This window comes from Mercenaria mercenaria, chromosome 6 (genome assembly GCF_021730395.1).
Source record: "Mercenaria mercenaria strain notata chromosome 6, MADL_Memer_1, whole genome shotgun sequence".
Lineage (NCBI taxonomy): Eukaryota > Metazoa > Mollusca > Bivalvia > Venerida > Veneridae > Mercenaria > Mercenaria mercenaria.
Window position 1 is genome coordinate 83,751,971 of NC_069366.1, and position 144,179 is coordinate 83,896,149.

The 144,179-nt window shown below is 35.2% G+C and overlaps 4 protein-coding genes and 2 long non-coding RNA genes across 6 annotated transcripts; 2 read left to right on the forward strand and 4 right to left on the reverse strand.

The window, feature by feature from the left end:
* Window positions 1-361: 361 nt before the first annotated feature.
* Window positions 362-6,791, forward strand: LOC123548366 (putative tyrosinase-like protein tyr-3). The gene is made up of 5 exons (XM_053546504.1): window positions 362-2,148; window positions 2,666-2,905; window positions 3,227-3,382; window positions 3,671-3,774; window positions 4,776-6,791. Exons 1-5 carry the CDS (start codon window positions 2,137-2,139, stop codon window positions 5,770-5,772), a joined length of 1,509 nt encoding a protein of 502 aa, XP_053402479.1. The 5' UTR covers window positions 362-2,136; the 3' UTR covers window positions 5,773-6,791.
* Window positions 6,792-9,820: 3,029 nt separating this feature from the next.
* LOC123548364 (zinc metalloproteinase nas-15-like) lies at window positions 9,821-25,474 on the reverse strand. The gene is made up of 8 exons (XM_045335561.1): window positions 25,337-25,474; window positions 18,687-18,802; window positions 17,464-17,532; window positions 16,815-16,938; window positions 13,053-13,166; window positions 11,831-12,019; window positions 10,772-10,950; window positions 9,821-9,911 (listed from the first exon to the last, which is right to left on the reverse strand). Exons 1-7 carry the CDS (start codon window positions 25,380-25,382, stop codon window positions 10,778-10,780), a joined length of 831 nt encoding a protein of 276 aa, XP_045191496.1. The 5' UTR covers window positions 25,383-25,474; the 3' UTR covers window positions 9,821-9,911; window positions 10,772-10,777.
* Window positions 25,475-26,118: 644 nt separating this feature from the next.
* LOC128546027 (uncharacterized) lies at window positions 26,119-31,662 on the reverse strand. Its single transcript, XR_006686138.2, has 3 exons — window positions 31,481-31,662; window positions 26,933-27,212; window positions 26,119-26,442 (listed from the first exon to the last, which is right to left on the reverse strand). It is a non-coding gene; the product is annotated as an uncharacterized LOC128546027 (long non-coding RNA).
* Window positions 31,663-31,933: 271 nt separating this feature from the next.
* On the reverse strand, window positions 31,934-34,196 carry LOC123549974 (uncharacterized). Its single transcript, XM_053546941.1, has 5 exons — window positions 34,158-34,196; window positions 33,775-33,871; window positions 33,469-33,564; window positions 33,146-33,169; window positions 31,934-32,748 (listed from the first exon to the last, which is right to left on the reverse strand). The coding sequence occupies exons 1-5, from the start codon at window positions 34,194-34,196 to the stop codon at window positions 32,354-32,356; spliced, it is 651 nt and encodes a 216-aa protein (XP_053402916.1). The 3' UTR covers window positions 31,934-32,353.
* A 16,532-nt stretch (window positions 34,197-50,728) lies between these two features.
* LOC123548363 (ER membrane protein complex subunit 4-like) lies at window positions 50,729-82,404 on the reverse strand. The gene is made up of 5 exons (XM_045335560.2): window positions 82,268-82,404; window positions 68,763-68,889; window positions 65,381-65,534; window positions 61,265-61,425; window positions 50,729-52,550 (listed from the first exon to the last, which is right to left on the reverse strand). Exons 1-5 carry the CDS (start codon window positions 82,324-82,326, stop codon window positions 52,515-52,517), a joined length of 537 nt encoding a protein of 178 aa, XP_045191495.1. The 5' UTR covers window positions 82,327-82,404; the 3' UTR covers window positions 50,729-52,514.
* A 7,075-nt stretch (window positions 82,405-89,479) lies between these two features.
* On the forward strand, window positions 89,480-114,380 carry LOC123548356 (uncharacterized). The gene is made up of 3 exons (XR_008371468.1): window positions 89,480-89,747; window positions 104,709-107,948; window positions 108,967-114,380. It is a non-coding gene; the product is annotated as an uncharacterized LOC123548356 (long non-coding RNA).
* Window positions 114,381-144,179: the final 29,799 nt, after the last annotated feature.

Sequence of the window (144,179 nt, forward strand, 5' to 3'; positions counted from 1 at the left end):
CATTCAACATTGTGTAATATCATGCAGATTTTGTTTTGTGTAAACTTTTTCCTGTCATTCTTGAAAGTCATATAACCAAACGTAAGTATGGAAGGAAAAAATGTATGTGAGGTTGGTACTGCTATGTTTATTTTATGGTAAAGGATAAACGCATTTATAAAACAAAATAGAGCAGAAGTCCAACGGGGTAATTCTAGAATGAGGGGGTGGGGAGGGGGGCGGAGGCGGGGTTATGTTTTATCACGTCAGGTGTCAGTCAGATGGGGGTTGGTATTAAGAAATAATACGGAGAAACACAAGTAATAGAAAGAGTCATAATAATGTAAATATATTTTTACTTTCAGGTTGGGAGTATAAACGGATGTGGTTGGGGTACAAATAGAAAAGATGTGTATGAGTGATAAGTTGAAAATAGGGGAGGAGATGAATGTTGTTTGTGTTGGAAATACTAAGAACCAATGTTGTATAACGTAAGAAAAGTGAGAGGAGAAAAAAATGACACAACAGTTTAGGGATAGGGCAGAAGTTAATTCCAGTTAGATTTGATATGTGGTGTCCCTAATACAAAATGTGTCTTACCTATCACTAACGCCAGTCCATATGAAGTTTCAAACTGTAAAGGGCAATAATTTGAATTCACAGGCAAATACACAAAATTGCAATAAGTTTACAATATCAAGCCAAAGCGACCTGGACTTTAAATGTAACTTACCTTTAACTAAAAGGCGTCTGCCCTTTACCAAGGCTAATCCCCATGTGGTATTTCAAATGATATGCTCAGTAGTTGAGAAGATATAGTGAAACTTAGGACTGAGAGATAAAGCCTTAATTTGAAAGCCCTGGCAAGTGCAAAGGCCTTCCTTATTCTTCGAAATGACAAACTTAAAAGTAAAAGTAAAAAGGTTATAAAACTACTTTACAGGTTATTGCCTTTAACATATAAACTACAAAATAAACCTCTACAAACTTTTCTAACTTGAACACTTCATAGGCTACAAGTTTTGTTTTTGCAAAGATATCTTGGTGGCTGTTATAAAATGGTGCACATCTAGAATCATATTTCACAATGGCAGAGTGTTCAGTTGATTGTACAACACTGCTTACAATGATGAAGAGGGTGTTTTAACTTATATCCACTACAAGTGCCTTGATATGGAATTGTTTATTTGGATTCTATGCAAACATACTTAGAACATGTAGCAACACTTAAGAAATGAGCAGTGTTCGGATTTAGGTGCAAGAAATTTCACGAAAATTCTCCCAGAGATGTTCATTTAAACTTTTGATAAAAAGTTCCTTCACAGATATAGTTATTTCAACTCTGCCCAATGGTCAGATTTAAGATGTTATTGCCTTTTTCAAATATCAAATATTTGAGCATCTTGTTTTGATTGTTGTTGGGTCTGTCATACCGACACATATTGAATCACATGGTGATTTATAATAGTGAGGGAAGCTGAAGCTGCCCATTTGGACATTTATTCAAGCACAGACGGGCACCTTGACTGAACTAGCGACATTCCAAATCTCATCTGGATGGCTATCTCACGTAACAGAATTCTACTGTCCAATTAGAATTGCTTTTTACTCGAATCTGTGAAGATATCGAGTATTTAAGATATTTTAACCACATCCAATGCCTCAATACCGCCCACAGCTTTTACTTAGGAATCAGATTGGATACAATGTCATCTTGCTAAAGGTAACATATATTTTATATTTTGTCATTCATTGTTTTTTAACCTTGACATTTTGCTCAATACATGTTTTAATCGGTTAAGATAAACAAGCGGACCTTTATGTTTTGCCTATTGTTGTGTATAATCACAATTAAAAGTAAATAAAATGATAAAATACAATGTCAACAAAAAACATACTATGTTAAATGACATGTTCATCTGACAGATAATTGAAAAGTTACATGTGCAGGCTTGTTAAACATGCGAAAAGTTTTGATGACCACCTTCTGTGTATGTTTTACGCTTAGGTGCTTTTTACGGCGTAACCACAACCGGGACTCCTTTTTGTTAACATCTTTCAACAATTTTAAAGACTGCTATTACATTTTTCCGTAACTGCGTATTGTATTTATAACCAGTATTCGCGATGAAATAGCATTTGTGTGAAACTTCATATATGGCGATAAAGGTTTGTCCTTTTTTATTAATAAAATTAATATGATAAATGTTTATCAAATATATCATATTGTACTGTGTATATTGTCAACATAATGATAGTACAGCAGGGCTCTTTTTCATTGAGGTTTGATTGATTAATTGCTGTCAAGTTTAGGCGTGTTTCAACTTTGGTAGTGAAAGAAGACGCATGGTTACTTTTCATAAATCTTTTTTTAGGCAAAGGTGGGCAGCTATATAGACCTAACGACCGAAAGCCAGCTGGTTGTCTTCCCAGCTACAAAACCGTGGACGTTTTCCCAATAAAGACATTACTGGTTATTGTACCAGGACTGCACATACACGCTTTCGTGTGGTTGATTTATTTGAAATAATAAAAGTTTATTGAAATAAGCTGATTATTGATGGAAACCAAAGGCTGAATAAAGATAATTTATCGTCTACAACAATATTATGTTTGCAAACATAATATATAATATATTTTGAGTTTCACTATATTTACTCGTGGTTCATTTAATTTTTTATTACAGACTGTAGGGTTTGCTATATTGTATCACATTTTAGTGATTACACAAGTGCAGACCTTAGAAACTGACTTGTCTAAAGAGATTCCACGGTGCCTACAGACTGTCGGAAACTCGAGCAAAATCACCGACACCGATATTATCCACTGTGTGCAACAGTTCATGTGGCAAACCGGAAATGTAGTGTGGAGTCAATTCAATATTACAAAGAAGGAAGAACAGTTTATAAATTCACTGATTGGAACAGTAATATTATATACTTATATCATTTATGAATATTTTTACTTTTACATATATTATACAATTTAGCTGAATCATTGTCGCAAGTATACAGGATAGTCAATTTCTTGGATACTATATTTATATTACCGACAAATAAGAATGTTAAACTGGTAACCGTTTGTTAGAAAAGATAAAAAGTTTCATGAATTTAGAAGCTTACAGCTGAGTCGTTAAGATATTATTCTGATAATAACTACAAGTAATACCAACGTATTTTATTGAATGGAGTAAGCAATCTTAACATCTTGAATTATATTTTAACAAAAATGTTTTATTCACTGACAGGCGCATGAAAGGAAAAAGCGTCAAGTTGGTGCTACCGAAAACATCAATAGTCAGAATAATTTTCCACGAAATGGTTTCCGAATTAGACGAGAATACAGGACACTGTCTGACCGGGAAAGATCTGATTTTCATTCTGCTGTGAACAAGATGAAAATGGTAATGTTGAATTATTTGAGCAACATTTTTGATATTTTTCAGAAGTGTCCACTGTAGATGGTAATTAAACTAAACTTTACAACCCCTGACCCTGGTCAAACAACGTTTATGAATATCATTTGCATAGCCAGCCTGAGTAATCTTATGTTTGTTATGGTTTTGAATTCCGAAATCATTTAATTTACACATATTGAAGTTCAAAATGGATCATTCATGTTTGAAAAACATGTAATGTCATTATATAACTTAAAACATGGTTTATATTAATACGGTTTTTCTGTCATCTAGTCGGGGCAATACGACATATTTTCCAATCTTCACAGAGGAACAGTTGTGTATTCAGGACATGGTGGACCAAACTTTCTTGGTTGGCACAGAGTATATTTGGTTTTGTAAGTACAATGGTCAACAATTCGTGTTACCGACTTGGCAGAGTCTCCCAACTCAGAAATGACATACTATACAATTCTCCTTAACACTGATTTTAAACACTATTGAAGTTAATTAATAAAATACGAAAATTGTAATATACATGTAGCATTCATTTTAATTGAGTACTTGACATATAATGGGATTATTGAAAATAGATACAATGTGAACCTTTACTATTAATTTAGCTATTCTTTTGCTTGGTTGCATTCTCTGCTTCCGAAGGATCTTCTTATAGATTGTATAATGTATTTTGTTGTTGATTGACCCTTCATAATTAATCTGACTACTCTAGTTTAACTTCAAGATGGTTAACTCATACATCCTATACAGAACGGAAGGATGGGTTTGACTCTTGCTTTATTCTTGCCAGTGCATGTCCTCAAAAATTGTGCTTTTGGTGCTAAGACTTCTTATAAGTTATTGAGTGCATTGGTGTTACACCGTACTGAAAGCCCCGTATCGATCCAGAGATTGTGCTTCTGCCTCTAACCTTAACGGAGGATATTTTTTTAAGTTGGGTCGCTACGTAAACTGGTTTGTGCAAGTGTGAGGTTGCCTGCAAAACGAGTTTAACAGTTTCATTCTTTTTACAGTTAAATACAAACCGTTCAATGGCGATGACCCTGTTTCATCTAGCTTTTAATCTGTACCATTGTGTGTGTTGTGTTTGTCGTTTTCTTTGTTCTAGGTGCTACCTCCTTCCCTCTTAATATTGAGTGTATACTAATAATGCATTTCTTTTAATATGTGTCTCTCTTCGTGTTTATGAAAAACCTGACAATAAGGGCTTTCACGGAACTCACTACTAACACTTTAACTGCGTATGAATCAAAATAATATATCACAGATCATTAAAATTATTCATAGTTTACAATGTTGCCAACTTTTTTTCGGATCCTGAATTTAAATGACTTCATACAATAACAAGTAATTATGGAATATTTTAATTGCTTACTTTTAGGTTTGAAGAAGCACTGCGTCGGATAAATCCAACATTGTCATTACCATACTGGGATTCCACACTTGACTTTGACATGAATAACCCGGTGGACTCTATTATTTGGTCATCGCCGTTCCTTGGTAACGGGGATGGATTTGTTACCTCTGGTCCATTTAGAAATTGGATGACCGCTGTTGGACGACTGACTCGAAATATCGGCACCGCTAGCAGACTCCTATCAAAAGAATCAATACGTCCTATCTTGAGTTCATGTCGGACTAGGGATATCTCGGAACCAACAGCACAGCCAAGGTTCAGCTTAGAGTATTTGCAGGGTGGCCCACATGTCTGGGTAGGTGGTCAAATGTCTGGTTTAAACACAGCAGCTTCTGATCCAGCCTTCTTCCTCCATCACGCTTTCGTAGATCTTATCTGGGAGATGTTTAGAAGTCGACAAGAACGATATTGCGGCACTAATCCGGCCGCAGACTATCCAAGTACTACGGGACTACATGCAGCCGAGAGAACAATAGATGGCATGTCTTCGTACCGGAACATAGACGGCTATAGTAGTTACTGGACACGTTTTGTATACAGGTACGCACCTGTTCCTACTTGTTCCACATTCAGACCCTTTTGCGGAAGTCCATACTTACGCTGTAATGTGGCACGACAACGATGCGTGTCGGTTGCTCGAACAGGACGGGCTGATGGAGCAGGAACAAATCTGGCATCAATTGCACGTGCTCGCGCTGAAGAGTCTACCATCAACATTGGACCTCGTTTCAGAGCACCTCCATCAGAAATAAGAACGCAAGATGCCCAGATTAGATTGTCACGTTTAGGATTTTCAGGCTCTAACATGGCATTTGCTTCAGGTAACCCTAGTTCGTTCGCTTCAGCATTGCGGGCACGTGCACAGGAAGCAACAATTAATGTAGGTCCGCGTTTTGCGGCACCGCCACCAGAACCTCGAACACAGGACGCACAGTTGGGAATGTCCCGAGGAAGGTTTTAAAGGACTTGCATTTAAATCATGACAAGCAATAACTTGAAATGTAGTTATGTGTTTAGTTTCAATGTACATTTCAAGGATGCTAACTTGACAATTTTATACTGATCGAAACTTCTAACGCTCATCGCTACTGTTAGCAATATTTTTCATAATATTCAAAATCCATTATTCCATTATTGCCACTTCTCACACATTTCGAGAAGTATTTTATTGATAATATATACAAAATTTTACAAAATCAAATAATGTTATGATATTATTTTATGTATTTTATGACCTCCGCCTAACCTTTAAACGTCAAAAGACACATAGATCTTAATGTCTAGAATTTACAACCTAGTGAATTTCGTCATCATGACAAAACGAACTAACTTTTTTATTCTGTCGTATCTTTGATACAAATTTTAATGCAGTTTGAAATTTGATCATATGTCATTGAAAAGGCAATTATTAGATCTTTGTGTCCTTGAAAAGACCTTCGCTCATTGAATAATCTGTCTTTTTGCGAATGTTAATGAATTGGTAGAAGTCGTAAATGAATGAAATGATATTCTTGCACAATTCGATTTTGTTGAAATCTTTAAAAAGACATAAATTTGTCTAACTGTCTGAGAATTTTCATAAATGTACTATTAATATTATGAAATTTTTTCCAAAACTATCGAAGGGCGTTAGAAGATAGTATTTCATAATCTGGGGGAAATAGATTTATATGTTTGAACAGGTGGTAAGAACGCTTATTGACAGGACTAGGGGGCGTGGGCAGTGTTGCATTTTCCATTACTGCTCATGAACAGACTCAATCAAACCGAGTCTGCAATTTTCACTGTTTGCTTTGTTTTCGGTGCTTCCGAGGGATCTACTTTTCAGATTTTATTGGTTTAAGATCTTTTAAGTCGTCATTTAAGATACATGCATCACACCTTTAAATGGTAACCACGGCTTTAATTAGTGACGACTATCAGATACGCAGCTGAACAATGAGCTGTGGTAAATTAGACAATAAAGCACAATAAGGCCTTGGTCGTTTTCATTCTTTAATGCTCATTGAAATGTTTTGATTATAAATATGATAAACTTTATTTATCTGAGTAGTACTGAACTCGTCATGCGGCAATTTGACATCATGATTGACGTCATAATGCGCTTATACCGGTTCGCGCGTCAACTGTTGTTTTGGGCAGAAAATACATAACTTGACCTTTTTCTTTGTTAAACTGGCAATCAAATAGAGCCATGTTTGAACTCCATTTCAGACGTACTTTAAATTACGTCCATTTAAGACGGTGTTGCCACCCACGGAAAGCATGCATTGTAATGCAACATTTGAACGTTCCATGTTCTAAGTGCTACCATGGTTTTAAGGAATTTATTATTCGTTTTGAACTTTATTGTTTCATTCATATCATTCCGACGATTGTTTTTACATTTCTGTATGAATTTATAGCTGTAAAAGACCTGTATTTTTGTTCAAAATTACAGTCATGATTATTTCAAATTGACACCTGTAGATTTCATTATCAACATTGATTTTACAGTTGTAGATTTTAATTTACAGCTGTCAAATGACTGTAAAACAGTTCGAATTATGCAAATGAGATACAGCTGTAAAAAATATTCCCGCTGTAAAATGAAAAAGTTACAGCTGTAAAAATGAAAAAGTTACAGCTGTAAAAATGAAATAATTACAGCTGTAAAATTCCTCAAAGTTACAGCTGTAGAAATATTACAGATGCAGAAAAAGAAGACAAAATTCAAGAGTAGGATAGTCAACGTAGATACTGTGCATCAGATCTTGTTTTCTTTCTTTGTCATGAAAACATATGACAATTTTGTAATTATTTCACTTTAACTCATCAGCTTCAAATATAGTGTCAATAGTTAATGCATGTACATACATATGTCCTTTTATAACTATATTAAATAATAATACAGTTGCACTTACTCAGTAATGGTTAAAATTCCAGTATTTTAGAAAATGTGGTTTCTTTGTGAACTTCAGTTATATCCCGCCAAATTTAATTAAAGATGGCTCACAGTACTCATGTTTCCCTCCAAAAAAGTTACAGCTGTAATTTTGAAGCATGAACATTTTACAGCTGTAACTTTCAACTGTATTTTTTACAGCTGTATTTTTTGAGAACTGCATGTTTCAATTGTATTTCTGGTCATTTTCCACTTACAGGTCTTTTACAGCTGTAATTTCAAAATACAGTTCATTAACAGACATTTCACAGCTGTAAAACAGTTCCTTTTTTCGTACAGGTAGTTGGAAAACACAGTTGCCAACAGATTAGGAAAAGCATAACATGTCATAATTATACATTACCCGACTTGACAAAACAAACTTGCGTCCAATGGGGCATGAAAATTGCACTGCGCATGTGCAATATTTTGTTTACATTTGGGGTATCAAGTGGGGTAAAAATAAAACACTTTAAATCCCGGCGAATGCAGACGACATGAAATAATATCGTTTTCATGAATTACTCCAAAAATATTAATTATGAAGTTCAAGAAACTTTATAATTTGCTAGAAACAAAACGATTTTCTTTTACAAATCAAATGTCATGGAGAGCTCTCGCCATTTTTGCTATCCAAGGGAGACAACGAGTACAATTACTACATAACAGTATCTTGCACGGTAGATTCCTTGTGTCTTGAATTTTGAAGCGGTATTTTGTGATGATCTATCTATCTATCTTATTACCTGAGAATACTAATTAATTCACCGTGAAATATTTGTCCGGGAACTGGTTCTCTTAGTATGAAAAAGTAACACCTTTTATGCCCTAATTTAAGCCCTCCAGTAAAGACATATTTTACGCCACTGAGTAATGTTAGCTGTATTTTCGAATGTAGCAAGAGCTGGAGTTTTTGTAAGGTAAGTTTCATCAGTGTAAGATAATATAAAATATATTGACGGATAAAAAACATCTAATTCTGTCCGGAAACTGGTTCCTAGCCAGTATATGTTTTTGTAGACTTTAGTAAACATTTTTTTCAATATTGATGTATCAAATGTGTGTGTGTGTGGGGCGGGGGAGGGGGTGCGTGTGTGCGTGCGTGTGTGTGCGTGCGTGTGTGTGTGTCTTTTTTTTTGTGTGTGATTGTTTATGCGTGCGTGCGTGCGTGTGTGTGTGGGTGTGTGGGTGTGTGTGTGTGTGTGTGTGTTCGGGTTTAACGTCTTTTTCAACAATATTTCAGTCATATAAACGACGGTGTCTACTTGTAGCAGTGAGCACAATGCCCAACTTTATAGTGCTGCCTCACCGGAATATCACACCATAGACACGTGACATATGATATCCCACACAGTCACATTATACTGACACCGGGCTGACCAGTCCTAGCACTATCCTCTTAATGCTGAATCAAATGACTTTGGAGCAAATATACAGGTATATAATTATTGGAAGAATTGCTATTTTTACATAAATCACTAGTGAAAAAGTCTACGAGATGGTCAGTAGCCTGGCAAAACTGAATAACCAACGTTGCTCTTGAAATGAAACTTACGAAGCAATAATGAGCCACGTTTTTTTGTTGTTGTTGTTGTTTTTTTTTGTGTGAAACATACCGAATACTCTTGTGTACTTTTCACTCGCGTTAGATTTCAACAAATTTAATTATGAACCGGTCCGGAGTTACCTGCCCATGATTCAGACATTTTGTAATATTCTAGCACCAATCATAATAACTCCGATAAAACCTTGGTCTGACTGTATTGAGAATCACGTGCTCTTGATTTGATTTTATCGCACATCTACTATACATATCATTGCTTCACCAAAGTTGACTTTTAAGTGCATGTGTATCTGTATATGATTTATGTCAAATTGGACTTTCAGTAGTTAATTTAGCAGTAACTGTTGTGTGCCCTCAGTTATGTTACTCCTCTATACATACTCGGTTTGAGATGTATGACCGTCATGGCCCTCTTGTAACAGGTATAGTCATGTCTTATCGAGAGCATATTACTGGACTTTACAAAATATTGACCGAACATGCCTTTTTTTAGTACATCAGGAGTCAAGAAAACTAAAGTCGTTTACTTCTTGGGAAAGTTTTAATCCAAATACAATAATCACTGAACCAAAAGATCCTTGTACTTGCATATATTTCATATCCAGACCAAGTCCTGAAAAAAAAGAAATAATGATGTTGATGTTGTTGTTTCCATCTGACTTTTTGTAAAAATATTATTCCTGCTCGTGACCGGATATATGACAAACATTTCCTGGAAACCTGTCAAAAATGAATTGAGCTATCCAAGTGCGCTGAGCGCATGATTTTCTGCTTCGCGGTTTCAACCAAAATTGAAACCAGCAACCAATCCCTGAACGCATGGTTTCCTGCTTCGCAGTTTCAACCAAAATAGAAACCAGCAACCAATCCCTGAGCGCATGGTTTCCTGCTTTGCAGTTTCAACCAAAATAGAAACCAGCAACCAATCCCAGAGTACTTGCAATATGGTAATTATAACGGAAATAACATGCTTTAGGAAATTGTAATCGGCTAAAATGGATTTGTAAACTGCCTCGGTAATACTACACAATTGCGACTCACCAACACTGGTAGTAAAGTCGAAAATATCATATCCCGAAAATAAGCCAATAATGTTCATCGTATTATTGAAATATTGTTACATGAAAGTTCCGCGAAAACGAAAGGTCATAAAAGGACCTTTTTTTTATTTGTTTTCGTTCAAAACAGACTTATATCATATTTATTACTTTTTACGATTATGTCATTTTAATGTGTCGGAAATGTTTGATATGGAAGAGGCTGGAAAACTGAGGTGTCGATAATACTATTTCATCTTAACATGTGTGCAAGGAATAGTTTGGATCGTATCATTTCTTTGTCCTGAAAAAGGTTGTGTGTTTCTCCTAGAAGGTTACGAGGTTTTCGACACCGGCCGATGACATGTAAAACCACTATTTAACTGTAAACCATTAAAGCCGACTAAACATTTTATAAAATAAGACATATGAATACCGTGTGCTACTGGCAGAATCCACAAGTTTTCTGGCACCTTTCTTTGGCTATATTATAGCCACTACCGGCAGTATTGGAGCAGAACCCAAAGGACTTCCATTCTGCGCAGTTAAAGTCTTGCACCTCATTGTCGGAACACGGGACTGCGGTTGTCGCAGGCGCCTGAGTGACAACGACCGCTTTTTCAAATTATAAACAAAATATATGTTATTTGTGCCATTGTTCAATAATGATCACCTGAAAAGTTTTTAATCTCAGTTTACATTCCAATTAATATAATCATATTCTGCTCTATTGGGTATTTCCAACAAAATAGTTTTCGTTATTGAAGATAAAATGCATGTATGACACTCTCGCTGTATTCTGAGTACAGATGTGTTTTAAGAAAAAGCAATTTTATCACTTTTTGGAGTTAGAAGTCATTTAGGCGCATTCGAAATTTCAGTTAACAGTGTTTATTTAGCAACATCACTAAGCAAGTATTAATACTTTGAAAGAAAATAAACTTTGGTTTTAACCTCCATCAACCCCGCCCCCCCCCCCCCCCTCCCCACCCTCCCCAACCACACACAGAGTCCTACCCCCGCTTCCATACTTACACAAATTGCACCAATATTATAAAGCTACATTTGAAACTCGGTATCTCGGTCTCGCTTATCTTGAAATTCGAACTATCTCAAAAAACATTCCAAGCCTTAATAGATGTATTTACACTCCGCTTATTTACTCAAATTTGATATGCTGCAGCCTCGGTTGTGTCAAAGTGAATCTGAATTCCCGTCATATTTCGAATTAACAACGTGTTTCAACTATAAAACTATTACAAATACTACTGAAAGTGCGTTTCAAATTGCTTTGTACATACATGTATACTTAAAACGTATATACAATGTATATGTCATATATGTGGCTACAGGTACACATTTAGCCAAAAACACCAGCATTTTCAGTCGAATTTTGGTTGCCTCATGTAAAACGCTTGGCCCCTTGGAATTTGAGATACCGAGTTTCAATTGCACATTAAAGATGTTTAACAAATACAATATGGTAACACAGTACGTTTAGGTGTTGTTGTTGTAGCTGGGGCCGGTGATGTGATTAGTGAATATGGGCTGCAAAATCCGCAGAATTTCGAACATTTCTCGTGCGCGAGAGCGTGCGCCAATGAGGAATTGTCATGGCAGAAATTGAATTTGGAAAGGTCTGCACATTTAAATGTCTCACTTTCGTGGTCGACACAGTCAGGATCTGGAAAAAAATTGTATGTACAAAAATAAGCTCGTTGCATATTAGAGATAATAAAATAGCAATTAAGGATAAATAATAAAGAAAAACAAAAATTGTGCCAGAAAATATAAATTTCACTGTATTTCTTGGCCTACTTTGAGTCATTTCTCTAAAATCATATACATTAGCTCTATATATTTGTAACTGTATAAAAATGGAGTTAGCTTTGTAATTCTCCTGTTAACTGTATATTAAAAGAAACGATTCATACTTGTCCTCAACGTATATATATACGTATCTTCAATCGTATGTACATTTTTATCTTCAGTCCATTACATGGGCGTAGACTATGACTGACTTACTTAATACAAAGTTGAAACATGTACAGACAAAATATAAAATGCCCGCTGTATTGATAAGCATGCTCTTTATACAGTGAGTAAAATAATGATATTAATTATACTATATATGAGTAATTCCTCTTTTATCTCTCGTGTATGGTGTTCCGTTAGGGACAGCGCGTGCTCCCTGTAACACGAAGCGCGAAGGTAAGATGGTGAAGTGCGAAGTACGGAGAGAGGAAGCGCGAAAGTACGAATCTTTGTGCTTTGCATTTATTAAGGGACACGCCAAATGTAAATGTACGGTGGCGAAGCACGAACGCGTGAAGCTTTTACCACTGTAACTTCGCACTGCACCATTGTAAAATCGTCATAGTCCTTTTGCTTTTTTCTCTTTACGTGTAACTTTATACACGCCATTGGATTTTTGAGCTTCACAAGAAGATAGGTTGGCAAAGCGCGAAGATGCGATCGCTTAACGCGAACTTTGCACTTCGCTTTTATAGATAGACGCGCAAAGTGCGAATGTATGACAGCCAGTCGTGAAGCTACGATGGTAAAAACTTCGCGCTTCGCAATCGATCTTCGTACTTCTCGTTGATATAGGGAACACACTCTGGTCCTATCGGAACACCGTACAGCGGTCCTTGGCCGCAAAGGTGTCATTATCGGCACAAATTGTATTTCTAAAATACGCATGCAAGGGACTGTACTTAGAACATTTGGTGCATTAGTAGAAACTTTTGTTGTCGGCATTGGTGTTGTTGTTGTTGTCGTCGTTGTTGTTGTTGTCGTTGTTGATGATGTCGTAGTTTGAAGGTACTGTGCTGAAAGAAGACAAAAATGCCAATTGGACTTATGTTTAGAGCCCCAACCGTTTTTGAAAACTACATTCCAAGTTGGAAAAAACAACATGGTGGTAAAAAAGCAGAATTTTGCTTTTGTATCAATGACAATATTGCTTGACACAAACGAGGAGATTAAATATCAAGACATAAAATTCAACTACTGAAATACAAACCAATCAATGTTTAAAAGGAATATGAAAAGAAACACATTTTAAGCTTTTCGGCACGGTTCTATCTCATATCTTTAAAACCCACGAAAACCATACCCAAATTATTTTAAATACCTATATTACTTATCAAGTGAAAATTACTAAAAACTTAGTAAATTATTTTCAGGTGAAATAATACATATTCGAAAGAAATGCCTAAATAAGTGTTTTCAATTTTCTTAATATCTCGTTCGAAGCATTTTCTTAAATGTTACAGCCCAAAGCCCACTCTCCCATACTTTCATCGCAGATTATTCAAATTTATTGAATGTTGTTCAGTGGTTAATTGAAATTTAACGCTAGCTTAATATTTGAAACTTTCACTTTTTTTGAAACTGTGGTATTATCATTCTAAGATTGAATTACACTTGAACTTTCATCACGGAAACACGTTAGAGAGAGTACACTTCAATTCTGCAAACGATTGCCAGGTGTTAAGAAAACTGCTCAAAATGATTTTGTATATGGTGAATTAGGCAGAATGCCTCTACAAAACTTAAGATATTTTAATATAATTAAATTCTGGATCAAGATATTACATACATCTGATCACAAATATATCAGAAAAGTTTATAACATGTTATATAATGATGCATTGCAAAATCCAAATAGAAAAAAAACTATGTCTACTGGTAAAAAATCTATTATGTGAGCTTGGTTTCATTGATGCATGGTTGTCCAAACTGTGGGAAATGTTGATTTATTTTTATGTAATGTTAAACAAAGAATTAAAGACCAATTTGTCCAAAATTGGCATGGTAGATTGAATGAGTCGTCTAGAGCACTCTTCTATAGACATATTTCAACCATACTTATGTTCAGTTGTCATTAAGAAATTTTGTGTCAGTATGTCACGCTTACGCATGTCATCACATAGATTATCTACTGAAACTGGCAGATGGAATCAGCCAAGTGATCGTAAATGTTCAGAGTGTGATGCTTAGAAGATGACTTCTATTTTGTAATATAACGTCGATTATACAATGATTTAAGGAGACAATTAATATCACCTTATTACTGGAGATCTCCTAATATGAACAAGTTCATAGAACTGATAAATTCAGGAAATGCAAGAACGGTTAAGCGTCTAGCGTGCTACATAGAAAAGGCATTTACAATCAGTTCGAATGCATCATACAGGTTATAACACACTAAATAGTTGTTGTTCTTTATTCTATATAAAACTGACCTATTTCAAACGGCCGCAGCACACATCAGGACCCATTTTAAATGTCTGTAACCTACATTTTCTTGAAGAATAATGTCAGTGCTAAATAAAAATCAAAAGAAAAGTGGGGGTCATGTTTGATGCAAGAAAAATAATTTCAGTCAAACACACAAACTGCAAAATCAGCTAAAAAATGAAACCCCAAATTACACTGGTGGTGTATGATCTAAGTTTCCATGAAAAATTTTGTCATGTTGTTATTTCATTATGAAAATGCTACCTACATGTCAAACATAGATCTGTCATGTGGTTTTAGCAAAAAATTGCAAAGAAAATAAGGAAAATAGCTCTACAGAGCAAAAAACCTGAGAATTATTTGTATCCGCCATTATGCGACTGCCATTTTTTTCGCACCATTTTTCTATTTAGTGTTTGTATGCCTACAATGTCAGACAATAATAATAAAATGTTGACATGTATCATTGATATATAGATTTATATGTCTAGTTTACAATGTGTTGCTGTAATAATGTGTACATTCCAAATATCTTGACAGAGCTTTAAATATAAGTACATCGTATACATTTCTATTACACATTTTGATTTGGTGCGTACCGATTTTATATTACATTAATGTATGTAAATGGAAATTACCCATAGTACCTTACTTATACCAATATATTTTACGTTATAACAAGTTATGCAATATCATAAAATTATATATGCCATACAGCAAACTATGCAACAATATAGTACATGATATTAAAGCTCGATTACATGCTGATCTATTTGTAACTTAGTTTTAAGTATTAATGTCCAATGCAGGTTTCCGTATATTCGTAGGTGAAGTTTTCTATACAACAACCATGTGATCGCAATCCACTTGTCAATCTTCTCTTTTTTTTTCGGACAAGGACACCGACACATTCTTCTTATCAATATCTTAGTATATTAAACTAGCAAATATTCTAAAACATTATGATGAACCATTGGTCAACCTTGAGCTATCCAAGGAAGACAAAAGTGGATGCACAAGTTGTTCGCCATTTATTAATTGAAATAATATTTATAATGCTCTAATCTGCAAAAGTCGCTTTGTTGTTGTATGAAACCATTTCAAAATTAAATTGGTTGTGTAATTAGACAGATGTAAAAAAAAATGCTATAAGATGTACATGTAAATGTATCATACCGGCAATGAAAGTGAATATTATGTAATACAAGGGAACAGAACCTTTATCACGGTAGTTCAAGTCTCGGTCTGCTCATTCCCTCCCTTGGTATATTAATTGTATCACTTTGATTCGCTAGTTATTTGTGATATTTAGTATGTTCATGTTCTATAAAAATGCAAAAAAATAAGTATGCACGTGATATATGTAAATGTATGATTTTAGTAGTAATGGCAAGTGAAACAGAGATGTAATTTATAATACGATCTAAGGGAAACTATTCGTTTTCTGTAAAGCTGATTTATATTAATGACCGTGCTTGCCTTGATATAATCTTTTGCTATCGTCTTCATTAGCCATTTCTATTCCGTATTTGGGAAATATTATTACAACTCTGTAACTATATTGAACACTTCATGTACATGTACCAATTGTACGCCATGTTATCATGTAAATTTTGCCTCATGGGTCTTATTACCTTCTGGTTGATTAAAAAGTAAACTCTTGAAACTCTTGAAATACATTTCAAAACAATGTTTGCCTGTACATAACGAATGAACTATACGCATTCCTTTATTCTTAATATCATATGTGCATATTTTTCAGCAATTTACGGCAAATAGAATTATGATCTGTCCAAACTGTATTTCCAATTTAAGATAACTCAATAATTGTATATAAATAGTACCAGGAAATAAGAGACAAATAAGAAACACATGATTTCACTGCAATATAAAGGCACGGCTTTAAATCATAAAATAAAATTTATAGAAAAATGGCGAATGCAAATCGTCAAAATCTGTAACTAGTATATATATTAAATTAAATATTTCAAATTAAAAAAAAAAACACATGATTGTGTAACGTCCAAATGAATAATCACATAAATTATTATTATAATAATGAGCAACACAAAAGATTAATAGCAAAATTCAATATCTGCTAAAACTGCTTCCTACCGGGCCGATATAACGCAACTTTGCAAAACATAACAAACAGCTATTCATGTGTAAGACCGATGTCGGTCCAATACATAATGCTTGCTGGTATAGGAAGGGATATCGAAAAATATACTAACAACAGGCATGTTTGTCGCAACCCGTGCTGTCACAACATTCACGGCAAACTAGCTGTCCTTCTTCGTGTGGGTGACGATCTCTTTTCCCTACTATACTTTGTACGTGAACTTCGTGTTCGCATTTCTGCAAGACAATCAAAATATCACACAAGTCTTCGACGCATGCGCAATAATACTAAATTTGCTATAGTTGTTCTCAGGTTGTCTTAATACATATTTTATTTATTGATAGATATATGTTCAAGAATCATCATAGAATGTAGTCAGGACAGATAACCAAATAATGTCACTGCTGGAAATATATTCTAAATGAAATCTGCAGGAAATTGAACAGTTTAACGTGTTATTTCTTCGTTCTGTCGCGTAGCATCCTCCGCAACAAAATAAAACAATGAGAAAGAACGATACGACAAAACAGTAAAATAACAGAAAATGTCGTTTTCTACGGAGTTGGGGGAGGCGAGGCTACACAATGAAACAACAAAACATCGACAAAAGATTTCATTGGTGTAGACAACAAAACGACACGACGATACAACAAAATTTGAGAAAAAAATGTCGTTTTGGTGGAAGCGACAGTACAAAAGGACGAAAATTGCAGAAATTGGCCAACAAACAAATGTCCTGTTTAGAAGCATAACTGACTCACTCTATGATCTCCGCATCCAAATGAAAATCTGTAGCTTCCGGATAAATAGTGAACTTCCGTCTTACAAGACTGAAATGAAACAGAATAATAAAATACGTGCAACTGCAATGTACTGAAAATGTAACTGATATGTAACGGATATTGAATAATACTGAAATTTAACAAATACGTAACTTAGATGAAATATATATCTAACTTGGGTGTAACAGAATTGTAACTTAGATATGTAACTTAGATTTAATAGAAATGCAACAGATGTGTAACTTATATGTAACTGAACTTGCTTTACTCCGATTCACTAGGTTCTCGACCTCGGGACAATTGCCGAGTTTTATTTTGGTTGCAGTACCTTTAAAACACTATTGTGTAACACCAAACAGTTCAAGTGTTAAGCTGTGTGAATGTCCCCCGAGAGCAGCTCAGTAAGCGGGGAAATAACCATAGGCAAATTGTCTTCAGTAAGCCATGACTCACAATCATCTGGTTGGGTTCAAAATGAGCCATGAATATAGTTTGATGGTCCAGTCTCCATCTTCTATCGTCAACATTTCCTTAAAACTATTTTTTGCATGAAGCGCTTTGAACAAAGTATGATTAAAGAACATACTCACCTCAAAAAGTGTGATATTTAGTGGTGTAGCAACTGTCTCAAAATTTAACCCCAACCCCCTTCTAACTTTGTAATAAAGACAGTTCTCAGTGACAAAACATGGGGCGGCAATATTGGTCTGTGTAAATATTCGGACATAATAATTGTATTAACGAAATTTCTTCCCTAAAATTGTGTGGCTGTTATATATCAAAATATTCTTTCAAATGGCTTCTTGAGACAATTTTTAAAAAAAATCTATTTTTTTGTTAGTACATGTATAGTAATTTTAGCTAATTCTAATATATTATTTGCGTGTGCTTCTCAGCCAACCTTTTTCAAACCAGTTATATGTTGTCATAGGATGACCGTCTACAAAAGAAACTGAACGGATGAATCTTGACAAAATATACAATGTAATAAAAAATTGATTTCTATTTTTTACAGTTAATATTTGGTTTGATAAAAAAAAGTCTACGCGTAGCCTCTTGTCTAAACTTCTGAGTGTCAGAACTACATGTAGTTAAAATTTTCGTTATTCCTAAACTGGAAAAATGTGCTTGTGTTCATTTGTTTCAAGATCGGCCAAGAAGACCGGGACATGCTCTTTCCAAACTATGATGTGACTGCTTACCTCTGGGCCACAACTTGCGTGTTGATGGCATAATTCAGGATGTGTAGTGTGTTTGCATTGCAGACACATGATCGACATTCCATGGTGAAGTTCGCCCATGGACGTCTCCAACAAAGCTAAGGGTAAAGAGTAATAAATTTTATGGCCCTTCTCTAACAAATACAGTTGAAACTCGATATGTCGTACTCGCTTATCTCAAAAATCCGGCTATCTCGAACATATTTTCAAGTCCCGTCCCGGAAACACGTTCAAAAAATATCATTTGAGCCGTGCCATGAGAAAACCAACATAGTGGTTTTGCGACCAGCATGGATCCAGACCAGCCTGCGCATCCGCGCAGTCTGGTCAGGATCCATGTTGTTTGCTATTAGTTTCTCTAATTCCATTAGGCTTTGAAAGCGAACAGCATGGATCCTGACCAGACTGCGCGGATGCGCAGGCTGGTCTTGATCCATGCTGGTCGCAAACCCACTATGTTGGTTTTCCCATGGCACGGCTCATTTTATGTCAAATTTCGGTTATCTCGAACTAAAACGCTCGATCCCTTGGAGTTTCAACTGTATAGTCATGTAGTATGTTTGAATGGTGTGCGTCCATGGCGGATGTAACGATCCTTTAGAGCTCCGAAAGGTAACATAAACCACATTTATTTTAGATATTACATTCTTTCTTTTTTTTTAATTCAACAAAATATTATTTTGTGATTGTGAAATAACATTTCGTAAAGATGAAAAATTATTCCGAAAATAAGAAATAGTATTTCTTGGATTATTTTTTTTTCGTTTTTATGAAATTTAATTCGTTTTTACGAAACGTGACTTGGTATTTACGAACTAAAAAAGAATGTAATACATTGTATGTAAAATAGATGTATAAATTATTATATCGTTAAAACAAAAAACATTATATATAACAATTTAAAAGAACCAGTAGCACGGGTTTCAATATTGTAAAAGCTTTTATATATGGTGTATCTGTCTGCTTATATCAGTAAAGGCAGGAAAACTTCTGGACTACGGCGTAGCTCCTAAAGTGGCATTCGTTATTTTACTTTTAAATAGTACATTCTTTTCTCATTTCCTAAAAACGTAACTATATTACAAAAATAAGAAAATATTATTTGGTTTCAATCACAGAAAATTATCATATGTAAATCAGATATGAATATAATATCTGAAAATCTGGTCATGAAAAATGTACACGTATATTTATAAAAACAGGAGCAGCCAAAGAGAGAGCCTTATCAACAATCGCATAGTATAGTGGAAGATCGCTGCGTGGATAAAAAAATGGATGCAGGGCAAAAATGGTATTAAGTTAAACAAGACACGAGACTTGACGCATTCGAATTCATATTATTTTCAAGTTTTCAAGCATTTCAAAATGTTTTCCAGTAAAGTTAAATTTACTGTAGACTTAACTCAAACAATGTAATGTCGTTCCTGAAATACAGATTTTTGAAAGGCTAAAGTTAGGCATAGGAAATACAGATCAATATAATTGTACCAATCTTACCTGTCAGACATCACAACAACAAAATGATACAATCTTAGATACTAAGTTATAATTTATTTTATTATTGGCTTGTTAAAAATAAGTTTTTTACCATAAACACAGTGTATAGACTCTCTGTACGCCCAAACGGAAGTCGCCAATAACTAGGCGTTCACTTTCGTTTTTCAAATTGTTGGAAGCTGTCGGTAGTAATTATTTTTATGTTTTTCTGTGTCTATTTGAAATAAATATTCTTCTTGTATATATTTTTCAATGTATGATAAATGTCTCTGCAACAAACTGCCGTTAAATAGACACTAACACATGAAAGTAAAACGTATTTTCACCAAAAACACAACTGGTCATAGCAAAAGACGATGCATTCAGGCTAAAATGTCCGTTATTTAGGAAGTGCGAAGGAAATACGTGTCAGAACCGCTTCTGAATGTTACATTATCAATCCATGCACATGAGTTTATACCTACAAATATGAATTTACAATCCTAAATAGTTGAAATATTGTTTAATTCAACATGCATCTGAATTATGCACTGGCCGCCTAGTCGCAAAACTTTATATAAAAACTGTTCCACTATTCGCCAAAACACTGTACGCCTATTCAATAAAGAAATGACGAAGTGTTTGAACTTGCAGGCTCTATACTCTGAACTCCTTGAATTAAGAAATATAAATTTTGTATTGTATTTCACTTGCGACTGTGAAACAGTATTTATTAGTCTGTTTCACCAACGATGTCCTTGTCTTGGACAAGAAATAAAATCTTTATACGTGTTTCCGCTAACATTCGAGAAAAATATATATTTATTTCGCTCAGTTTGACGGACACTTTGTTTGTATTTCTTTTTTTTCTCTTTTTTTTTTTTTTAGCTCGACTGTTCGGGAATAGGGGTGCTATTCTACTCGCCTCGGCTTCCGCGCTGGCTTTCTTGGTTCAGTTTTTTCGGCAACCTTTTTTGTCACATCTTTTTAGTGTTTGACATTTTTTTTAATTTAAGCTACGCCTACAGACACACGCGCTATGAATGTTTATACGTGTTTCCGCTCACATACGAGAAAAAATATATATTTATTTCGCTCAGTGTGACAGGACAATTTTTTTATCTTTGTATTTTTAGCTCGACTATTCGGGAATAGGGGTGCAATTCTACTCGCCCCGGCTTCGGCCTTGGCTTTCTTGGTTAAAAGTCTTAAGGCAACCTTTTTTTCATCACATCTTTTTAACTTTTGCTTATTCCTTACTGTAACTTCGCATAAACATTGTACAGCATAGAAACAAAGCCTTTTTCTGCAGGGTCCCTGTGTCCATTATACTCAAGGTCAATGTCACTCAATGTATTGTACTTAGTGTTTGAAATTACTTTTTGAATTTAAGCTCCGCCTACAGACACACGCACTGTCTGCCTGGTTGCTTTGTACAGTCAAAGTGTGCAATGAAAATGAGTCCCGCTCATCTATCTTTCAAGACGGTGGTAGCTTTATTCATATTATTTATACATGTAGATCAACTGATGTAATCACTAGGAGCCAGGTCATTTTCAGTTTGTTCTGTAGCGAATACTCAATAATTATGAATGAAAACGAAACGAAAAAGAACCGGGTGTTAGCTTCGATCTGCTTGATTTTGAATGATATCAGCGATGCTTTAGAGCCGGATATTAAAATAAGCAGAAATTACCAGTTACCGCGCCGACGGCAACTGTTTTTTTTTTTCTGTGAGAGATGATAAAGTTCCCGTCGTAAAGTCCGAACAAGTCTCTGAGATGCCGAAAATTGATCAAACACTGAGTTGTGCCACGTAACGATTAAATGAATTATGCGCTAGTGATTTATGTGTAACGAATCTAGTCATTATTGCAAAATCAGTTTCAAACACTATGCAAGTTAGAATTTATTAGTACGCACTTACCAAATTGAGTTAGGCGCACAGCTGCGCCGTGCTAGACCAATTTATTTTGATAAATGCTTACTAATGAACACAAACGAAAAGTGGAATCGAAACTGCAGTAATAGCATTTAAACTGGTCCATGACTGTTACGAAAACGAAAGAAGTTATAACTATTATATTTTAACTTTTGGTTATCATAAAACAAAGTCAAAACATTGAAATATAAGAATGAAAAGAAGTTTTGAATAGGCGTACAGTTTTTCGACTAAGCGTTCAGTCCGGATTTTAAAAATTGCGATTAGTGGGCCAGTAATATATCGAATAGTGGGACAGTGTAATCGGCACATATGTCTCTGAAAAACACATTTTCCTAAAAGCGTATTCGTTACCATAGAGTCATGCTGGCATTTATCGACGCGTAAGATATTTATCTATGAATTAGCAAAGGTTTCAATTCTTTGCAAAAGCTTGAGATACATGTATTTCAAAGAATTGACAGTTTCATTACAAAATCGAACAAATACCCACACGTGATTTGACTTGAAATTAAGTATATTAAGAGTTTAACAGGCGTGTTTGGTATCCACGTAAACAGTAATTCCATACCGATACGTAAAATAAAAAATACACTTACTTCGTGCTATATTAACGAAATAAACAATGAAAATCCAAGCCATCCGCGACAGCAAAAAATTGTGTTTTGATTTCTGAACGCCTAGTTTTTGGCGACTTCCGGTTGGGCGTACAGAGAGTCTATACACTGTGATAAATAAGCTGACGCATTTTTTACAAGGGTATATCATATACAAACGAATATATTCTACTTTTCTTTGTTGTGAAGAAAAAATATGACATTGTCATAATTATGTCTTAAACAGTTTTCATTTTCCACTAAAATGTATAATGCAAGAAAAGGAAACTAAAAGATATCTCTGCTTGTAAGTACTTGCCTCAGGCAAGAGTTGTTATTCTTTTCGAACACAGCTTTTCAATAAATATTAAAACTTCAGTTATTGATATAGAAAAGCTTCCATAAACTTCACATTAAAATTTTTGTAAAATCATTTTTTTGGTTATTTAAAAGACTTAGACTTTATATGATCTATCTCTTTTAAAGTAAAGTGATATGTTAACCAGTTCATGCAGTCAGGTTTTCCAACCGACCATACACGTTAATTTACACGCAAAACTATCGTAGCTCTTATTTGAGAAAGATGACGTTACGACAGTGTTGCGTTCAACTCAGGGCTTCTAGCGCTAAATCCGTAGCTAAAGACCCTAGAGTAGATTACCCTGTATGTCTATTCGTCGGATCGCCAATTTCCGTAATGGTTTATTTTTAGCCAGCTAAACTTACACACATTGTATTATTGCGCTCTTAAATAAATACTATAAATTAATGCCTATCGTATAAACACAATTTATTTGACACTCAATTTGTTAATCTAATGATATCTCTGCTAGGTTAAGTATGACTGTGTGACACTGCAAGAAGGTTTGATGGAGGTGAATCTACTTTTTGGTACTATTTTGTTATGCGTATGACAGGAAGAACTGAGTTTTGAACTTCTTTATAATAGATTATGTTAACTTTGAGGCGGATAACCGTAATATAACAAAAGCTTTATGTCATAGTGAAAATGAACAAGAAACTACATTCGGAAAGCTAAGTACAAGGATAAGATATTCAAGTTTCACGTTTCGTTAGCTGATATTCATCAACCACTTTAGTTCACATTTGACCGATCTAAACCATATAGCTGTTGTCTCCCCTAATATCGATATTCTGCCGTTCAATTCTTCCTCATGATCGCTTTGATATTAAACTACAGAGTTCTTTGGAATATTGGATCAATTTTTTGTTAAAATTTCAGCAGCTGAATAAGGAAGGCTTAGTCCCACATGGGTCACGAGAGAATGTCTACATGTGACATTAGCACTGTTTTGTTGTGTGTTTTTTCGCTCGTTGGGTTCAATTAAGCGTTAAACTTTCTTCACAATTAAGCTTAAATATATCAAAATGAAATTAAACTAAATATGGCTATAAACAAAAACCACATACAATAGTTGATGACAGGCCTTATATAGGTAAGAATGTACAGACATGTGTGGCAGGGTTATGTCAAAGGAAGGGACATTTGTCATTTGGTCACTATAAAATCTGTCAGTTCGTGATATATATTCATCTATTATTATTGACCTTTGAATTAATAAGACCGACATGTTCCTTATCATTAATGCAAATATGTTTGGTGGCGTACAAAGTGTGACAGTTTAATACACAACAATATGGCTTTCTATACATTCGCTGCACTTAAGTCTTGCTTGATGAAAGAATAATGGAACCATAACGATATTTGCTATGTCATGTCCATCATTATGAATTAGGAATACCAATTTTATTTATATTTTAAGGAAGAAACGTTTATTTATATCTGAATGGGAGTCATCACGCCAAAAGGGACCATTTGATTGTTTGTTCCCCAAAAGTGTTGTACTTACACTTCTTTTAAGGATCTTTCTAAAGGTTTTACTTTTTTCTTTCCACAGAAATTCTAAATACGGACGTGTAGTCGGCGTTAAAAGTTACGAGAAACAAAAAAAGTTATGAGAAACAAGTGTAAAGTTTCAACTTTAAAAACGGTCATTTCTAATAACGTCTCACAGGGCCCTTAGATAGTCTCTTATCACAATAATTTCTCTCGATAAATTTAAGGGAGAGGCATTTTGTTGCCATTAGTAACTATTAAATTGTGACATTTGTTTGATAAGTATATGATTACTCTTAAACCTATGTTAAAGACCATCTGTGTAAAGAAAAAAATGGCTCCATAGACATTTAGAACTTAATATGTTCGATTCAAACCTTAACCTGTGAATAAAGACCGCTTTTAAATGAAGACACATCTTGGCTCTATGGCTTGTATTTCTATAAATAGGACTGTATACTAATTAACTTTGATAATGTGGCAGTTGACCTCAATACAATCGACACTGTTTATTTTCCAATACAGGTAAACCCAATATTTGCTTTACAATAGATCTATGACAGATTATCTTTGAACACCCCTGGACTTATTGGACTCAACTGCCACGTTATCAAAGTTTATTAGTACACAATTTAGTGGTACAACGCGGATAAAACAGTTATGACTGGATGAAGATAGATTTATGAAATAAATATTAAGCGTCATTTCGACCAAGATTTATAATATAAAATCAAGGTTAATCAAAAGTTTAAATAATTACCACATATTGGGAGAAAAAGTCCTAAAAACCGCAGCATAGTTTTCATTGTTACAATCACGAGGTCCTTATCAGAAATGTGACAAAAACAGCACTACGTGTTTATCTGCGTAAGTTGTATCTAATCTAAATGGACTTAGGTCTCAAATGCTATTTGTTCTTATCATTTTTGAATTTTCGTTCACGACAGTTATTATGGCAACTTTAGAAAAAACTCAAATTAGAAAAAAAACTCAAATTTGCCAATAATGCCAATGAAATAACGCTGATGGTAGGCCTTGTTGGACGACTCCAAGCCACTTGCCCCCCGACTGTTGTATGTTCGAGTCTCTCAGTTGTTGCCTTTTTATCATGGCGAAAGCTATCCAGCTGGCTTGAGTGAGGCTGGTGATTTTCCACAGGTTCTCGCACGTGTCTATTATAGACCTCATTCGAGATTTCAGTAAAGCTCTGTGTAACTGTTATCAATGTTGGTAATGTAAATATATGGCATATAAAGGGCGTATATAACTTTCCAACTCCGACTAAATACAGTATGTATTACCATAGTGCCGTATCTTATACCGTCACAATTTGTACAAGCCCTCCATAAAAATACGTTTTGTGCGTGGACATACTATTTAAATATTTTTGTAAATTAGTTCTGAAAATGTTATACTAATCTGATTAAACAGGGGATGTTGGGGTGGGTAAGAAGATGTATTTGTGTGAACTAAAATTAGATATTTTTCTGATAGTAATGAGAAAACTAAAATCCAATGAAAATATTTCCGTCATTCCGTTTATACAGTTTTATTAAATATATATGCCATTAAATCAGGAAAGAAGATGTAGTGTAGTGATGTCACGTAACCATGGTAAGCAAAGCTACGATTAAAGTTTAAAATGAAAGCATGGAATTTTCACATTTACAGGAAGAGAAAAAACATGTACACGTGCATATAAAAAAGCAAATTATGCATGACATTATATATAAAGCCATATATGTATGGCATATATTTCTTAAACACGGAAATGTCCGAAACTCATATAACTGTAAGCTCCGCGTTTTGGTCCATTTCCTGATCAGCTCTTTTTTTGCGAAATCCAAGGGTATGGTGTCGAGCTTTCTGAAACAAAAATAAAATTCAACTCGTTTTATGTTATTATTTCATTCAACATACTAATCAAGCTCTCATTTTGTTTATTTGTTGTTGTTGCTGGTGGGTTTAAAGTTATACCTGTACACTCATATGGCAATTTTCCCGCTTTCCAAGACCGTGAAAGAACTTGATATTTTTTCATACATGGTTCGTCCCCTTGGTAGTTTAAAAGAACTTCTGCAAGCCATAGCTGGATGGCTTTCACACATGACGGTAAAAACATGCTCAAACACACTTAAGGGGAGAAGCGAACTTAACCGCTTGTCCATGAAGGTCCCACGGCAACGGAAGACACTCAATTTCAAGCTTGGAACCGCTAGAATAATCAAGTTTTGCTTTCTTTTGCAAACAAAACCAACAAGCTCAACACTGAAAACACTAAGCAGTTCATAAACGGTAAAAGTACAGCTTTGATTATTAACTACTGAAATATAACTAAATACGAATGGCTACTCACAAATACAAATTTGACAGATTTTCATTTTATAAGAATCCATTGTTGTTGTTGTTGTTGTTGTTGTTATTGAATCCATTGTTGTTTCCAAATCCATTGTCAAAGAACCCGTTGTTGTTGTTGTTGCCGAATCCGTTGTTATTGTCAAAGAATCCGTTGTTGTTGCCGAATCCGTTGTTATTGTCAAAGAATCCGTTGTTGTTGCCAAATCCATTGTTGTTGTTGTTGTTGTTGAATCCATTGTTGTTTCCGATATTGCTCATACTCACTACATCAGCGTCAGCTGTAAAGTAATAAAACATAATGTGACTTGTCACGCTAAAAGAGTCATCTGAATTCAAGCCTGAACTCTAGACTGAAATGCGCATGCCTGCAGATAGACATCAAAATGCAGTCGATACTGGATAACATAAATAATAAAAGGAATATTTTTCAAGTAAATCTTTCAATCTGCGTGATATAAAGTTTGCAGCTAAATTCTTTCTATATCATATCAAATTTCAATAGTGTAACTAAAGTTTTGAGTTTTCTACATTTTTTCTTTGACTAAGTGTTTTTATTGATCAAAACTTCCTAAAACTTACAGAATTCTCTCTCTCTCCCCCCCCCCCCCCCCCCCCAGTTTCTTTCTAAATGCGATTACTAATTAAAGATAGCATTTTCGAAATTTCGAAAAATCTGAATAAATCTGGAAACGTGTCGCTTAAAACTTTAAAGTGCTTTCTGTTTTATATACCTTTGTCTATCATTGATAAAGCACCATATATTGTCATGAAACTTTGCATGAACGGGCCTTTCCTTTCCAAGGTAAATTGCGCAAAATTATACTCCAATCAAAGTTAGGCCTATTGATAAATGAATAGGGAATCTTTTGAGTCTTTTGAAGTCTCAATTTCAGACGAATACGGACCCATGTATATGTTTTCGATAATCAAGTTCGTAATATTTCTTATCATATACCAATGAATTTTCTGTCAGAAATAAATCATGTATTTTATAAAAGAATGCAAAGCACGGTATTCAACTTCCATCGGGTATAGAATAATATTCAATGATGCGACTACTGCCTTACCTGTGATGTCAAGTATATAATAAAAGGGTCATTAAAACTGTACCCTGTGTGTAATGAAGCAAAAAGTGTAGTCCATTTAGGTTTATATAACTCTAGAAATAGGTATATGGTCATTAAAACTGTACCCTGTGTGTAATGATGCATTCGACTCTCGTGGATTTTACCAAGCCAGATCATACTCAGCGCCTCGTGGGATCCAGGTCTTGCAAAATCAACTCTAGCCGAATACAACATTGCAGAGCAATGTACTTTATAATAACCCTTTTATATTTACTTTTACAAGTATCACTTGTAGATGTCATTTATTGTGCTATCAATCCCCAAAATTTTTTTTTGAAAAATGGAGTTCGAAAGTTTGAATAAAGGCCGTTTTAACTAAATACATTGACACAATCACATGAAATAATAATGTTCAAAGATTATAATGTGATCTATTAAATCAGATTTTCGTTTAGGCCGCCTTTACGATTGACCATTTAGATTTGGAAAAGAGGTAACATTTATTTTAAGCAATCCTTGAATTGTGAATTGTGCGAAATGGGTAGCTATATTGGATCTGAAACTGTTCATTTTGACTTAACATAATAGAAGTAGAGTGTGTCAATATTTTATCAGACACCATTTCCCCGGCGCGTTTGTAGGTGCATTCACTTATTTCATTTAAAGGCCGATAATTCCGACACTAAACTTCATTGTCGAAATTGGAATTACCGTTAAAGGAAAGTTCCCATTCAAAAACAACAAAAACTATTTCGGCTTTTAGAGGATTTCAATGCCCACAACTCTGGACAACTCAATTTTTGCAAAACAATTAATGCTTGATTAATCGTATAGAGGGAGGTTTGTTTCAAGGGTAATGGCAATTTCATGCTCGGTTTCAGTCGTACACAGTCAAAGCAATGTTTTTAACACTTCTTTGAAGATAAAAATTATATCAATGCAAACATTGTTATAACGTATGAAAGGCAAAATCATGTTGGTTATGCTTGTAAAAGAAGCATTTGTTTCTGGAAGGCTGGGCCAGTATGCTCACTGCCAAGTGCTTTTATTAAATACTAAATGATAAACAACAAATGCATTTCTAAAGGTCCCATTGTTAACGTCAAAAAGGCACTTTTGAAACAATGTACAAAATCTATATTCACGTTGATTTTTTTACGTTGTTGACGTACACGTATTCTGTTGATTTTTCATTACAGACAAAACTCTTTGCAAATGAAGATATTCTCGACTGTCACTCTAGCTTGCTAGCTCTTAAGTTCAACTGTGCTTTTATTTCATGTTCAAATCAGTTCAATCGTTAGAGGCTTGGACCACATTCGTATCAGATCGCATATGTAACAGGTGTTACAGATGAGATCGCATATGTAGCAAAAATCAAGCACACATGTAACAATTTTTGAGACGAATGTGATCGATGCCGATTTTTGATGTGACATCAGATCATATTTGTCACATGCATTTTTACATCTGAAACACATTTGTAACGTGTTTTAGCTCAATTGTACGAAGTGACAAAGTAAGCTATTGTAATCACCCTTTGTACGTCGTCCGTCGTCCGACCGTCCGTTCACATTTTTCTTGTGAATACGATAGAGACAACATTTATTATTTGATTTTGACAAAAATTGCACAGAACGTATATATATCTATGATATATCGGTTCCTTTCGAAAACCAGCCATATCACCTTATTCGTCTTGGAGTTATGGCTCCTGAGATGGCAATAATTACTGATTTTAGCCTTGTGAACGCGATAGAGACCACATTTGTTTGTTTATTTTGACTAAACTTGCACACAACTTATATATCTATAAGATCTCGGTTCCTTTCAAAAAGAACCGTATTGCACCATTTGACTTGGAGTTACGGTCCCTGAATTGGCAAAAAAATGCTGATTTTATCCTTGTCAACACAAAGGAGACTGCAGTTATTATTTGATTTTTATTAAACTTATATAGGATCTCACTTCCTTTTAAAACAGCCATATCGCGCCATTTGGCTGAAATGGCAAAATTTGCTTATTTTAGTCTTGTGGACACAATAGAGACCATATGGTTATTTGTACCAAAGTAATTGGAAATCTGACTAAAGCGAGTTATGATCCGGACACAAACATATATATTACAACAAAATAACAAAACAAATCTAAGTTCAATGGGGAGCTGTGACCTTGATCTTGGATATAGCAACATGGATCCCTTCTATCCATGCTGATCATTTGTACCAAATAATTTGAAAGTCTGACTATGCATGGGCAAGTTATATACTAAGGACAAGAACCTATATAACTGCACGAACGCACAAACTCTGCTATTTCACGACGGGATTATAATAAAAGAAGGCCTATTACCTCACAGGCGGGCTCAGTGGGGTGAGGGTAATAAAAAAATAAGGTGTATTTTCTTAAAATCTCATAGACATTAGTTCGCAGCACAAGGTCGGGCCCTCCTAGACTTAAGGCTAACGACTCCGTCCATGACAAGTTGTATATAATTTGTCCCGTGACATAGCAACTTCCTGTTTGTCACCCAACTTGAAACGGCTCTGGATGACCAAAGATAGCTATAAATGTATGTCGCCACCGGGTTCGAACCAGTGACCTGAGCATGTGGGTCTACATTTCAGCTAGTCGATGTGACAGTAGAAGTAGCTGAAGTTTTAATCATATTATAGTGGTAGTGGCAGTGGATACAGAAATGATAATAAAAATTGAGCCACGTCACGGGAAAATTGGCATTCGGACATTTTCGTGAATTTCCGGAAAGTGTATATTTAGGCTGACCTGTGCATTTAGGCATTTGAATAAGGGTCAGAAAATTTCATATTCAGGTAGAATAAGCCTTCTTTGAAATAACAGCGCAGGCTGATCTGGGCCCACACTGGTCGCAAAGCCCCGAAGATTCCCGAAGGCCCATTTTCTCATGATGCGGCTCAAATAATTTTATGACGTCACGGACGTAGACAACGACGACGCTAACTTATGATGGTGCTTATGGCAGTCATTTAATGATGTTGCGATGACAACCAACTGATTGAACATTTGCAGTATAAAACTCAACATGATACATATGTGCTTCTCATGTCAACCCCCATGTTGGACAAACACATTCGTAACACATTTTACCTGTTACGAATGTGATCGCATACGTACGAAATCTGTTACAAATGCGATCTAATACGAATGTGGTCCTACAGAGGCCATTGAAAGGCATATAAGTAGCCCATCATTCGAAAGGGCGTAATTACAATTTCCGGTAAATGTATAAGTATTCACAAATGCTTATTCGGCATTCTTCGGTCATGAATGTAGCTCTGTAAATCCAGTACGTTTCCATATTAAACGGAGAATACCGAATTAGCACACGGAGAACACGTAACTGAACGGATATTGCCGATTGTCATTGAATCAGTTAATCTGTTCTTGAGAGTATGAGATTCATGAAAGTTAAAGCAGTTACTAAAGCCTCTTTAGCATACCTGAAGTGCGATGCACATATTGAACAAAGGCATTATTGGCCTTTAAAGTTGTCTATCGAATTTCTCTTGCTAATCAGTTTGCTTCAAAAAGTGGAAAACATGTTGTTTCTATATATTTCTGCAAGAACGTAATGAATACATGCACTGAATGTCTTCTTTCCTGGCAACCGAGCAGTAAAAGACCTTTGTGCCAAATGAATAAGAAAGGTTGTGTCAAAAGTAAATCTTATTAAACGAAAATTTAAGAGCGATTTTTCGAGAGAACGAAAATAAATTGAGCAAACTGATTCCAAGAGATACGCGTTAGAACTATCTATATTTCTACAAATTAACTAGTCAGTTGTTAATACCAGTACCAAAACTACTGTATATGATTTGATAAAATTTATTTTCTTGTCAACAAAATAACAAGATGACACATTCATTGGTTCAGTCAAACATGACGCACATGCATACAATTAATATCTTTCGCACGATGATAAATAATGAAATAAATAGAAAAAATGAGTGAGATCAATGAACTTTTGTTAGTTGTTATTTTTAATGGCAACTTTTGTCCACAGTACAGATGTGATTAATTTTTTGTTACTAAAAATTACAATCTAAAATTTAGCCGAATGCACAAACATGCTGTTGATTTTAATATATTTGAAAATATATTATAATGCAGTAATGGTTATAGAGAAATTCTTTATAGATACATCAAAATGTAAGTTAATGTCTCAGGAATTTTGCACATAAGTGACATTAGTTGCCATGACAACGCGCAGCATCTAAATCTAGTGCGTGCATTAGAGAAACAATGTTTTCACATTACATGTTTGATAACACCGAAATAAAACTTTAAATGTCTCAATAGCTTAAACTGGCTGTTTAAAAGTGAACGATATCCTGGGCGTGGGAGATTTCTGGGAAATGTCCTCCGTGACCTCCTTTTTTGCCCTGCTGAGCTGGAAGATGAGCTGGGAGTTGAGCTGGGAGCTGCTGTGCTGGAATCTGGGAACCACCAACAATACCACCCTGTCTACCGGAATCAATGAATCCACCATCGATAAATCCACCATTGTTTTCAAATCCGTTGTTGTCAAATCCATTGTTGTCGAATCCGTTATCAAATCCGTTATCATTGAATCCATTTTCGAAACCGCCAACAGCGCTAGCGCCAGCTGCGGCGCCAGCGACGGCTCCAGCAACAGCACCGGATGCACCGCCTGCGAGACCGCCGGCAAGACCGTTATCGATGTTAACGTGGACAGTATCGGCGTCGCCTGCAAGCAAAGTAGCAAGTTAAAAGCATACGGTTAGTAAAATGTATTAAAAGTCTATTGTTAGTTTAGTTAATATCAACCTTAAAATAAACTGAAAGCCTTTTTTGAATTACTCTCCTGTCCGCTTCCTGGAAAATAACCAGTACTGTGTAGGCAACGTGATCGCTGCAGACGACACCACGTAGCAGACGACAACTCACCATCAAGACAGGGGCTTTCCTATTTTCTAACAGTTAGTATTCTAATTTTAGGATGATATTCTACTGCTACAACTATATGAGAGATGAAGGATGCACAAAATTTTCTAACAACGATGTTTTGGTAAATGAAATATGTTAATGATATCTTTACAGTATAATTCTAACATATTCTGCTACATAATAATAAGTTTACTTACTGATCTGTGTCTGAATGTCCATGCCTGTTAAGAAAATAAAATAAAAAATATTAACTTCAGATCAAACATTTCTATAAAATGTTACATAATTGCTTTTACATAAACTATACGAAAAGTTAAATTTTTATTGAAAGTTTTTATTCCTGCAGTAAGTTAAAACAAGTCGTCTCGTTTCTTCTTACCCATTCTATTCCAGTTTTATCTTTTATATTAGACTGTTTGAATATTAGAATTATTTCTTCCTATATAAATTTAACATTGGCCTTAAGAGAATGGTGTTTTGTTTCATCTATTCTAAGATCGGTATAAAAAGCGCCACCTACCGAGACCACCACCGACTCCGGCTGCGGCTCCAGCTCCAGCAATAGCGCCAGCAACAGCACCGGCTCCAGCAGCAGCACCGCCGACATAGACTGGCACTGGCAAAGATAATAATTTCAATTTTAAAACAATTGACAAAGAATATAGACAGGGTTAAGCATGAATGTCCGACACTTTCAATTTGTTCGGTTATAAAAAATATAAACGTTTCATAAATGTCGAATAGATTAGTACCAAAAAATAAGTAGATGATTCAATGCGAGGACAAATATTGTAACAAAGAAAGAAATACAGCAATAAAAAATTACCTTCTCTCTCAATGTAGACTGGCACCTCTACTTTCCTTTCAATGAAAACTGGGACTGGTAAAGTAAAAAAAGAAGAACATTTTATTAATATCATAAGCTTTAACAATATAAAGATATGTGTATCATAAATTCATAATCATGTTTAATCGATATCATCGGTTGTTTGTACTTATCAAAACACAGTTTTATTATGTAACTCGATAACGGTAAATAACCGTTTTACAAATTGAATTTGAAAAAAAAAGGTTTTATTCAAAAACGCAAACAAAGTGTTAGATTAGGATACTTTTCAACATACAACAAATCATCGTAAACGCATTTCGGAAATGCATAGTTTATGAACACATGATGAAGGCTACAGCATTAAAAACACAAACTAATACCTCTTTTTGGGACAGCAACTTTCTTGATGATGGGAACATATTTCTTTTGGACCATTGGTCTCTTCATTGGAAATTTCTTGCCATGAACTGGAATAATAAAAACCATGCCATGAAATTGTTTTTAAAGAACGGTAACAAAAAGTGTTGGTGCATTTATCAGTGAAAGCATCCGAAAGTTTCAAACTGTATGATGAAGAAAAATATGAATATCGCTTAAATATTGGATATTTGTTTTGAGAAATTACGCATGATAATCAGCGAATGCAATAGAGACAGATATATAAACAAGAAGTATATATTTTTACATATTGTATGATTTGATATTGATACATAATAGATCTTGCGAAGGAGTTCTTTACCACCCTTCTCAGTACCACAGTAAATGACGCGTTTGCATCCTTAGTAGTAAAATAAGTATTGTAATTTAACAAGTTTATAAATATCATTTTCAAGGTATACATCTTATTAAAATAATGAAAATCATAAAATAACTTACATTTTGGTGGATAAGGCATGAACACTGAAAGAAAAAAAATAATACATTATATTTTAAACAAACATAACTCTATTTTAGCTCTCACTTTATGATAAAAATAGCATAGAACCATCAGCAGGAATTTAACAGTCTAATTACAATTAATTAATTCAGTCGCAACCAAATATGATCTGCGGTATTATAACCGTTTCAGAGTATACATACCAGTTTTAAAGATATGTTCAGTGGCAACAAAATGCTATTTAAAATCGTTTCTAAACTATAAACAGTTATTTTATCAGCCAATCTCAAAAGAAAATGGCTAAAACAATATTTTAAAGATATAAATATATAATCCAGTATATGAAGTCGGTTGCAACCAGATGTAATTTACAAAACTGTTAAAAACTAAATATGCTTCATGTTTCTAAAAAACTTTTTTTCAGCAAGATCGGTAAAGTAAGTCGATCGCAACTAAATGTTATATAAAAACCGTTCAAACTCTATATAATCCTTTTTCAGCAAGTGCGGTAAAATAAGTCGATCACAACTAAATGTTATTTAAAAACCGTTCAAACTCTTTTATCAGCAAGTGCGGTAAAATAAATCGATCGCAACTGAATGTTTATAACTCTACATGACCTTTATCAGTAAGTGCGGTAAAATAAATCGATCGCAATTGAATGTTTAAAACTCTAAGACCTTTTATCAGCAGGTGCGGTAAAATAAATTCATCACAACTGAATGTTTAAAACTCTAAATGACATTTTATCAGCACGTGCGGTAAAGTAAGTCGATCTCAACATATTGTTACTAGAAAATCGTTTAAAACTCTAAATTACGCCCCTTCTTCAGTAAGTTCGGTAAGGTTAAGTCGATCGCAAATCAAATTTTTAATAAAATATATATAACACTGCCATTAGTATGTTCAGTAAAATATTTATATTCCAACCGAATGCTATTAAGAAAAAGTTCAAACTGCGAAAGTTGTATCCAGCCTGATAAATATTTCTGTCGTACAATATGAATTGGAAATAAAAAAAGGACATACTATTTTCAAAAGTATCGCAACATCGGTGAATGTATACAAAATATAGATTTCAAAGCAATTGTACTTGTACTGTAAGCGACAAATTTGTGCAACAATCGCAAGAAACACGCAACCTACTAAACGAAATGAGATTTCCATTTTGTTGTGAGCATAAAATTGTATCTGTATTGAAAAAGTGAGATAATTGCTCAATCAATTCTCGACTCATTAATATATTTTCTGCAACATTGCGCCCCTTGTTAAGAAATATTTGAACAGCTATTTTTAATTCCATGAATAATAATGTAAAATAATTTTATTTCATGCTCTCATGTTAGACTTATAGCATTGTACAATATAGTTCACGAAAATTTTTATAAATGTATAACAAGTTAGCATTATTTTGTAGTAAAAGTAAAATATTATATAAACAGGGTACTCACTAGCTTGCGTGATAGCTGAAATAGAAAAAGAAATGAAACAGTTAATATTAGCACGAAAGAACTTCGGGAGAATAATAATAAATTTTCGTGGAAAATTACAATAGTTTTTCTTTTATCAAGAATATATATCATGCCATCAAGAGTAAAATGTAAATGTTTGGAATAGAAAGCATAATAGAATTACATTTTGTACTTTTGCTAGCCTCTAATTTTGACCAAACTTTATATCGCAAACATTCTTGAAACTTTTTTTTTTCTTTTAGAAAAACTACACCAAAATGTGTCCTGTTTTCGATAATAAGTCAGAGAAAAGATATCATTTAATAGTATACTTGTGTAAAAACAACATAATATCATAGACGAATAAATCAATTACATTGCAAACTTGTACTTAGAAATCAAATGTTATTTCGATGTGATAAAAGATATGAAAATATAAATGTACTTACCAATAAAGCAAAGCAATACAACTCCTTTCACAAACATGATTTTTGATTTTGCTGTTATTTCCTTGGCAAAGAACTATCCGAGTCCAATAGCTTGGCAATGAGCGATGTGACAATGAACCTGACCTTTTAAATACAGATCGGGGTCACTGTTCGGTAACACCCTGGACCAATCAGATTCGAGAATAGCTAATTAGTCTGGTACTCGTTTCTCGTTAATTATTCCGTCAACTACCTGTCTCGGATGCCATGTTTGAAAACCATTTTAGGTCATAGGTTAGCCAAACGAGCGCCTGAGGGATTCTGGAAATACAATTGCTTTACTGTGTCCGTTCAGACAATTACCGGACAATACGAGACGAGTAATCGGTCTTGATGACAACCGATGACTTACTTTGACATAATAGACATGCGTTTTGCGCGAAAATTGTCAAAGGACTGCAAATTATGATATATCTTTTTTGTGTATTGCTGACAGATGTATACATGGACGTAGATATTTACGATCAATTAGAATATTCGACTTAAAAAGATACCAAGAAAACAACAGATACTTGGCTATTTCAAAACGAGAAGTATTATTAGGTGTTTTTTTCCCCTAATTTGATATGATTTTACAGACTTAACTTTAACGCTACTGCAACAACTTCATTCATGCAACCGCATCATTTTGTTGAACACAAATATAGTATGTACATAAGCTATGCTCCTGACTTCATTTAAATGGCTGGACGAATAGACATGGTGCAATATCAGGGCATAACACAAAGTCATGGTGATGTTCATTCTTATGAATATTGTTAAAAGTATATAGGATATCATATGCAGACATAACTGGAAAAAGGGCCTGTATCACGCACCCGAGTTTAATTGTTCTAAATTCAAGGTAAACTTCAAAGACCCTACTTACGCAAAACATATTCGCGTATTCATTCACATTCCAAGTTTGGCCATATGTATGTGTAAAAATACAAGAGTTGCACTGCATATAAATGTAACACTAATGGGCAAGTGAGCATAACTCACAATTCAGTAGTCTGACCATACAATTACTTAGACATGTTAAGAATTCGTTGCGAAATAAACGTGTAGAGCTACCAGAGACTAAAATACGGCATTTTTCGATAAATCGGGGGAAATACACCTCAGTCTATCAATCTGATCTGGTTCCTTTGCGAACCTGAACGAGACAACATTGGTATATCTATGTAAGAATGATTTTAGGGCTGGATGCGCAAGCATAAACATTATGACATTTGGCGTGTTGTGCTTTTAGTTGTTGTTCAACGGTACATAACTCTTAACCTACTATTCCGATATTGCTTACAAGATTTTAAAAATATACACATTTTTTAAATGAATAAAATGATATCTGTAAATGTTGGTTTTAAGAATGTAAGAGTAGTGAAATACAACTTTTAAAAGCCGCTCCGCCAAAAATCAGTCAGCCTAAAAATTGTTAAAATAATTATGTGCAGCTGAGCTTGCTACTTATCAATCCAATAAAATCTATCCATGATCAAAGTTATCAGAAATACCTTTATCAACAATTTGAGGGCAATGTTCCTCCGTCGAAAATCATTTAACCAGAGAACACCGCAAATATGCAAAACAAGTATCAGTAGTAAACTTTTCTACAAACTTGGGTTGAAGTCCCAGCAGTGGTTTGAGAGCAGTAGTCGGAACAAACTTGTGTGAGGAACGGATGAATCGGCGGGCGTTCCTACTGCTACTATGGGTATTTATGTGGCTACTCTTTTGTTCTCTCAACTGTTCTTTTAGCCACGTAAAAGAAAATAATAGCCACATAAAAGCTTACGGAATGAATGCCATCAAAGAAAAAGGACAGTTACCTTTTGTTCCTACAGCTACCTAAGTATGCAAATGTAAGCTCGGACGGACAAACAGGCGGATGGACAGTCGGACAGACAGACAACACAAATTCAATATATCTTCCCCACATATGAGGAAATATAATTTCATTAGGAAAAAAATCAATACATAGCAGTAAATTTATGTTTGAAATGAGATACAAAACGAATTCATTTTCTATTTTTTACAAAAATGTGTGTGACTGTAAGAAACTAATTTCTTGTGAGATACAATAGAATACAAAAGGTGCATGTATCAACAACATGACGCACAACTGGACAATGACAGTATAAGGGAGTTTATCTTATTGAAATTGTCAATATTTTATACAAAAAACAACAAATGCACAGTTAGAAAATGAAAGTATTAGAGGCTTAATCTTATTGAAGTATTCAATGATTAATAATTTACAGGCTCCATAAAGAGTTACGGGCGTATTTAATAATTGATAATTTACAGGCTCCATAATGAAAGAATTAAAGTATTAGGGGCGTATCTTATTGAAATATTCAATAATTAATAATTTACAGGCTCCATAAAGAGTTACGGGCATATTCAATAATTGATAATTTACAGGCTCCATAATGAAAGTATTAAAGTATTAGGGGGGTATCTTATTGAAATATTCAATAATTAATAATTTATAGGCTCCATAATGAAAGTGTTAGGGGCGTTTCTTTTTCAAATATTCAGTAATTGATAATTTACAGTTTCCATACTGGAAGTATTAGGGGCGTATCTTACAGGCTCCATAATGAAAGTATTATGGGCGTATCTTTTCCAAATATTCAATAATTGATCATTTACAGGCACCATAATGAAAGTATTAGGGGTGTATCTTATAGGTTCCATAATGAAAGTTTTGGAGAGCGTATCTTATAGAAATCGTCAATAATTCATAGGAAACAAAAGTAGAATTATAGAAATGCGGAAACAGTTTCTTAGCGTTTATAAAGATACTCTTATAAGTGCGATTGCTGTGTAACTATACTGTGCGGGTAGTGTTGCGGGGGTCGGAGAGGGGGTGGGGCGGGGTTGATGCGCAGGGGTATTATTTAGGTTTCGAAAGTTCTGATACATTAGAATTACTTCTTATTCTTTTGAAATGGATAATATGTGGAGACCTCGGCTTCTGCGCCACTTTTATCCTACATTAAATAATAAAGACACAACCACGATCTAACAGGTGTTTGCATTGCGAATACATTAACACCAGTCCATGGACTACATTACTGACAGAGTTTAGGTTGCATATACTTATAAAAGGAAAGTTATCATTTTGGATTTGTATTAATGATTTGCATTTACATAAATGACCGTAAATAGTAGCTGTGCTGAAGGCCTTTTGACACATTTAAGTGTTGATACTGTGTCAAGCGTGGTCTGCATGACATGCAGGTACTAAATCACCACATAAGCTGTACATTGGATGTACTCTATGCCTTATTATGTACATTCATTCTATATCACTAGTGACCTGCTTCATAGAGACCTCAGACATTAAAGGAAACATGTTCTCACGTTATTAAATGCATGTTTATCAGCAATAAATTAAGGCCCGGCATTTTCCCTATATAATCTATGCTATATTTTTGAAAGCCAAACAAATTCAATATGTAGGTATTGAAACAATGATATATTTTTTTCGGCCGTTTCAGTTCTCTCGGACAATATGGCTTCATACAGATGTAGTTTCAAACGTGTTTTTTCTTCTTGTTGTAATGCTTCAAATTGATTGAGTTTGATGAGTAACATCATCGCAATAAATATATACTTTAATGATCATAGAAAAAAATGGCACATATGATACAAATGTACGATATTTTCTATATAAAAAGGACTGTATAGCTTGACACATATACTGTATATGTTTTTCTTTATTTTAGTCCCATTCCGGTATTGCCACCGCAATAAAAATATCATATGTCATTTATTATAGCAGAAATGGTACACATGATAAAAGTGTATAATATTTTCTACATAAAGGGATTGTATAGCTTGACACATATGTCTGTTTTTTCTTGATTTTTAGTCCCATCCCGGTAATGCCGGTTTGCCCAGCGCATATCCGCCAGTCCGTCCGCCAGAAAAGTAAATTCTGCGATAACTACAAACGGACGAAAACAAATTTTTCATGGAATTTAGTGCAAAGATAAACGGCTATATTGAGAAAAATATACATAATCTTTATGAATGTGGTCGCAATGGCGAGTAGCTATAATGTGACAAAAAGTAGGTCCTAATTAGATAATTTAATAAGCACAAGAAATAGTTTCATGAAACCTATAGTTCATAGGGGCAGGGGCGGGCATGTCATTTCACTATACACCTGTATACATGTTTATCAGTGTTTTAAGATACGGATCCTGTGATGGCTTTGAAGGATAACATGGTGTAATAGCCATATTTCATATCTTGTAACTGGATGGTAATATTTAAATGAAATTTGGTCAATTTAAAGACATTCAAAATTAAAAACTTTTCACCGAGAGATTTTTCAAATCTTATCATTTTTTTGGGGAGATAACCGGTAGCTGCATTATATGATTCTGATACAAATATCAAAAAGAAATCTAAAATTCCCCGTAGGGAAAAGGAGAAAGTCATTCTTGTTTTCGTGGGAGATAACTCATGAAAAAAAATTATCAGGGGAGGTAATTTAAAGGAAATTTTTGACTTGTCAATATGCACCTTATTTCTATCGTTTGACATTTTTAAAGCTTAAATTATCAAGTTGTAGGTACGCTTTTGGTGAAAATGAGGCCTATTACACCATGTTATCCTTAAAAGAACAAGAGAGCTGGCCCCATTTTCACGCAAAAACTTAAGTAATTGCTTAGCTAAGTCTGTTATTTCAAATGCTTGTTTTTGCCCTTTATGCATCTTCAATGTTGACTTTTTACAGAAATCGAATTATAGAAATAAGAAATACATTGTATACTTAAGCAAATACTTAAGTTCATTCATTCGTGCTTTAATAGAAATATCATATTTGCGCGACTGAAATAAGTACTGCAGACAAATACAACTAGCCGTAGAAAAAAGCTATAAATATACATTGTTATATAAAAAACAACAACATTGAATAACAATAACTTAGGCAATAGCACGATTCTAAAATAACAGACGTAACTAAGTAATTACTAAAGTTTTTTTTGTGTGAAATTGGGGCCTGGATCTCAGATGTTGGGCTCTCTGGTCGTTTTATATTTATTGCTACATCTAAGGTTGTGGTAGCCAGGTCATCAAAATGTTATACATATTTTGTTATGGTAGAGCACTCTTAATGTGTCAGCCATACTTTCTTGTTTGGAAAATGGTATCATTTATGTTTTTTTCCTTTTTAGAAATCATAAATTCATCAAGAAATGTAATGTACTTCATATGCAGCTTAAGCATTGTAGTAATAAACTGTTCTACATAAAACTTGTGTTTACTTAAATATAAGAAAACAATTTGGAAAATCTAATTTTTGACCAAAACCAAATATTATGCTTAAAATTTTGTCTACTCATTGTTTAAAAAACAACTACATTTTTATCAGGGTAATAAAATGTAGTATAAGAGTCAAGCCCCTAAGAAAACAAGCTATGAACGGACTATGACCGTGGTGTGTATGGGTCATTTTTCTATACTGATTAGTAGTTTAAGTTCTAATTTTCAACGAAAAAAAAAATAATGAAAAAAAATTAACGGATCAGAGTTCACACATATATGTCAGTGATGTCGTTCAGCCGAGATATCATAAGATCTACCTATATGAAAATGTAAAACATTTGTCAAACCGACGTTTTGCGTATCAGAACGGGGGACATTTATCATAATTGCTAGTAATACCCTGAAGTAACAGTGTGGAACAATAAAACAATTAGACCTGTCTGAATGTCGTGTAATCTTATGTCTGTCTCGTCTTCCAAAACGAGTTCAGTTTTCTGTCTAGGTTATTATACACTAAATTGCCAAAATCACAACTAAAATGGTAATTTCGCGTTATTGTGGATTGAAATTTTTTTGATGTACTTCATAGCAGAAACTGTGTTCGCTGAAAAGTCCGTCGGCAGGTGTACAAATGATATTTCAGTGTCTTTTTTGCCATTACGTAATGGTAATTCTAAATTTACAATGGAAACCTAGGTCATACACTACAACTAGGTCAACAGATTACAACTTCAAATATCATTACGTAATAATGTGACTGAGAAATGGTTTCTTATATCAAAAATCACAACCGTTTTTATTTAATATTTAAGAAAAAATGTAGTAGTCTATGTGAGAAAGGCAGTCTTCAGGCTAGCTATTCCGTGTGTTGTATACGTTTTGACGCTCAAATCTTGTCGGCGGCGGAGTTGCGTCATCAAAGTGCCAGTACTGGTAAGAAATCCAAAAGGCTGTCAACGAGAATGACTTTCGTTAGAGAAGAGTACATTATTTTTAATCTAGAATCTAAAATCTTTGAAGCGCATTGTTCCAGAAGTAAATTTAATCTCTTTAAGTTTAAGATCGCCGCTGGCTAACCCCGCATCACTGTGGTTCAAAGAGATTTCTTGTTTTACCCCTAACCACTTTAACATTAAAATTTACTATTGCTAAAAAAATCCAAAAGATAAAACAATGATAAAAGAATGACATTTAAATGTTAAGCTTCTCAATCGGTCATAATGTTATCAAACTCCTACGCAGTGATCTCCCTTGCTGCTACGCTCTCATTAAAGCGTAGAGACAAGGGAGATCACTGCGTAGGAGTTTAATATGTTATAACTAAGTTCATGGAGTTAAGCTGGGGAGAAATAAGGTCAGAGATTTCAGTGAAAGGTCAATTATAGTACTTCAGACAGATATGACAAGAATGAATGACAAATAAAAGTACCGGACAAAAACCGCACGCTCATTTTAGCCCTTTTTTCTATAATGAACTTGTCCATCTTTCAATTTGGACAGTGCCATTAACTGTTAAAAGGAGTGCTTACCTAAAAGACACGGAATGAATAGCGAACAGTGCCGATCATGATCAGACTGCACGGACGTGCAGGCTGATCATGATCTACACTGGTCGCAAAGGCAGAATCGTGTCCAGCATGATAAGAGTTAAAGTTATTTTGTATACTTGAAATTATCAGCAGTCATCAAACAAATTACAAAACAAGTTCATTGAGGTCTGAAACAAAAATATCTGGGTCCAAACTCATCAGCGTTTAAGACAGAAACGTAGACATAAGATCGGTAGAAAATCAATTTACCAACTAAGTAGCCTATCTATACAAAATGATTTCCCCCAAGATGTCTGTAGCTGCCAACGGCATATTCATGTAAAGTTCCTAAAATATATATAGAAATAAAATAATAACAGAAACAGAAAGAAAATTTAGAATTTGAAAGGCTAATTCTAAAGTTGTGACTTTAAATGGTGATGAATAAGGGCCCAGAAAAAAGTATGGGGACTAAAACGAGCCCAGAAAGGTGATGAGAATTAAATTCGTGCGAATTCCTCACATTTGTGAAGAATTCGTGTGAATATTTCACAAAGATCCTATGAATGTGTCACACATTTGTGAAATATACATTTCGCAATTTCGCAGCGTACACCTGTTAAAGCAAAAACGTATATTTCTCCTGCCAAAACAGAACAAAACAATGCCAAACGATTGTTTAGACGAATACGTCACACGAACATGCCATAATATCATCCTCCACACACAACACAATACCACAGAATAAAACAGAAAGAAAAAAAAACAGACCCGAACAGAACACAACACAACACAAAAACTTCTTTCTAAACGTCATTTTCCCTAATATGAAGCATCCAATATGGTCTTATTGTCAATTAGAAATAAGGCAAAGCACGAACTTTGAAAGTTTGAATCGCGTTCTTCACGTGCCACCATTACGCATTCGTGTTCCGTCATCGCGTTTTATGTGCATTGACTAAAGGCCGAAATTCCAAGAGGAAACTGCGATGATGTTTGATCGTGCAATGACGAAGGGCGATATGGCGATGCAGACGATAGTGCTAAGGCGAAAGCGAAGCACGAATGTGCGATGGCGTTGCGCTAATGTGTAGCAGGTGTAGCCATCGTACCTTGAATGATAACGATGACGCGCGCAAAACCAACGCTTTTAGCTGTAAGGTCAAGGTCATAATTGGAATAAATAGGGCTAATGCTGTTTCCAGCGTCCTTTTCAATTAAAAGAAAGTTTAAAATAACTTGGTATAAATGATCATCATGATGAGCGCAAAATCACAAGATTAGCTGAAAGGTCAAGGGCACACTTAGAAGTTAAAGGTAAAACAATGAGGGGGGGGGGGGGGGGGGGGGGGGGGGGGGGGGGGGGGGGAGGGCAATACAGCTTGCTTTTACGGTCTTTAACGTCCTCATCGTCTATTGGTACAAATGATCATCACAGGGATACGAGGATTCACGGGCAAGACTTCGGTCCGTATTTGTCTCACCTAGACTGTTAAATACTTGCATTTTCTGTTGTCTTTGTTGTGTTCTGATAGGTCAACGACACAGACAATACCGGCCAAGTGGAATGAAGTGTTCTGTTGAACCGGAAATTTCACAGAAACGAATTCTTCACAAATGCGAGAAATTCGTGTGTAAAGAATTTCTTGCGAATATTTCACAAAAATCGTACGAATATATTTCACATCTCTACCCCAAATAAAGCAAAAACGTATACGTTACATTTCTGATTTGTGATATTTTCAGTCGTATATACCTGGGATAAAACTACGGAAGTCCATTAGTGACAGAACTTTTTGCAGGACCCTTGTACAAAAGGGTACAAATGTGTTAGGATTTCGCTTCCGTGAAACATACGTAAAGTATTATAGGACTGTCGAAATGTGTACGCTCTAGAAATATCTATATCCGGAAGAAAAAAAACTAAGTCACTAGGTTTAAAGCCAACAACAGAGTAATAAATATATTTTGACAACCATACGTGTGAATATGTCAATTTTATGGTCATAATATGGACATATTTCTCATAACTGTCAATCTACATATTTGGTGGTTATATCTAAATAACATCTGTTGAAAAAAAAAGAACGAAGTATATATCATTTTGCATACTTCCAGCACATGTATGCCACATACTGTTAGATTAGAAAGACAGTATTTATTCCATCTGAGGCCGAAATGACTTTGTGCCAAACTGACTGAGCTGAAACGACAGTCTTGAACTAAAATGGCCAACTGCCAAGGCAAAAGATGTTTTTGTCGTTTTTTTTCTAAATCCCAGTATATATCGGAATTCTTGTTTTATGCATTTTCCTTCCAGTGCACGTTGTACTTGCCCTTATAATATGTGAAAACCATGCGCATAATTGCAAAATATGCCAATCATTTGGTGCTCAACGACAGCAAAAATATTACATGTTTACCATAATATAGCACGTTCCGTATAATTTTGGTAAATATTCAATATAAATTCATACTGTTGGATTTAATGCGCTCATGGTGTACTTGTTTCCGACTATGCTAAAACAGCATATAACAGGGTGTAGGAATTGCTTAGATAAATGTTGGAGGTAAAGGTAAATTCACCGTCGCTTTGTGAAACAATGAACGTAAGCTTTGTAGAGCTTTTGAGCAACCCTATTTTGTCCATTGACATACTGCAATAGGAGTAACCAGGAATTGAACCCGGGGCCTTCGTCTCCGTAGGAAAACGCTTTAACTCTTGCTGCAACTGTGTCCGCCTAGATTGCCTATATTTCAAATTATAAATTGTCTTTTATTCAAGTCTATCTTGGGGATCGGACCTTGTTTCAATTTTTGTAGTTCTTGAACTTTATCAGGAAATACATAGTTTCTTGTTAGCGACATGTTGATTCCTTTGATATGTTTATTTGTATAATAAATAAAAACGCTATCAAGAATGTGGACAAATACGGTCGTTAAGACAAACATTGACCTGGGACGGACAGCTTTATTGATCATAATGGCTTAATTAACAGTATATATTAGACTTTAAGGTAGTTCTGCGTGTTCGTATCAAATTTGTAGTACACAAAGAAGTCATTTGCAGCATTTTATGATTGTTGGACTTGTTCTTAGTGGTTATTTATGGGAAAATGACCATTTACCTTCCATAGTTCCAAGTGGACATATTTTCTAAATACATTGTCAAAATAAAATGCATAGGTTGACTTATATTTTCCATATATTTCCCTAGCTTAACTAGAGCTAGGTCAAAATATAACGTTAACTTCACCCACGGACTAGACTGGACTAGACTAGAATTCCTAAAAATTAAAACCGAATGCACTAATTCAAAATTTAAATGTTTTGACATTATTTAGAAATATTTCGGGTCACAAGTTTATACATGCATAATAATCTTAAAAAGGTAGTAACTATGCTTGTCTTATCACAAGCATACGTACAATGGATGCAATTCATTCAAGAATGATTTTCGTTTCCGCAGGCCGGAGCCAGCTAGGTTCTACCCTAAGCCAAACTCGTTGCGTAATTATCACTTTCACTTCATTTCAGTTTGATATTACGGACCGTCAGGGGAGGTAACTAGAGTCACGGGTCGTACGGACCAGTAGGGGAGGTAACTAGAGGCACATTGGTACTAGGTTATCACAAAAATGACAGAAGGTTAAAGGTCAGTAATTCAAATCCTTCTTTGTTTCATATAAAAAACGACAACTTCAGGTCGTCTTTAAGTATCTTTAGAGAACATCACATTTTCCTACACCTATTTTTCATGAAAGTTCTATCATAAATTAACGAAAAAATGAAAAGAAAATAGGGGGGTCATGTAGTTCCTAGTGAAATGCCAGTCAGTTGTGGTCTGCTACCCTAAAAATGGCGCATATTTGCTCTCGTCCGCGCAATAAGCACCTACTTCCGGTTTCGATCTGCAAAACTTGCCATGTGGGGTGTATGAACATGAAAACCGTCTCATTTCATGCAGAATGTATTTCAGTAGTGAAAAATGGTGATTAAAGCACTCGTTCTACACGAATTTGCTCAAAAAATGGGAAAATTAGGATCTATTTATTATGGACTTCTTTCGATTACACCACAGAAGCACATTTTCGACCGAATTACTGACCTTATTCCAGAACGCTATGACTTCCGGTTTATCATGAAGTATGCAAAAGAACCTTAAGCGACGTCCATAACTATTTTGATACGTATCCATCGTATCCATGGGCTTTATTAATCATATAAATTACCAAGATAATATTGTGATAACCTGATTATAGAGTTAATACTTTTAGACATAGAAATTGTATATCCTAAAATAATTTTCCATAGCGGTCCAACGTGAAATTCCATTGCTTTATTATCAAGAGCTGGTGGACTAAAGTAAAGGAAGTAAAAAAGAAAGGAAACAGTTGATACATTAAAAATATAGACATATAAAAGTAAAAACACAACATCTGTTTATTGCAACCAACTTGTATGCTAAATTTATCATTTTCTAATATGTTGGTTTCTTTTGTGAAACTCGAAGTATATGACCGTTGTCACATGTGCACGTGGAGCTCGTAGTGAAGTGATGCACGTACAGAATCCAGAGCTGATGTATTTTCAAACATCAAATGATGATGCAGCAAACTCGTAAGCAACGATTTTAGTCAAAATTGTCGAACTTTTCGAAAATTTTGCGCATCTATATAAAGATGGTAACGTTATAGAATTTTATTCAGGTCCAAAGTACGCGTTTTTTTTTCAGAAATCTTTTGTTGAAGCATTCTTACGCCATAGACCAACAAACATTCAGTTATAATGGGACGGTTAAATCAGAGAAAGCGCGGTATAGGAAACCTTGTGTAACATCAACTATATTATAGCTGACGCTGATACAGACACCGATGGCATTGCTAGAGCATTCTGAAATCAAAGTGGTGATGGCGATAAACAGTTGGTAGTTTTAATCGATTAACCACATAATATGGAACATGTGCATCCCGTTACCGTATTATTAATGCATGTTTAAAATAAACAAGAGGGCCGTGATGGCCCTAGATCGCTCACTTGAGTTGCACAGCTTGCTTGAACAGTTTTGTTAGATGGTCATGCAAGGAAAATATCGTTGAAATAATTTTGAATAGGCCATTGTTTCCAGACAATTTTTAAAAAAAAATTCTACTACTGTAGCAATAATACGTACAGGAAATGTTGTCTAAACTGTTTGATATATGCCTTTGAACAGTTGCTTACCATTATGGTCACACATTGCCATAGAGTGCAAGACTTATCCACAAATACAGGTACATTGTCTTATATATTTTTCTTCTTTTGTCTGAAAATCTCCGATATTATTTTGACCACATACTTCCATTAAGGACGTATGCTAGAATTTGGTGCGAAAATTTTCCCAATAACAGAATTTTTTCAAACTTTGCATATTGAAGGACAATCATCTAAGAAACAAAAAAATGCAATAAAAATCATAGGTCACCGGTATCGAAAAAGAGTTATCTGCCCTTGAAAACGGCATTTCCCCTAAAAATGACGTTTTCAAGGGCAGATAACTCTTTTTCGAATCCGGTGACCTATGATTTTTATTGCATTTTTTTGTTTCTTAGATGATTGTCCCTCAATATCCAAAGTTTAAAGAAATTCTGTTATTGGGAAAATTTTAGCCCATCTCATATACAGGGAATTCTAGCGTACGCCTTTAATTCTTCAAATAGTCTAGCACGCTGTCAACAGACAGCTCTTGTTTACCTATATTAGAATAAGCAACAGTAATTTCTGTTTTCAACATTTTATTCACTTTATGACATTGCACTTCACATGTTCAAAACATCCATGAAAACATTCTAAAATTGAATGATCAATAATTTTATATATTTGATAATTAACATAAACAGTTCAGAAACTTTAATTTGGGTAACAGTTCCTAAGTTATAAAAAAAAATAAATCTTGAGACCAGTCTCCAAGTGCAATCTTGCCATTGGTCAATTTCAAAACTGTACTAAAAATCAACCAATCAGATGCTAGAGATTTGAGACTGGTTGGTTTTGTCACTAGGCAGTTCATCCGACTTGTTCCATTTCCTTTGCCTTACTAAGCATGCCTTTAAAATGTAATCAGATTACATAGGAATATTTAAATAAAGTGAACTTAAAGATAAGGAAGCGCACTAACTGAAAAACTTAAACCAATCTGCCCAAAGAATCATGACAGATAATTTCTATTTATATATTTTTATTTTTAGAGTTTAACATCACACTGACACAATTATAGGACATTATGGCAACTTCCCAACTTTTCATAGTAGCACCTCCACAAGTCAGCTGGACAACTTGTCCACACAAATATATTGCACACCCCAAGTGAGGTTTCAAATCAACAGCATACAGGTGGAAATGATATGAAGCCAGCCCTTAACCACTCCGCCACTGACTCCAATTTCTAGTGGAATACTTTACTCTATGTCTGTGCATTATATTTTAATGAAAGTTGACAACAGTTCAGATTATAAAGGATAAAATTAAATTGAAGCTTTTACAAGTTCAGTGATATACCATTTGAAAAAAAAATATTTCAAAATGTTGCAAGCAGATGTTTAACCCTTAGCCTGCTGGCAGCAAGCGATTCTGCCTTTGCGACCAGTGCAGACCAAGATCAGCCTGCACATCTGTGCAGGCTGATCATGGTCTGCACTGTTCGCTATTCAGTCAGTAAATTTTCAGTGAACACCCCTTTAAATAATAAGTGATGCTGCCCAAATTGAATGATGGACCAGTCCATTTTAGAATTTTAGCAAGGTAAGGGTTAAGCAACTCTGTCAAGATGGTCCCATTTCATGTAGCAGCTCATAAGCACATTCTGATAAAATTCTTCTTCAGCAGAAAAAAAGATGCAAGTATGGAACACCAAAAATGTCAGTCCTTAGTGAAGCATTTTATTTTTGTATGCTGTTGGGGCCAAAAGGTCAATAGCCCGCCCGCTTAGCTCAGTAGGTAAGAGCGTTGGTCTACGGATCGCGGGGTCGCGAGTTCGATCCTCGGGCAGGGCTGATGTTCTCCGTGGCTATTTGATAGACGACATTGTGTCTGAAATCATTAGTCCTCCACCTCTGATCATTATTGGAAGTGGCAGTTACTTGCGTAGAATATTTGTACTGGTACAGAATCCGGAACATGGTTTAGTTAACTCCCGCCGTTCATGACTGAAATACTGTTGAAAAATGGCGTTAAACCCAAAACAAACAAACAAACAAACAAAAGGTCAATAACTTTAGTTGATGGGACTGTCAGTAAAGGATATTATATGGGTGTCTTTTTTCATACGGAATTTATTAAGAGTTGAATAAAATAATAAAATTTGAGGCTCTCGACAAGTTTATTAAATTCAATGTGGAAAGACACAAAATTTAATGTAATATTCTTTTTATCATAAAAATTATGTTAGCTTTTCTTGCTGAAACATCAAAATTTCATCTTTCTCTACCTATTATAGAGAGAGTCAATTCAACAAATAAAACGACTTCAGCATCAAAGCTTTGTTACACTAGTGTAATACCAAAATTAGGTAAAGGTTTTTTTTCACTTTTCACTTCCACGATGTCAAACATGTGATAAAATCACGTTTGAAACTGTCTTATCTTTCTTAAATTTCTAACTGAACTTTAAATAGTTCAAAACAAAGTCTGGTATTAATAGAAGTTCAAAAGATAAGAATTCACTTAAAGCTATGGTCAACTTTCCATTCCTGTATACTTTAGGTTTGGTGTGAAAGTCACAGAGTTCAAACCACACTTTTGAAAATTTGAGGTGTATATTTCACCCACCAGAAGGTTCATGGTTCCATCAAGGTGCTTGATCACAATGCCCAGTGAGTCAATTGGCAGAAGCGGCGAGAAAGAGGGTCAAATTCTCATTGAAAGCACATGTCATACACTAGCACAAAAGGCAAATATAGTACAGATTTAACAAAGTTGTTCCCCAGAGTTATTCTATTATACACAATAATCAAAAGATATCACACTTCTTGAATTGTTAATGTACAACATGACTAAATGTTTTGTTTATTTGATTGGTTCAATGCTGTTTTTCAACAATATTTAACTTTATGTTAACTGCTGTCATCTAAAGCAAACCGTGTTCCTGCATATCCTGGATTCTGCACCATGTCTGAGGCCTAAAATAAAATATTGTTCTCAACCCCCACCCATCCCCCATACCCCGCTGGCTACCTGACCACAAAAATTGACCATATCAAAACTTTTTTATCACAAAGATGGACGCAATACTATTTTAAAATGCATGGTTTTAATTCTAAAAGAATATTATTTACTTCATAATTGTTACTGACATTAAAGATTCACCAGCTGTTATGGCTGTTATAAAAGTGGAGTCATTATTAGTAAGTAGCTACGTCATTAATGACTGATTTTTCATAAAAAATTACATATTTACAATATTTATATATTGAAAATGTATTGAACAAAAAAAAAAATTAAATTTCTCAACCTACGTATGCAGCTTTTAAATGGCAAGGACTGTGGGAGGGGAAACAAAAATATCTTAAAGACTCAATGTTCTTGGCAAGTAACTGATAATTTTCCCACTTCGATGTAGGACAAATTGTCGTCTGTCAAACTGTCGCTGAGAACACATACAATACTTTTATCCCTAAGACTAAAACTGCAACCTCAAATAGCCCTTTTACAAATTCTACAGTATACACAAGTGCTTTTAACAATAAATGAGCCGTGCCATGGGAAAACCAACATAGTGGGTGTGCGACCAGCATGGATCCAGACCAGCCTGCGCATCCGCGCAGTCTGGTCAGGCTCCATGCTGTTCGCTTTTAAAGCCTATTGGAATTGGAGAAACTGTTAGCGAACAGCATGGATCCTGACCAGACTGCGCGGATGCGCAGGCTGGTCTGGATCCATGCTGGTCGCACACCCACTATGTTGGTTTTCCCATGGCACGGCTCAAATACTGTCGAAAGGCCACTGAAGGACACCATCTACACCTTAATTTACAGTAATCAATACACTGAAATGTTCAACCAAATAAAAATTTTAATTGTTTAATCTTGCAGGAAGCTTCTTTGATAATACACAAGATAATGTTTTGAAGAGAAATGTCAGCATCACATTCACAGAAGAGCACCACCTCCTGACCACTCTAGTCTCTGAAATATACAGACAAAATATGACATAATAACACATTATACATGACAGTTTACATATTACTTACAACAAAAGCAGTAATAGCCCCCAGGGCTTGTCTGAACTCTGCCTTTGTGACCAGTGCAGACCATGTTCAGTGCAGACTGATCCTGGTCTGCACTGTTCACTATTCAGTCAGTAAATTTTCAGTGATCATCCCTTTGAATTAGAAGAGCGACTGCCCAAATTGAATGATGGACAGTCCATTTTAGAAATTTAGCAGGGTAAATGTTAAACAAAGCCTGCTTCTTTACAGGTAATTATGTTCAGTGTAATTTGGACATTTTTGTTTGTTTTGGGTTCAGCGCTGTTTTTCAACAGTATTTCAGAGCTCTGGCAGTTAACCTAACCAATGTTCCTGGATCCCGCAAATATACCAACCTGTTCTTCTCCAATAACTGTCAACTTCTTCCCTATCCCCCACCCCCAAGAATATAGACTGAGGATGAATGAATGATGTCAGACACAATTTCTGCTTAGGATTCTATCAAATCATCATGGAAAACATTATGTTTTGCATGTTTACTGACACCAAGACCCCAGACTCCATAGATCTGCGCACTCACTATTGAGCAAAGCAGGCAAGCTTGAACAAAATTTTGTAAGGTTTACAGTTGTCCTAAAAAAAAAAACAGAAAAAAAACTGTAGGACACCGGGTGTGCCCCCACTGGTACATCTGTCACAATTAGGGGGTAATAATCCAAATGATGGGGTATAGCCTCAACAAACATTTTTATATAAAGGATCATTATTCAAGGCTATAAATATACTTCTTGAGCTATGAGCATCACAAACAAAAAATCTCAAGAGCTGTAACTCTGTAATTAGCACTAAAATCTCAAGAAGAATGTCAACTGTGCAAGGTCACATCATGATAAAGACTCATGCACGGTTTCATGAATTTACATCAAATACTTTTTGAGCTATGCAAGTCATTAGGTGAAAAATGTGCATGTTTTACTATTTCAGGAGCCATAACTTTGGAAATAGGGGGTGGAGCCAGACGTAAAATAAGAGGTGCCCAAGTTTATATCATTATAAAGACTCACGCAAGTTTTCATCAATTTATATGAAACACTTTTTGAGCTAGGCACATTACAATGTGAAAATGTGCATTATAAAGACTCATGCAAGGTTTCATCAATAAATATGAAATACTTCTGAGCTAGGCTTGACCTTTGAAATATGAACTGAAGTTTGCACATGACACTCCGTCTCATTGAGTTAAACATTCATGCCAAATATAAACAAGATTCCTCAATGCATATCAAAGTTATGGACCGGACAAGATCTCACATGACAATTTGACTTCCAACTCTGACCCTGACCTTTGAGATAGGAATCTGGGGTTTGTGCATGACACTGGGGTTAACATTCATGCCAAACATAAACAAGATCTCCATGCATGTCAAAGTTATGGTCCGGACAATCAAATCCTGACGCACCCACACATACACCGAACAGCTAATTGGACGACTATGTCTTCACTTCCACAAGCCGGCTCAACAAACAAGAGGACCATGATGGTCCTGAATCGCTCACCTCTTCCCACATGATCCAGTTTTGAGTATGACGTCGTTTTTTTCTATTATTTGACATAGTGACCTAGTTTTTGAGCTCATGTGACCCAGTTTTGAATTTGAACTAGATATTATCAAGATAAAAATTCTGACCAAATTTCATGAAGATCCATTGAAAAATATGGTCTCTAGAGAGGTCACAAGGTTTTTCTATTATTTGACCTATTGACCTAGTTTTTTAAGGCACGTGACCCAGTTTCAAACTTGACCTAGATATCATCAAGATGAACATTCTGACCAATTTTCATACAGATCCATTCAAGGGTATGGCCTTTAGAGAGGTCACAAGGTTTTTCTATTTCAAGACCTACTGACCTAGTTTTTGATCGCAGTTGACCCAGTTTCAAACTTGACCTAGATATCATCGAGATAAACATCAGACCAACTTTCATACAGATCCATGAAAATATGGCCTCTAGAGAGGTCAAACGTTTTCATTTTTGACACCAATTTTATGAGATCCATTCAAAATATGGCCTCTATGGAGGTCACAAGGTTTTTTCATTTTTGACCTCTGACCTAGTTTTTGACCGCACATGACCCGTTTCGAATTGACCTAGATATCATCAAGATGAACAATCAGACCAACTTTCATGAAGATCCATTGAAAAATATGGCCTTATGAGAGGTCACAAGGTTTTTCTATTATTTGACCTACTGACCTAGTTTTTGAAGCACGTGACCATCGACTGACCTAGAAATTCATCAAGATTGACATTCAGACCAACTTCATACAGATCCCAGGGAAAAATGGCCTCTAAGAGTCCAACGTTTTCTATATGACCTAGACCTATTTGACGGCACGTGACCACTTCGAAGATAATATATCAGGTGAACATCTACATTTCTGAAGATTATGAACTATGGCTCAGGAGTCACAAGGTTTTCTATTTTTGACCTACTGACCTAGTTTTTGACGCAGTGACCCAGTTTCGAACTCGACCTAGATATCATCAAGATGAACATTCAGACCAACTTTCATACAGATTCCATGAAAAATATGGCCTTTAGAGAGGTCACAAGTTTTTTCTATTATTTGACCGTCTGACCTACTTTTTGACGGCACGTGACCCAGTTTCGAACCTGACCTAGATATCATCAAGGTGAACGTTCTGACCAATTTTCATGAAGATCTATGAAATATATGCCTAGAGAGTCACAATGTTTTTCTATTTTTAGACCTCCTGACCTAGTTTTTGAAGGCACAAGACCCAGTTTCGAACTGACCTAGATATCATCAAGGTTAATATTCGACCAATTTCATGAAGATTTTGGAAATATATGGCCTCTTAGAGAGGTCACAAGGTTTTTCTATTTTTGACCTACTGACCTATTTTTGAAGGCACGTGACCCAGTTTACGAACTTGACCTAGATATCACAAGGTGACATTTGACAATTTATGAAGACATTGCAATTATGGCCTCTAGAGAGGTCACAAGGTTTTTCTATTTTTAGACCTACTGACCTAGTTTTTGAAGGCACGTGACCCAGTTTCGAACTTGACCTAGTATTTACCAAGATGAACATTCTGACCCATTTTCATAAAGATCCCATGAAAAATGTGACCTCTAGAGATGTCACAAGGAAAAGTTTACGCACGCACGGACGGACGGACGACGGACACCGCGTGATCACAAAAGCTCACCTTGTCACTTTGTGACAGGTGAGCTAAAAACAGTTATAGCCCCCAGTGTTTTTTGTCTGTGACATAATTTAAACATTGGTAAAAGGCATGTCAAAAATGTCCTTTAAAGGTATAACTATTTCTGTTTATATTTTGTATTAGGTTTAGCGCTGCTTTTTCAGAAGTGTTTCAATTACTTAACAACTAGACAATTAACCTGACCAGTGTTCCTTGAATATGTACCAGTGCTTACCTTTTCCCTGATAATAACTACCAACTTTTCCAAAATTTTGTTGCTTTGGAAAAGAAAAAAAAAACAGCTGTTATGTGGTAATATAATTTCCTTCAAATTTGATAGACTTTATCAGGGTCAGGTCAAGTTTTTGTACTGTACAGTACGGATGCTCCAGCTGATTTGATTTCAACGGAGCTTTTGCAGTTCTTCTAGACACCTTCCATACACCTTTCTAGGGATTTTGCTCCCAGTAGCAGTAGAGATTGAGAAACATCTCTCAGGTTCACAATGGTGTCTTATATTTAACAGTACTATATAAAGGCCTTATGAAAGAAACAAGTAACAATTGGTGATTTCGCTTCTTTAACAGGAAAGCACGATAACGTATTTAGTATCAAGCTACCTGTTCAGGAAGTAGGGAAAAACCCATAGACACTCACTTGATGGGAAAGTTTCCTTTACTGACATTGGCAGTTTTGACAAATCTCTGTATAAAGGGAAACAACTGAAACATATTTTACTCCAGTTTGTCATTTGTTACTTCCCTTTACTAACATTGCAAATACATTTATTAGATAAACATTTTTAGTATTGATACCAATAATTACTAATTAAATAACACAAAATGAACAAATTTATTTAACAGCTTGAAAAGAAAACAAGAGCTGTCACTATTGGTGACAAATGCCCCTGAAGCGTGCCCAAGAATGCTACAGTTGTCTGCATACAATATGCCAGGATAGTTCAGGTACGAACTGAATTATTTTGTGACCTTGACCCAAGACCCAGGTCATAAGCATGACACACTTTCTCAATATGGTTAACATTTGACATGTGACAAATATTTTCAAATCCCTTGATAAACCTGACCAGTGTTCCTGGAATATGTACCAGTGCTAACCTTTTCCCTGATAATAACTACCAACTTTTCCAAAATTTTATTGTTTTGGAAAAAAAAGCTATTATATGGTCATAATTTCCTTCAAATTTGATAGGCTTTATCAGGGTCAGGGGAAGTTTTTGTACTGTACAGTAAGGATGCTCCAGTCAGATTGATTTCAGTGGATTTATGGCTGACAAAATATAGTACAGTTTTCTCTCTTCTTGATAGTTTCCACACACCTTTCTAAGAATTTTGTTCAGTTTTGTTCACATTTTTATTAGCCTTGCACAATATGTGAATACTTTGGTAAACATACTATCCCGCCATATCATATGCAATTTAGTGTATATATATATCCCAGGTTCCCAAATTGGAAGTAATATTTTCATTTCTGGAAGCTACTAAAACTGAATAAAAAATCTTTTTGGACAGTTAAAAATTTGAACAGTAGAAATGAGAAACAGCTCTCCGGTTCACAATGGTGTCTTATAATTAAACAGTGGTCAATCACATCTGAGCAAGATTTTTATGACATTTTTCAGTTTTCATATACTCTGAGCAAGATTTATTTAAGGAATAAAAAGACCCATTACGTAAAGTTGGATCCCTCTTGAAAATGCATATTTTATAACTTTTCGTGTTTTTTTTAATTACCTCCCTTTAATATAAAATATTTAAAAAGTTGACTATTTCTTTAAATTTCAATGTAATTTCTAGTTTTAAAATAGCACATAGCTTCTGAATTTGTCTATTTTCAATCTATCTTGGTTGCACAACCGAGATAGGCAAGGGGAGCCTCCCAGAGGTAATAATAATTTTATATACTTGCATTTCTAATGAACTGTGGCAAAATATATACTTTTCAATGCAAATCTTTGACAAATTTAATACAATAGTGCTATATTTGTATTCTTCCTCAGGCAAAATATGTTTGATAAACTTATACTTATGCTAAAATAAAGCTATCCTGGTTGGGCAACCAGGTTAGGAAAATCAAATCTAACAAGAGCACCGCCTTGCGGGTGCTGACGCTCATCTGATTTTTTTTGTGTAATAGAAATATTGTCCTACCCATGATTTTCTAAGTCTAAAAAGGGCCATCATTCTTGCAAAAAGCAGGATAGAGTTATATTTCTTGATGTACAGTGTCCACTTATGATGGTGAAAAACTGTTGCAAGTTTTAAAGCAATAGCTTTGATAGTTTATGAGAAAAGTTGACTTAAACATAATACTCAACCAAGAAAATGATTTTCTAAGTCCAAAAGGGGCAATAATTTTTGCAAAAATCAGGATGGAGTTACGCTGCTTGCTGTACAGGGTAAGCTTATGATGGTGAACAAGTGTTGCAAGTTTTAAAGCAATAGCTTTGATAGTTTAGGATAAAAGCTGACCTAAACATAAAACTTAACCAAGAAAACTGATTTTCTAAGTCCAAAAGGGGCAATAAATCTTGCAAAAAGCAAGATGGAGTTATGTTTCTTGCTGTACAGGGTCAGCTTATGATGGTGAACAAGTATTCCAAGTTTCAAAGCAATAGCTTTGACAGTTTGGGAGAAAAGTTGACCTAAACATAAAACTTAACCAAGAAATCTGATATTTTCTAAGTACAAAAGGGGCCATAAATCTTGCAAAAAGCAAGACGGAGTTATGTTTCTTGCTATACAGGGTCAGCTTATGATGGTGAACAAGTATTCCAAGTTTCAAAGCAATAGCTTTGATAGTTTAGGAGAAAAGCTGACCTAAACATAAAACTTAACCAGGCAACGCCGACGCAGACGCCGACGCCGACGCCGACAACCGCTCAAGTGATGACAATAACTCATCATTTTTTTTCAAACAAGAGGACCATGATGGTCCTGAATCGCTCACCTATCCCCACATGACCTAGTGTTGAACTGAGTACGACGTCGTTATTTCTATTATTTGACATAGTGACCTAGTTTTTGAGCACATGTGACATAGATATCATCAAGATAAAAAATTCTGACCAATTTTCATGAAGATCCATTGAAAAATATGACCTCTATAGAGGTCACAAGGTTTTTCTATTATTTGACCTTATGACCTAGTTTTAGAAGGCACGTGACCCACTTCTGAATCTGACCTAGATATCATCAAGGTGAACATTCTCACCAATTTTCATGAAGATCTCATGAAAAATATGGCCTCTAGAGAGGTCACAAGGTTTTTATATTTTTCGACCTACTGACCTAGTTTTTGACCGCACGTGACCCAGTTTCGAACTTGACCTAGATATCATCAAGAGGAACATTCTGATTAATTTTCATGAAGATCCATTGAGAAACATGGCCTCTAGAGACGTCACAAGGTTTTTCTATTTTTAGACCTACTGACCTAGTTTTTGACCGCACGTAACCCAGTTTCAAACCTGACCTAGATATCATCAAGGTGAACATTCTGACCAATTTTCATGAAGATCCATTGAGAAATATGGCCTCTAAAGAGATCACAAGGTTTTTCTATTTTTAGACCTACTGACCTAGTTTTTGACCCCACATGACCCAGTTTCGAATCTGACCTAGATATCATCAAGGTGAACATTCTGACCAATTTTCATGAAGATCCATTGAGAAATATGGCCTCTAGAGAGGTCACAAGGTTTTTCTATTTTTAGACCTAATGACCTAGTTTTTGACCCCACGTGACCCAGTTTCGAACTTGACCTAGATATCATCAAGGTGAACATTCTGACCAATTTTCATGAAGATCTCATGAGAAATATGGCCTCTAGAGAGGTCACAAGGTTTTTCTATTTTTAGACCTACTGACCTAGTTTTTGACCGCACGTGACCCAGTTTCGAACTTGACCTAGATATCATCAAGATGAACATTCTGACCAACTTTCATAAAGATCCCATGAAAAATGTGACCTCTAGAGTGGTCACAAGCGAAAGTTTACGCACACACGAACGCACGCACGCACGCACGGACGGACGACGGACGCCACGCGATCACAAAAGCTCACCTTGTCACTTTGTGACAGGTGAGCTAAAAATCAGATGAGCTAAAAATACTTCCAGTGAAAATATAATATACATCAAGATCGTTGGTGATTAGTTGTTAAATTTTTGAACTAATTCATTAGTTGACCAAAATTTGATTAACCACTTTTAATAGAACCATATACAGGCCTTTGGAAAGAAATAAGCAAAAATTGGTGATTTTGCTTCTTTAACGGAAAGCACGATAACATATTTAGTATCTAGCTTCCTGTTCAGAAAGTAGGGAAAACCCTACTGACATTAGCAGTTTTGACAAAATCACTGTACGAAGGGAAACAACTGAAACATATTTCACTCCAGTTTTGTCACTTGTTATTTCCCTTTACTAACATAAATTTGCAGCATAGACAAAAACATCCAATTACTACATACATTTTTTGTACTGATACAAATAATTACTAAAAACAAGAGCTGTCACTAATGGTGACAAATGCCACCACAGCGCCTTGACCTTTGACCTGGTGACCCCAAAGTCAGTAGGGGTCGTGTACTCAATAAGTACTATCAGCATGTGGAGTTTGAAGGTCCTTGGTGCAGTGGTTCGCGAGTAAAGTGCCTTCATGCAAAAAGTTAACGTTTGACATGGTGACCTTGACCTTTGCCCTGGTGACCCCAAAGTCAAAAGGGGTCGTGTACTCAGTAAGTACTATCAGCATGTGAAGTTTGAAGGTCCTGGGTGCAGTGGTTCGCGAGTAAAGTGCCTTCATGCAAAAAGTTAATGTTTGACCTGGTGACCTTGACCTTTGACCTGGTGACCCAAAATTCTGTAGGGGTCGTGTGCTCAATAAGTACTATCAGCATGTGAAGTTTGAAGGTCCTGGGTGCAGTGGTTCGCGAGTAAAGTGCCTTCATGCAAAAAGTTAACGTTTGACCTGGTGACCTTGACCTTTGACCTGGTGACCCGAAAGTCAGTAGGGGTCGTGTACTCAATAAGTACTATCAGCATGTGAAGTTTGAAGGTCCTGGGTGCAGTAGTTCACGAGTAAAGTGCCTTCATGCAAAAAGTTAATGTTTGACCTGGTGACCTTGACCTTTGACCCCAAAGTCAGTAGGGGTCATGTACTCAATAAGTACTATCAGCACGTGGTTTGAAGGTCCTGGGTGCAGTGGTTCGCGAGTAAAATGCCTTCATGCAAAAAGTTAACGTTGTGACGAACGAACGAATTAACGAACGGACACTTGAAAACTAATATGCCTCCGTTCGGGGGCATAAAAATAACACACAATGAACGATTTTATTTAACACCTTGAAAAGAAAAGAATTTAATTTTCATATTCATTTTAAAATGTATAAAGATAAACTTTAACAATTCAGATGTTTGTACTTACTCTTTGTGCTTCTACAAAAGCCAGCCAATCAGATGGTGTTGTAGGTAACAGGCCCATTGTTTGGCATTTGTAAACAGCAAGTGCAAGACACACAATATTTCCAAACATATAAACAAACTTCTGCAATATATGCTGTGAACCCTCTATCATCTTGAATGCAGCTGGAATGAAAATTATATCAATACTGTATATAGTAGGCATAGGAAATAGAGATCAATATAATTGCACCTTTACTAATCCTACCAGGTGTTCTGTATTACAGATGTGTTTCTATTGTGACATTTTGATACAAGCAAAAATGTATTACCTGCATTATTAATTACTTACTGGTACCATTTTGTTATTGACTTGTTAAAAGTTAATTTTTTACCATATGTAACTTGACAGAATCGTAGGAACCATGTTTTGAGGGGTAAATCAAACACATATGAATAAATCCTAAATGTTTTTGTTGTGCAAAAAAGTATGATATTGTGTCTAAAACAGTTTTCATTTTCCACCCAATTGTGTAATTGCAAGGGAAGTAAACTAATAGATATCTCTGCTTATAAGTACTAGTCCAAGGCAAGAGTTGTCATTCTTTGTGGATCACAACTTTAAATTGAAAATTAAAACTTCTGTTATTGATATTAACAAAACTATCATAAACTTCAATTTGTGAAAACATTTTTGGTTATTTCAAGGACTTGGAAAACAATTTCTAGACTTTATTTAATGTATTACTATCATTTAAAGTTTTAGGGTCTATCTCTATATATAGGCTGCACAGTGGAGTTATTTTTGTGCCACTTTTATTTTTTTTAACTTTTTTTAATTTTAATTTGGATTTTATGACAAACTAACACAGCAGGTAATATAGCCCCAAACGGGATAAAACATTTTGGTTTCACATCTCATTTACATTAATATAACAAGAGGACCATGATGGTCCTGAATCGCTCACCTCTTCCCACATCACCCAGTTTTGAGTATGATGTCGTTTTTTCTATTATTTGACATAATGACCTAGTTTTTGAGCTCATGTGACCCAATTTTGAACTTGACCTAGATATTATCAAGATAAAAATTCTGACCAATTTTCATGAAGATCCATTGAAAAATATGGTCTCTAGAGAGGTCACAAGGTTTTTCTATCATTTCACCTGTTGACCTGGTTTTTTACGGCACGTGACTCAGTTTCGAACTTGACCTAGATATCATCAAGATGAACATTCTGACCAATTTTTATGGAGATCCATACACAAGTATGGCCTCTAGAGAGGTCACAAGGTTTTTCTATTTTTAGACCTACTGACCTAGTTTTTGACCGCACGTGACCCTGTTTCGAACTTGACCTAGATATCATCAAGATGAACATTCAGACCAATTTTCATACAGATCCCATGAAAAATATGGCCTTTAGAGAGGTCACAAGGTTTTTCTATTATTTGACCTACTGACCTAGTTTTTGAGGGCATGTGACCAACTTTGGAACTTGACCTAGATATCATCAAGATGAACATTCAGACCAACTTTCATACAGATCCCATGAAAAATATGGCCTCTAGAGAGGTCACAAGGTTTTTCTATTATATGACCTACTGACCTAGATTTTGAGGGCACGTGACCCACTTTCGAACCTGACCTAGATATCATCAAGGTGAACGTTCTGACCAATTTTCATGAAGACCTCATGAAATATATGGCCTCTAGAGAGGTCACATGGTTTTTCTATTTTTAGACCTACTGACCTAGTTTTTGACCGCACTTGACCCACTTTCGAACTTGACCTAGATATCATCAAAATGAACCTTCAGACCAACTTTCATACAGATCCCATGAAAAATATGGCCTCTAGAGAGGTCACAAGGTTTTTCTTTTATTTGACCTACTGACCTAGTTTTCGATGGCACGTGACCAAGTTTCGAATTTGACCTAGATATCATCAAGGTGAACGTTCTGACCAATTTTCATGAAGATCTTGTTAAATACATGGCCTCTAGAGAGGTCACAAGGTTTTTCTATTTTTAGACCTACTGACCTAGTTTTTGATGGCACGTGACCCAGTTTCGAACTTGACCTAGATATCATCAAGGTGAACATTCTGACCAATTTTCATGAAGATCTTGTGAAATATATGGCCTCTAGAGAGGTCACAAGGTTTTTCTATTTTTAGACCTACTGACCTAGTTTTTGATGGCACGTGACCCAATTTCGAACTTGACCTAGATATCATCAAGTTGAACATTCTGACCAATTTTAATGAAGATCTTGTGAAATATATGGCCTCTAGAGAGGTCACAAGGTTTTTCTATTTTTAGACCTACTGACCTAGTTTTTGAAGGCATGTGACCCAGTTTCGAACTTGACCTAGATATCATCAAGATGAACATTCTGACCAACTTTCATAAAGATCCCATGAAAAATGTGACCTCTAGAGAGGTCACAAACAAAAGTTTACGGACGGACGCACGCACAGACGACGGACGATGGACGCTGCGCGATCACAAAAGCTCACCTTGTCCAGAGCTCCAGATAAGCTGCGTATTTGCGTATTTACGCAATTAAAATTGCAGAAAACCCAATTGAATTCATACAGTGTGCATACTGAAACGCAAGTAAAATTCCTAATACACAATTCGTAAAAAATAGCTTGCGTATCGCATTTTCCTTATAACTAGAACGGGTACGAGACTTTAAAGCTAGATTTGACTGACTGGTTATACGTTACTGCAGAACAGGTTGCAATTTATCGGGAAAATAACAGGACCGTTCAGCCGGCTGATCGGTGTTATTTGGACGCTTTGTAAACAATTTTACGCCGATAAAATGTAAAGAGGTTGCAGGAAAAAACATTGTTGCAGCACAAACAAACAAATTAGTGGGATATTTTGCTGTTCAACAATGACAGTTATCTGTTTGTGACGACGTAGTGTCACCAATACTGGATGACATCTTTTGGGAGAATGCATATTGCGGTGACCACATCGTTCAGGATATTGTGGATGAACTGATCTCAGACTGCATTAAAAGTGAAAAAGAAAACAACAGTATGAAACATTCATTACAATTTTAAATACATTTTTGTATCAAACATTGAAGGGCGCCATTAAAATACTTAGTCAGTCCTGTTTAATGATATATACCATGTATACTGTAAGCAAAAAAATACTCAATTGTTAGTGCGAGATTGGTAAAATACCCAATTGGTTTTAGCAAATACCCAATTACTTCTGAAAAGGCTGGGTAATGATATTATTTTTACCCAATTCAAATTTCCAATACCCAATTCAGACAAAAAGTGATGGGTAAATACCCAATTGCACCAAAAGCTTATCTGGAGCTCTGCACCTTGTCACTTTGTGACAGGTGAGCTAAAAACATATTATACATGGATTTTTTTTATACCTGCTGGAATCACAGAGATACAACAAAACCAAAGCATTCAGACCCTATTAGTCCCCTCTTACACTCATGCAAGGGTAATAAAGTGGTTCCAATGCCTTTTATACATATGTTGTCCAAGAAACACATGGGACCTGGTTTTTTTTATATATCTGATCAATGGTAGCCATATTTTTGTTGAAACCAGTTTATATAAATATTTACATATAATACAGTTATTTTTTTTGTTGGGTTTAATGTCACTCTGACTTATGGCAATGTTCCAGCTTTTGCTGTTGGAGGAAGACCCTAGATGCCCCAGGTGTCTAGGCATTATTTCATCACAAACAGGCAGCTGGGTAGAACCACTGACCTTCCATAAGCAACCGGATGGCTTCCTCACACAAAGAATTCAGCACCACGAGCAAGGCCCGGAAAAACACTGGTGAGGGGAAAGTGATTTGGAGTCATTGACCTTAACCACTCGGCCACTGAGACCCCTTAACTCAGCTTTATATACTAGACAGAAACATCAGGAAATGATGTTTTTTTTCCAACCAAATCAAGATCAGCAGCTGAGTGATTACAAGCATTTATATCAAATATCAACTCAATTTGACAAACCATTTCAAATATATTGCTGCATAATGATGGATGGAGTGATGGCAGACAGACAATGCTAAAACTATATCCCTCCATTTTCACAGAGGATAGTAATCTTAAACTAAATTAACAAGACACAGTGATCCTTACTATTTGAGGCTGACATAAGAGCCTGAATAGGTCTGAAGAACATCATGCCCACCATCATAATGGGGAATATTGAGATTGTGTTTCCTGCCATCCACATGATGAAAAAATTCATTGGAATCTGTTTTAGCGGGCCAAGAGCAACATCCCAGGATTTCTAAAAAGAAAATGTAGTTTAGTTTATTAAATAGAAGTCTATCAAAGTTTCCTATTTGTAAGTCTAACATATCTATGCAGGATACAAAAGTCCTACCACTGTACATGGTTGACTCTAGGTGAAATGTATTTTAAAAGCTTTGCAACACAAACTTTTAACAACTTATGTGTATTTTTCACTAAGTGAAGGACCATAACTCTTGCCTAGCTGAATGAAATCACAAAGAGAACATCAGGTGCATAACTTCACACGCTATAAAACGATCCTCTTTATGTTTTATGACTGTAGGTCAAGTACATTTGGAGATACATGGGGCACAAACTTTTATTTTTTTACCCAAGTCAGGGGCCAAGATAAATGCCACACAAACTTTTAAGAACTTTATGTGCATTTTTCACTAAGTCAAGGAAAATAACTCTGGTCTGGTTGAGTGAAATCCCAAAAAGAACACCATGTGTGCAACTTCACATGCTATAAAACAATACCCTGATATACTTTTTAGATACATGTGACACAAACTTGTATCCCATTTATGCATATTGTTTTTACCAATCAAGGGCCATAACTCTGGTCTAACTGACAGATATCCAGAACAAAATCCCAGGAGCATAACTTCACATGCTGAATAATATTCCTATGAAGGTTCATGACCCTAGGTCTAATACTTTTTGAGATATGTGCGGCACATCGTTTATGCCTTTTTATGCATAAATTTGACTAATTCAAGGGCCATAACTCTGGTCTAACTGAGTGATATATCTAACTAAACCCAAGGTGCACAACTTCAACACAAACTTAGGTCCTTTCAAATTCTATGCATATTTCTTAATAAGTCAAGGGCCATAACTCTGGTCTGGCTGTATGAGATCAAAATTAAAACTCCTGGCGGACAGCTTCCCATGCTGAATACCAATTCCGTGAGGTTTGATGACTCTGGGTCAAATACCTTGAGATATTAACTGAATCAAATTTGGATGGACTGATGGACTGACAGATGGACCAAAAGCAACTCTGACCCCACTCCCACAAAAAAAAAACAAGAGGACCATGATGGTCCTGAATCGCTCACCTCTTCCCACATGACCCAGTTTTGAGTATGACGTCATTTTTTCTATTATTTGACATAGTGAGCTAGTTTTTGAGCTCATGTGACCCAGTTTTGAACTTGACCTAGATATTATCAAGATAAAAATTCTGACCAATTTTCATGAAGATCCATTGAAAAATATGGTCTCTAGAGAGGTCACAAGGTTTTTCTATTATTTGACCTATTGACCTAGTTTTCGAAGGTACATGACCCTGTTTTGAACTTTACCTAGATATCATCAAGGTGAACATTCTCACTAATTTTCATGAAGATCTCATGAAAAATATGGCCTCTAGAGAGGTCACAAGGTTTTTCTATTTCAAGACCTACTGACCTAGTTTCTGATCGCAGTTGACCCAGTTTCAAACTTGACCTATATATCATCAAGATGAACACTCAGACCAAATTTCATACAGATCCCATGAAAAATATGGCCTCTAGAGAGGTCACAACGTTTTTTCATTATTTGACCTACTGACCTAATTTTTGACCGCACGTGACCCACTTTCGAACTTGACCTAGATATCATCAAGATGAACATTCTGACCAATTTTTATGGAGATCCATTCACAAGTATGGCCTCTAGAGAGGTCACAAGGTTTTTCTATTTTTAGACCTACTGACCTAGTTTTTGATCGCACATGACCCTGTTTCGAACTTAACCTAGATATCATCAAGATGAACATTCAGACCAACTTTCATACAGATCCCATGAAAAATATGGCCTTTACAGAGGTCACAAGGTTTTTGTATTATTTGACCTACTGACCTAGTTTTTTAAGGCAGTTGACCCAGTTTCAAATTTGACCTAGATATTATCAAGATGAACATTCAGACCAACTTTCATACAGATCCCATGAAAAATATGGCCTCTAGAGAGGTCACAAGGTTTTTCTATTATTTGACCTACTGACCTAGTTTTTGAAGGCACGTGACCCACTTTCAAACTTGACCTAGATATCATCAAGGTGAACATTCTGACCAATTTTCATGAAGATCTTGTGAAATATATGGCCTCTAGAGAGGTCACAAGGTTTTTCTATTTTTAGACCTACTGACCTAGTTTTTGACTGCATGTGACCCAGTTTCAAACTTGACCTAGATATCATCAAGATGAACATTCAGGTCAACTTTCATACAGATCCCATGAAAAATGTGGCCTTTAGAGAGGTCACAAGGTTTTTCTATTATTTGACCTACTGACCTAGTTTTTGACGGTACGTGACCCAGTTTCGAACTTGATCTAGATATCATCAAGGTGAACGTTCTGACCAATTTTCATGAAGATCTTGTGAAGAATATGGCCTCTAGAGAGGTCACAAGGTTTATCTATTTTTAGACCTACTGACCTAGTTTTTGATGGCACGTGACCCAGTTTCGAACTTGACCTAGATATCATCAAGGTGAATATTCTGACCAATTTTCATGAAGATCTTGTGAAATATATGGCCTCTAGAGAGGTCACAAGGTTTTTCTATTTTTAGACCTACTGACCTAGTTTTTGAAGGCACGTGACCCAGTTTCGAACTTGACCTAGATATCATCAAGATGAACATTCTGACCAACTTTCATAAAGATCCCACAAAAAATGTGACCTCTAGCGTGGTCACAAGCAAAAGTTTACGCACGCACGGACGGACGACGGACGCTGCGTGATCACAAAAGCTCACCTTGTCACTATGTGACAGGTGAGCTAAAAAATGATGGGGGAGGAGATTGGGGCACAAAAAAGATGGTTAGAGTATTTTCATTTGCATGCATTTAGAAAAATCAGCTCCAGTTTCTTTTTTTCAGAGGAAATCCAAGGTCAAAACTCCAAGTACTTTCAACAAAATCTTGTCATCACTTGCAAGTACTGCAAACCCAACTTTTATTAAACTGGATGTGTTGGGCTAGCGAAAGTTCTTTTGGACTTGTGATTGTTTGCATGTTAAAAGTCTGACTGTTAATGCCACAGAATAAAAATGCACTAATAAAATAAAAAGCAGTAAGTTAATTTTACAATTCATTATTGTATCCCAGAAGATTTATTATTTACAAACATTATATCTCATTCTATATATCAATGGAAGCCCTATCTGAAATGATAATAGGCAATGTGATCATCTATAGTGATAATTTCTAGCTGTATGGTGGCCTACCTTTACTATGAGCTGTGAATCTGCTTCTTTCTTATCCACTTCTTTCACATTCACATTTTCAGCATACCCATAAGGTCTGGCTAAGGATGTCTGTGATGTCAGGGCTAACTGTTTATCCCCTTTTCCTCTGAAATAAAAAAAAAATCTTGTCCATAAATTTGTATACAAAACACAGTCATTCATACATAAGTATTCTGCATTTTTTTTCTGTTTCGTATATTTTCATTTGTTATTTAAACCATAAATCATAATATTTTAATCTACATCATTCAAGTTTTAATTTTCATTGTTTATAGCAATCCTAACCAATTGTATACTGAAGTATCCTAATTATATTACCATGGTACAATTGAGCCGCGCCATGAGAAAACCAGCATAGTGCGTTTGCGACCAGCATGGATCCAGACCAGCCTGCGCATCCGTGCAGTCTGGTCAGGATCCATGCTGTTCGCTATTGGTTTCTGTCATTGCAATAGGCTTTGAAAGCGAACAGCATGGATCCTGACCAGACTGCGCGGATGCGCAGGCTGGTCTGGATCCATGCTGGTCGCAAAGCCACTATACTGATTTTCTCATGGCGCAGCTCACATAATCCTATACCTGTTACAGTTGTAGTGTAATATAAATCCTTACTGGTTGAGAACCAGATTCCAAACAGAACCAATTTCCGGACAAGAAAATATTAACTACATTATTTCGGCATTATGTATGAAACAGTGTAATCCTAATCATTTGCATGTTCAATCATTTTAACTACAAGGAAACTTTTTTTTTTCACAAATAAGTACTTATGTAAAATTCTAAAATTTTTATGTTAAATCACCTTTGTTTACAAAGTAACTTTCCATTCAGGCATGCAGAAAGCACTGACATGTATGTGCAACTTTCTGAGATACCAAGTGAGGGAAGAAAGAATCTAACAGTTTATTCCAGTTATGATTGAAGGAAAGTTTCTACTTAATTTCAGGTGATTAATTTTTTTACATGCAGACTGATGATAAGTGCGTTGCTTCAATAGACAGTGGCTAGTAGTCTGGTAACAGGATCTTCATAGACTCAGAGTCTAGATGTCCATCTATCAGATTTCTAGACAACCCATTTATGGACTATCAGATGTCTGGTTCTTAATAAACTGAAACTGAAAATGGTATTTGTAATTGCAGACAAGAAACCAATTTTGGCTATGAAAATCAGATACACATAAATTTACATTTTTTGTAAATTTATAAGTTTAAAAGTACTTAAATTTGCTTTTTTTTCAATATAGTGCAATCATCATATTATTATTTAACAAATAATCAAGGCCTTCAAGTGATTTATCGTCTTATTTACCAAAGTTCAGAGTTCAGATGTGCAGAAATTGAACCACGAGGGCATTTAATTAAGCTGGAATGGTTAAATACCGAAGCATCTGAACGATGAACCGTGGTAAATTAGCAAAAATCACAAGAAGGCCTTGACTGTTTTCATTCTGACATGCTCACTGAGATATTTTAATAAACATTAAGCTGGACTTCATGGTCAGGATCCATGCTGTTCGCTAATGGTTTCTCTAATTGCAATAGGCTTTGAAAGCGAACAGCATGGATCCTGACCAGTCTGCGTGGATGCGCAGGCTGGTCTGGATCCATGCTGGTCGCAATTGCACTATGCTGGTTTTCTCATGGCGCAGCTCAATTTATTTTCAGTAGGAGCTGAAGTTTAAAGTGTAAATTTCAAATCTGTTCAATGATGTCCAGGAAAATATTGAAAAGCTGTAGAAATGAAAAAAGAATTTTATCTCGAAATGCATTCTGAACTAGTATAAATTTCATATGTGGTACTAATTAAAACAATTCAGCTTAAGAGATGTTACATGCTGTTTTGGATCTCTCGAGCTGAAACGAACTGCGTATTGAAACTTTTACCAGAAATTGTGCCATAAGTCTGTCACGCTATAGTTTCATCAAACCAATGCCACAGACTTACTTTTTTAATTTGATACATTTTTAATCAATTTTTCTTTTGGTCTGGCATAAAATGAACCATGCAACACCATTAAACAAGAGGGCCATGATGGCCCTATATCGCTCACCTGTTATCATTGCACTTGAGGACAAGAAGGTCCTCAGAAAAAATATCTAAGTCCAAAGGACAGGAACAACAAAGGAAAGAAATTTAACCAAAAAGAAAAAAAACAAATTTTTACAAGGTACAGATATGTCAAAATACACCTAAGGTATGGTACCATCCATGTTGTACCACAGAAAAGTGGTCTCGGTTTTTCCCTATGGCCAATAATAAAAAAGTTACTAAAAAAAAACTATTTATAGTAACGTAAAAGGGAAGTAATTAAAAAGAAAATGTACAAAAGAAGGATCTGCTAAATAAATCTGTTGACATAAATGAAATTTCAGATCAGAATCTTCATTAGTTACGGAGATATACCCATTTTAATTTGAAATAAAGGGAGGTAATTTGACATAAAATCAGTCCATAGTTATCTACCCAGATTGGCTCAGTCCAGCTAATGACAATAATGAAATTTCAAACAAGTCCTATAAGTACTTACTGATATAAATCCATTTTGACTACAATCAGGGGAGGTAATCAGATATAAAATAACTCTGGATCCTACAATTGGATCTTATTTGTCATGGAATCCAAGATTTATTGTTGTTGGAGATATTTTGGAAGTTTGTATCAAATACCTTTAAGGGGACCTTTAAGGGGCCATAACTCTGGAACCCATGATGGAATCTGGCCAGTTCAAGAAAGGAACCAAGATCTTGTGGTGATACAAGTTGTGTGCAAGTTTGGTTAAAATCAAATCATAAATGAAGTTGCATTTGTGCAGACAAGGTCAAAATAGCTAATTTTGGCCCTTTCAGGGGCCATAACTCTGGAACCCATTATGGGATCTGGCCGGTTCAACAAAGGAACTGAGATCTTATGGCAACACAAGTTTTGTGCAAGTTTGATTAAATTCAAATCATAAATGAAGCTGCTATTGTGCAGACAAGGTCAAAATAGCTAATTCTGGCCCTTTCAGGGGCCATACCTCTGGAACCTATAACGGAATCTAGCCAGTTCAAGAAAGGAACCAAGGTCTTATAGTGATACAAGTTGTGTGCAAGTTTGATTAAAATAAAATCATAAATGAAGCTGCTATTGTGCAGACAAGGTCAAAATAGCTGATTTTGGCCCTTTCAGGGGCCATAACTCTGGAACCCATAATGGGATCTGGCCAGTTCAAGAAAGGAACCGAGATCTTATGGTGATACAAGTTGTGTGCAAGTTTGGTTAAAATAAAATCATAAATGAAACCACTATCGTGCAGACAAGAAATTGTTGACGGACGGACAGACGAAGGGTGATCACAAAAGCTCACCTTGTCACTATGTGACAGGTGAGCTAAAAATGAATTATAATACACAAAAGTTTCAAATGGGTACCATTGTTGCAATATTTTGCCGGCCACTGCAGTTGTTGGTACTATTCATTTTGAGGAAAAGATTCATTATTTATGAATTTTTTTGTGAATTGAAACTTTCTAAGGTATGATTTTATGAACTTTGTGAAAAACTCTTACATTTTAAAGTCAACTTAATCCATTAAATATAAAAACAAGAGCTGTCTGTTGATAGTGCGCTCGACTATTCGAAGCATTGATAGAAGTATAGGGTGAAAATATTACCCGAGATTTTCAGACAAAAGAAAAGGAACAGATAAGACAAAGAATGTACCGGCATTTGTGGATTTGGATAAGTCTTGCACTATATGTGACCATGTTGGTAAGCAAGTGTTCAAAGTTTCAAAGCCATATATCATCAAAGTTTCAAAGCCATGTAAACAGTTAATAGACAAAATATTGAATGGTTTGCGAAACCTAACTAATTTCTGATGTCCAGAAAAGGGCCAAAACTGAGCTAAAGTCCTTGTCCTAGGTAAGCAGACTATCACTATGAAGGTAAACAAGTGGTCAAAGTTTCAAAGCCACATGACAAACAGGTTAAGCATAATATAGACTGGTATGAAAATCTTCACTGATTTCTAAGTCCAAAAAGGGCCATAATTTAGCCAAAATAGTTGACAGAGTTATGTACTCTTGCCTACAGATGGGAATCATGATGATAAATAAGTGTTAAAAGTTTCAAAACCACATGTCAAATAGCTTTGACAAAACGTTGACTTACAAGTATGAAAACTGAACCAATTTCCAAGTCCAAAAAGGGCCATAATTCAGCCAAAATAGTTGACAGAGTTATTTACTCTTGCCTACAGATGGAAATCATGATGATAAATAAGTGTTCAAAGTTTCAAAGCCACATGTCAAACAGTTTTGACAAAACATGGACTTGTACAAAAACTGAACCAATTTCCAAGTCAAAAAAGGGCCATAATTCAGCCAAAATAGTTGACAGAGTTATGTACTCTTGCCTACAGATATAAATCATGATGATAAACAATTGTTCAAACTTTCAAAGCCACATGTCAAATGGTTTTGACAAAACATGAACTTGTACCAATTTCCAAGTCCACAAAGGGCTATAATTCAGTCAAAATAGTTGACAGAGTTATGTACAATGTACTCTTGCTGACAGATAGAGACTGTTATAATAAACAAGTGATTAAAGTTTCAAAGCCATATGTCAAACACTACACAAAATGTGAACTGGTATGAAAAACTTAACCAAGATTTCTAAGTCAAAAGGGGCCATAATTCAGCCAAAATCCTTGAAAGAGTTATGTACTCTTGCCTAAAACTGGACATGGTGATGGTAAACAAGCATTGAAAGTTTCAAAGCTTTATCTCAAAAGACTTTGTTAAAAAGTGGACTGGTACGAAAAACTTAACCAAGGTGAGACGCCGACGCCGTGGTGAGTAGGATAGTTCTACTTATTCTTCGAATAGTCAAGCTAAAAATTGATCCTAAAATTAACAAGAGCTGTCCGTAAGACAGCGCGCTCCACTATTCGCGGAATTGACAGGAAAATGAATATATGTCTCAGTAAGAAACCTCTACTTTAAAAGGAAGAATTCAGGGGTCCTGAAATAAGCTGTCCGAGTTGTCCGATTCGTGGATTCCTCGGTCCGGACAAGCAGTTTTTAGAAGCTGACTTGTCCGGGGACAAGTAAAATTTCCGTGGTAAACATTTTATGACCGCGAAACTAATCGGCGTCATCTGTGATTTCCGCATGCCTAAAGGCAATATCTAATCTGTTTGTGATCATTTATGACCCTTATCAAAACAATTGACTCGAAAAATTAAATTTTGGCTACTAAATTTTTTTACATAGCGCCAACCTAGCTAATCGATTTTCTGAAAATCAAAAATGAAAGTAGATAACAGGAATCCCCAGACTGGCACTCATTTTCAACTTCACGGTATAATTTTCCAATAATGATCATTAAATGTAGTAAACCAGTCCACGTGTCTATAGCAACAGTCAATCACCCATTAGATTGCAAATGCATGGCTGCATACATTTTTCGAGATGCAGAGAACTTTGGATGTTTTTTTTTTCACTAAAACTTTGCCATCCTCAAGTAATGCATCAAATCAGAACCAGTGCAGTATTCAGTGAATGTTATGGGACCAGGGTAGAAATTCTAGGCAAACTGAGATTATTTTTGTCAATGGCATGTGTTCAAGTGTTCTTAATTATTCTCTACTCACTAAACTTGCTAGTCATAACATATTTTCAAGTGGATGTTCTAGTCACTTAGCTTGCTAGTCATAACATATTTTCAAGTGGATGTTCTAGTCACTTAGCTTACTAGCTATAATGTATTTTCAAATGGATGGTTCTAGTCATAACATAAAAACTTTATATAAGTCAAAATAGAAGACAACAGAAGTGTAATATGTTTGTATTATTTGTTTATTTAGTAATGATAATGCTGATCCTTTCCTTTTTAAACTAAAAAGTATGGACAAGTTCTTCTTTGGTACAGACAAGTGGATTTGTAGACTCTGAAAATATTTCAGGACCCCTGAAGATACACCAAGGGGCATAATTCTGTCAAGAACACAAATTAGAGTTATTGGGATTGTCACCACACATGCAGATGATGATGGTAAAGATATATTTTGAGTTTCAAGTCATTATCTTATATAGTACTAAAGTTATGTTCAGACTAGATGCCCACGGGCAACATGTCGAGCCCATCAGCTGTCAAAACGACTGGGAGTTGCACACGACACTCTGTCTCATTGAGTCATTGAGGCAAACATTTATGCCAAATAAAAAAAAAATTGCAAAAAGTTACAATATAAGTTATTTGTAGTAACAACATAGGGATGAAATCTAAAAAAAAAAAAAAAAAAAAAAAATAAAAAATTCTCAGTCCACACAAAAATCCTTACCAGTAGAGATAGGTCAAAATACACCTCAAAATTGGATGTAACATGCATGTTGTACTACAGAAAAGTGGTCTTGATTTTTCTCTATGACCAGTAATAAAACAAGACGCTGTCACAGGAGACAGCGTGCTCGACTATTTCGATGCTGGATAGTGAAACTGGGTACATCTGAGAAAACTGGAGCTGTGAATGGAGTGTTTATTAACTCCAATGGTGGGTGAAGATATTGCACAATAGCCTGAGTCTGTGTCAAAAATATTAAGTAATAAAAGAAGTACAGATAAAGTGTATCAAAACACTACACCAGTACAGCCTAAGCAAAAAGGGGGCATAATTAATTAAATATTGGTGCAAGAGTTATGCATCTTGTATCATATGATGTGGGCGATGATGTGGAACAACTACTTCAAGTTTGAATCAAATACATTTCATAATAACTGAGATACATGTATAGTGAAAATGCATCAAAATTAACTTTTAATTCTAAGTAAAAGGGGGCATAATTCATGACAAATTGGTGCCAGAGTTATGCACCTTGTGTTAAATGGTGTGGGTGATGATGTTGAACAACTATTTTAAGTTTGAATCAAATCCATTCAGTAATAACAGAGATAAAGTAAAAGTGCATCAAAACTTTAACCTGAAATTCTTAGTAAAAAGGGGGAATAATTCATGAAAAATTGGTGCCAGAGTTATGCATCTTGTGCCAAATGGTGTGGGTGATGATGTTTAACAACTATTTTAAGTTTGAATCAAATCCATTCAGTAATAACAGTGATAGAGTGAAAGTGCATCAAAACTTTAACCTGATATTCTAAGTAAAAAGGGGGAATAATTCATGAAAAATTGGTGCCAGAGTTATGCACCTTGTGACATATGGCATGGGTGATGATGTTGAACAACGATTTGCATCAAAACTTTAACCTGAAAGTCTAAGTAAAAAGGGGGAATAATTCATAAAAAAGTTGTGCCAGAGTTATGTATCTTGTGTCATATGATGTGGGTGATGATGTTAAACAAGTATTTCAAGTCTGAATCAAATCCATCAGTAATAACAGAGATAGAGTGAAAGTGCATCAAAACTTTAACCTTAAAAACTAAGTGAAAAGGGGAGATAAATCATGAAATATTGGTGCCAGAGTTATTGCCCTTATGTCAGATGATGTGGGAACTATTTCAAGTTTGAATCAAATCCATCAAGTAATTACAGAGATAAGTTGAAAAAAGAGAAAGTGTAAAAAAACTTTAACCAAGGTGGGGACGCGGAAAGACACCGACGTAGGTCGAGTAGGATAGCTCTCCTTATACTTCGTATAGTCAAGCTAAAAAGTTACAATATAAGCTATTTATAGTAACAACAAAGGGAAGTAATTCTAGATTTTTGCGCATGACACTCGGTCTCATGATGGTGAACAATTGTGCCAGGTTATATCAAAATCCCTCTATGCATGAAAAAGAAATGCTCCGGACAATGTCATTCTTGTATCTGACCTTTGACCTCTATGTATGACCTTGACCTTAGACCTAAGCACCTGGTTTTTGCGCATGACACTCCGTCTCATGGTTGTGAACATTTGTGCCAAGTTACATCAAAATCCCTCCATGCATGAAGAAGAAATGCTCCGGACAAAGTTGTCATTCTTGTATCCTTTGACCTCTAAGTGTGACCTTGACCTTAGACCTAGGGACCTAATTCTTGCGCATGACACTCCATCTTATGATGGTGAACAATTGTGCCAAGTTACATCAAAATCCCTCCACGCTGAAGAAGAAATGCTCCGGACAAAGTCATTATTGAATTTGACCTTGACCTGTAAGTGTGACCTTGACCTTTAAGATAGGAACCTGAGGTTTGCACATGACACTTCGTCTCACTAAGGTTTACATTCATGCCAAATATAAACAAGATTGCTCCATGCATGTCAAAGTTATGGACCGGACAAACAAATCCGGACGGACGCACACACGCACGTACACACATGCATGCACATACACTGAACAGCCATTTGGACAACTATGTCTTCGCTTCCGCAAGTGGGCTCGACAAAAAAGAAGTCTGTTAAAAAATTTATGTATGAAAGGGGCATAATTTGGTCAAAAATACAAACAGAGTTATGGGGATTGTTACCACACACGCAGATGATGATGATAAAGATACATTTTAAGTTTCAAGTCTTTATCTTATATTGCATTAAAGTTATATCCAGAAAGCGAAGATTGCAAAAAAAAAAACTTTAAGTACAAAAGGGGCATAATTCTGTCAAAAATATACAATTAGAGCTATGGGTTTGTAACGGTAACCACACATGCAGATGATGATTATAAAGAAATATTTTTAATTTCAGGTCATTATCTTTTAAAGTACCAAAGATATGTCTATAAACGAAGTTTTTGAAAAAATTTAACATGAAAATAATTCCAAGTATAACAACTTTGTGACCTTGACCTTTGGTATAATTGGCCCAGCCCCTGCACATACTTTGTTTGTATGCTGGACAATGTTTATGTGAACTTACAGTAAGATATAAGCAATAGTAACAAAGATATGACAGAAAAACAAAGGTTAACGAAAAACTTTAACCTTAAAAATAACCCAAGTATAACACCTTGGTGACCTTGACCAGGGGTCCTGAAATATTTTCAGTGTCTACTTGTCCACGGACAAGTTGGGCCCACAAATCCACTTGTCTGACCAAAGAAGAACTTGTCCGTACTTTTTAGTTTAAAAAGGAAAGGATCAGCATTATCATTACTAAATAAACAAATAATACAAACATACACTTTTGTTGACTTCTATTTTGACTTATATGACTAGAACCATCCATTTGAAAATATGTTATAACTAGCAAGCTAAGTGACTAGAACATCCACTTGAAAATATGTTATGACTAGCAAGCTAAGTGACTAGAACATCCACTTGAAAATAATTTATGTTATGACTAGCAAGTTTAGTGAGTAGAGAATAATTAAGAACACTTGAACACATGCCATTGACAAAAATAATCTCAGTTTGCCTAGAATTTCTACCCTGGTCCCGTAACATTCACTAAATACTGCACTGGTTCTGATTTGATGCATTACTTGAGGATGGCGAAGTTTTAGTGAAAAAAACATCCAAAGTTCTCTGCATCTCGAAAAATGTATGTCGCCATTTGCAATCTAATGCGTGATTGACTGTTGCTATAGACACGTTGACTGGTTTACTACATTTAATGAGCATTATTGGAAAATTATACCGTGAAGTTGAAAATGAGTGCCAGTCTGGGGATTCCTGTTATCTACTTTCATTTTTGATTTTCAGAAAATCGATTATCTAGGTTGGTGCTATGTAAAAAAATTTAGTAGCCAAACTTGCGGCTTAATTTTTCGAGTCGATTGTTTTGATAAGGGTCATAAATGATCACAAACAGATTAGATATTGCCTTTAGGCATGCGGAAATCACAGATGACGCCAATTAGTTTTGTTTTCATAAAATGTTTACCACAGAAATTTTACTTGTCCCCGGACAAGCCAGCTTCTAAAAACTGCTTGTCCGGACCGGGGAATCCACGAATCGGACAACTCGGACAGCTTATTTCAGGACCCCTGCGGCTTGACCTTATGTATAATGGGCCCAGTCCCTGCACATATTTTGTTTGTATGCTGGACAATGTTTATGTAAAGTTAAAGTAAGATATAAGCAATAGTATCAAAGAAATGACAGAAAAACAAAGGTTGCTGAAAAACTTTAACCTTAAAAATAACCTAAGTATAACACCTTGGTGACCTTGACCTTGGTTATAATGGGCTCAGCCCCTACATATATTTTGTTTGTATACTGGATAATGATTATGTGAAGTCACAGTAAGATATAAGCAATAGTAACAGAGATATGGCAGAAAAACAAAGGTTGCAGAAAAACTTTAACCAAGAAAAATCACGCCGACGCCAACGCCTGGGCGAGTAGAATAGCCCCCCTATTCTCTGAATATGGGAGCTAATAAGTAACCATGTGCTATAAACTTCCTAATCCCATCATACTGATCATTACTTTCTCATGTGAGTCAGTGCGCAGAAGTTGCAGTTCGGCCTAGTTAGGTAAACAAATGGGGTTATGCCATAACTTAATGGGTGCAACCATCAGAATAAAAAATTGCATCAGTTTACTTAATAATGGTAGCCAGAACTTGGTACACACTGACTTAGGAGTTGTTACTCATTGACATGGTACAATCTAATCTAACCATGGTACACACTGACCAGCTGTAGCAAACATTGAACTGCACTGTTGATTATTGGTTTGGTTTATTATATACTGCATATACCAATATCCACCACCTGGCCTGATTTGACACTTAACATGAAAATTACTTGACAATTTTTCTCTAAATTTCTATACTCAATGTGCTTTGTCTTTTAGAAAAACTATTTCATAAAACTGGAAATATATAGTGGAATGTCTTTCTTTTTATTTTACTGTGATCATAAAAATCAAAGAATTTAGCTAAGGTGCATTGTATTGCATTGTACAGGTAAATTACCGTAATTTCTGCCTCTTGGATAGGCACACCCTCTAGAGAGGTATTTTTCTTTATATGAACTGTGCTCATTAAGTGCTTTTATTTACAAGTGCACACTACATGTATATACAAATGTCTGACAGGTGCAGACTAGAAGAGACAGATATTCAGATAAAAGGGAATCCGGGTACCAGACCCTAGCTCTTTTTGAATAGACCCCTTGGTTCATTAACATGCCCAGTGTATAGCACCAATACACCCAAGGATTGCCTGGGTTTCTGACTAGTACACCTCTAGTTGGGTGGGAAACACTGAAAAGCATTTCTGAAAATTCCCTAGGCATAGAGCTCCCGGGGACCGAACCCCAGATCTCTGAAATTGGAAAGCCAGCTAGCAAACCACTGAGATGTTTCGTCCACCCTTGCTTGTCATAGTGCGGTGCTTGTCATAATGGTTTATCTTTGCAATTTTCCTCAATTAATTTTAAATAATTAATTTTCAATTAAGTTGTTTATTTTTACCATGTCTTCGTATTTGGTTAGACCTAATGTGAAACAGAACTATTCTCATTACCTGAGATCAATAAAAGAACTTCCTGTGATTGAAAGTTAAAATTCAAGGTAATAGTTACATTGTATATGCCAGAATATGCTATTTTAAAAGGAAGTGGCTATTCGTACCGCTCTCCCATACGAATAGTGAAATAACCAGCAAGTGGCTATTCGTACGGCAGTTAAGTATTACATTTTACTGAAGTCATTCAACTGATATATTTTTCAACAGATTTTTTTAATTTTCACTCGCAAGTATTTCAGAAGTATTTAAAACTCTTTAATCCCAGGAAAATGTGATCGCAAATTCAATTAATAATAATTGCAACTCATACAAAATTGGAAGCTTTTATCAAATTTGCATTTCCCGGGACCAATGAATTAAAAGAATAAACTTACTGTTTTCTTAAGTATTTAAGACATGGATTGCGCTCGTGAAAAAAGTTGCCGTTACATTATGTTTTTTTTTAATATTTTAAGCGATAAAACCAATAACTTCACATGACTGTGTACTGTGATTCATCCTCCATTATTTTTGGTCCTTCAAAGTTTTGTCATTTAGATTGCCAGTCACAAATATAAAACAATCTGAACGTTGAAATATTTTGACTAGATGATTAATTTTTGCACAAAAAGTCTAAAGCCAAGATATAAATAAATCAAACAATATAACAATTTGTCCATGTATAATGACAATTATCAGTATTACTAACTTTGTGTGATACTTTTGATGAAGCACTTGATGGAAATTGTGATAAACCAAAATTAGATAATGCTAATCAACTTCTTCTTGTAAGAAATTTATCAAAACCTGTATTGTAAGGATATAGTACTTTTTATCCAGAGAAAATACTATTACTCCATGCTTTCTGGAATGAAAGCAAACCAACACATGTAACATCCTTAATAAATTTCATGGTGAATTCCAAGGACGTTTTCGTCCTTGTAAAATTGTATTGATATTTCATCGTTTTTTTAATTCATGTTTGCAGCTTCGTTTTTTATCAAGTTTTTCATATTAATGTTTAAAGTGGTATTATTGGCTTTTATTAACATAACTGTAATCTTTTTAGTTTTCCCCAATTAATATGATTAAGATAGTTTTATTGTCCAACATCGGGAAACTCGGAAAACATGGAAGAACATTATGGTTAGATTATCTCTCATGTAATTAGATATTCGATTCAATTTTTATTCTAGTATAGTAATATATAAACTACTTACATAAAAATAGAAAGAATGTAAAATAATTATGTATATAAAACACTAATGAAAATGCTATAAACTAGCTAATTATCCAAAGTAGTACAACTTCAAATAGAAATAAGCATTATTTTGACGATCAGACAACCTTATCAAATGTAAATATTTCTGACTTCTTTTTATATATGTCATAGCATAAAGGTTAATTCTCTATAGATAAATAAAAAAATTAACTTAATTGCTTTAAGTGTATTTAAGTTCTAAGCACTTTTATGATTTCCACGTTCCCAAAAATGCCACATTTTCACATAGAAAAATATGCTATTTTGATGATCAGATTACCTTATTAAATGTAAATATTTTCTTTTTTTTTTACATACATCTTTGCATAGAGGTTCCATTATAGATACCGTTAACAAATAAATAAATTGCTTTAAAAAAATTAAGTTCTCAGCCATGGCTACTTATCCAAAATGCTGCTACTTCACATAAAAAAATCCTTATTTTGGGTACCAAATTAATGCATCAAATATAAGTTTTTCTATTTATTTTTGAATATACAGTATTGGAGTATAGGATTTTTCCATATTAAATAAACTTTACAACCCTTATTATACAACATATTATAATATGGAGAGGGGGAACTGTCACCCTTACATAACATTGTGGGGGGAATTGTCCGGGAGTGAATTGTCTTGGGGGGGGGGGGGGGGAATTGTCTTGGGGGGGAATCATCTTGGGGGGGAATAGTCTGACAACCTAAAAATTATCCAAATTATCCGAAATATATGACACTTTCACATAATCATTTTATATACCAAGCAAATCGTTTCACAACTCTAGCAAATATAATTAGATTTAAAGAAAACATTTTTAATTCGTTGATTATAAATATATATAAACCTATTTGCTCCTGTAAAATCAATTGTCCATTTGTGAAATTTCTTGCTTCTGGACGCCATCTTGGGTAAGGACTTACCCACTGACCAAACTCCAACACAGTGTTACTTCCCCTTATGCGATACAGTAGATTGTTTGACAATATTCTAGACTGGCATCGGTCGTTAGAGTCATTTGGCCATAAAATCAATCCTCTTTGATAGCACTTTCTGAAAAAAAAACAATATCTCTAACCTCTGACTCTAGAGCTGAGCCTAGAGAGAAAATGGTTTTCTTAGAAAATATCATTGTCAGTAGATCTAAACTTTAACTTTATTACAGATAACTTGATCTCAGCAGACTTTGTAAGTCTAACAATATTCCTGCGCGGAGGTTGGTGTAAACATCATTTTCACGGAAAATTAACATAAAAATAAACAATACACTGACTGCTCTTAACGACTTACAAGTTAACTGTTAGATTCCCATATGAAATTGGGAAAACAAACAAAAAATACATTTTTTTTCTGCTTTTATATTGTTCGCTTTCATGGTTGACAAAGTAAGCCAGTGGGAGCCACCGTGTTCTGGAGTACGTTCTGTTAACAATCTGTATGAAATTATCATATGCAAATAAAGAATATTTTTTTCTTCGTCCTTAAGTTTAAGGTTTCTAATTTCTAACCAATCTGGTCCTCTGACAGACGTGCAAAATGTAAGATTTTCGGGCCGACTTTGGCGACTCGGATTTTGCCTGCATATCATGCTAGGACGGTTCTAAAATACCACGCACTGACCCACTTTCAAATCTAAGTACGGAAACGGCCAGAAACACTACTCTCAAAAATCGTCATTTCTCTACAAGTAGCTACCTGTGCAAAATTAGAATTTAGCGACCCGGATTGTTTGCTTGCATTTCATGCTAGGACGATCCTAGAGCACCAAGCACTGACCTACTTTCAAATAAAAGTACGGAAACGGAAAGGAACACTACCCTCAAAAATCGTCATTTCTCTACAGGTATATATATAGCTACCTTTGCAAATTTCGACTTTTGGGTCGACTTTGGCGATCCGGATTTTTTGCCTGCATTTCGTGATAGGAAGGTCTTAGAAAAGCACTGACCCACAATGAAATATAAGTACGGAAACGGCCAGCAACACTACTCTCAAAAATCGTCATTTCTCCACAGGTGCTAGCTACCTGTGCAAAGTTCGACTTTCGGGTCGACTTTGACGACCCGGATTTTTCGCCTGCATTTTTAGAACACCAAGCACTGACCCACCTTCAAATATAAGTATGGAAACGCCCAGGAACACTATCCTAAAAATCGTCATTTCTCTACAGGAAGCTACCTAGGCAAAATTCGAAGTTTGTATCGGCTTTAGCGACCGGGAATTTGTGCCTTCATTTCTTACTAGGAAGGTCCTAGAACACCAAACACTGACCTACTTTAAAATATAAGTTCGGAAACGGCACTGAACAGTACCTTCAAAAATCGCCATTTCTCTACAGGAAGCTACATGTGTGAAATTCGACTTTGGGTCGACTTTATCGGTCCAGATTTTTTACCTGCATTTCATTCTAGGAAGGTCCTAGAACACCAAGCACCTACCCACTTTTCAATATAAGCATGGAAATGGCCAGGAACACTACCCTGAAAAATAGGCATTTCTCCTACCTGTGCAAAATTCGACTTTCGGATCGACTTTAGCGATCCGTATGTTTTGCCTGTATTTCATGCTAGGACGGTCCTATAACACCAAGCATCGACCAACTTTAAAATGTAAGTACGTAAACAGCCAGAAACACTTTTTTCAAAAATCGGAATTTTTCTACCTGTGCAAAAATTCGACTTTTGGGTCGACTTTGGCGATTTGAGGGTAGTGTTCTTGGCCGTAACCGTACTTATATTTGATAGTGGCTCATTGCTTGGTGTTCTAGGACCGTCCTAGCACGAAATGCAGGTAAAAAATCAGGGTCGCCAACGTCGACCCAAATGTCGAATTTTGCACAGGTAGCTATACCTGTAGAGAAATGACGATTATTTCGGTAGTGTTCCTGGCCGTTTCCATACTTATATTTGAATGTGGGTCAGTGCTCGGTGTTCTAGGATCGTCCTAGCATGAAATGCAGGCAAAAATTCGGATATCCAATATCGGCGCAAAAGTCGAATTTCGCACAGGTAGCTACCTGAAGAGAAATGAAGATTTTTTAGGGTAGTGTTCCTGACCGTTTTCGTACTTATATTATATATTGCGTATTATATTTGGAATATGCTGAATTTTATACTAAATAAAATGTCGAAACGGAACCCTATAACATTAACTTCGGCGCATTCTACCTTAAAATTTGTATAGAAATACACCGTCACGTCGTGGTGTTCTATTAAATTTGCGTATGATGATTTTTAAAGTGTTATTTTTTTCTTGCGAATAATCCTCCATGAACACATACCATTTTTATTCCACTTATTTAATTAAGATACCTTAAAATATGTTAGACTTTTTTATAAATAGATCTGATGGTACCCATTAAACAAATCTGAAAAAAAGATCTGTAAACTGTTACGTAATATTCTTGTATTTCAGCTCTACTTGAAAAATAAAAAGTTGTGAGTTTGTAAGCTCTTTAGGATTCTTTTGCCCTAATTAAGTTCCATGTGCGTACCCCTTCTCCGCCGGAAAATTGTGTTCATTTTACATAGCTGATAGAAGCAATGTACCATTCCTTAAAATCAAAGTCATTTCAACAATACATTATTTATGCCTCTTGCTCTGCATAACATTTGGAATAAGTGAATGTGCGGATGAACAAATGTCAGATTGTATGGCATAAACATGTGTTTGTAGTTCCATTGTCCTTACTATATTTGTCCTGTTTTACCCATGTTTTGTCACAAGGTAAGGTATGTACATCATGGATTCATGGACTGTGTACGTAAGAGAACATTATTCTTCCCATGTGTACAAAAAGTATTAAAGTTGCCGAAATTGGGATTCACTCCAAACCAGTATAACTTTGATGGGCATTTTAGAATGGACAAAACATGTGAGGATATTCAGAAACTGTATTTGATACGAGTCTTTTGTGTACGGCTAAGATAATTAGCGAAATTGGCAGTTTGTAAATAACAGGATAATGTGTATTTACAACAAATTTCTGAGGATAGAAGCTGTCCGAAGCAATTACTGTTGTATCACACACAGGATTAAATTTCCATGATGTAACACTAGATGTGAAGTCCAAATTGAATTTATTGTTATACCACCTGTTCATCATGTAACTGCTAACCAGTTACTGCTGATATATGTGCACAATTTTAAGGATCGCAGCAAAACTTTGTTCTAATCACCAATCATTATTAGATGACAATGTTATAAATAATGAGATATTGATGTTCATCTTGAGAAAAAATGTCTTGCGGAAACTCTTCCTAATGACCTTTCCAAGATTTATTTACACAATCTAACTGTCATATCGGCTGTCAAGTTTGCAAACTGGGGCAATACAGAGCCTCAAACATGGTCTTCTGGTGTTTTAATGGACACTTATGATTAAAAGTATTAAATTTTATGAATTACTGTCGCTTCACAGTGACAAAAATGCCCCTAAACAGAGAAAAAAAGCCCGATTTGAAATTTTGAAATCAGTCTGCAAAAGCTAAAGCGAGCGGAAGCTGATTTTCATTTTTTTTTATTCTGGAAAAAAATGGAGCGGGTAATCCGTTGACCAAGTAATCAATTTGGTGTGGCTTTACAGATATTCATTTAGATCTATGAACATCTTAATAACCCATTGATTATATATGCCTGTAACGTACAGCAATCTCTCTTTTTCGGAAAACGTACTGGGGTCAAAATACGCTATGTTTAATATAACACTGCTTACCCGTGCAAATGGGCAATTAAATGTGATGTGCCTCGGAGAGCCATAGGAACAGCTAAACGGAGACTCTTTGATTAGGCGCTAAGCATAAGATAAAGGCCAGGAGATTCTCACGAGTATTATCATGGCCGTAAACAGAAAATTGCGATTTTGTTGTAAATAATAGAATTGGGCTTTCTGTGAAAGAAAATAAAACATGGTCTAAAAGAAAGAAAGGCGAAGAACAGGCAACAGACTTGCCAACAGGCAGCCCATTACTATTAACACAAAATTAGAACGTAAGGAGGACACATGTATTAATGCGTATATGAAATATGGGGGGCCTCCCCAGGGAAAAAGGAAAATAATAGTAGTGAGGTCTGAGGTGTTTTTGGAGGGACTGGAGGCTCTGAAAACGATTTATTTGAACCATTAATTTTATTTCAAATCTCCGTTATTAATGTTTATTAGGTAAAGCTTTATTATGTGTCTAAATTTTATTTTTGCTATTCGATTTTGAGATGCAAAATAGATAGGTTCCAGGCCGCCGACTCTGTAGTTACCGAGTGCTTGGTTTTGCTATCTAGGCATAGTAAGCTAGTCGCACAGAAACGTTAAATGTTTGTAAAAGCAATAGCTAACTTTTATCGTGATATCATATTTATGTTATGCATGTTCTTTAGTTTAGTTGTCATTAAAGTGTACTGCCAGACACCTACTCGTCCTCTGGGCAAATAGGTCTACAACTGTAGCTGCATTCAGTTCTCTGTCTCTGTGAACATTCAATAGACCCAGAGGCGTCTCATGCTACTGAGCGATCGTTTTTCTGAGACAGTCGATACTGGCATCGCAAGCAATAGATGGAAACACCGAGCAACATTTGGGTACAGGTCTTCCGGCAGATCGATCAGTATGCTTTCCAGGGACGGCGTTGGTGGAATCTGAGTATGCTCATACCGGGTTTTAAACGTTGACATTTTTCAACAAATGTTTCTCTGTTGACGGTCAGGTCTTCCTGTGCTGCTGTGAAGTTTGCTCGGCTCGTTGGTCAGTAAGATCATGTATGCGCTTTGGCAGAAGGTTCTGTGTGGCATACCTCTCATTTCCATGTAAAAGTCGTGTCTGAAGTTCCGTCAGTAAATGGTCAACAAACGGAAGATACATGTTGACCCATCAGTATGGTTCCTTAAGGTGTAAGGTAAACATCCCAGTATGTTCCGTAGATTCTACTATTTTTGCGAATAGATCTCCTTTTATCTACCTGCCTGGAAATCCGAACTGGTGTACAACATCCCATTTGGAGGTAAATATCGTTTTCTTAGCCGAATCAGTCAGCGGTAGAGTTTCCTCGGCAAACACATCCAGGTATGGTGGGTTTATGGTGATGTTATTGTTTGACGCCATTTTAATTTTTACCGCTCATAAACTTTTCAAGAAGGATAACTCTCACATACTCGATTAAATTTTGTAAAGACAGCTTTAAGTTACCTTTCTTGGTTTCAAATATATAATTACGTCAAACAATGGCACAGATTTAGTTGAATGTTACCTAGAACCAAGATCTAGATCTACAAGATCAGATCAATTTACGACATTGAGTAGATAATAAAGATTTAGAAATCTACAATTCCATTAAGGTCTAAACGCCCTTAGCTTTCGACTTTGATGCCATTTTTGGCCATATTTATTTTTCTTGGCTCGTGATAAAAGATAAACATACGTTTTAGACCAGTCATCTCCAGATAACACTAGGTGCAATTTTAGCTATTCTTTGCCTCAAAATTTAATATACTGAAACAGATGTTTTACTTGTTTTTGTCTTAAAAAAAACTGAAAATGTCATAAGATTAAGTGCTATGTATATACTATAAATTCGCTCTGCTTTTCCCGGATTATTATTTCAGTTGTGCTTTTTTAGGATTTTTGCAGTCTGGATTAGTTGCACTTACGAGGAAAACCAGACTACGCATATTTGCGGAAATTTCCAATTTTACCGTTCCCTGTCCTATTTATTGTTCATGTGGAAACTGCATGGCGTGGTTTACTAGTTCCCGTTCTCGCAGCAGAAAGCAGTTCATATGCCAGGTTGTAGGAAACAGCGCCACAATAATAAGTCGCAAAATAAGTCAACTTACGGCATGCTAGTTCCGTTGCACCAGAGGAATGGCCTTTATTTTCTTTATTGTCTCGCATGTAAGCAGGTTTCGCGAAATCTACAAAACTAAATGCTTTCAAAATGTTTTTGACATCATAGAGTAATATCATATAACATTTGCTTTTATTTTGTTACACGTATGCCTCTTTTCAACAATTTTGGTCCAAGTTCTGCATATAAGCAGGTTTCTCTGAAACTAATCGGCTAAGTGCCTTGAAACTCCATACATATCTTTGATATAATGAGATGACCTCACAGAGCAAGTATGAAACTCTTACGTTTAATCTGTCATAGTTATTCCTTTTATAACTCAGAAATGTTGTGCAAGTTTCGCATATAATCATGTTTCTTTGAAACTACTTGACTAAATGTTTAAAATTCTACACACATCTTTGGCATCAGAGATGACATAACACGTCAGGTTTCATAACTCTTACTTTTCGCAAATTTATACCTTTTTCATTAAGAATTTTTCGAGAAAGTTATGTATGAGTACTTCATAAGCCTTTGGAATCATGAAAAGCCATGATGTATGTAAGCTAGTATTAGGCGGAAAGGTTTCAAATTGATGATTATTCACTCAATATCAGTACAGGAAGAAAGTCTGACAACCTATGCTGATCACTTACAGGTTGGAATTATAATTCTTTTTACAAAACAAAGTGAATTTTACTAATATTGCTTTGTTTTCACTGTTTATAAGCTGTTCGATCATTTCTGCAAACAAATGAAGTGTTATAGTAATTAACATATAAGCACTACTAGGAAAATGATTGCAGTTGAAACGTTGTCATCAAATAAAAAGTAAACTTCTTGTTAAAATCTTCTTAAAATGTTGCTCAAAAACAAAAAAAGTCATTGAAACACAGTCATTCAAACATATGCTTCTGATCTGAACCTCGTTATTCCAAAGGCTGCTCATGAAGTCTTATATTCATAAGTTTCTTAAATCTTATACATTAAGATCAAGCAGGTGACTGATCTAGCAAGTAATCAAATAAAGCTAGCTAGTAATCAAATAAAGCCAAAATTTTTTCCAAGTTTTTGTCGGAGGTGTAAGCAGGGTGTTGGGATGGGGTCACAAATCGTATTCTAGGGTATTTACATTATAACACTCTGTCTGTCAAACAATAAATATATATAGCTTAATTTAACTACATGTATAACCAGTCATTCGTCAACTCATTTATTAAGTTTAAAACCATATGCTATGAACATTTAATGAACAGCTTTAAAATGTTTATGATCAATTGCAAATGAGCAATGACATGACAAATGCCAAACTGTTTATTTCAAGTAACAAATTATCTTCATCATTTACTTTCGCATTCAACTGAAATTCAAGGACAAGTTCTGTTTCCTGTTTCTGGAAATACACATTTGACATGCGCAATGCAGACATATTACGTAATCGGCAGTTTCAGTTTCCACAAAATCATTTACTTCCTCGCCCGGCACGAAGAAACTACTTGCAATTCAAAGGTAAGATTTAATAAACACTAATTCTTAAAATAAGATAAGTTCGACTAAAATATAATTGTTTGTTTTAATATTCCTTTCAAGTTAGTGTGTAATTTAAACAAATTTTATTGGCAATATGTACAGATATTAATAGATAAATACATCATTTGTGCATATATAGGCCTAGTCCGTAAGTATTGTACTGGCCCCGCTTTCACTAACGTTCTCAGTGAGAAAATTCTCAGCTTAAGATTTTCTCAGAACTGTCTGAGAATTGTCTCAGCTGAGAAATTTCTCATGTTGGCTTTCACTAAACGTTTTCTCAAGTCTTGAGATTTTTCTCAGCTGAGCCGAAAGTTTTAAGACATAAGCGGCCAAACATCCAAGGAGCCGCGTGAACTTTCCCACGAACACGAGTGTGTAATTGGGGGCAGTGGATTTATTCATTTATTAAGACGAAATGAAGCGTTGAGAAATGTTCATAAACAACATGTACAGTTTTGGGATATATCCAAATTGTATGTTTGTACAAAGATATGGCAGTGTATTTTCAATATTATAATTAATCTGTCACTTTTGAACCAATCAAACACACAATTGAAGATACTACGTCATATTGCATGTGTTTTCTTTACCAAATATGGGATTAGGTAAACACAGCCATATGTTGTTATACACTACGTGTGACAATTTTATGTTATCGGGCATATGTTTATGGGAATCAGATATGCAGCCGTAAGTATACATTGTTTTGTGATTCACATATTAATTACCGCAATTAGTGTATTACTAGTAATAAAAATTTTATCAATAGCATAGAGTTAAGATTATCTGATATTTTTTGGAAAGATATAAAAAACATTGTACTTAAAATGTTCAACCAATATTTTAGATCAAATTATGAAATGCCATATTTATTTATAAATGAATAAAACTGTTGTCAACTTATAAAAAAATTCTGTTAACTTTAATAAATTATTCGAACTTAAATATTTTTCATTGTCTTTGTGTCCATCAGTTTTTCTGCTTATTCAATCATCATGCTATTTGCCACTTGCTAAATGTGAAATATCTAAAGTATAGATGTTAATAGTAAACAGCACTGCAAAATGCAGAACAAAATAGTTCCAAATGCTTATTAATGAGTGATTACTTATAAACAAACGGGTTTAATAACTTTTATCACTTGACATGGCCAGAGACTGAACCCACATCTCCCACTGAGGTGGTAGGCCCTCTACCACTTGCCTACTGAGGCCGTTGAGGCAACAGGACTTGATTACTATAAAGTGGAGATTTTTAGTTTAACCCTTTCGCTGTCAACAGAAAATTCAAAAATGCCAAAGTTACGTCAATGACGTCGAAAACTGTTACAGAATCCTGACGTTAGTGATTGCGTTCCGGTTAATTGATGCGTTAATAGAGTTTGTTTTGCATGTGGTAGAATAATATTTTTTTTTTATATTTTAAATGAAACTTTCATAAAACTGATCATAAGCAAAAAGTTGCATATGCTTAGTAGTAGATAGATGTGGAAAAAATGCATAGTTCGGCAATTCCAGTTTACTGGATTTTCAACGTCAATCTCCCATAAACTTTATGGAAAATAACATATAATTTTTCTGTGTTGTTAAATATTCTAGTTACAAATCAAAATCACGTAAAGTATAATGATGCTATAAAAGAGGAAGAAATGAACTTGTGCGAAAATAAACTGTTACTGAGAAATGAAAAGCATAATCCGTTGGAAGACATTGTCTGCTAGACAATACACGATATTAAACTAGCATTATTTCGCTGCCAAATAAGCTATCAAATGTAAAAGGTAACGTTCAGGCTAACAGGGTCAATGCTTAGATCTGTTATGTAAACTTTTAGAAACTGCCATGTTTTACGAATCAAAAGCAAATCAGTTGTGGCTGCGTAATGAATTACAGAGACATATTGCCACCTAAGAATGAACTACTACTTCCCAAACCTTTTATCCAAAATATGTCTGTTTTCAGCAAAATAATTGCCCTTTGAATGTATGTATGTATGTATGTATAAGTTTTTCATATTGATTAAACACCACCTGAAGTATTTATCAAGATTATTTACTAGTGCGTTCTAGATCAATATATCATTTTAGCGGCGCTCATACAAGTAAATGGGGATAATAAGAACAGAGTTACCTCTGGTTATCTCCACAGAGGGCGCTGGTGAAATAAAGGGTAAACATTATCTCGCCTGACCTTAGATTTACTATAGAATGTAGTAGTGATTCTGCATATAAACACTAATTAATTTGTAATTTCCTAGGTATTTGACCCTAAACACTAATTAATTTGCAATTTCCTAGGTATTTGACCCAGAATAAAATAAAATCTTAGAAAATAATCAAAGAAATACTTAAATACATTTATTTAAAGGACTTTTGATTAGTTCATAGATGAAACTTATAAGAATTTGATTATGGTTCAGTATTGTTGTGTACCACTATGTAAGGGTTATGGAGGAACTCATTTTCCAAAAGAACAACATTTAAAGGATTTATGGAGAGTAGCAGTAAAGAAAGCAGTTCCTGGGAATAAGACAAAACTGTGGCAACCTAGTAAACATGATATTGTTTCAAAATATTAAGATCTGACTTGCCAAAAACAAAACTTAATCTTGGGTCAAGGATTACATTTGTGTGCTTCAACATAGCTAATTTGAGTAAATTCCACAGATGTATTGTTGGTAAACTTGCATAACTATTATCGTTTTGCGCAGAAATACCAAGGAATATGAACTATTGATGCCGGGCTGTTATATATTTATTTCAACTACATACAATTATTTATCAAATGCATCGTAGAATTTCATAGACTGAACAGCATATTGTACTGCAAATGTCTAATATGGACTTTCTCTACATATGAATTAACCGCAGTTGTTGACACTATATCCCGTTTGCTTTTCAAATTTCTTAATTGCTGTTTTTTTCATATTGCTTCACAATTTAGGGAAGTGGATCCGATGGTCTGCTTGCAGTTGACGAAACTCTTCAGTGTGCCAGTCTGGATCCAGAGGTTCTGGTAGGAGAATAGGTTCACCCATGAAGTCTTGATTTCTGTCATATGCTTCAAGTCTGAAAGTAAGAAAAAGATAGACACCATAAATTCCTCAAACAAGATATAGTGCTAGCATAAGTCATTAACCTGTAAAATGTAATCCAAAGGGCTACTCTCCAGTATTATTGCTTTGTATAAGCAACACTAAATCTACAAATAATGAGATGCAATAAAGATAGCACCAATAAAACTTGCAATGCACACCATGGCCTACATGTAAGACATTGCCTCTGTGTACTGGTTTCTCAAGGTTTAAATGGAATAATACTATTTGTCTGAGATTTATTTAATTATAACAACATAAAAACATACCTTGTTAACAAATTTTCCTTTCTGCCTTTGATTGATGCCCCTCTTTTTATTAATTCTCTCTGTCATTGTACGACTTTCCATCCAAAATATTTTTATTTCTCCTCAGAATCCATTGCAAAGTGTAGTGAGATAAGAATCTGGGTCAGCATTGTTTACCCATTATTTCACTAGCGCCACCTAGCGAGTAGCTGGCTTATTATCCCCATTCTACACGCCAATATATGCGTTCGTTTTTCTTTTGCCTTTAAGGATGTTGGATACGTTTCAGGCCAATTTGTTCTACAATTAAGAATTTTTTCATACTTTGCATGTTTGAAGATCTTAAGTATATATTGCATATAAAAGCAAAAAAAAAAAGGGTAGGTCACCGAACTCCTTTTCATTATATCGGCCATTTTCTACACACACTGTCAAGACAAAAGTGAAATTTGAAAAACCTGGAAAAAATGGGGGTACATTTCAAAACACAAACAATCTTTATCAGTTGTAAAATAATTGTATTTCCAACAATTCAGTTTGAATATGCTCTGAAGTCAGTATGAAATTTTAATGATTTTCACATAATACTGTGATTCATTTTCACAAGGCAGTATAATTACCCCACCCACTTTTCCCCCATGAGACCAGTACTTGTATCAGTCTAAAGATAGCATAACTTTATTTCTACAATTAAGACTTTTGAAATATTTTTTGTATTTATTGTGTCTCAAAATTGCTTCAAAATAAGGGGAAAAAATTGGGGGTCACCGAACATATAAGAGAGATATTCTGTATTTTATCATGAAAGTACCAACATTTTAGAATATTGGGGTTGGCTGGCAAATAAGCTATAACTACAAATATTTTCATGAAAAAACAACAACAAAAAACACCTAAATAATATGAACACATGTGCAAAACATAATTTTAAATAACAGAATAGTTCCAAACCATTTACATGAACATTTCATCATAAAAAACAGATGTAATATTACCCCACCCACTTTTTTAAAGTTAAGCATGAATTATATAGCATTGTTAACATTCTAGCATGAATATTACTAAAACAATCTTCACCAAAGTAAAAAAAAAACAATATGCATGGCTACATAATTTGGAATGTGTTGCATTATGGGGATGATCCGACCAGTACATCAAGAGTAATGTGCCCCTGATATAGTAAAAATGGCAATATTTCCCATTTTTTACAACTGTATCCTTTTTTTTAGCTCACCTGAGCACGAAGTGCTCAAAGGTGAGCTTTTGTGATCGCCCTGTGTCCGTCGTCCGTCGTCAACAATTTGACTGTTAACACTCTAGAGGTCACAATTTTGGCCCAATCTTAATGAAACTTAGTCAGAATGTTACCCTCAATAAAATCTTGGACGAGTTCGATATTGGGTCATCTGGGGTCAAAAACTAGGTCACCAGGTCAAATTAAAGGAAAAGCTTGTTAACACTCTAGAGGTCACAATTTTAGCCCAATCTTAATGAAACTTAGTCAGAAATTACCCTCAATAAAATCTTGGACGAGTTCGATATTGGGTCATCTGGAGTTATAAACTAAGCCACCAGGTCAAATCAAAGGAAAAACTTGTTAACACACTAGAGGTAACATTTTAGCCCAATCTTAATGAAACTTGGTGAGAATGTTACCTTCAATAAAATCTTGGACGAGTTTGATATTGGGTTATCTAGGGTCAAAAACTAGGTCACCAGGTTAAATCAAAGGAAAAGCTTGCTAACACTCTAGAGGTCACAATTTGGCTGTATTAATGACTGTATCTTCTTGAAACTTGGTCAGAATGTTAATCTTAATAATCTCAAGGTCCAGTTTGAATCTGGGTCATATAGGATCAAAAACTAGGTCACCAGGTCAAATCAAAGGAAAAGCTAGTTTACACTGTATAGGCCACATTTATGACCCTATCTTAATGAAACTTGGTCAGAATATTAATCTTGATGATCTATAGGTCAAGTTTAAATCTGGGTCAGGTGGGGTGAAAAACTAGGTCACTAGGTCAAATCAAAAGAAAAGCTTGTTAACACTCTAGAGGCCACAATTATGATTTTATCTTCATGAAACTTAGTCAGAATGTTAATCTTGGAGATCTTTAGGTCAAGTTCGAATGTTTTTTTAAAGAAATCTTGAATAAACTTATAGACAATGTGTACGGCCATAAGGTCTTGCAAGAGCTAGATTTCGGGCATTATCAGACTAGTAAGTCCAGAGTTATCTGTCCCTGTTATATAAAAAATTGCAATATTTGACATTTTTAATGCTCTAGCTTGAACATTTTCATAACAATTTAAATCAAATTTAATGGCAATGTATATGAGCACAAGCTCTTGGAATAACTCAATTTTGGGTGTGATCAGACCAGTTTGACAGTAGTAGCTTTACTATTAAATCCTTAGAATGTGAAAGACAGCTAGATTTGATGCAAGATTATCTCGGAGACCAAGAAGTTAAAGTACTTAGAAACAGTGGGTGTGTGTTAGCAATTGTTAGAAAGAAGTTTGTTAAAAAAGATGAAATGTTGAAAAAAAAAAAAGCGTAATGATAACAATAGATGGACGTGGAAGATTAGTACATATGGCAAATGTAAGAATTGACACACCATACTTGAAGGGTGAAATAGAAATCATGGTTTTAGAAACCGTTACTTGTGATTTGGTTTTAGGCAACATAAGTTCCGTGCTAGATAAATCAGATGAAAAATGGGTTGGTCGTGATGCCTATAAGGTAGAAGCAAGGACACAAATGTAGCTGCTGTAGTCACAAGGGCTCAGGCAGAGAAGGAGAAGAAGCCTATCAATCCTGTTAAAGTACCTGTAGTTAAAGAAGTTGAGAATACAGTCAAGCTTTCATTGGCCAGGCGATGTCACAAGGTTATGTCGTTTATACGATATTTGCCAGAAAACAGTACCAAAGGGTAGAGTTCAAAAGGTATCGTTCGCGTAAAGAGAAGTTCCAAATTCCAGTACAGGATTTTCGCCATTTGAATTGTTATATGGTAGAACTGTTAGAGGTCCAGTGCAGGCATTGAAAGAACTTTAGACATAAATGGAAGTCTCAGAAGCAAGGAACACATATGTATACGTGCTAGATCTACAGAACAGATTAGAGGAGACGTGCATAATTGCAAAGGAGAGCCTCAGCAATACACAAGTAGAATACAAGTATCACTATGACGATAAGGCAAGGGCGCGACGTCTTGAGCAAGGAGACAAAGTTTTAGTTATCTTGCCTACATCTCACAACAAACTCATGTTGCAGTGGAAGGGTCCACTTTAAGTAGAGGAAGTTGTGAACAAATTTGATTATAAAGATTTTACCGCATACACTTTTTGAAGAAATGAGAGATGATATGGTCTGTGCAAGTGTAGCAGTTATAGAAGCAGAAAATGAAACCAAAACTGGTATAGTTCACGATAAGAGTCTACTGAACTTAATAAATATCAGTGGTACAGAGACATATGAAGATGTCTGTGGAAATGAGCAGTTGTCGAGAGAGCAGAATGCAGAAGTGTATGCTCTGCTTGAAGAATTTGAAGGTATATTCACTGATTTACCCGGTACAACTGACCTCGAAAAACATACGATTGAGTGAGTTGACTGACGAGACACCGATACGTGTAATACACTATACCTTATGCAAAGAGAACGGGCGTCGAAAATGAAGTTAAGAATATGTTAGAGGCGGGAGTCATAGAACCGGAAAGCTCAGATTATAACTCGCCAGTTGTTCTTGTGAAGCAGAAAGATAATACAAACCGCTTTTGAATAGACGTCAGACGTTTAAATCGATCTTTCTAAAGGTTATTGGTGGATACTAACAGAAGAAAGGCATGTGTCAGCATTCTCCAGAAGGTAGTTACCAATTTAGAAAAATGCCGTTTGGAATGGTTAATTCTGGGGCAACAATCGAATGATGAGAAAGTTCTTGGCTGGAATAAAAGATCCAGATAACCATGTCCACGATACCCTAACCTGCGAGAGACACGTATTGATGATGCTGAGAAATGTATTCACCAGAATATAGGAGGCACAACTGACAGTAAAGCTATCAAAATGTATGATTGGGTATGGTAATATTTCGTTTAGGTGATGGCATAATGCAAATGGGAGAAGATAAGTTGGAAAAGATATGTAATGCCTAGAAACCTGAAACTATAATGCTGCTTAGGTCATTCCTTGGTTTTGCGGGACACCATAGAAAATTCATAGGGTTGTTTGCAGAGATCGCCTCCCCTTTGACAGACCTTACAAAGAAAGATCAACAAAATATTCTGTAGGCCAGACCATGAAGTCGCATTCAGGACACTGAAGCAGTTATTGATTGGTGCGCCGATATTACGTTTGCCAGACTTGTCCAAACAATTTGTTTTGCAGTGCTTTGCTTAGGATACCGGGGTTGGAGCAGCGCTTCTCCAAAGGTTCGATGACGGGTTGTTTCCTATTGCATATGCAAGCAAGAAGCTTTTGAGAAGGGAGAAGAACTACTCAGTAAAAGGGAGGGAGCCTAGCTATGGTTGTCGGTATTAAAAAATTCCACAAGTACTTGTATGGACAACAGTTTAAACTGCAATCTTATCACGCAGCTTTTGCCTACATTAAAAATGTTAAGTTGAAATCGGTCGCATTAGGAGATGGGCGTTGTTCTTGAAGAACTACAAGTTCCGAAACGAGGCTGTCAAATGCACCGATAACGTCCGTGCAGGTCACCTGAGTAGACTTGATACCTGAGGGGTTCATGTTGCATTATTCTTTGTATTTTGGAAACACTGAGTGTATTCTTGAGTGGTGGGGGAGCTATCAATTTTGTTGCTTGTTGCAAAACGCAGCTAAACCATCTGTTGTAAATAATATACTGTATACTAGCTTTAACAGCAGAGAGAAAATGTTTATCTGTATTTACATGTTGCTACATTATAGACTAGAGTTGTTAAAAGATACGCTGGAATTTTATATAATTTTCAGTTCAGTTTTGTTCGCGCTTTAGCAATAGAAAGAAGTGACATGTTATTCATGCAGTTTTAAAGTTAGTTAGAGACAATTGGTGGCTCGATTATTGAAATAAAGGTGTTTCTTGATATGTTTGTTGGAGATTGTTGGCGTACATTTCATTTTACATACACAAATGTAATTGTTGATTTGTTCGTCGAATATTCCTGTTGTTTGGTTATTTAATTGTGGTTTTGTTTTCAAGTTGATACTTTGTTGGCGGTTGGAATTATTGGTTCTTTTGTGAATTTAATGTATATAAGTTGGTTGCTTTTTTGAATTTTTCTATTGATGGGTTCCTTTGAGTTTTAGAGGTGTATAAATTGATTTTCTGCAGTTTGGTTGTGAATTGTGTCGAACATACATTTCGAGACTTATTGTTTGGTTTTGAATGGTTCTTGGTTAAAGCTTGTGCTGGCCGTGCCTTGGGAAATCTACCCTTACCTTTTATCTTTTGAAATACCTGCGGTATTTTTTTTCAACATAATATGCCTGCGTATATGCGATAAAGCTTTCCAAAAAGAGGTGCAAATTTAATTATATTGTGGAAAGAATGTTTTTGGTGTGTGTTTGATCTAGGTGTAAATAGTACGTCACCATACTTACAGTAAGTATATAATGTAAATACAGTGAAAAATATACATAAAAACTATGAAAAAGTACACACCCAAAAAAATTAATAAGAAAACAATAAAGTGCTAGTTTCCAAGGTAAAGATTAGCCATAGTCGGGCGGCGCAAACTACCTAGTTAACAGTTGGTAACGCCTCCCTCGAATCCTGACACACCGTTTATGTCGCAAGGTTGATGTTAAATGCCCCTACCACCGCAAAATGTCGCAAAATCATCTGCCGCTAAATGCCGCACCTTTAACGCTAAAAGTCGCAAGAATTTGTCCACCGTGTTATGTCGCAACACCAACACTAAATGCCGCACTGTCTATTCAAAACTAAGACATTTATTAACAATTCATTGAGCTCTTTAAAAAAATTATTTCGAGTAATAAACTTTAATCTTCAATAGCAAAATATTGTTGTGTTAAGCCCGACGGACATTGCTTGTACACTTTTTCGAGGGCAGCAGACGTAACATGTAAGTACAAATGATTAGAATTTTACTAATTGCTGGTCCATATAGAAACAAGAAAGCTATGATGACCCTTGATCGCTCACATGAGCTTCACAGCTTTTTAAATTTCCACTAAATGAATACGGGTTGGAAAGGACACAGTGTGCTTGTGGGTATTGGGTAGGGGTGGGGAATGATGACACAGGAATGTAAGACACAATACCAAGAAATGCTTATTTTTTAGGTGAAGGGGGTTAATGTGTTGGTATGGGGATGGTAGAATGAGGAGAATTTTACGGGCATGGAGGATGATGATGTGATTTTGAGAGGCAAAATGAAGAAACTTAAAATTAAAGATTGTATCAAAGTGCCCGCTCGTACCTGAAAAAGATCGGAGGGGCACATATGATCTTCCTCCGACATTAAAGCTGGATAGTTCCTTTATGACTTTAACTGTGAAATTGTAACAAAGAAATAGAACCCATGGCAAACTAATAGGAAATCATTTGTTTCCTACAGCTGCACTGGTACAAAACACAGGAACACAATTTACGTAATTGCCTGCGGGTATATGATACGTGACACGGACAGATTTAAATCTCTCGTATGCACCACTTTATATGCATAGGCGTTATAATCAAGAATGGTGCAGTTTTGGCGTGGAATAAGTAGTATATTAGGAGATGAATCACAGAAACATATTTCTAAAATAAACTCCGTCTGCAGTGAAGTTAAAACGGGCTGAACACCATAAATGTGTATATCAAATACAAATACAAATACATGGCATTTATATAGCGCAAAAATTATAAAATATTCTATTGCGCTTTACAATTACGTAACACACATTTAACATATATACATACAAAATATGAACAGGATTCTAGAACTTAGATTTAAAGATTTGGACATATATAATTACTGTATTATCAAAGGCAGAAACACGAAAAAAACATACATATGGGATTCGTAAAACAGAAATATATCCACAATGTTTCTCCAGATGGGTGGGATACTTGAAAACATCAGTATTTGCTTGAAATTCATAAACGGTTACTGCAATAATTTATAAAATGCTTCTTTAACTATTTGTTATGAAATACATGCATATGAATGAAGAAATGACACTAATATTTCGTTTAATTAATTTTATTTTAAATAAATTATCATTGCTTTGATTAATTAAAATATAAAGGAAGCTGCTGTTAAATTTCACCTTATATTTGAGTTTGGTTTGGATTTCTTTTGAGGACCTTTTTCCTGTATTGCATAAGTAACTAAAGAGTCATCAATGAAACTTTATGTTGGAATTAGTTTAAGGTTCTGACATTATTTCTAGTATTTCAACGGTCTTGTTCGCGTTACTCGCAATTTGAGATTGATTTTCGTTCAACATATTAGGGTTCGATCCTTATGTGGACATATTATGTCGATCGCTTTTGATAATTTGATCTAAACAAATTTGTGTGTGTCCTAAACATACTTCCGTACTTAAAGACATGTAACGTGTTTCTCAACTTAAATAAAGGGATTTAGCGATTGTTCAGAACCCATGTTCGTCTACATTTGAAATTTAAAACATAAGATTTGAATTTAAGTATTGCTAAAATGTATTTTTTGATTTTATACAATTTTAATGAAATTTTTGTGAAAACATGATTCTCTACATCAGGCAACTGTGATACATTTTATCAGAAAGGATACGTTTATATATTTAAAGCCCATGTCTATATTCTGACGTTGAACGTTAATGAATACGGACAATTGCGCAGAGCAAGAACTTTCTTAACGACAATACGACACGATGCACGAAAAGAAAAAGCGACATCGCTTCGTGTGTCGAGCGTCGTGTCGCATTGTTGTGCTCCGTGTTGTGTGTTGACCGTCTACTCCTCTAGGTCGAAGCACGACTAGCGATACAACGCGCAACAGAATTAAACGGCGCGAGACACGACGATCGACAAACGATACGATGGGCGACACTACGCGCGACAGAAATATAACATGAGCTAAACAGGACTCCTCAAGTTTAGACTTAAAATAGTTTTAGTACTGTGGAGAGTATAAGAGAGGCTCCTACTTGTAGATATCAAACCAATAACTAAGTATGGCGCGGCACCATTGTAATCCACACAATGCATTCTAATGCATGCACACATGCACTCACTCGCCTAATCTTATCTCGGATTCAAAAATATTGAAGGTGATATCTAAGTTTTAAAGACTGTTAATCTTACCTTATTATTTCTTCCTTTTTTCTGTGCGACATTACGCGTTGAAGAAACGACATATAACGGCGGACAAATTATTGCGACTTTTAGAGTTAAAGGTACGACATATAGGGGCAGATATTCTTGTGATATCTAGCGGTGGTTGCGACAATTAACGCCAAGCTTGCGACACTTAATGTTGGTTGTAACATTACACGATGGTGCTACATTTAACGGTTTCGCTTTTGTAGAGTCTTCACTGATGATGTTGGAATTTTCCCCTGACTTTTCACAAATACACCAGACCTTTTCAGTTACTTCTTTTGTTGTTTTTATCTTCTCCGAAACGGGAAACGGAATTACAAGGTTTACCGTGGGGACTTGTAAATGAGCCGCGCCATGAGAAAACCAACATAGTCTGGCGCAGTCTGGTCAGGATCCATGCTGTTCGCTTTCAAAGTCTATTGCAATTAGAGAAACTGTTAGCGAACAGCATGGATCCTGACGAGACTGCGCGGATGCGCAGGCTGGTCTGGATTTATGCTGGTCGCAAACCCACTATGTTGATTTTCTCATGGCGCGGCTCAAATGCTAAAAGAAGATTAATATAATAGCTATCACAATTCTTTTTCTCAACATAATATATTGGAAGATCAGGGATTGGGTTGGTCTTCAATAAGAAGACAACTTTCTTCAAATATTCCATTTATACTTAAACCCATTCACTCACATCAAGCATTACTACCCTTACATGGAGGCCATATCTCGCTTTTTACGGCGTTGTCCTTGCATTCGAGCTCCACGTCACGATACACGGTAATCGACACCTGGTCGCTTATGCAGTTATGATTCCTTTGCATCTAATTTATCGGCAAGCATTTCCACTAACGTTTAAGGACCGGGCCTGCAACACTTTCATTTTTGTCGTGTTGGGCAACCTGTGGGTTTCAACTTTTTCTCTTTTATTAAGTTCGATTAAAAAGAAGGCACCACTAGCCAAACGTGGGTGATGCTCAAATATATAAAAAAATTGTAAAGTGAAGCCAGTCCTATCATGTTGTTTGGAATAATAATAATAATAAAAAACAGGTCCGATTGAGTATGTTCATTAGATGTTAAGAGGCAAAGAAGTGTGCAATACGCCTAGCATCGGCTTAACTGGAGTTCTTTTAAAAGAGTTAAGCTAAGTCCAAGTACAGGTGGGTACTTTTAGCTGCCACATGACACTTAAGAACGCAAACCAAATAATATATGACCTTTATTCTCCGACACTGGATATGTAGTATCTGAAGTTGCTTGGCATCTGGGTTTTTTGATACATTTCATGTAACTGTATACGTTTTGTTTTGGGTGTTTCATTATGATCACATGAGCCGCGCCATGAGAAAACCAACATAGTGGGTTGGCGACCAGCATGGATCCAGACCAGCCTGCGCATCCGCGCAGTCTCGTCAGGATCCATGCTGTTCACTAACAGTTTCTCTAATTGCTATAGGCTCTGAAAGCGAACAGCATGGATCCTGACCAGACTGCGCGGATGCGCAGGCTAGTCTGGATCCATGCTGGTCGCAAAGCCACTATGTTGGTTTTCTCATGGCACGGCTCATATGTCCTTAGTCCGCCCTGACGTATACTATATTGAATCTCCAGTCTCATTCGCACGTATATGAAGAACCAATTGCGCTGGTATTTAATACTAATGCTTGGCCAGCAGAAGCATTTATCATGAGTAAATCAAAACTAAACAGTTATTATATAAAACAATACTCACATTTAAAGACTTATCAAAAAAAAAAAAAAAGCAGCAATTAAATGCACACATTTATGTGATGTGACAAACCCATACACTGTCATACCAAATGAACATTATACACAGATATCAGAACCTATTAGCCCCAAAGTCACCAAAATAAAGAAATAAATTTAGAACCAGTATCAACCAGCATAACTCATGAAACAAACAGACTAGAAACGAAACAATAATTATGCTGATGTCATTTTAATACAATGTTAGCACACACATTTAGACATAATTGCTTATCTGACATGCAAATTGATACAATCTAACAGTAGTTAAGCTCTACTGATAATTATTATGAAAAAAAAAATTGTACGAGAGGTGACAAACCTAACTGAACCTAAACTATATAATAATTATGCTTCAAACGGTACAGAATTTCTATTCTTATAAAAGATATGAGAAATTATTACATGATTTAAATCTTCTCTCTTATATACTGTGTTATTAATATAACATGGTTTCGAAGATAAAAGGTAACACTATTCATATAAAATAAATCTCATGCAACCAATGACTTCGTATACAATTCTACAGTGACATGCTCTTCACCTAAAAATTTAGATCAAATATTACTTATGTCAAAATAGGTATGTGCGAACAGTGTATCTAAATAAATTTCATATCACACTTGATAAAATCTAGCCTGGTACCCGACTGTATATCGAGAATCATTCTCTCCAAACAGCCGTTTATGGAACGTAGAGAGTAAACACGGGCACCAGTCTAGATAAAATCTAACTTCGTAGTATCTCTGAACTGTAAATATAACAGCAATTATCTGTGGGAATTATAACAGTTCCTTTATGATTAATGGAATGTGCAACGTTAGACGATTCCAAACAGAATGTACGTACATGTATTTGTTTGACGGAGAGACGTCAGGTCTTATTTCACGTGATGACGTATATACTTTAGCAGTGGCTTGAATGTTTAATATAACAACTATCATTTTTTAGTTTATTGTCTTTTGAAATATGTTTGTGTCAAAGTCATTAAGAACAATTTAAGTGCACCGTTGTTTCTTTTTATTCTGTGGACCTACGTTTTGTAAACGATGCAGAGTAGAAGAAAAAGGTATTCTCACAATTATGCAAGGAATGTTTCGTTGATGTCTTAGTTAAGCTGTCTAGACTATAAACCATACTAAAAAGCAATCTAAAAATAAAGTGCAAAATTGAAACAGAAATGAAAAATGTCAGATTCGAACCTATATGCAAAAAGTTGAATTTTAGTGACAAGCACTGCTTGTTAACCATCAAGCTGTGTTGGAGTCAGGAATTTTATTTCTTTTCAATCTCATAATTTAATAGTTGATCTAGTTGATATATTCAACTATTCACCACTAACTGAAAGATTGTTACAATGGATCTAAAACAACAAAAACTCACACTTTCTCAGAAAACGTCATATTATCATTTAACATCACTGTCAAGCTATCGAAAGCAATAAAACATACAGTAAATTTGCCAATCATATCTGATTTTCTTTAAACCTATTTTTGATATTGTAGGAGCAGAAATGGCCAGTAGTAGTAATGCTAAGTTCGGCAAAGATTGGACGTACAAGATTTACTTTGACAGTGAGGCTGACAGAACATACGCTGGTAAAAACTACGAAATTGATCATGAATATCTAATTGATGATCTGTCATCACGTGTTTATAAAGAGGAAAAGATAACAAGGGTACATGCCTACAAACATCGGCTCAGTGCAGTGCAGATAACTGATTACGTTCTACATCATATGTACGTAATATTTGAAACACAACGTTCTTATTGGTCAATTGAAAAGAACTCATCAGGAATTACGATCCAAAGAAGCCAATATCTTGATGCTGTGCTAAAAAGGTACAGGCAGTCTAATCGAGTGCGTGGAATGACACTGGTTGCGACTGATAATGGGAGACGCGGAATCTTTGATTTGATAAAGTGGCTGCATGATTCACAAGAGCTGAAAAAGGAGTATAACGTTTTAAGCAGTAATTGTCAGCAGTTTGCAAAGGCTGTTTTTGACTACGTCGCAGAAACAAAAACATTGCAAATAGCTACTTGAATGGTACAAAAGGCAATAAAAAAAGAAAAAAAAAAAAAGAAAAAAGAAAAAAAAAACGCATAAAAAGAATAGTTAAATGATGCAAAAAATACTTAATTATTTTATAAAATCTAGTGCATTTATTCCGAGATAACCGATATCAAACATAAAGTTATATTTTGTTAACATGCTAACTAGACATGGGCGTAGGAGCGAGTTTAACTTTGGGGGGGGGGGAGGGCAAACCTTTTCGGCCGGCGGGGGGGGGGGGGGGGGGGGGGGGCAGGCAGCAAGGTATCCCTGGTGCATTATTCATGACAAAGCCTCAAAGCCTTGTACAGGGGCCAAATGGGCGGCAAGGTATCCCCGTTGCATTATTCATGACAAAGCCTCTGGGGCCAAATGGGCCATAGGCCCCCTCAAGCCTCTATGTTTTACAAACAGATGTTATGACAGCCGAAATTAAAAAACACCAATACACCACGGGGGGCTAAAAGTGTCCTGTTGCAACAAAACATACATGATTATTTTGCCAAAAATGTGTGCTATGCGCGTCTACGTCAAATGCTTTTAGGATGTTCTTGACCTCACATTCCACAACGCCACATGTGGCTTACTTAAAAGCATTTAAAATGTAGTGACTTCCTCAAATTTTCAAGTTTAAAAGGAAAAAGGAATATTCTTTATTAATATTTTGTTATTTTAATTTTGATTTTTTTGTCGTTATGCAGGCTTTTTTCATTGAACGGCCAAAATATATTTTCAAAATGAAAGAAGAAAAAAACTACAATCTATGATATGTTCAAAAGTTGCAATTGAAAATATAGATATGGCGCAAAATAAGTCTAAGAGAGTAAAATTTGTGAAATAATAGAATGTTCTGTGCTGAACCTTTATATACTTACCTAAACGAAAGAGAAGATTCCTGGTTACAAAAAGGTAATCTAAAAGTAGTTAAAATAGTTAGGAAATGTATACAATCATGGGCGTAGGAGCGAGTTTAACTTTGGGGGGGGGGGGGGGGGGGCAAACCTTTTCGGCCGGCCGGGGGGGGGGGGGCAGGCAGCAAGGTATCCCTGGTGCATTATTCATGACAAAGCCTCAAAGCCTTGTACAGGGGCCAAATGGGCGGCAAGATATCCCCGTTGCATTATTCATGACAAAGCCTCTGGGGCCAAATGGGCCATAGGCCCCCTCAAGCCTCTATGTTTTAGCAATCATTGAGTTATTTTGATGATACACATATGACTAGGCACTGAACTGTCTTAATCAGTCATTTTATGTATTGTTCTAATTAAGTGTGCCATTTTTTTACATTCTTCTGTTGAAGCCCTGGACATACAATCAATTAGCACTGCATTTGTCTAATTGTGATATAAAGTTATGGAAATATCATTTCCCTTGAATGGACAATGAAAAACAAAAAAATACATAACGTTTACATGCGTAAACAGGCTTAATAGTTAGGCCTACATAGATTTTGCAGACGCTCAAACAGGAACTGTAGCGATTGCGCTCATTGATATATCATTGTTATAAAATGTAATCAAACAATCCTTGGCGTGGCGCGTACATATTTCAGTACTGACACTACGGAAAGAGACAAGTCAGAATACAAGGGAAGGCCAAATGCAAATCAGAAATCAGGTTGAAAAGAACTATATGATGCTAAGTAAATGTTAGACTACAAGTTATATCTCTTTGCTAAAATATTGGGGGGGGGGGGGGGCAAACTACTACAGTTTGGCCCCCCTTTCCTAGCTTTGGGGGGGGGGGCCTGGCCCCCGCTGCCCCCCCCCCCCCCCTGCTCCTACGCCTATGCTAGACGGAACTTCAAAATGTCCTCGAGATAGCCGGAATTTTGAGATAAGGGAAATCTAGATTTAGAGTTTCTACTATAGTGGCTTTTTTTCCATTACAGATTTTTTCTGCTTTTATTTTACTTAAATATGTGCGTTTAAGTCGTTAACATATAACAGATTTTAGCTGTTTGATTTTTTGCAGTTTTTTTTTTTAAATTTTATATGGGTTTTCTTCTTGTTTTTTTTTCAAAAATGTATACTCGACAAAAAAAAGTTCTGCAACAAAACATGTTTTATGCTGTAACTTATTTATTACTTAACGTACAAGTATAATTCATATATCAAATAAATGTACAAGTCAGTCTTAACAAAATACTGAAAACAGAATGAAAATTAAATTACCGGTTTCGGCAAATTTCATGTTCAAAGTTACATAGGGTACCTGATCAAAAGTTGCACAATTGCTGAGTGAATTTCAATAGTGCGTGTATCCACCATTTTGTGCATTGCATACAAGCAGACGACTCCTCATTGAAAACACAAGCCGGCGGATTTTCTGGTGATATTGCATTTTTTTTTCAGGACGACAATGCCAGACCACATCGTGCCTGAATCGTTGATGATTTCTGAACCAACATGGAGTTCAGCAGATGCAGTGGCCACCAATATCACCAGATTTGGCATGCATTGAACCCTTGTGGGACATTCTTGGGCGTGGTGTAAATAAAAGAATTACAAGACAGACAAGACTTGCCGACCTGCCCAACGTTCTGCAACAGGAGTGGGCTCTCATTCCACAACGGAAAATCCGCCGGCTTGTGTTTTCAATTAGGAGTCGTCTGCTTGAATGCAATGCACAAAATGGTGGATACACGCACTATTGAAATTCACTCAGCAATTTTGCATCTTTTGATCAGGTACGTACCCTATGTGACTTTGAACATAAAATTTGCCGAAACCGGTAATTCAATTTTCATTCTGTTTTCAGTATATTGTTAAGATTGACTTTTACTTTTATTTGATATATGAATTATACTTGTACGTTAAGTAATAAATAAGTTACAGCATAAAACATGTTTTGTTGTAGAACTTTTTTTGTCGAGTATATTATTATCTAATATAATTATAGTAATGTTGGATACAGGTAAGAGTTAATTAGGATTTATTTTTATCTACATTGCCAGTACAAGGGAGAAATAAAAACAAGTTTGGCAATGAATGTGATATTTAAACTCAAATGTAAATGTGGCAATGGGAAAACAACTCTTTCTTCTTGGTGAAATTAATGTCATTGGCCAGGCATAGATCTCTTAAGCGTAAGAAATTCACTCTTAGATACTCGTATTAGTACTCAAAAGCAATACTTTCATTGTATTTTTTCTCATTATAACTGTTATAACACTCCTCTAGTTTTGTTCCCCAAGTACTAACATGATGAAAAATATATACTTACAAGATTGATTAATTCTATGATATTCTACTAGTATATTTATGATAGTAAAAAATCATATCCATACAGTCATGTGCTATCAATTATTAGTTTAAAATCCCTTCACAGGCTCTGAATAGCCTAGACAAAATTGACTTTTGTTGAATCTGTAAGATTGTGGTTTTGCGCGAGCTGTATTTACTTCAAGACATTGGTAAGCATTTGGTAAATTTGCTTCTTTACACAGTGTAAGTCCGCTAAAAAAGAAAGGCTTAGTTCCCAGATCGATACAACTTACAACTTAGAAGAACCAGCTTTACATACAGACACTTTGATAATTGTTTTACTTGTTTGCCATGTCAGAGGTAGAATTGTTTCAAGTTTATGATCAATAAAACATTGCGCCAAATGTTTGCAGGAAACACAACTTTCAACATTATAAACACTTGTTGTATTTAAACATTCTGAAGTTGATGACTAAATAACAGTTTTGTCATTTCTTACAGAACATTTGAATAGTTTTGCTAAACAATTTCTCTTCGGTCGGAGCAGAAACCATGGCTCTCATATCATTAGGACACCGGGCACATTTTTATGCAATGTCGCCAGGCATATGTTTGTTTTTTTGACAACACAGAAAAGACGTCATTCGACTGCCAGCTATTTCCGGAAGTAAATACAATGAAAGAAGACGAATTAAACTTGAAAATGAAAGTCGCCTTTGCATTCGTCGGTAGTAAGAGGTCACGTGCAGGGGTCACCACTTCAAAATGTATGCCCGTGGACTTCTTAAAATTTTGCTAATGGGGAGTCAATTTTCAGCATTTTCTAACGATTTGAAAATACCCGGGCTTCAGCACGATATGTCAGCTTTTCATCTCAACTCGGAATAAACACAAATTCCACAGGGGTCCGAAACGGAGCTAGGGTACCTTGAAATTTTTGGAACTTCGTCAAATCACTAAGAAGGTCCTTTTTGATGTTGCCTAAAAGTGTCAGTATATTGAAGTGCTGCAGACCTAAACATTTCAAAACTATTATCAAAATGAATTTCTTATAATAAATGTTAATTCTACGGAAGCGTGAAAGAGCCATCAGACGCTTATACGTTTTATTACGTTACAGGTGCGGAAAGGATATATATATATACAGATTTCCTAAAATGAATTTTTAATTGCTCTTTTTTGTCTCAAACGTCTGTTTTCGTACAAACGTGTCAAAAATGTCGGAAAAAAAACAACAACAAAAAACACACTAATTTTTTAGAAAAAAAGAAGATTTTCCTAATATGGCAATTGTTAAAGTTTATCACAATTTTCATCGAAGATTTTATGATTTTTTATATACAGGATCATATTCTGATTGTTTTACCATTATTCTCTGTTTGATTGATTGTTTGTTTGGTGTGACTGTTTGCAGTTGTTTACTTTATTCCTAATGTATGAAGAAGATGTTTCTATAATGTACATTGTACTTTGTTGAAATTTAAAGAAAACTTGTTCCTAGTTGCAAAGTGTTTTGTCATAATTACGTTTGAATGTATTCAATTTAAAAATATTCCATTCACGGTATAGCTATGAAAGATTTCGAAAAAAAGATCATCCCTATTTCATAAAATTTTTGAAATATCTTCAAGAACAAAACCATATACTAACTTGTAAGGTTAATACCTAGCTATAATTTAGTTCCTGTGTGTGTGTTTTCTTTTTCGAAAGAATGTATTCAAACACAACATTCATGATATATTTTTGGGGTCAAAATAACTACTTTTTACCTAGACCACTTTTATTTTAGTTATTTTTTTTAAGAAATTCAAGAAATGCTAGATATTTAATTATCATGGTAATGGCTATTTGATATAAATAAGTTCCGCAATTGTTCTAGTAACTAACTTTCCAAATATGATAAGCTGAGACGTATATATAATAAAGAAAGCTTTCGTGTGACATTTATCATTTGTTGAAGTAGAAACTTTGATATGTTTGACATATTCAGTCAAAACTTGCTTTAACCAAAAGTTCATACGGCATACCAAATCAAATGCTAGGTTATAATGTACCGCTTCTGGTTTAATGAGATAGTTTGCCAACTGAACCAGAAGTGGCAACATACCGACAGATACTTGTATTGTTTTAGGAGCTGTTTGGAGACTAATCAGGAGTGAAATATTAAGAAGTTATAATTACTTTTGTATTTTTTCTTCTTCAAAAATCAAAATCATTAAACAATATTATATGGACAACTTGTATAATTGAGATATAAATATATAACTTATTCGTGCTTGGTGTCATCAAAAACTTGTTTCATTATTTACACATTTCAGAGTTTTTGTATATATTTTGCATAAAACACAGTTGCTTCACCGTGTCTTATTCGCAAACAATTTAATACTGAGGTACAAAAGGCAAAGCGTCGTCATTGGTATGACCTTCAAAAGAATTTGTTGGACGAATGTAATGTTGACCAATCTCGGATTTGGAAGTCGATTGGCAAAATTGGTATCGGTAAAACTAATAAAAAAGAATATTCCAAACGAGGTTCATTAGATGACGGCTCTCTGTCCTCAGATGGTAATGATGTTTTATTTAAATGGAATTCGGAGTTTATTTAGTTCTCTGTTTTACAATCCCAACTTAGATTGTAATAGAGATTATAGTTTTACCAATACAGACGATGCTAGCCTTAGTTATAATAATGATATATCTGTTTTTGAAGTAAAGAATGCTTTTGAAGGTGCAAAACGTGGCAAGGCTAATGGAATAGATGAAATTCCTACGGAGTCATCGCAAAATGATACATTGGTTATGTTTTACATGCTTTATTTAATGTTTGTTTTAATAATGGCACTGTGCCCTCTATATGGGGAAGATGTATTATTAACCCTATTTATAAATCAGCTAGTTTAGACCCTAGAAACCCTTTATCATATATAGAGGTATATCTTTATCTTGTTCTGCTTATAAATTGCATTGTTCCATTTTAAACGAGAGATTAAGAAAATGGGCCGAAGATAGAAGATAACAATATAATTGTTGATGAACAAAACGGGTTTCGCAGAAAGAGACGTACCATCGATCATATTTCTACACTAACAAGCATCATTAATACCAGGAAGAAGAAAAAACAATCTACATTTTGTGTTTAATAGATTTTAAGAAAACCTATGATTATAATAATCGTGATATGCTTTGGAAGAAAATGTTTAATGTTGGTGTTAAAGGAAAAATATTAACGGCTGTACAATCTTTGTATACATCTGTCTCATCTTCTGTTAAAGTTAATATGTTACATACTGAGTTGTTCCCTGTTAAGTCAGGTTTACGACAGGGATGTATCTTATCACCTTTATTATTTAACATGTTCATAAATGATCTGGCATTATGTTTGAAATCACTTGATAAAGGTGTAGAATTTGGAAATGAAAAAGTTTGTGTTTTATTGTATGCTGATGATATTGTATTGTTAGCACAAAATGAACAAGATCTACAACTTCTGTTAAATGCACTTAATGATTGGTGTAGTATAAATGATATGTGCATAAATTGTAACAAAAGTAAGATTGTGCACTTTCGCCCTGTATCTGTTTGTAAAACATCGATGCAATTTACATGTGGTAATGATACATTAATGGTTGTTGATAGATATTTGTATCTTGGTTTGGTTCTTCATGAACATCTAGATTATAATATTACGACGAAGGTTATAGCTCAGTGTGCAAGCCGTGCACTTGCTCTGCTGACTGCGAAATGTAAATCAATTGGTGAGCTTCTGTTTGATGTTTTTACAAGAATGTACGATAGTTCTGTCTGGCCTTCTATTAGTTATGGAGCTGTCATATGGGGTTACCGTTCTTACTCGTGCATTAACGCGGTTCATTATCGGGCGATTAGATTCTTTTTGGGGGTCGGTAGATATACTCCAAATGTTGCAGTCTCGGGTGAAATGGGATGGGTACCTCCAGAAATCCGGCAATGGAAGTCCATTTTTTGTATTGGGCACGACTATCAACCATGCATTATCATAGAATGAATAAACGTGTTGCACTATGGGCTAAGTCTTTAGCATGTAGATCGTGTAAAAATTGGTATTTTATTGTCAACAATATGTTTAATACAAACGGTTTACAGTAATATGTTGATATCGAGTCTACAGTACCGAAACAAACTTTGTTAAATAAAATTGTGAATATATTATATGACAAATTTAAGGTAGATTGGTTCCAGTCCTTGAACAGAGTCACGGGTCTTTCTGGTCGAGGCAGGAATAAATTGCGTACTTATCGCCTCTTTAAAGACGATTTTAGTACGGAATCTTATTGCCAATTTATCATGTCGCCGTATCATCGTGCTGCATTTAGTAATTTCGATGTGGTGTCGCACCTTTACATATCGAAACCGGACGTTATGAAGGTCTAGAAGTACTTGACCGGAAATGTCCGTTTTGTGACAATGTTGAAGACGAGAGTCATGCCATGCTTGATTGTTATCTGTATGATGATTTAAGACAGTCATTATTTGATAAAGCTGTAAGTGTAAACTATGACTTTCTTTCTATGTCTAATTTAGATCAATTAGTATTTCTATTCACAAACCAATTCATGATTAGAAATTGTGCCAAAACCTGCTACAGTATTTTAAGACGACGTCTTTTATATATTTGTAAATAATGCCTTTTCCTCTCTTTAAGCTATGTATTCATTTCATATACTTCTAAGAAGTTGTTGCTAATTAGTTCATCAGATCTGATCGAGGGTGATATTTGATTTTCTAAACTGTTTCTTATATGCGCAATAGTGCTTATTTTGAAATTCAGTGTTTTATCCAAATTATTTTGACTTTATTTTACTGATAGATTAGCAACTGCTCCTTAGGTTTAATCTGTAATATATATTTGTAATATATAACATTATTATGAACGATGGTTTTACCTATGAGATATGTGAAATGAGAGAAATATAAAAGTCTCTAATATTTCTAAATCAGAATGGTTACATACATATGTTTGACATGTACATATTTCTGTTTTGTGTATTATTGTATTGTATGTAATTGAGACTATAACAAAGAATAAATAATTTCGTACTTACAATTGTTTAAAATTACTTGCAATTGAAAGTTCTTCAGAAGCATAGAAGATAAATTAAGATTGTTTGATTGAATTTATTAATAAAAAAAAACAATGGAACGTGCAACACCTCTCGTCCCCTAGCACCGCTTACAGCGGAACTGTATTATACAAAATTTAATGTTGCATGAACTTCATGATCTCAAAAACCAGAAAATGTAACAATACTGAGTATATTAATAAAACCTTTATATAAGTAAAGATGTATTTCTAAAGTTAATTTGACATATAGCCGGAAACATCTAGTTTTAAGGTGTGTCAAAATCAGTATTATTAATTATTGCCTTTCTATATAAGAATAAAATAATATAACTTGTGGCTTCCTTACTAGCACTCAATATTGTTGAAATTTCTGATCTTTTTGTCTAACCATAATGAATTACAATGGGCAATTTACCTAAATGTGTATGCCAGTCAGCATAAATTATTCGAGCACATGGCTTTCCGAAACAACTGGAGAAGTCCGATTTGCATGTGGATCGGAAATTGATGAATGTCTTTACTTTATACAAAATTTCACTGATTAAGCCGGTGCCACTTGGGATAGGTGGGTGTGGCACATTACATTACCTCTCTTGAACAAACTTAATCAAATATTTACTGTACTTGTACAGAATTTTCTACAGGATTTTGTACTTTGAATATATTGTAATGTTTTGTTGTTTTTGAAGCCTTACCTTGCATGCCTTAAATATATATTGCATATTATCAGCTTGTTGATGAATCATGTGTAAAAATAGTTAGTATATCATATGCATACAGTCACTACTTATGAATAAATATATACTACACTGTTTTCTCGTTTTCTCTTTTATACTATGTGGTTGCTATATAACATTTTGCTTTGATATTGCCTCTCCATTATAACGTTATAGGACTGTTCGAATGTTTTTTGCCCTCACTTTGAATGGTGGGACCATATAGATTTGGTCTTTTCCGTGCATCTGTCCGTCCGAAACAAAATGGTGATGCGCCTAGCTCAGAAAGTATTGTATATAAATTAATGAAACCTTGCATCAGTCTTTATCATGATATAAACTTGCGCACCTCCTATTTTTCATCTGGCTACGCCCCCTGTTTAAAAATGCACATTTTCAAGTCGTGACACGCCTATCTCAAAAAGTATTTCATATAAATTGATGAAACTTTGCGTGAGTCTTAATCATGATATAAACTTGCGCACCTCCTATTTTTCGTCTGGTTCTTATAGTCGAGTCCAGATTTCAATAATTGTGAGAGGTACAGGCATTTTGTTAGTATTTGGTCACATATACTTTTTTAGTATAATTTGGGTATGCTGAATTCAAAAATATATGTTGGCCATCTGACAAATGATTTTTAGTAGGTCAAAATGGTGGAAAACAAAATGGCCGCCAAATTAAGACATTTCTAATATAAATATGTAATAGTATCGCAATAATCGCCAATTATCCAAAAATATGTGGAGTTCTTTTTCAAAGTTATGTGTAACATAGTAACAGATTGAATTAACAACACTTTTTCAAATATAAATAACTTTTAATCTAAATATGTGTTCCTTTAGGAGAAAAAAAAAACATTTGAAAACCCACTCTATCTTGACCATTTCGCCCAAAAGATGATTATTAAATAATTCAAGTTGGTTAAAATTGCAAAGCTATTGCTGAATACAGTACACTAATTTTATATTTGGAATCAATTTACAGGACAGAAGATAAAGCCATAAACTGTTGATCATATAATTATTTCAAAATGATATAGATTGAAATATTTGCTTTCACAGTCCCATTTTATGTTAATTTACTGCATCGAGTTCATACAGCTGGTAATGCTTTTATCCTATATACATAATTCTTATCTGTGCATAAGTGTCCAGTCTTTTTACATTTACATCTGAGGGTCCTACATCGAGATGTACACTTGCAAGCAATGAACTCGATACAAGCTTGAGGAATTGGATCACGGGTAATAAGAACTGGCTTAAGTGTGTCATCTGTCACCTTCCATCCCATGTCTGAAGGTGCAGGCAGGCCTGAATTTGAGAACAGTTGATTGGTTCAATACCAGGGCATCATTGGTTGGGAGTATGTGTTCAGGACTTGCAGACCTGCCAAGCATAACATTTTGAGCACTGTCAGTACTTACAGCATCTTGGCCATACATTTTGCAAATGAAATATTCATAGTTTTTCATTACTTCATCAGACAAGTTATCCATATCCAAGACCGACCTTCTTTCAGTTTTGCACTGGCTGTAAACACTTTAAATACAGATCTTTAGAGATTCCACAGAAGTTTGATGTTGTATCTCAGTCAGTAAGTGCATGAAAGGCAAGTAAATTTCTACGCAACTGTTCAGTTATTGTGGACTTATTTAACACTGTGTTGACTTGAATGTATTTTCGTTTTTTTTCATTGTTCCAGTCATCAGCCATACTGTTGCATTTATTTCCTGCAAGTGGCATGGTTAGAACAAATACGTCAGTATCTCTGGCAGAAACAACAACAGTGTTACAATTTGATCGTTTACTGCAGTGAACAGCATTGGGAATGATTCTTGTGTCAGCTTCCTCTCGTTTAGCCTTTGATTCATCCAAATCAAATTTAGTTCAATTACAGTGTTTTCAACAGTTTCTTCTTCCTAAAAGTCGACGCCAACAACCAACGTCTTTTCTGTAGGCGGTTGCATGATCAGCTTCTGATAAAAATCTGATACGTCAATTTTATTTGCAGGAAGTGCTAAAAAGTTACACCAGATTTCAAATAATTCATTGATATTTGCAAACCACCCATTCTAGGACACTGCCTATTTCAAATCCACAATCTTGAAGTAAAGAGTCTGGTCAACAGTTATAATTGAATGTGACTGTCCCAGTCTTTCTGATATGTGCATATACTTCTGAACAACAGTGTTTAATGTGTCGATATTTCATTCCCATTAAGATTCAGCGGAATAACATGACCAGTTTCAGGATCCATATATTCTAGGGTGTTTTTTTTTCAGCTAAAGATGTGTCAACTCTTAGTATGTCTGTAGCTAAATTTGTGTCCTGCACTATGAAACACTCTGGTTAACTAAATGTTTTAACCAAGTAATTTAGTGCAATTTACTTGCAAGACCTATGTGTTTAGGGGTCCATTTTTCACCATCACTCACTCCATAAACAGTATCTTGTGCTACACTTAATATATTTGTTTGCCTATCAGATTCAGGATCTTTATGGTCAAGTTCTTCATCTAGAAGCTCTTGGCCACCATACGTTAAATTCCGAAACATGAACAGAGACTCCGGAACACAGTTTACTGAATCATTTTCAGTCACACTCAGTCCAGAATATCCTTCCAGAGAGAACAAATCAGCCCTTAGTTTAAGTGCTACGTGTACTAATGACAAGAAGTCATCACTGGAATTATATTTCTGAATTGTCAACCGTTCTCAACTATTACCAGTAGTATTATAATGAGCATCTCTAAGCATTGATGCAGCGCATTCATATGGAACAAGAAGTGTATTACTTTCATCAAAAGATATATGTAATGGAGTTACATACTAAAACTGGTTTCTCAGTTTACGTTGTAGGGCTGCATTAAAATGACAAAGAATTGTTGAAAAAGTCTCTTCAGTACGTATGCGGTCTCTGTTCCAACTGTCTGAAAGCTGCAGTATTTGCGATTTCATTGCAGCATACCCATGTTCATGCATGTATTAGATCGTGGCAAGATCTGTATTTGAGTTGTTTGGTCTTGCGAACTCTGTATCTAAAAGAATTTAAACATTTTTATATTTGCCCTCCGTTGACATTAGAGAGTCATAATCGCATTGTTGTTGTCATGTTTAGCATCTTTAAAATACTATCTTTGACTATGTTATGTTAAAGAGTTTATCATGTTTTATTTTTTTGTCTTGACAGAACACACACATTTCCTATTTAGTAGAGTGTATGATAAGTTTGATGAGGAAGCAGCTTTATCTGATGTTTGTTCTATATTAAATTTAGCTTTGACTGAATAGTATTTATTAGTCCTTTGTGGACAAAATTAGAATAACACTTTCTATGACAACGTATTTTGTCATGTTCATCTGTTTTTTTCAATTCTACTAATGGCTTCATATTTAAAAAACACCTCTAAACAATCTTGATTCAGCACACTCTTTTAGAGATGTTATGCCTTGAGGCTGTTTAGTTTCAAGTTTTGACAGATTTGCCTCCTGACAAATGATGGACTATTCTGTGCTATTTTGAAATGGTCATTTGAGATGCAAATATTTTAAGTTTTGTCCATTCTTACTTCAGAATATTTTAACACCTATAAAACAAAATAATATTTATTACTTATCATTCACAAGCAATAATAGAATATAAAAAGCTAGCTTTTACAGATTCTTATAAATGAACTTATCGCAGATACTGAAAGTGAAAATAAATACAATTTCACCAAATCTTAAAATATAACGAAGTATATAAAAAAAATAGAAATAAAATATATGTGTAAATTTTTCCTACCTGTAAAAATACCTCTAAAACCTTAATGATGATGAAAGAGTGTGTCCTTGTCAGAGTTAAAACACTCCAAAGAGTTCAGATATAAGGACTACAACAAAAACATAATTTGACTCGGATTGTTATTGTGATAGAGACCTGGATTGTTTATACTTATTAAGCTCACATAAGCCTTAATCTTAATCCCTGTGACACTTAATTTTCATCAATTAATGTGATGCTAAGGTATTAAAAAGTTGATTATTAAATAAAATGATCTTACCAGCTGAGGATAAAATATGTTCTACATGGCATTTTTTTCATTGCAGACAGTGTCATTTTATTTAAGTTTTAACATCCCCATTGTTTATTTTTTCTTAAATGATTACTTTAAAACTGCAAAACCATTTCATTAAAAATATCATTTTCTGTTTGACATTAAAATTCCAGCGGAAGTTTTCTAATACTTAGTCTCAGTTTTCTAATCTATAAACGATCTTGGATTTTTTTAATTGTCCCCAAATTCCCCTTTTTGAACCCCATAAAGTTCACATTTTTAACTTGTGATATATTGTATTGATAAATATATACTCAATTATACTAATAACATGAAAAAATTTGTTGAAACATATCTAAAGATAAAGATTTATATTATAAAGTAATATCGATGGAAATTTTTTTGTTAAAAACAGTGGTCATTTTTCCCCCCATTTTTAACCCTTTCAGAGGCATTTGCCAGATGGCCAACATATATTTTTGGATTTAGCATACCCAAAAAATGTTAAAAAAGTATGTTGGACCAAATACTAACAAAATGCTTGTAACTTCTTAAATAAGCTTATATCTGTAAAATCGGACTAGACTATTACCACTGTTTCCGGAGTTATGGCCCCTAAAATAGTCAAAAATGCACATTTTCACCTTGTGACGCTCCTAGCTCAAAAATGTTTCATATAAATTGATGAAACATTGTATGAATCTTTATCATGATATGAACTTGTGCACCATCTATTTTTCGTGTTGCTACCCCCCACCCCGCCCCCCTATTTCCAGAGTTATGACTCCTGAAAATGTCGAAAAATGCACATATTCACATTGTGACGCGCCTAGTTCAAAAAGTATTTCATATAAACTGATTAAACATTGCATGAGTCTTTATCATGATATGAACTTGCGCTACTTCTATTTTTCCGTCTTGCTCCGCCCCCTATTCCAGAGTGATGGCCCCTGGAATAGTCACATTTGCACCTTGTAACGTGCCAAGCTCAAAAAGTGTTTGGAATAAATTGATGAAAACTTGCACGAGTCTTTATAATGATATAAACTGGCGCACCTGTTATTTTTCGTCTGGCTCAACACCTATTTCTAAAGTTATGACCCCTGAAATAGTCAAAATGCACATTTACACCTAATGAAGTGCCTAGCTCAAAAAGTATTTGATGTAAATTCATTAAACATTGCATGTTTTTTTCATGATGTGGCCTTGCACACTGGCATTCTTCTTGAGATTTTAGTGCTAATTACATATGACATACATTTGGTGGAACTTAATCAAAATCTAATATTAACTATTAGGTATCGTTTAGCGGATATATAGCTGAAAAAATAGGTTTTAAGCAAAAGCTTGGTTAAGCAGCCTGTTGCTTCAAGATTCCTTTTACTTTTGTCCGTACGTCCCCTTCGTCCGTCCGAATTTGTGTCGTGTATATCTCAAAAACATGTTTGACTTATGGTCATCAAACATCATTGGAATGTTACTCAAGATATGAAGTTGTACAATTGAGATTTTGTTTAGACATTGACTCAGTCAGACCAGATTTATGGTCATTTGCTCAGTCAAAAGTACGCATTAAAAGCCTTAAAGCTTTTGTCGTATGTATCTCAGAAAGTGTTTTATCTGGAGTCATAAAACACTGTACAGGTTTTACACCTCCTTTTTCCTATCCCTCTACATCCCAATAAAAATATTCACTCTTTCAGTTTATTATATTTTGTGGTTCTTAATCCATCCCTACCCACTCTCTCCCCCAATGACCTTCTCTCCCACTCCAAGATAATATGAATGTTTACTCAGACTTGCACACTCGACAAGTAACATATGATTGTACAATGACAGGTATTAGGTGCACCAGTGTCCGATGGGCACTCATGTAGTTTTCTTTAACTTACAGATTAGAGTAGCTCCAAGAATATGGTATATATTTTCAGTAATAGGTAGTGACTGTATCCAGTTTATATCCTATGTCCAATATCTATATCCAATAAACATCATTCCTCTAAGAAAATTTCCTGAATAGACTGGCTTTTGCCTCTATGAATTAAAATCAGACCAAAAATTTGAGAAATGTAGAAATATCATTGTTATCAGTCTAGTGGCTAGTCTAATAAAATGGGTGTCAAATTGTCAAAAACACATGCTTGGTTTAGACACCATGACCGAGCAAATCCGACTGGCTGTGTTTCGCAATTTGTTCTTGAGATTTCTCGTGCAAATGTTTGGTTACAAGACAAGTTTTTAACTTAAGCTGTATAAAACGTGAGGTTTGTTTTTCGGTAAATATAGCAGGTTTTTGCTATGGCTCTTAATTACATTAACGATATAAGAATATTTAGGTGTACTTTGTGGATATTCGCTTGAAGTGTAAGCAACACCAACTCAAACACCAGTTAGTCTGTATCGACAGTATTCAGACCCTATATTTTGTTCGTAGGAGATAACTCTTGAGGCTAGCATATTTATGCCTTTTTTTTCTCAAAAATGAGATAATAAGATCTAAGAGGGATTTTGCTGAGATAGTAAAAGCGAGAAAGCATAAATTAAAAAAAAATCCAGAATCGGCTCTAACTTTCGATCAGACTATCGGATTTAAATGAGCTGTCAGAAGGCGGTGCTTATCAGATCAAAAGATTTATTTTTATTATATGTTCTAAAATAACCTAAATTTCATTGGCCGAAACTGCGCATCATCTTTCAAGTAATGGTTAATGGGTTTTCCCCATTAAACATCATTTTCTGAAAATAAAATGGAAGTTGAACTTAGTTACAATATGAACAGCTACAGGTGTTACTCCAGCCGATGATGCCAAAATGTTCGGGTTACAGTCAACTACAATGTATTTCAGCGATAAGAAACTTTATACGATCGCCTCGATCAATATTGCCGTCTTACGTTGAATATCACATCATATCCAATGGCTCAAGAGTCAATAATTGTACATTGTAAACAGAAACAAATCATACACTTTGAGCAAGATTTTACTCTATGTAAAAATGCAAGTAAGACATCATCTGGTATTGTATAACATAAGATAGAGAAGAGTTTACATTTTTAGGACAGGAAAAAATATTGCTTGTTGCTCATCCTATGTTTGATCTTATGGTTGAACATTTAAGAGTAAGCATAGAATTTTGAATAAAAACTATAAACATACTATACTCTAGCGCCATGAACATTTGATGACCTACTTTGGTAGTCCAGGGGAAGCTTTGGATGATTGAAATTTATTGCTAACTAAAGTATTTTCTCCAGTAACATGTGTGAAATGTCTAAGTTTCAAGCAATTCTAAAAGATCCCTTTGAATGGATGATAAACATAAAACATCTTGCTATTTTGTTGAAAATCTTTTAATCAAAACAAGGAATATATTTTGCACTTGATGTTCTCTTTATAAATACAACATGCATTTTCTTTATAAACACTTTAATTGCAAAATAACAAAGCATTAAGAATTCAAACACCTTATGTGAGGTTTTGAACAAAAGCGGTGAAAGACCAGTGATTAGAAGTCAGCGACATTTACCATTCTGCCGTGGAAGCCTTCCCTTGAAGTTATGTAGACAGTGCAAAAAGTATGATTAAAGTATTTCATGAAAGTGACCAAAAGATAATGACCGCCATCGATTTTGTGATTTCATTAATAAACTTTCTCTAGTTAATGATCAATATTTGGTTCGTGTTATCATCAATCTTTTCTCTACATACAGGTCAAGTATTAACTCTGTTACAGGATATTACTGTAATGCATATAAAGCATGATTTAACATAACAGACTTTTAATATGTTCTTGTTTTAAATAATTACTCCCTTTAATATGCTTAGGATTACTCGTATCTCCTTTATTTACATTTTAACGATTATACATTTATTAAAGATTATCAAAGTAAAGTTGATTAACACCTTTCCTAATCATCTGGTAATGAAGAGTACTCATTGGCAAGCACTTCATTATACAGACTGTGAAGGTCATTAACGATTCTATCATCCATGGCACTCGAGTCAAAAGGGGTTATTATGTTACATCATGAACAAATTTGTAATTATCTCTGATGAGATGGTGATTATTAGCTAGGCAGAATTCTACCGAGTTCAGATCGCATTTGTCGCTAGAGTCGAGATAAGAGATATTGTAACTTTTTTTCAGAAAGTGCTATTACTTTACTTTTTACTTTACTTTTCCGGATTATCCACTTTTCCATCAGGTGTGGCTCTCAATTTCTTCTTAAAACTGCTCAATGACGGCACTGAGACCATGCTTTAGGAGTAATTTATTCCATGGGTCAACAACACGCTTAGCAAAAAAATATTTCCTTACATCAGTTCTTGTATGTTTCTTTTCAAGTTTCTAATCATGCCGTCTAGTTTGGACATTCTGGCTTAGCATAAAGAATTTATCACTATCTTTTTTTTAAAGCTTGTGAGTCAACTTATAAGTTTCACATAAATCCTGGTTATTCTCTCTGCTCTAAGCTAGGTAAAGTAATCGTGTCGTTAGCAAGTCTTAAGGCACCGACGTTGAGCTAACTCTAGATGATTTATATCTTTTTATAGATGAGGTGACCATATACGTGAACCGTACTCTAATACCGGTCGTATCATGGTAGTATATAAAGTTCTAATTTTCTCGGGTGTGTAACATGTAAAACATCTCTTGATAAGTCCAATTCTTTTGTTAGCCTTTTTTTACACTTTCATTTATATGAGTTTCTGACTTTAATGTATTTGAAATAGTAACCCCCAAATCTCTTTGACAAGGTTCTTCACACAAACGAGTATTGGAATTGTATAGCCTGTCTTATTCTGAGTACCACACACTTTGATTCATTGAAACGAAGGTCTGTCCATTCCCAAAGTAAACTTAAATCAGACTGTAAATCTTCATGTGTACTGTTTACTTCTCTATACACCTTAGTGTTGTCCGCAAACATCTTTACAGTGGAACAGACTTGATCAGGAATATTATTTACAAACATCAGAAATAATATGGGGCCTAAAATAGACCCTTGGGGCACTCCACTGCAAACAGGTCCCCAAGACGACGAACCACCAGGAAGTACAGCACGTTGACGACGATTTGTAAGGAAAGACTCAGTCCATCTAAGAATATTTCCACGAATAACGAGAGATCTAAGTTTCATGATAAGACGTTTATGAGGCACTGAATCGAAGACTTTTGCAAAATCGAGGTAAATTACATCTGTAGACTGCCTTCTGTCAAACGAATCTGTCCAGTCATTAAGGCACTCCAGCAACTGAGTGATGCAAGAACATATGAATTAAGATGACATTAGACATTTTTCTATTATCCTTTGTGTGTGACGTTATGAACTCAAATAGTGATATGTGCTCACCTCTAGCTCGAAGTTGTAATTCGTCACGCATGAGTAAAGCGCACACGTTCTTGACCGGATTTTGGATTACGGAATGACTATAATTGATCATAACCGTAACAAAATTTATTATAAAATGCAACAGCCACGGGTGTGATCGAATTTGAACCAGTGATGGACGGTAACACTGAGCTTAAGGTCCCAGTTTCTGTACCGACAAATTTGACGGAAGATACACGCTCACATGAAGAAGATGTTATTTCCCTAAATCAACTAAAAAAACTAGTAAAATTGTATAGAGACCTTCCGAGTGGCATGTTCATTTCCAATGTTGTAAGAGAATACTCTATAAGCAAAACGGACCTTGAGGATACCAGAGCCTTGTTTTTTGAGGCCTTGAAAAGCTATGTTGCATTTCCATAAGATCTAGATTCAGAGTTGAAAAGACGCGTATTCATGCGTAATGGTGACCCATTGGCGACAGATATCTATACTCTGGTGTCTGTCATGGAAGGCGAGGATATCAGTTGTATGAAAGACATGATTAGTGCGTCCAAGAAAAAGAAACCGTCACGATCAAGAAAAAATATGTCATCAAACACCAGCGTTGTCGAATCCCAACAGCCGGCTGTTACATACAGCTGTCAGTATAGGACAGAGCTGGATTTACACCATTTCATCCTTGCAAGCGAACATATTAGTGATGAAACAAACGATACATGTTAACGATAAAATCAGATGGACCAAACAAAAGTGATCAAGGATGCAATACATGGTATAAAATCGGATGTATTAAACTGTTCAAAATCGATAATTAACTCTACGTCAGATATAGTGTCAGCCGAAATTAATAAAGATGTAAGTACAAGGCTAAGCACAATCGAGTACAAATTAATGTCGCTTGAGTGTTTTTTGGATGGCGAGAATATCCAAGTGGTGAAAATCGCCCAAACAGATGCAATAAAAATTCAAAATGGAGAAACCTCTACAAACAGCACAACGGAAGTGAACATGTTCGGCAATGTACAAATGCCGGAGAAACAATTGTATGACGGGTATGAAACGAGTATAGATGATGTTTTTCGATTTTTGCCAGGTGCGTCGGATGGAATATTGGCATCTGGATACTTGGGGCAACAAGAATCTACGACGTCAGGCGGCACATTAGAACATGACTGTATTTCCACTGTATCAAAGCAGATATCGACTGAACTTGAGCAGACGTCGATTGAACGTGAGCAGACGTCGACTGAACGTGAGCAGTCGTCGACTGAACGTGAGCAGACGTCGACTAAACGTAAGCAGAATTGACTGAAGGTGAGCAGACGTCTGAACATGAGCAGACGTCGTCTAAACGTGAGTAGACGTCGACTGAACATGGCGTCGGTGATGATATGTCACCTGACAATACAAATACTGTCATAAAGCCGACTACTAATAATTCTAGTGCTGTGAGTAATGCAAATACGAATGACGTAAACAGTCAACATCATTACCATGGTAACCGTTGACAGCAAACATGAACAGCCGATATCAGTATAAATACGCAATGCGATTCGATACCAGTACGAATATCGAGTAGAAGTAGTGTTCAATCAGTGATAAATAGTAGCCATGGTAACCAGTTTCAACAACCACTCAATATTGATGAAAGTACGAATATGTGCGGAGAAGCAATACCTGTCCGAATAACGGATACAACTAGTGGCGAGTCAGTGGTGAGTATGGATAATGATTTGCTGAATACAGAAGGAAATGTACAAAGAAATTTTGTGTTCGCGGTTACAATGAGTCTGTGAAATTAATTAGTGTTCAATTATATATCACGAACAAAAGCAACAAACATACGTTCTTTTCCAATACGTAACTCGAGAAATTAATTGCGTCTAAACGTGGAAGCAGACGAAAATTCTGACTTACTGTTCAAACGAGGCTTCTGGCCTCGTGGGATTTTGTGTAGGCGTTGGGTGTCATGTGGCGCATACGGCACGGGCGTTTTGACGAACGTCCCTTGAGATTCAGAACTTCCGATCGTGAGAATGGTGTGGGAAACGACAACAGATTCTGGCCGTTGCCGGCCCAGTTAGGCTAAACATAGTTGCAATGGGTTTTTTTTAAATCTAAACTTAATGACATGAAATGCGACTGGAATTATGTCAGGAGCTACGTACTTGTGTGATACAATATTGAGAAATAATATTAGCGTTGCTGGTATAAGTGAACATTGGTTGTTTGACGGAAACTTACATTTTTTTTTATTCTTTAACTAACTTGTATAAATATTATGCTGTTTGTGACAAATAGTAGGCACAAGGTTGGAAAAGGGGGCGTGGCTATCTTTTGGCACCGTGATTTAGACAGATATATAACCACTTCGGTTATAGACGATGATCGTATAATTGGTATACAATTACAATTTACATCAAGTCAATTTATATATATTTTTCAACTGTATTTGCCATGTCCAAATTATCCTGTTAATCTGTATAGGGAATATATAAACAGATTAAATGAGATTTGGAGTACTTATTCCGCATTGGGTACAGTTATTTACATGGGTGATTTTAGCTCAAAATGTGATATTTTGAATGCAAACACAAGAGATACTATGTTTTGTAATTTCTTAAGAGATAATAATCTTATTGCAGTTAACACATAACCTATTTGTACAGGGGCTAGATATTCATTTGTTGCATATGATAATGTATACCAGTCTCTAATTGACTATATATGTTTACCAGTGTATTCTGAGTTGTGAAATTGTTGATGACAGGCATAGACCTGTGATATATAGACTCAGTGGTAGAGGAAATGACGGTAGAAATAAAACAGTGGGAGAATAAACTGAAAAATAGTGAATGAGCAATATGTACTTATGTATAGAAACTCTGTAAGTGAAAATGAGTCGCTGAAAAGATTAGAAACATCTGTGCTTAATAAAACTGATACTGACGAGGCATATAAACAAGTCTGTAATGTCCCTTTTCAGCTTCAAAGGCGGATTTGCTAAAGTCCGTTTTAAACCATTTTTAAAACCATACTGGACTACTCAGATACGAGAGGCACATAATGATATGTTACCACATCGTAGAAATTGGTGTTGTGAGGGTAGACCGAGAGAGGATGACGGCGAATTTTATAGAAGCTACAAGAAGGCCAAACGTGAATTCAGGGTATTTCATAGGCGATTCGTAAATTATTTTTTCGAACTTGAAAATGCAATCAATCATACGGCAGAAGTTGATTCCAACCAATTCTGGAAATAAATCAATGCGCGACTCAGTGACTTTAACCACTCGCCCATTTCTTAACACTTAACATGTTAAATTTCTTTAATGAACTTGTCCCTCTTTCAATTTGGCCAGTACCATTAACTGTTTAAGGCGGTGCTTACCAAAAAGATACGTACTGAATTGCGGACAGTGCAGATCATGATCATGATCAGTCTGCACAAATGTGAGGGCTGATCGTGATCAACTCTGGTAGCAAAGGCAGAATCAATCGTTTCCAGTGATAAGGGTTAATCAGTAGGACATTTCAAGTAGATATAACACAGTCTTCAAAATTATTGCGTTTGTTACTGCAATTTCCTCTCTATTTTATTGGCTTATTTTCTTCTGTTTAAAGTCAGACATGACAATATAGAGAATATTTGTTTGTCTCAGCTGATGTCTCTTCGGACATAATTCCTAGTACGGGTGGGAACCTACGTAATGCCATCAACTTTCCGTAAACTGGCTTAATAGCTACACCTAAATAAATAATTATTCATCCCAATCACAGCGGTGATGGGCGTCATCTTTAATCTGCATTCTATAAGCCGCATGACCACGGACGTACCTATTCCTCCAACGACTCCTTACGATGGATACAAGAATAAAGGGAGTTTTATTGACCAAATCATAGTACGACCTGTCCATATGCCCGAAAGAGGCCGCAAAATGGTTCTTTTTACAAATGAACAAAGTCAGTAGTAACACCACAATACATTTTATTTACAGAGAAAATGATAAGAAATATTTTCAAACAGTTTATGAATTTGTATCAATTTAATTTAATACATTCTCACCACAAAACTATTGTATAAGCGCTTTTTAAAATTAGTTATAAAAAATGATCTTATCTACATTATTCTACTTTATATATTTCAACTACTTCCAAATACATGTATGTATACTTTTCAACTTGACATCTAATTTTACTTGAACGGTCAACATGCTGCTGTAGTTAGATTAAATTCATCTAATTATGTTTACATATTTATATTGTTACAACTGTTTGATACAAGAGCAAGCTGTTTATTTTACACCTAGCACTGACAGACAAACGTTAATCAGACACAGTCTTGTTGCTTAGATATAATGCACTTCAAAAAGTATCTCGTTTTTTCCCCAAATCTGGCCTGCATATGCCTTGTTTGGAAACAACATTAAGTTCCTATAGTATAAAGTCTACGACTTAATTTCAAAATATAAGGCAAATGCAATATTTGTAACTTTAATGCAATGCATTAGTAATTTTTTTGGTTCCGGATTACCCGAACTACGTATGCTGAAACAAGATAATTTTTATAGAAAAACAAGAGTATAAATATTAAATTTGTTTTTAATTTTCCTCATCTATAATTTTTAACTATATTTAGATCTGTTACATTTTTACATTAGTAAGATTGTATGTTGACGATATTTATTGCAAGCCTTTCAATATCCTTCATTATATCTGAGTATAATAATACGCATAGAAATAAAAAATATTTTTTCCATAGAATGTATAGCATAATGCATGTGTCTCTCTTCGAACTTAACAACAATTGATAAAACTTACAACATATAGTAAACAAATAGTTGAATAAACATGTAAACAAAGTAATAAGTAGTTATGGAAAGGTAATGGAATTTTGTACATAAACATGAAACCATGACGTTGTTAGAAAGACAAAATGAAGACCTAGATAAAAGTAATGGACTATAGTAACATACTAGAAAATGCTTTAATTTAAAGTTACCTTCCATGGAAGTATTTCAGGCAAATGCAAATTGTTATATTCAAATAACATATTTAAACTCTATTTGTTACTTTGTAATCGCTTATTTTTTCAAGGAGCAGCGAAACCTACTTTTAGAACTTGACATTTTTGTCGGTTTTCCCATAAGTAAAACAACTAGATGTAAACAATGGTGACCACAAGCAGCAGTCCTGAGATTTTTTTAAAATAATTTGACCCTTATTTGTATATCTTGGATTTCAAAGTATTAACTATTTTTCCACACAACCGTGAATCATTTCTGTTTCCGTTTCTTGCGACCCGACATCATGACATTAAAATGCGCCGAGGTTATCTGCCATTTGCTTTATAAATGCTAAGTGTCGTGGACGATAGCAATTTTCACTGCTTTTATACTGAAAACACTGCTTGAACATGAACAAGTAGAACATTTTTTTTTGTAACTGAATTTAATTGTCTGTTCTGCGGAAGGGAACTTTAAATATGTTACATTTTACACATTTCATTGACAGGCAAAATTGAAACAAGTACATCACTAACTTTTCGTTAAATGAATTCCATATACAAAGGCGATATTAAGACCATTACATTACTTGCCGTTGCTAAAAAGGCATGCGTTTGAAATGCTCCTGGTTTATGTTAGTTCTATCTACCTACTTATTTGAGAAATAATCATAAAGTTTCAAGAATAAAATACACAACTTTCATGTTTAATTGTCCGCATTTTTGTATAATGTATTCAGAGTTTTCTAGTATAATTTTACCAACAATTGTTTTAATGTCACATTTTTCACATAGCGAATTTTTACGGGAGGATTTTGTTGGACATCTGTTCCAGAATTTATAGAAAAATACTTCTATCAACATGATTTGAAAAAATACAACAAATAGTTAACAACAACAACTGACAAAGTAATTTGTACTACTAACTGGGACAGAAAACATAAAATAAATAAAAATGACTAAAGCTTTAGAAAATAGGATAAATAAAAGTGGTCTAAGTATAATTATTGTAATAAGGTTTCGTCTTCTTGAAAGTCTTTGCCAGGCTTGTTTTGGGCAGTTAAATTATTTGTTGTTAAATGGAATGCGCTTTTAAATTTTATATTTCATGTTTATCTTGCCTGACTATGTCATCATGAAATGGTCTCAAATAACGTTCAGTCTATATCTTATGGGAAACATCTCTTTCGTTCTTAACTTATTTATTACTCATTTATTACTGAATACGAAAGTCAAGCAGTCAAACTTTAATTTGACCATATATCACATTTTATTCGTTAGTTCATGATTTTTACTGCAAACCTTGTTTGACTTCTTTCAACTTACTTTATGTAAGATATTTTAATTGAATAAATTTCCTAAACTTTCTCGAAATATCATTTGTCAATTACCGATCGTAATATTTAAATGCCTTCTTTCTGTCTCTTCTATAAGAGAGATGTAACACAAATCTAAAAATGCCGGTATCTCTTTTCAAACACAAACTTAGTATCATAAGCATACAGTAAAAATAATAAACAGCAATAGGTATGGCACTGTTAACAAAATGATGACTGTTTCGTTATGGTAATGGGAGTTTGTACATACAACATGATTGTTGAGTTAAACGCCGCATCGACACAATTATAGGTCATATGGCAACTTTCCAGCTTTGATGGTGGAGGAAGACCCCAGGAGAAATTCTGTGCATTATTTTATCACAAGCGGGCACCTGGGTAGAGCCACCGACCTTCCGTAAACCAGCGGGAAGGCTTCCTCACATGAACAATTCAATGCCTCGAGTGAGACTCCTCAATTTCACAGCGATCTTACCCACTCGTTATCGCTTCGTCATTATAAAAAATGACTAATAAGATAATAAACAAGAGGGCCATGATGGCCCTATATCGCTCACCTGTTATCATAGCACTTGAGGACAAGAAGGTCCTCAGAAAAAATATCTAAGTCCAAATGACAGTAACAACAAAGGGAAGAAATTTAACCAAAAAGTAAAAAATAATTCTTACAAGGTACAGATATGTCAAAATACACCTACAAATTGGAGGTACCATCCATGTTGTACCACAGAAAAGTGGTCTCGGTTTTTCCCTACGGCCAATAATAAAAAGTTACTAAAAACAAGCTATTTATAGTAACGTAAAAGGGAAGTAATTAAAAATTTTTTACTGTAAGTGAAGAAAAGAAGGATCTGCCAAATAAATATGTTGACATAAATGAAATTTCAGATCAGTATCTTTATTAGTTACGGAGATATACCCATTTTAATTTGAAATAAAGGGAGGTAATTTGACATAAAATCAGTCCATAGTTATCTACCCTGATTGGCTCAGTCCAACTAATGACAATAATGAAATTTCAAATAAGTACTATAAGTACTTACTGATATAAATCCATTTTGATTACAATTAGGGGAGGTAATCAGATATAAAATAACTCTGAACCTACGCTTGGATCTGATTTGTCATGGAATCCAAGAATTATTGTTGTTGAAGTTATTTTGGAAGTTTGTATCAAATAAAACCATAAATGAAGTCTCTATATGGCTTCAAAAGCCAAAATAGCCAATTTTGGACCTTTAAGGGGCCATAACTCTGGAACTCATGAAGATATCTGGCCAGTTTAGGAAAGGAACCAAGATCTTGTGGTGATACAAGTTGTGTGCAAGTTTGGTTAAAATCGAATCATAAATGAAGCTGCTATTGTGCAGATAAGGTCAAAATAGCTAATTTTGGCGCTTTCAGGGGCCATAACTCTGGAACCCATAATGGGATCTGGCCAGTTCAAGAAAGGAACCGAGATCTTATGGTGATACAAGTTGTATGCCAGTTTAGTAAAAATCAAATCATAAATAAAGCTGCTACTGTGCAGACAAGGTCAAAATAGCTAATTTTGGCCCTTTCAGGGGCCATAACTCTGGAACCCATAATGGAATCTGGCCAGTTCAAGAAAGGAACCAAGATCTTATGGTGATACAAGTTGTATGCCAGTTTGGTTAAAATCAAATCATAAATGAAGCTGCTATTGTGCAGACAAGGTCAAAATAGCTAATTTTGGCCCTTTCAGGGGCCATAACTCTGGAACCCATAATGGAATCTGGCCAGTTTAAAAAAGGAACCAAGATCTTATGGTGATACAAGTTGTGTGCAGGTTTGGTTAAAATAAAACCATAAATGAAACCTCTATCGTGCAGACAAGAAATTGTGGACGGACGACGGACGAAGGGCTATCACAAAAGCTCACCCTGCCACTATGTGACAGGTGAGCTAAAAACAGATGATACTGAAGGCCTTATTAACAGAAAAGTGTAGAGTGGTAATCATTATATTTAACTTTGAATTTGAAGATCAGCAAAGTTCAGCCTTCAAACATTAGAAATGCAATGGCTTTTTTTCCTTTTCTTGAGGCCCATATGTAAGATTGGTTTCCAAATATGTTTGCCTCGTAAAATAAAGTCATTATTATTATTATTATCATATCTGCTTCCGGAATAAAAGAGGATCTTCCGGTCTGTCCCTCTTTTTTGCCGCTATATGGCGTTTTTACCGGTGAAAATCACAGCAAAAATTGAAGAAATCGCAGACCACAGCAACAGAAATTCAAAATTTGTTCGTAGGTACGAACAAAATTCCAAATAAAATTTACAAATTCTTGTTCATTTCTCACATTTTTAAATGCAATTTGGAATTTTGTTCGTACGTACGAACAAATCCTGGCTGTTCCTACGTATGAACAATAATCCATATTCCGTATTATTTTTCAGTTCTGACATGCTGTTCAAACAGCTCAGATTTGTTCGTACGTCCGAACAAAATTCCAAAATAGCTTTAAAATTTCTTTTTCATTTCTCACTATCATTTGTTAGTACGCATGAACAGCCTGGATTTGTTCGTACGTACGAACAACTTGAGAAAACTGAAAAAGAATTTATTCTTAAAAAATGCAATTTGGAATTTTGTTCGTACGTACGAACAAATCCTGTCCATATTATTTTTCAATTCTGATATTCTGTTCAAACAGCCCAGATTTGTTCGGACGTACGAACAAAATTCCAAACTGCTTTAAAAATTCTTTTTCATTTCTCACTATCATTTGTTCGTACGTACGAACAAATGAGAGAACTGAAAAAGAATTTTTTCTTAAAAAAATGCAATTTGGAATTTTGTTCGTACGTACGAACAAATCCTGTCCATATTTTTCAATTCTGATATTCTGTTCGAACAGCCCAGATTTGTTCGGACGTACGAACAAAATTCCAAACTGCTTTAAAAATTCTTTTTCATTTCTCACTATCATTTGTTCGTACGTACGAACAGTCTGGATTTGTTCGTACGTACGAACAATTGAGAGAACTGAAAAAGAATTTATTCTTAAAAAAATACAATTTGGAATTTTGTTCGTACGTACGAACAAATCTTGTCCATATTTTTTTTCAATTCTGATATTCTTTTCAAACAGCCCAGATTTGTTTCGGACGTACGAACAAAATTCAAAACTGCTTTAAAAATTCTTTTTCATTTCTCACTATCATTTGTTCGTACGTACGAACAGTCTGGATTTGTTCGTACGTACGAACAATTGAGAGAACTGAAGAAGAATTTATTCTTAAAAAAAATGCAATTTGGAATTTTGTTCGGACGTACGAACAAATCTTGTCCATATTTTTTTTCAATTCTGATATTCTGTTCAAACAGCCCAGATTTGTTCGGACGTACGAACAAAATTCCAAGCTGCTTTAAAAATTCTTTTTCATTTCTCACTATGATTTGTTCATACGTACAAACATTTGCCTGGGGTAGGATTAAATGGTTAATTGTTTGCCGATTGTGACAGTAGGTGTTAAGATAATTAAAGCCTCGGGCATGTATCCCTTGATAAACAAGGGGATTATAGACAACTATCAAAATTATATTTGAAGACTAAATTATTGATTTCCGGGCTACTCGATACGGAGTTTCAAGGTAGCCCGCCGGGCACGCTCTGAAAAAATTTAGTAGCCCGACAGAATTTTCTGGTAGCCCCCGGGCTCCGGACATGGGATTTCTGAAACCCTGAATGCAAATTATCATTGTTATTGACTTTAAAGACCTTCGACTAAAGAAAATGGGACATCGGTTTTTTGAAAATCTTCTATCGATCTATGATTGTGGATAATTTGTCACAACTCCTTGACCATGGCAGTTTTCAGTTCAGTTTGTGGATTTCGCTAAAGGCCTGCTTTATTGCGCTAGATTCATAATGACTAAATGAGGCATCATTCTAATATTTGTCCACCTCTGGAGACATACAATATTGAGCCTGTAGAATTTATATATCGTCTTCAGCTGTTCAGGGGTTGATTTAATTTTTTGCTTGGTTAGAGGTTATGTATAACCTCTGAATGGTCACTGTTTGACTTAGCATGCATACTGGTACTGATCATGATAAACCCGGACAGAAAATGAGGTTTTTTACCTGTCACTTTTTTATTTCTGCAAATTGTAATCAATGGTCAGTATCAAAATAAAGCCTAACATTTTCTGAAAACTTTATTTTATTCAAATTTATACTTAGTAAGCAAACTCACACAGAGTGAGGCCGTGAAAGGGGTTTGTAAAAAGGGGACTGTACGAACGTTGACTGATGATACATTCGACCACTTTCTCATTTACAAACTTTTCATTGTAGAATTATATTGAAGCTTTCCCCAAAAAGCTGCAACAGTCATTCCTGATCTTCATGAAACTTGGTCAGAATGTTAATCTTTATGATCTTTAGTTCGAATCTGGGTCACTGAATAAATTAAAGGAAAAGCTAGTTAACACTCTAGAGGCCATATTTATGACCATAATATATCATAATAAAACTTGTTAATCTTGATAATTTTTAGGCCTGTCTATTTTAAATCTTGGTCAGGTGTGGTCAGAAACTAGGTCATCAGGTCAAATCAAAGATAAATCTTGTTAACATTCTAGAGGCCACATTAATGACTGTATCTTCATGAAACTTGGTCAGAATGTAAATCTTTATGATCATTAGGTCAGCTTCGAATCTGGGTCATGTGGGGTCACAAACTAGGTCACCAGTTCAAATCAAATGAAATGCTTGTTAACACTCTAGAGGTCACATTTATGACCATATCTTCACGTAATATGGTCAGAATGTTATACTTGGTGTTTTGGGGTCCTTAGGTCAAAGGTCAAGGTCACATGGATCTGAAAATTGAAAATGGTTTCCGCTCAGTCAATAAATGGAGAAGGGTTTCACAGACCTGTACATTGGTCTTGATGAGTAGATAGCCCCTATTGATTTTGGAGTCACTGGGTATTTAAAAGGTCAAGGCCACAGGGACATGAACTTTAAAAATGATTTTCTCTCATTAAATAGAGAAGCGTTCCACCTAGTACCTTGGAACTTCACAGGTTTATTGGTTTTGAAGTGTAGATGACTCCTAGTCCTATTGATTTTGTGGTCACTGGGTCAAAAGTCAAGCTCACAGGGACCTGAACATTAAAAATGGTTTCTGCTCAATAACTAGTGAAGGGTTTAACCTAGGACCTTGAAACTTAATAGGTTTATTGGTCTTAATGTGTACATGACCCTATTTGATTTTGAGGTCACTGGATCAAAGGTCAAGATCACAGGGACCTGAAACCTAAAAACGGTTGTTGCTTCATTATACTTCTATGAATTCAAGAATATGCAGACACTGTTTATCTATTGCAGATGGTGAGTCTCGAGCGAAAAAGAAAAGTGGACCTCTCCTAACAACTTCAAAGGAGAACATTATCTTGCATAGCATTTTTCTCCGAAGGGATTGATTCAAACAAGCACATTGTGACAAGTATCCCACTGAAGGCAAGTTCTACAACAAGGAAACGGACTCCACCAATATATCGACGTTCAAAAAGGGCTTGAATTTGTTTACCGATCAAAACTGTGCCATAAGTCATGAATCACCCTCCAATTAAAACAAAACATATGGAGAAGTCAGTCACTTTCAAATCAAGTAACAATTTAAGATATGAGACGATTCTAATGACGACAATGAATATGGAGAAGTATAATGTACTTGAAAATGTTTAATGGAAATAGAGGAATGTGAAACTTCTTTGTATTTATTTGGTTCTCATGAAGGCTTTGTCATTGATAAGGCTGGCAGATAAGTTGATTTATTTCTTTGTTTTCAACAAAAAGAAAAGTTGAAAAGTCTAAATTTAAGCATTTTAGGAGTACTAAAAGATGTTATAGAAATATTTGAGATAGAATGTAAAAACTGGCCCTTCTTAGGGTCTGCTAATTTAGGGCTAAAATAAAATAAAAACATATAATCGACTTCTTTTCGTGAATTGATTGATGGATTTTTTTCTGTAGCATTATTATAAGGTCCTCGCATTAAACACGGTTGGGGTTATAGGAATGGTCTCCTTCTGACATATATGAGCCATATAACTCAAACCTAGACTGAAAGATTTTTAGCTAACCTTAGCACAAAGTGCTCAAAGGTGAGCTTTTGTGATCGCCCTGTGTCTGTCGTCGTCAACAATTTGACTGTTAACACTCTAGAAGTCACAATTTTGGTCTAATCTTAATGAAACTTGGTCAGAATGTTACCCTCAATAAAATCTTGGACGTGTTCGATAATGGGTCATCTGGGGTCAAAAGCTAGGTCACCAGGTCAAATCAAAGGAAAAGCTTGTTAACACTCTAGAGGTTACAATTTTGGCCCAATCATAATGAAACTTGGTAGAAATGTTACCCCAAATAAAATCTTGGACGAGTTTGATTTTGTATAATCTGGTTTCAAAAACTAGGTCACAAGGTCAAATATAAAAGCAAGGAGTGGACTGTTAGAGGGAAGGAAAAAGCCGCAAAAATATTGGCAGGGCTCCAGATAAGATGCGTATTAGTGTAAATTACGCTTTGAAATAATGCATATACGCATGTGCGATCATTTTTAAGCGTATAAAAACGTATAAGAAATTACAGAAACTCCTGCAATGACTTTTTACTAGCGTAAACAAACTCTGAATCATCTAAAGTCCTTACGTAACAAAGCACGGTCAGCATTCTAAAGCGGTGTCGATCTAAGATTGTAAAAAGTGAACAAACACTACGCATCTTTAAACCAACAAGAACGATCATTAAAACATATTTAAAGCTATATTGAGTATTGTATTGTAAGCCAAAGTAAACCAAGGGAGAACAAAAAGCAAAAACTTGAATGCTGAATTGAAACTGAACTGCAAACAAATTCATGGGTGTTACACCAAATTAATAAATTTATATGTTATAAAACCGTTTTCTTTTTGTTTTTACATTTACAAATTTTCAAGAGTAAAATTACTCGTAGTAAATTTCAGATTTTACCATTTTACTCATTCACAAAAATTATGATGAGTAAACACTCACAGGCCAACAAAATTATCTGGAGCCCTGTATTGGTCATTGAAAAGTGCAGCTGAGTCAGGGAAAAGTCAGGAAATAGTTTGGGAAATTCATTTTCTCAACTAAGTGGCAACCCTGAGAAACTGTATAATATATGTTTGTACTAAGCTTACTACAATACTTATCACATAATTGTGTTTTTACTGTGTAAGACTAGAAGATGCAATGAAAAGAACAGCATATTGCATTTGTATATTAACTTGAAAATATTTTAACTGTATGCAAGTTTCTTGTGTGAATTTATTTTTTATTCAGTTCATCATGTTCATGTCCTGAAAACCTAGGTTGTCATTTCGTTTCGAACAACATAGGAAGCAAGGGATTTAAATATAAATTGTGACTTTAGATTCCGAGAAATAGTGTTTTCAAACTACGATGATCACTCTACTGGTACTTGAAAACAATTTTTTACGGTTCTAATATTTTATTGGGTTATTCAAAAATGTTACATTAGTATGATTGTTTTAGCCATTTCATCCATTAAGGTAAACTTTACATAAAAAGTATTGGGTGAAGTGCTGTTTGTAGGTAAAAAAAGTGTACTTTATATAGCAGGGCCTCAACTGGGCCTCAGAAAGTTATAGCCACTTTTTTTAGCTCACCAGAGCTGAAGACTCAGGGTGAGCTATTCTGATCACTCACCGTCCGGCTTCGGCTTCTGTCCGTAAACTTTTACTTTAAACCGCTAGGCCAATTTCATCAAAACTTCACAAGAATGTTCCTTGGGTGAAGCTGTACAAAAAGTGTTCAAAGAATTGAATTCCATGCAGAACCGAAAGGAAAAACTTTAAAAATCTTCTTTTCAAAAACAAGAAGCCCTAGAGCTTAGATATTTGGTGTGAAGCATTGCCTAGTGGACCTCTACCAAATTTGTTCAAATCATGACCCCGGGGTCAAAATTGACCCCGTCCCAGGGGTCACTTGATTTTACATAGGAAAATTTTAAAAATCTTCTTCTCAAAAACCAGAAGCCCTAGAGCTTAGATATTTGACATGTAGCATTGCCTAGTGGACCTCTACTAAAGTTGTTCAAATCATGACCCCGGGATCAAAATTGACCCCGCCCCAGGGGTCACTTGCTTTTACATCGATTCCTATAGGAAAATATTCAAATTTTTTTAAAAAAATAAACCAGAAGGCCTAGAGCTTAGATATTTGACATGTAGTATTGCCTAGTGGACCTCTACAAAATGTGTTCAAATCATGACCCCCAGGGTCAAAATTGACCCCGCCCCAGGGGTCACTTGATTTTATATAGGAAAATCTTCAAAAATTTTCTAAAAATAAACCAGAAGGCCTAGATCTTAGATATTTGACATGAAGCATTGCCTAGTAGACTTCTACAAAATTTATACAAATCATGACCCCCGGGGTCAAATTGACCCCGCCCCATGGGGTTATTTGATTGTACCTAGAAAAATCTTCAAAATTTTCTAAAAATAAACCAGAAGGCCTAGAGCCTAGATATTTGACATGTAGCATTGCCTAGTGGACCTCTACAAAATTTGTTCAAATCATGACCCCCAGGTCAAAATTGACCTCGCCCCAGGGGTCACTTGATTTTATATAGGAAAATCTTCAAAAAAATTCTAAAAATAAACCAGAAGGTCTAGATCTTAGATATTTGACATGTAGCATTGCCTAGAGTAGACTTCTACAAAATTTGTTCAAATCATTACCCCTGGGGTCCAGTTGAGCCCGCCCCATGGGGTTATTTGATTGTACAAAGAAAAATCTTCAAAATTTGCTAAAAATAAACCAGAAGGCCTAGATCTTAGATATTTGATATGTAACATTGCCTAGTAGACATCTACAAACTTTATTCAAATCGTGACCCCTGGGATAAAATTGGCCCCGCCCCAGGGGTTACTTGATTATACATCGTAAAATCTTCCAAAACATATCTAAAAATCATCAGTTTGACATTTGAAACATGAAGCTCATAATACTCAGGTGAGCGATCCAGGGTCATCATGACCCTCTTGTTTAGAGAAACTGCCAAATTATAGCTGAATTGCTGAAATTTTGCAACCTTTTAATAAATTCTTGTAACCACTTCATGGTGAGCTTTTGTAACTGCTCTATTTCCTTCGTGGGTTATCCATCGGTCAACAATTAGTAAAAAATTTACTTCAAAATCGCAGGGCATATTCACACCAAACTTAACAGGAATTATCCTTAGGTGACCCCCTACCAAAATTGTTTAAAGAATTCATTTTTATTTTTGGAATTGTATATGTCATTGTTTGATATTACTGTCTACAAAACAGAATATGTTTTACTGTAACATTTACATGATGGGCATATATTGTATATAATTTTTAGCTCAAGTATACGAAGAATAAGGAGGGCAATCCTACCCGACCTGGCATTGGCGTCTTTCCGCGTCCCCACCTTAGTTGAAGTTTTTTTACACTTTCTTTTTTAGCTCACCTGTCACATAGTGACAAGGTGAGCTTTTGTGATCACCCTTCATCCGTCAGTGCGGACGTGCGTCAACAATTTCTTGTCTGCACGACAGTGGTTTCATTTATGATTTTATTTTAACCAAACTTGCACACAACTTGCATCACCATAAGATCACGGTTTTTTTCTTGAACTGGCCAGATCCCATTATGGGTTCCAGAGTTATGGCCCCTGAAAGGGCCAAAATTAGCTATTTTGACCTTGTCTGAACTTATGATTTGATTTTAACCAAACTGGCACACAACTTGTATCACCGTAAGATCTTGGTTCCTTTCATGAACTGGCGAGATTCCATTATGGGTTCCAGAGTGATGGCCCCTGAAAGGGCCAGATTTAGCTATTTTGACATTGTCTGCACAATAGCAGCTTCATTTATGATTTGAATTTAATCAAACTTGCACAAAACTTGTGTCACCATAAGATCTCGGTACCATTCTTGAACTGGCCAGATCCCATAATAGGTTCCAGAGTTATGGCCCCTGAAAGGGCCAAAATTAGCTATTTTGACCTTGTCTGCACAATAACAGCTTCATTTATGATTTGATTTTAACCAAACTTGCACACAACTTGTATCACATTGAGACAATGTTACAGAGCACATGTTTCGAATGGCTTTCTTTAAGGTCAAGGTCACACTTAGGGGTCAATGGTCATGTGACTTTGTTTTCTGTTTATATTGCCCTGCATTGCGGTGCTCTTGTTTTTCTTTGGCAAATCCTTTTTATACGCCCGTTTGAAAAACAAGACGTATTATGGGAACGCCACTGGTGGGCGGGCGGCGTCCACAGACTTTGTCCGGACCATAGATCTTCTACATGCATGGAGGGATTTTGATGAAACTTGGCACAGTTGTTCACCATCATGAGACGGAGTGTCATGCACAAGAACCAGGTCCCTAGGTCTAAGGTCAAGGTCACACTTAGAGGTCAAAGGTCAAATTCAAGAATGACTTTTTCCGGAGCATATCTTCTTCATTCATGGAGGGATTTTGATGAAAGTTGGCACAATTGTTCATCATCATGAGACGGAGTGTCTTTCGCAAGAACCAGGTCCCTAGGTCTAAGGTCAAGGTCACACTTAGAGGTCAAAGGATACAAGAATGAAAACTTTGTCCAGAGCATTTCTTCTTCATGCAAAGAGGGATTTTGATATAACTTGTCACAAATGTTCACCACCATTAGGCGGAGTGTCATGCGCAAGAAACAGGCCACTAGGTCTAAGGTCAAGGTCACACTTAGAGGTCAAAAGATACAAGAATGAAAACTTTGTTCGGAGCATTTCTTCTTCATGCATAGAGGGATTTTGATATAACTTGTCACAAATGTTCACCACCATGAGCCGGAGTGTCATGTGCAAGAACCAGGTCACTAGGTCTAAGGTCAAGGTCACACTTAGAGGTCAAAGGATACAAGAATGAAAACCTTGTCCAGAGCATTTCTTTTTCATGCATAGAGGGATTTTTATATAACTTGGCACAAATGTTCACCACCACGAGACGAAGTGTCTTGCGCAAGAACCAGGTCCCTAGGTCTAAGGTCAAGGTCACACTTACAGGCCAAAGGTCAGATACAAGAATGACTTTGTCCGGAGCATTTCTTCTTCATGCATGGAGGGATTTTGATGTTACTTTGCACAATTATACACCATCATGAGAGGAAGTGTCATGCGCAGTTCCTTTCTTTAGAATTACTTCCCTTTGTTGTTACTATAAATAGCTTATATTGTAACTTCTTCATTACTAGTCGTAAGAAAAAATCGAGACCACTTTTCTGTAGTACAACATGCATGCTACATCCAATTTTGAGGTGTATTTTGACCAATCTCTACCTGGTAAAAATTTTTTTGTGGACTTACAACTTTTTTGGGGATTTTTTTTTTTTTTTTGGATTTTTTTTTTTTTAAAGATTAACTTCCCTTACTTGTTACTATAAATAACTTATATTGTAACTTTTTTATAATTGACCGTAGGGAAAAACCAAGACCACTTTTCTGTGGTGCAACATAGATGCTACTTTCAAATTTTAGATGTATTTTAAGGTATCTCTACCTGGTAAGGAGTTTTGATGTTGATTTAGAAAAACAAAAGAATTACAATAATCACTACCACAAAATTAAAATTCCATTTGCAAATACAGGTGCTAGTGTAAAGAAATTTGCTGTGACAGGCGTATATTGTGACATTCTGGCACTCTTGTTTATTTATGTTAGACTTTTGTGTTATATTTATTTTGTTCATAAGTATTTGTTTTGGTATTTTTTTAAATAAATAGATTAAAATATGTGTTGAAATTTTCAGTGATATTTGTATTTTTTGCAAAATGATATTAAGTGGCATTTGTCCATAAATACGAACAATATTCCAAATGTATACAGATTCTTATTCAGTTCTCACATTTGTTCATATTTGGATATTTTTCAAATGCGTACAAACAAATCCAGACAAACAGAAAAATTCCAAATTGTATTTTTTTTTGAGTCGGCTAAAGGCTGAAAGCCTTTTGACGAGTCCTTGCTGTTCAGCGATTCTCTAAATGGACCGAATAACACGTGAAGGGATGTAGTTCCATTGGTTTCTCAAACTTCAAACAGTTCACTGCATGAATGAAGTTAAGTTGTGTCAATTCCCTTTGCTATGACCAATATACGATGTAATCTGTCATATTTATGACTTGTAATTGTGCAATACTCAAATGTAACTCATTAAGCATAAATGTGCATTTTAAGAATTGCGCAGGCTTACAAAGCTTGGGTAACATCCAGCGAAAGACAAAAAATAGTTCCACAGGGCTCCAGATAAGATGCGTATTAGCGTAAATTACGTATAGAAATAATGCAAATACGCATGTCTAATAATTTCTAAGCGTATAAAAACGTATATAAAATTACAGAAACGCACACAATGCTTTTTTAAAAACAAAATCTGAATTGTCTGGATGCGTTAGGTAACATAGCCGATCAGCCTTAATTCTCCCACATTGACCGTAAACACGCATCGTATGATTTCTATAAACTTTGCGTGGGTTGAATTTTGCAGTCTGAGTAAACGGATAAATTATCGGAAGAAGAAGCTCTTACTGGTTTGTTTAGTTACTACTGATATTAAAAATGATTTTAATTCTTATTTTTCGAGAAATAAACAAATCGGCGAAACATTAAATTGTATTTTCTTGTAGTTTTTGAAATCGAAAGTAGATCGTCTATGTTTGGCTGCTTTCACAAAACGAAACAACTTTTTTATGAAAAGATTTAAATAAGAGCTAATTTAACCGTAAACTTGAATGTCAGATACTGCCAATTGCTGCTAAATGTCTTCGTATCATCACAATTTGTAAAATATATTGTTGAAACTGGAGAAAAGTGTAATCGTATCCGGATATAATATTTTGGGTAAATATCGAGCTGTGTTATGAAATTTTAAGAAAAAAACTAAAAACAAACTGAAATTGGTAGACTATACTGTCAATACATCAATCATTAGCCGACTCAGGCCCTTCAGGCCTTTGTTTTAAATTAAATTTCTTTTTCTTTTCTCTCATTTGTTCGTACGTACGAACAAATGATTATGAGAAGTGAAAAAGAATTTATTACAATTTAGAAATTTGTTCGTACGTATGAACAAAATTCCAAATTGATTTTTTTTAAAAAGTTAATTCTTTTTCAGTTCTCTCATTTGTTCGTACGTACGAACAAATTCAAGCTGCTCATTACGAACAACGATTGTGAATGAAAAAGAATTTTTAAAGCAGTTTGGAATTTTGTTCGTACGTCCGAACAAATCTGGGCTGTTCGAACAGTATATCAGAATTGAAAAATAATATGAACAGGATTTGTTCGTACGTACGAACAAAATTCCAAATTGCATTTTTGTAAAGAATAAATTCTTTTTCAGTTCTCTCATTTGTTCGTACGTATGAACAAATGATAGTGAGAAATGAAAAAGAATTTTTAAAGCAGTTTGGAATTTTGTTCGTACGTCCGAACAAATCTGGGCTGTTTGAACAGAATATCAGAATTGAAAAAAAATATGGACAGGATTTGTTTGTACGTACGAACAAAATTCCAAATTGCATTTTTTTAAGAATAAATTCTTTTTCAGTTCTCTCATTTGTTCGTACGTATGAAAAAATGATAGTGAGATATGAAAAAGAATTTTTAAAGCAGTTTGGAATTTTGTTCGTACGTCCGAACAAATCTGGGCTGTTTGAACAGAATATCAGAATTGAAAAATAATATGGACAGGATTTGTTCGTACGTCCGAACAAAATTCCAAATTGCATTTTTTTTTAAGAATAACTTCTTTTTCAGTTCTCTCATTTGTTCGTACGTACGAACAAATGATAGTGAGAAATGAAAAAGAATTTTTAAAGCACTTTGGAATTTTGTTGGTACGTCCGAACAAATCTGGGCTGTTCGAACAGAATATCAGAATTGAAAAATAATATGGACAGGATTTGTTCGTACGTCCGAACAAAATTCCAAATTGCATTTTTTTTAAAGAATAAATTCTTTTTCAGTTCTCTCATTTGTTCGTACGTACGAACAAATCCAGACTGTTCGTACGTACGAACAAATGATAGTGAGAAATGAAAAAGAATTTTTAAAGCACTTTGGAATTTTGTTCGTACGTCC

Coding starts and splice junctions, on each gene's coding strand:
- LOC123548366 (XM_053546504.1), top strand. Junction 2,906..3,226: donor TAAATTCACTGATTGGAACA/GTAATATTATAT, acceptor ATTCACTGACAG/GCGCATGAAAGGAAAAAGCG. Junction 3,775..4,775: donor CACAGAGTATATTTGGTTTT/GTAAGTACAATG, acceptor GCTTACTTTTAG/GTTTGAAGAAGCACTGCGTC.
- LOC123548364 (XM_045335561.1), bottom strand. CDS start 25,382: ATGAAAACTATGCTGCGGTTTTTAGGACTTTTTCTCCCAATATGTG. Junction 16,939..17,463: donor TTGGATGCGGAGATCATAGA/GTGAGTCAGTTA, acceptor ATTGTCTTGCAG/AAATGCGAACACGAAGTTCA. Junction 13,167..16,814: donor TTGCGACAAACATGCCTGTT/GTTAGTATATTT, acceptor GTCTTCTTTCAG/CACAGTACCTTCAAACTACG.
- LOC123549974 (XM_053546941.1), bottom strand. CDS start 34,196: ATGTTCCCATCATCAAGAAAGTTGCTGTCCCAAAAAGAG. Junction 33,565..33,774: donor AGTCTACATTGAGAGAGAAG/GTAATTTTTTAT, acceptor TATCTTTGCCAG/TGCCAGTCTATGTCGGCGGT. Junction 33,170..33,468: donor CGGAGTCGGTGGTGGTCTCG/GTAGGTGGCGCT, acceptor TTTTCTTAACAG/GCATGGACATTCAGACACAG.
- LOC123548363 (XM_045335560.2), bottom strand. CDS start 82,326: ATGGCGTCCAGAAGCAAGAAATTTCACAAATGGACAATTGATTTTACA. Junction 68,890..82,267: donor GATTTTACAGGAGCAAATAG/GTTTATATATAT, acceptor TTTTTATTTCAG/AGGAAAAGGGGATAAACAGT. Junction 61,426..65,380: donor TCTTATGTCAGCCTCAAATA/GTAAGGATCACT, acceptor TTTTCATTCCAG/CTGCATTCAAGATGATAGAG.